We start from the raw sequence: 144179 nt of genomic DNA, 5'->3' as shown, positions 1-144179 counted from the left end.
CTCCCTGGCTCGACATGTGACGGGGGCGTGTCCCTATGTGTGGTGGTGCGAGTTAGAGTCACTAAATAAAGACTTAGAGTACCGGCACTCTTTTCTCCTATTGTTCTGTGCCGCCGCCACGATCATTGGTCAGTTTGCATCACGTGATATTTGTTTACACTGCGACGGTTCATGGGGGCTGCCATTTTGTGGCTTATGCGTTTTCAGTCGGGCAACTGTGGTAGTCCTAGTGCTGCGACGCTGCGAGTGCTGCCGGTGACCGATTCAGTGACCAGGGATTCCGCGCCTCGCAGCATTTCAGCTCCGCACGACGAAAGCATAAACTGAAGGCAACAGCTGTACCGTTTGCATCTGAGCTGCTCCACGCCGTACGGCTACGATCCCCGCCGCAGCGCAGGGTAGCTAACAGCTTTGTTTACAAAATGGCCGGGCCAAAGTTAACGGCGAGGTCGCCGAAGCGGCAATCTGGCAACAATGATAAACAACAAAATGGCCTCCCCTGCTTACCACCGTGCTGCAGTGACGGTACTCTAAGTCTTTATTTAGTGATTCTAGTGCGAGTTTCTGTTCGAGAATGCAGGTTTGAAGCCACTCCCACCCTGGCGTGGGCGTCCCCAACCTGGGGAATCTAGGGACGAATAACTGTATAAAACTCATCAGCGAGCGCAGTGAAGATCATCCTCCCTTAAGATCCTCCATTATGATCCTACCTTAAGATACTCTCTTCGGAGAGAAGCTCACTTTTGATGTCTGACTCTGTCAGTAAGTAAATAAACCATCTCGTAACCTTCCTCCCATCACTCAACTCCTTCAACTCGTCGGCAGTCCTGTCCTGGGGGTGGCGGTGGTCGGAGCAAGCGTCGTTCCTGACCTGTGGTCCTGTCAGAGAGCGACTCCGAGCCCCACCATCCACCAATACTTCACGTTCATAGATCCCTGGGAGTCCTCACAGCACTCCCAGCGAAGTGGTGCGGCGGTTAAGCGATGCGCCACTGCCCTGCGATGGCAGGTGCTGCCACTGACTTGTGACGCAGGTTGCTCTTGCCGAGAAACCTCTCGCGACCAGTCACTAAATTAGCTGCCCCTTGTGAGGGTGCACAGTTGGCCCAGGGGATTGCGAGGAACCTATAGGAGAGCCGCCTAGGTTGCTTCTCTGCAGAATTTTTCGCGGATTTTTCGCTCACGGTCAACGACGCCGATGACAAGGCCGGCTTTTCTGCGACACGGACTCCGTTACGCGGTGGTATACGGCCGACTAGCCCCAAGCATCGCAGAACGAAGCTGCTGCTCTCTTCGCACCGGCGCTGTTGCGAATCCCAGTTGGGACTGAGTGGTGATTATTTTTTTTCTTCTGCTAGGCGCGAATTACGGAACCGTGAAAATCTCAGAAGTGCCACTAAACCGTCACAAAGCCCCGCTCCTATATTGGCAGGCACGAACTGGCGGACATATCGGCCCATAGGAGCAAGGCTAATGGATTCTGTTCCTGGAAGGTTTGCAATTTGATTGTTCCACATAATTAAGCCCCTGCCCACTGTCCTGACGGAAAAGTTCGGAATGTATAGAGTATGTTCGGCAAAGTAAGCAATCGAAGTTTTTTCGTTTTTTTTTTACATAGACGCTGGCTATGATGTTGCTCTTTCTTTTGTCGCATATGTTCCTTTTGCGTTATTTCTTTCTGCATGCACGTGTGGTTTTACGCCATTCACGTTGTATTGTTCTTGGATGCGCATTCAGTCTGCGTGAATCATGAGTACTGAGTGCACCGCTCGTGTTTGCCTTTTTCCCACGGCTGCATTCGTTTAGTCACGCTGCCTTTTTCAGGGCCCTTACCAACTCGACATGCAACTGCATGATTCAATAAATATTTTGATTCCCTGATTTGTTTCCATTTATTGAAACATGCTTAAGATATGCATCTATCCACACGGTCTAAGGACCTTCACCTTTTTCACATGCGAGAAGACTTCGCCACACGTTCCAAAGTTGCTCGATCTCGCTTCCGAAGGTACGCCCTCATGTGCTCACGACGAAAGTGCATAGCAGCTGCTTCGTGTATCACATGCGGTCCTTGTAAACATTTTACGTGTGGCTTTTTTCACATGCAGGGCAAAATGAAGCGTTTACCGTTTCTAAGCACGGCGAGCCAGCTTTGTGTTTCCAGGTGTTCGCACGCAATCAGCGGCAGAGAATACGCAGAGCGAGGAAAAATGAGGAGCACCATCTCTCTGCGCGCTTCACCGTGAACGGCGCAGCAGGGCTGCATTTAAGGACGGGAAGGGGTGCGCCTCCCAAAAGCGAGAGATTTTACATAGCACAACCATACTGAACCTCAACTCTTCAACCAAAAGAGGCCAAGATATAAATGGTTCAAATGGAACCCCCCAACCGCTCCCTCCAAAAGCGACACATAAATCCACCCCTGCGACGCAGGTCTGCAAAAAAAAAAAAAATTCGCCCCCGTTATCGCATGAAGTAAAGGAATGAAGCTCTTGCTTCGCCTCCAAGTGCATCCACGATTGCTCCCTGCACACCAACATCATCGCCCGCACCATTACGAGACTTACGCAATATCGAGAAATTATTTTATTTGAGGCAGTCCGCACGTTCATTTCCAAGAGACCTATCAGCCGGTTTTTCGAAATTGTGATCGCGCCGGCCCGCTGGCTTTCGTTTAGCGGCGATTGTGTGCGCACGCTCAATGTTACGTTAAGGGAAACAACACGTGGCGTCATGGGAGGGGGGGAGCGGACGGTGGCGGGGGATAAAAAGAAAGAACTGCGCAGTCTCGGGAAGGCTCCCAAGCTTGTAGCTTCACCGTCGCAATGAGACGGCAGCTGCTGTTTTATCACACAACTCGCCGCTAACGTTCCAGCGCTGCTCACGCGTCAGCAATAGCACGCCCATCATTCTGTCCCTTTCATCGGCTGAGCCGCAGCCACCTTATCGCCGTATACCCCTGTCACACGGGCATTTCGAAGGTCCTTGAACCGATAGTCTATCGACTAAAAGGCGATCGAGCGCTGCTACACGAACAGTTTCAATAGCCATCGAGTCGATAGTCTATCAAGTCGGCGGAGCAGCGCGGAACTCCATCGAGATTTCGAGGGCCATAGAGGCAGGAAAATTTTTCCTCCATGTCGAGGGCCTTCGAGCGCTGCCCAAGGTTACAGTGGCCTACCAAGGTTTCTATCGTTGCTTCGAGCGGCGCCAAGCGCACTTTCGTGCACAATAGGTGGAGTCCAATCTGAGCGAGCCGCAAGGCATGCTGGGTACTCCGACTTCCGGGTCGTTCGGCGAGATGCTTGTGTACAGCGCTTTGCTTGAAATTCGGAATTGACAAGGTTGAATTTGGCTATTCATGCGTTAGTACGCACGAATAAAGTCGTAAAAAAGGTGGGCATGCTGTACGTGCATTATTATGTCCGCGCTCGACGTTCCGTATTTGAATTAATGGCGAAAAAGCGTTGAAAGTGCGAACGTTTCGGCGTACGTCGTCTGTACGCGCAGAGGTTTAAGACGCTTCATGGACTCGCTAAAAAGTTCTCCCGTTGTAACTCGGCCGCTGCATTGATCTGTAATGTATATTAGGGAACATATTTCCGAGAGGTTTCGCGCTAGCAGGCGCTGAATATACGGACTACCAGCAACTGAGTGGCTGCGATGGCAAAGAACTTGCATCATACAAATGCTCGGAGGACTTCAGGTACTTTTTCTACACCAGCCGCGGTGGTCTAGTGGTTACAGCACTCGGCTACTGAGTCGGAGGACCCGCGGGTTCAATCCGGGACGCAGCGGCCGCGTTTCGATGGCGGCGGAGCGCGAAAGGCGCGCCCGTGTGCTGTGCAATAGAACCTGTCTAAACTAATCCGAAGCCCTTAACTTCGGCGTCCCTCAATGCCCATGTATCGCTTCTAGACGTGACACCATACAATTTGCAATATTTTATGATTTTCTAGTCTACAAAGCTTTCATGTGCACTGCATCGGAGCTGCAAGGGTTTCTTGCTACGCGATAGCACCGGAGCTGTCGTTGCCTGCAAACAAGGTTGACCGCGTTTTAGTTGCGCTATAATTGGAACATGCGGCAAGTTGAGCTCCTCCCAAAAATCTGTACTTAGCAATGCTTCACAGCCTCGGCAAAGGTGCACAATCTGTTTTACTGTCTGTTATGTTCTTGTCAGCTCAACTGCTTTTGTCTAATATTTGCTATGGCTTATGGAATAACTACTGCACTAGCTTGCACGCATAACAACTGTCTCAAGCAATTGAATTTCAGTTCGTCTGTAACGCGAAAATGCAACTGCATGACAAATGTGTTGCATTTTCAGCCCTACTGTATTCTTTCTGCCAGTACGAATTGCACCGAGCATGCGCGCCTGGACTTTGTGGCTAAAAACCTCTACTAATATGCGTCAAGGTCATGGACAGGCAAGTGACATAGCAGCTATTCCAGCACTGAGAGAGGTGCACCCATTTACTGAGGCTTTGGTACGTGCGGGACATTGCATGCCATTTACATATAACTTGCAGCTCTGAATGTTAAGAATTCCTGTGCTTGATTTCCCAGTGCTGGTTGCTGCTTTATGTACATGAAAAAGAAGTACTAAAATAAATGCATTGTTATATGGCATCTCTTGAATGACTTTATGGCTTCCCATCAAGGCAGAGGCGATCCTGTAGCCATTTTGATGCCGTGTAATTAGTGCTCGGAGCCTGGTCGAAGAAGAAACACCAGCCTATGTACGGGCAGATGTCCCAATGGCTGGCACCTCAGCTGTTGATGCATATGTACAGAAATGTGGAAATATAAAACTTGTGCATTGTATGCGAAGTGTTCAAGGTAAGGTAGGTAAGTAATAACACAAGCAGCTGGGCAGAAGACTAGCTTGCCTTGTATTTTTCTTAATGAAAACCCCAAGTCAAAACAAAGCATCAAAGCCTGCTGCACAACTTTGCTACAGGCACCACAACATAAAGTCAGGCATAAAGACAAAACAGAAAGCAGACTGCAGCCAAAAGCAGAACTAACTCTTCACATAGGCAGCTTTACTGTTTAACTGCAAAATGAGAAAGTTCATCAGCTGTTAATTGGGAACTCTTCTTGTCATGTGGGTAATAACATATGATATAACCTTTGTCTTGCAAAAACTCTTGCAGGCACAAATTGCACAGCACAGCATGTAATAAATAATTTTAATGCAGGATGTCCGAGTGACAAATAGAAAATTATAATATATAGCATAGTAGAGCGTGAAAAAATCATGCTTCAGCTTTTCCAGCAGAAACAGAGGCTTGATCCGAGTTCTTTTCAGCATTTTCTACAAGTTCCTTTAACGAAGTCTTGTGCGATGTTAAACGAAAGGCATTCCCATCCAATTTTACTTTTGGCGTGAACACTGCGGCATAGCTTGAATGTTAACTGACTTTGGTATCCCTAAGACGCTGGTGATACCAAAAAATCTGGGATGTCTGTGATTAACACAATCTGTTCCTTGGCCTTTTAAAACTAGCAATTTTATATCATGTTTATTACTCTTTATCCTTACGGATAATTGACCTAACGACCACCAGATTGGCCTCTGCCGTCCTTGCAGCATTTCGGACTTCTCGAAAGCACCAACGCCCCTATCAATAAGTCAACCATTCAGCGCAATATTCTTATATGCAATCATGCAATGCATCACATTTAAACTAGAGACGCAAACATTTATCTACTTCACATGCATGTTCAGCACCCAGACAGTTTTCAAATGATGTTTTGCTGCACATCGACAGCTCAGTATTATAACATTTGTCTCATACGTCAATTCTCCCACGTGCTGTACAATGAAAGGTGAAAAACAGCTAGAGTAAGTTGACTGCTATATATATTTTTTTTCAAGTTCGGTTATCCTGAAGTGAAGCTTCTCATAACGTATTGCCTCAGAGTATGAAAAGAATAGTGATGAATAATTCTTATCACTTTGTGATGTGATCAGCTTGTCTGTCAGCCTCCCTCTCCGCACACAGGACACGGAGAAACATAACAGCAACATGCGGGTCCACACAAACGGGTAACTTTAAATTAACAGCTCGCTTCTCCACACCTGCAGTGTGCTCATGTCGATCGACAGGTCTGCTGGTGAATACATGTGTTTCACTTTGGGCATGAAGTTGGCAAATATGTTCACATAAAACAATTCATAAATCCTAAAAGTGCTCGTAAACATATACTGCGACCAGCAATGTCAGGCAACGGGACCCCGCCATGGCCGGTGTCGCCGTTTCGGCAGCTGACTGTTGCGATCGCATAGGCCTAAAGTGTCAGCTCTGGATTCGAGCAACTCGCATGCAGCACAAATTTCTGAGAAATAAATCGTTCTGTCCTTTAACATCTTGTCGAGCTGTAGTGACGGAGGCCGAACAACACATATCTTCACACCTACGACCACGCGGTGCTACCGCAGTCATGCGAGAACGGCTGTGTCCGAAGTTGTCCGAGCGAGAAACTGGTGCTCCTCAAGGAGAGAAAACAGCGTTCTCAACCAAATACCCAAACTTTCACAACGCTCTAAAACGTTTTCCGCCAACAAAACACTCGAAGCAAAGCCAAGAGCTGTCCGTAGCAAGCAGTCTGCTAGTAGCAAGCAGTCTGCCAGCGGATCGCAACGGCGTTCTGTTTTCGCCTTCACTACTTGACGGCACTCGGAACATGTTGCATTCCATTGCTTTGAAGTTGCTGTAGTTTGAGGCAGCGCACAACACCCTTTTTTCAGCGATGTGAGCGTTAGTATTAAGGTTTGGTTTGGTTTATGGGGGTTTAACGTCCCAAAGCAACTCAGGCAATGAGGGACGCCGTAGTGGAGGGCTCCGGAAATTTCGACCACCTGGGGTTCTTTAACGTGCACTGAGGTCGCACAGTACACGGGCCTCTAGAATTTCGCCTCCATCGAAATTCAACCACCGCGGCCGGGATCAAACCCGCGTCTTTCGGGCCGGCAGCAGAGCGCCATAACCACTCAGCCACCGCGGCGGCGTTAGTATTAAGGAAAGAAATGCCTAAACCGCACGTCTGCAAGCAATTCCTATACAAGCGGAACCGCAGGAAGGACCCAGAAGTCCAAATTCACGTGACAAAGCTCAGCCGTCACGCAATGTCCGATGTATTTTGGACACCACCTATACATTTCCGGTACAGAAGCATGAACAAACATTATTCGCCTGAACGGTAATGCAAACAGTCTGTACAATAATTTTAAAATTGTATCAGTCTGGGTTTAAGCGCATCAAGCGCATTAATTTTTACGTTGCGGTTTTTGCGTTGCTTGCGTACGTAACGTTGACAACATGGCGGCGCCCTGGCCGCCCGCTTCACAGCGATAACAGCTTCGTCGCCAATCCGTCAAAGCAATATCGTGTTATAAACTGTTGTATTCGCCTTCGATTTGCCCATTCTTACCCTCGCATAAAGTTTCGAGACAAATAGCTTTTGTTTTTCAGATATAAAGCCGATTTCCCAGGTGTTACGCCTGACTAGAGTGAAGTATATGAGAGAGTGTGTCAAACGCCTATGCCGCCTGTGTATCAAAATTGAGGCAAAAAGATCATTTCCGCGTGGAGCACTGCGAACGTTATCCTTCCCTAGGTGCCGTCTTAGAGGCGGCAAAACCCGCGCGCTGCGTTGCGTATACATGTCCTTGGTGTGGCGAAATTCCAACATTCACGCACATTGCATGGATATGCTCAGATAAACCGAACCCCTTAAAGCCGCGCAACGCGACGCTGGAGCAGTGGGAGGTGACACTGGCCAGCGGCACCGTGGAAGACCAGGAGGCGCTAGTCGCCATCGCCAAAGCGTCGGCGGAAGCCACTGGAGTCTTGGACTGAGGACCCCACCCACATTCCGCTCCGGTCTTCTTTTTTACAATTAAATGTTTATTCTCTGTCTCCCTCTCTCTCTCTAGTGGTTAGTGAACGCGCTTCCCACGCGGAAGACTAGGGTTCGATTCACGCTGAACGAACAATTCCTTTTTTATATTTTTAAATTTTAATTCACAGTTTATTTCAGTGCAAACAGGCCGTCGTAGCAAAAAAAAAAAGCCAACCGAAACTTGTGCAGTTTGTGCAGCGTTACCTTGCTGCTGCCGTGGACTTCATTCACCTTGTCAAAATATAACGGTCTGAATCTCCGTGCCACGTAGCGCCAATTTTGAATACGCGTTTAGCTAGAGCGCACCCGACGTTACTCTCCAAGCTCCGATCTGTGCTTTTAGCAGATGAGTAAGACAAACAAGCCCTTCAAAGAATGTTGGGAATTATTTCGTTCAGCTTGACGTCTGCTAGCTGCACAGAGTGCGTCACGCAGACGTACGCTGTCACTTTAGAATGACGGCCTGTGGGGCGAGTTGGTGCATGACAGAAAAAACTGCGGCGCAATGAAGACAAGACAAGGAAGAAAAAGACAAGACATGCTCACACTATCAACTGTTTATTGGAAGAAAAGGGGCACATTTATGACCCTCACTAACTCTCAGATCGACTTATTCTATGCGGCAGTGCGATGGTGAAGTGCTTCGTGCCATTTTGTAGCAGCGGCTACAAGTCGTGTAAGGAGAAGTACTCGCTTTTCAAACCACCCCAGAATGAAGCAAGGCTCGAAGCGTAGCGGCAAGTAATACATCGCATGGACCGTGTACTACAAAGAAGAGATCTTGTTTGCGAAATGCATTTTGCTCCACACTTCATCTTGAAGACGTAGTCAGCGAAAGTTGATGGCCACGTGTTAATGTCCGGCAAGAGAAGAGCGAGCCTTACAAAAGACGTCATTCCATCTATCTTCGAAGGGGTGCCAAACTACCTTTCAAAACGGATCAAGAGCCCTCGCTAGACAGCGAAGCGACTGTCCGGTCACGAAGCTGCTTCTTCAGCCTCTCAAAAGAGCAGCAGCGGAGTCGGATCAAGATTGCTCGCCGACACGACTCAACCTGTGGCCTCTTTCGATCAAATCGACTACGCTGCGAAGTCCTGCGAGGCCTCGCCATTTTAAACCGTCTTCAACGAAGCGGGCAGCATTTGCTTACCTCAGCATTCATGGGCAGCACATCGCACCGACGTCGAAGGGGGAGAGAGACATTGTGTTTAGTAACGCACAGGTAAAACACAGGCAAAGGAATGGTTCTTCAGTAATTTTCAATAGAAAGACTTTGCATGTGAAGTGACCTCACGGCTGAGGTGGATGTCTTTGGCAGGCCAATTGATTGTGCTGCTGTTGGTGTAAGTTCGTTAGTTACGCCACCCTCTAATATCGAAGTCATGCTCAGAATTTAATGTGGATTAGCACAAACCGAAATATGTCGGCGTTCACTGTGTTCATTGGCGTTGGCGTTGACAATGTTCTAGACAGCGATGGCTTTGAGCAAAGGAAGGGCGCATAACTGGCTCCCTGGGTGTGCGGACGATTCATTCGTGCTTTGATACATGTGGTGGTGGTGAGAGAGAGATGTGGCCTGAATGCATTAGCGCTGACAGCGTTGTGGTTGACACGCGGCCCTGCAGCAATAGCTAGGCTGCAGCGTTCATTTGGTGATCAATCTCTCGCGATGAACCGTCAACTGCTTGCCACCTCCCAGGGTGGCAGGGAGGGCGCGCTGCCTATGCAGTGTGCGGAACGCAATCAAAGCAGTCTTTTGCAGTTGGACACCAACGCAACGTACATGAAAGCGAGATTGAGGTCTCCACTGACCCATGGAGCCGGTTGTGCGCATTTCCTTTCGTGAAAATGAACGGCCTTTGCAAAGTTGTCAACCTCAATGAACTCTATGAACGCCGCCGGCTCACTTGTTTTGTTTGGTTTTTGAGGAAAGGAAAGGGCACAGTAACCGTCTCACATATCTCGGTGGACACCCGAACCTTGCCGTAAAGGAAGGGATAAATGAGGGACGGAAAGAGGAAAGAGAAAACTGAAACTTTAAAGTTGGATTTTGAGGAACAGCGCGGCGCTGCGCAGCGGCGGAACACCTGTGGCTCGGTGTTACTAGTGGCGCATGCGCAGCAGTGACTAGGGAGCGAGAGAGAGGGAGATATCCTCGACGAGGCGCGCGTTGTGACGTCGTGTGCCTCCTCGGAGCACCGCCACGGCGAAATCGCAAGATCCTGGCCAGTAAATCTTTCGCTTTAAAACTATTGATAGCCTTAACGTGTGCCGGGGAGGGCCGAGTTTAAAGGACTTCCCGAGTGTGCATCCGGAGTGTGCTTCGGTGGACTCCCAGAAGAACTGGAGACACAACATGCGCCTACTACTATTGCCTGGAGGAGCCATATGTCATCACTGCAGCGGTCTCGCTGACACCTTGAGGTTGCACGCCGACCACCAAGCTGCGAGAGCGAAAGAGGAGCGACGATGGATCAGGCTTTCCGCGCAGCCTTCCCAGCAGGAAAAGCTCAAAGCTTTGCGCCGGGCAAAATCAGTGCTTCAGCAGTCACGAGCTAACAAAATTGCAGGAGGAAAACGTCAAAGATAAACTCCGTGCACTGGATATGCCACCAGCGCAGCTGCTTTTGTTACAGGAATGCATTTCAGCTTTCAAGAGCACAACAAAAAGAAACCGGTGAGACACAGATGACTGGATTCTCTTGTCTTTCCTTCTACGCATACGCAGCCCTGCTACGTACTCCTTTTTGCGAAGCAACGACATTTAGCCTTTGCCATGCGTTAGTACTGCAAGTAAGCGCATAAGCATGGTGGGCTTGAAATGTACGTGCTTTCGACGAAAACTTCTTCCAAGCCTTAAAGCTGAAAGTTCCCAATAAAAATCCTTTTCATTGCCGAGGAATGCTGATAATGGATGAAATTCAAGTGAGGAAAGAAATGGCTGTACACTCAAAAACAATGACCCACGCTGGTCTCGTCGATCATGGGGAGAGAAAAAATCAAAGCAGTGAGCTGACGGATCATGGTCTTGTTTTTGCTTTTTCTCCTTTCGGAGAAAATTATTTACAGCCGGTGGCCGTGTTTGCATCGAAAGGGTCAACAAAGAGAACGCTCCTTGCTCAGCTCTTGATTCAGTGTATAGTATATTTAGAGAAAGCCGGCTTGATTGTCGACGGAGTTGTGTGCGACGGCGCTTCCACGAACCGCGCGATGTGGAAACAGCTCGGCATCAGTGGCATACTGGGACAAGTGGTTAACTGCTTGAACACCCAACGGACACTTGAAGAAACGTATACATTTTTTCCGACGCACCCCACCTCTTTAAGTGCATTAGGAACCGTCTGCACGACAAGAAAGTTCTCAAAAAAGATGGCTACCTTATTAGATGGTCGTGCTACGACGCTGTGTTTGTTGCCGACAGCCAGAACAATGGTGCGCTTCGAGTCTGTAAACCCTGTAAACCCATCGAACATGCTGAATATGAGGGTAAAGCTGGCCACACAACTTTTCAGCAATTCTGTTGTCAAAGGAACCATGTTTTATGCACGCAGGGGTGCGCCAAGGTTGGCTGATGCGGAACCGACAGCTAAATTTACAGTTTTTTTGAACGACCTGTTCGACGCTCTAAACCGCCGTACCCTGCAGACGGCATTCGACTAGGAAGCAGAGATTTAACTACTCTCCAAACTGCATCTGAATAGTTCGACACATGGGAACAACATGTTGTAAACGGTGACATTCCAGAAGACCTCTTTTTGACCCAATCGACTACCGAAGGTTTGCACGTTACGCTGAAATCTGTCCAACAACTTTCTACCTACCGACTGAGGTTTCAAGTACATGTTGTCGGCCAAAATGAGCCAGGGCCCCTTAGAATGCTTTTTCGGAATAATCAGACAGGCGGGAGGTCAAAATGAACATCCGACCTTTCCCCCATTCTTGCAGTTATACCGCAGGCTAAGCGTGTATTCTTTGTTAAAACCTCCGCAGTTTGGAAACTGTGCAGCGCCTGATAACAGTCAGGCTGCCGATGTCACTCTGGCGGATTTACGGGAGATATATCAGATTTAAGATATGCAGCGCCCAAATAAACTGCAAGAATTGAAGCAGAAGCTTGATGGGCTGATCGAAGAAGGCAGCTTGGAATGTGATGACACATTTGAGCTAAACGACTGCGATGCAGACTTTGTAGACTGCATTGTATGCTATTTCACTGGCTTTGTCGCAAGAAAACTCGCAAATGAGGCGTCCTGCACGATTTTCAAGGAGGCGCTTGAGGGAACAAAAGGGATCGCAAACGTGCCTGAAGCCGACGTCGTGAATTTGAAAACGAGAGGGAGGCTGACGCACCCGAATATGCATTTTTTTTATCTTGTCAAATACTGCGAGGAGAAGTTTGAGAAAAGTGCGAGTAGCAGGCATGCGTTCGATAAAACAATTGATGCCGTTCTGGAAAAGTTCCAGTTTACATTTCCATGCAGTCTTCACAGAGAAGACATGCTTGCGAAACTGATCCACTATTACGTGTGCTTGCGTATGCGTCAGTATTGCAGGCAGTTGAAAAGCCAGAAAGACAAAAAGAACAAGACTTGCGAAAATTGTAAAAAGCTGTGTGAGCCCGTGGGTCGAAGCGACTGCATGAGATCTGAACTTTACTTTGTCGTGCCTATTTTTTCTCGCTTCATTCTCCCACATTAACCAGTTGTTTTCGGACTTCTGCTTCTTTTATTTTTTTAACGTCCCAAAGCGACTCAGGCCATGAGGGACGCCGTAGTGAAGGTCTCCGCAAATTTCGACAATTTGGGGTTCTTTAACGTGCACTGACATCGCACAGTACACGGGCATCTAGAATTTCGGCCGGGATCGAACCCGCGTCTTTCGGGCCAGCAGCCGAGCGCCGTAAACACTCAGCAACCGCGGCGGCTGGACTTGTGCTCCTGTCAGAATTGTTCCATAAATTTCTGAGAGCTTTGACTTTCATGCAGTGAAGCGTGTTCATAATCTTTGCGGGGCGAGTATGGATATAGTTCATGTTATCGTAATATCACGCTAACATCCGAGGCGGTGCGCCCGCGTATACTTTCGGCACTGGTATGGGTCTTTTCCTTGCACAGGGTAATGTTCGGCAATATCTAAGAACTGGCAGAGTTAGTACGAAGCCTGCAATGCGAAATAAAAGGCAGTGTTTTATTAGGCGCATATGCATGCCATGAACGCCACACCGGCTAGGCCCTCTTAAGCGGTTGCTTATACTGATTTCGACGCTTTGTTAAAAGAGGTGAAATGTTTCTGTGTAAATAAAGGATACTCTTTACATCCCCAAAGTAAAATACCAGAAGAGGAAATCTTGAGGCCAGTTAACCACGCAGTTCAAGAAAATACAGGTCCAAAGTACCGTATAGCCCTCACGCCGATGTGGCCCGGTAGCTCGCGGAGCGGCAAAAAGTTGGTCGCGCCATCTTTCGGCTGCCTCCAACAGTATAATTTTATGACAGGGCGCTGGGCGCGGGCGTTTTCTCACCTAACCTGGTTTTTATGGTTCTGTCTCGTCTACAGCAGTGTCTGCATCTGTCAGTAGATGGCGCTGGAACAACGCGCGTACATTTAACTAAGAGGGTTTTAAACGATTTTCTGGAAAAGCAGCGCTAAACAGACGAGGACAGAGACGAGGCGACAAGGACGGGCGCTGATCCTTGTCAGCGCCCGTCCTTGTCGCCTCGTCTCTGTCCTTGTCTGTTTAGCGCTGCTTTTCCAGAAAACCATGTACCAACACGCCCAACTCGCCGTATTAAACAAGTTTTAAACGATATGCGCATATTCGTGTGTTTCAGCGTTTAATATATATTTATAAAATATTTTGTTATCTGCGCAAAATTCAAAGTAGCGATTGTGGCGCCACGCAAGCTTGGCGTAAGACACGAGAACCATTTCAATGGCCATTGAGATAGAATTGAGATTTGCCGTGTAGCAGCGACACAACTCCTTCGAGTTCCATGGCGATTGAGAATTTCGAAGGCCCTCGACTCAATGGCCATTGAAACTGGCCGTGTGGCAGGGGTATTAGATAACGGATCTGTTGCACACCTGCGCACTGCCTTTCGGGTTGTGACGCAACTGGTTCCGCCACCTCCTACAGAGGCCCACGGCCAGTGGCTGGAAATGTTTGATACCGGTCTGTGGCATGAGAGGAGCAGTCTCAATGGACGTTGTCCGATAGCGGTGTCGAGTTTAACCCTTTCAGGCGGTTTGTACAAAGCGAAATCAGAGCTTTTGCTTAGTGTGCTGCACCTAGCAGCGATTTTTTTGTTTGTTTCAAATAACTTTTACACACACCCCTCTCGCAAATATCATACGGCAAGCGAAGCAGGCTGCGGCAGAAAGCTAGGTGGACGGATGAGATTAGGAAGGTGGTCGTAGCTGGCACAGGGCCGGGTTAATTGAAGACATATGGGAGAAGTCTTCGTTCTGCAGTGTACATAACCAGGCTGATAACGATGATGATGAAGTCGCAAATAAGATGTTTTTTTATGCCATATAGCAAACGCAGCAAATGGTATTTTGCGAAACAGTGAGCGGGTTATCAGGTCCCCCATTTTTATGCACACAAATTTTGTTGCCGGTAAAAACGCCATTTTTTTCCCGCTATAGTTCAAATGTAATCTGAATCTTAAAAACAAAGTGACTCTGCGATCCTTCTCGTGTTTCTTGCCCCGATATTTTGATGACATGACACCTTGTACAAAATTTTGCGCATCCCCGTAAAAAAAAAAATTAAGTGCTGGTATGGCATCTTGAAGGGTTAATGCGGGCATAGCCCCTGGCAGCAGAAGATGTCTCCAAGGCGACTTTTCGCGGAATACAGTGGATGAAAAGAATTTTCGTCCAAATTATATTTCTTTAGGAGATCTAAAGACTAACCCTTTTGTTTAGTTTTTAAAAATTATCCAGGAGGCGAACATTGGAAGACGTGTTTTATGCGCTGCCTCTTGTAGCGAAATTTTAGACGTTTGCGCTTTCTAAGCTACTACTATAGGCTCATCACATAAAGAAAAGTCTGATCGCGGCGTGCGTGATGTTTAAGCATTTGTGTTCTGCTGAATGTGCATATTTGAATTCTCTTTGTCAAAAAATCGCGGTTGCGTGTTATGCGAGCCTCAACTGCCGCTCCGCACATGTTCTCCATTCCCTTTATATACCCTCTGCATGACAGTTTTGTATGTTTGATTTTATTGTATTTAACGCCCCAAAGCAACTCAGGCTACGAGAGACGCCGTAGAAGAAGGCTCAGGGTAATTTCGACCACCTGGGGTCCTTAAACGTGCACTGACATCGCACAGTACACGGGCCTCTACCATATCGCCTCCTTGAAAATGCGACCGCCGCGGCCGCATGAGAGTTTGAATAAACAGTTGGTAGTAGCGCTGGTGACAGTTCTCTCTTCTCGCGCTGATTGCTTCACGATAAGCGGCTTCGTTAAGCATTTATTCAGGAGACACCCACGACCTCCTGGCGTTTATTCTAGGCTGTCGGGCTCTACCAAACTTGGTGTCCGTTGATATAAATAGGAGCGCCTAATGTTGGTTCCAGGAGTAGGAAGTTTCGCTTCTGAAACGTGTTAAGTAGTAGCTGTAAATACAACGTCTCGGCGAAACAGGGCGACCAACCCCACACCTTCAAATCCGCACACTCCGACAAACTGTGCATGCGCGAGGAGACAAAAAAAAGAGAGAAGAACCCCTCACACACAACCCGCCGCGGTGGCTGAGTGGTTAAGGCGCTCGTCTAATGAGCCGGAGTTCTCAGGTTCGAACCCGACCGCAGGCGGCCGCGTTTCGATGGAGGCGAAGCGCAAAAAGGCGTATGCGATGTCAGTGCGCGTTAAAGATCCCCAGGCGGCCGAAATTATTCCGTAGCCCTTCATTACGGCACCTCTTCCATCCTTTCTTTCACTCCCTCCTTTATTCCTTCCCTTACGGCGTGGTTCGGGTGTCCAGCGAGATATGTGAGACAGTTACTGCGCCATTTCCTCCTTTCAAAAATCAATTTACATTTTTTTTTCTCACGCACACGACTTCGCTCGCTTTTGTCTTTTCGTCGCCGCTGCATTATCACTCGTTTTTTTTTTTGCCCGAGACACGTGTATGACCTTGTGATTGCTCTGTTAGTGAAAACACGCGCTCGCCTCTTCATTCTCGCCATAGAGTTTCTCAATACTGCCTAGAGGGAAAGCTGGTGCCACCGTCTTAGCGAGTTTCACAAAGACCACTTCATATACCGCAGGAATTCCGGGAAGACGAGGCCTCTCAATTGTGTTGGCTAGTGTTGGGCCGAAAACGTGGATACTGCCACTGAATTGGCAACTGCACCGCAACGCTGACCTCTGCGCGCAGGTGAAAGTACATTTTAAGAGTGCGTTTTCCACTTTTTCAATAAACTTAACGCAAGTGTTAGGCTAGTATCGAAGCTTTCACAGCATTTCTTCGGGCCTTGCCTCGAGAAGAGTCATATTGTTGCGGCTCAACCCACGTTTCGTGTCCAACAAATGCCAAGCCTAATACGAAACTCCACCTTCCCGGCATTCCTGCGCCTCTCCATGGCGGATGAAGTGCAGTGCCGCCTGCTTTCCCTCTAGGTAATAGTACGAAACTCTACGACTGTCGCCACTAATGTCATAATGTACTGTATACGAATGTCACAACAGGTGCAAGAGCTGTTCCGCGTGTGCTTTGCCTCTTGGAGGCAAGACGCGCCGCTCGCTCAGTTTTTGCCAGATATGCCCAGGGCATGCAGATATGCCCAGCCTCAGTGATACGCTGCTCAGAACAGGCGAAGTGACTCGTCGGAAGAACGAAGAGACTGACGCAGGACCCCGACTAAAACGCACGGGAACCAGCGCGTATGCGACACACTTGTGATGACACCGAGGTCCGCGAACAACGCAGTCAAGAGTACGTAAGCGCAGTTAAGACTCCGACCTGCTGCGTATTACACGGATCGCAAGGCCACTGTCCTCATCGCCAAACCAGGCCGAGAAATGTTAAGCAATGCATAAACACTTTCTAGATGAAACATTTTCTAAACAGCATCACTCACAATTACTCCTCAGTATCGCCTCTCAAATCCTCCTGAGCATTGCCACCTCCCAAAAGGACAGCTCAACGGCTTCTCTAGACAGCATCACTTAGCCATTTATCTCAGGGCAGAGCTTCCGATGTCAATCGTGCCCAATTTAGGATGATTGTCATGCGCAGTTTTAAACTCTACAGGAACATGCATGGATGAAGGAAAAGACAGCATGGGCCATATATCAATACCGTGGCCCGGGAGAAAAGAGTCGCGGACTGAGTCACGTTTTCCTGGAAGCAACCTTGTCCAGAAGCTCTTAGCAAGGATCCCAATCTGAGTTGCGGCTGCTACGGCAGGGACAGCTTACTGCCAGCAACAGTTCCGTGTATCTCACCTCGGAGAGAAGTGAACAAGGCAGGATATGTAGAAGAATTAGAACTTGCCTCCATGGACAAGCAGCGCCCACCATCTCTTCGGGGCACTCTTAGCAACGACCAGTAACGGGGTTGTAGTTGCTATGGCGGAGCAGCTGCTCTTCGGGCTGCATAAAAGTGGCGCACGGCCTCTGCTGTCCTTTTTCCTTCCTCCACAGCGGCGGCCGCCTTCCCATGGATACCGTCTCGACGGCTTTACTAACGACGGTGGTGGCCGTTGTCGGAACGCCGCTCGATCGCTATACCGCTCTTAGGCGATGCATGGCGGTAGACCTGGCGAGAAGCACAAAAATAGTGGAGCTAAGCTTACCGGCTAAGCGCATTAATCAGAGATAGCTGGTTGGCATTAGCGGCGTTTGCGGCAGGTAAGGTCGGTATACCACTGGCATAAGCATATCACCGCTAACGGTGCGGTCTTGCATGTTCAGTTGGGATATCAACACGCTTACGACTTTTTCGTCGGAATGAAAACTATCCACTTTCAATGTAAAATGTTCTCTTCAAGCGTGTCAACGCTTCTTGGAGGAGTGAGCCATATTTTGTGTCCACTTTCGTGCAAGTAAGCATTCTTGGCAGTGCAGTGGTGGCCTCGCAAGTGGTGAACGGACAAGCTCCTCTTCGCGATAAACGCCCTCCCCCCCCCCCCCCATTCCCCTGGCCAGGAAATTTAGAAGTCGTGTAGAGTTTCGTACCTTCAAATCCATATATAAAGGGACACTGAAGATAACTTGAAGTCAGCTTATCTCAAATGATTATTGGGTTCTACTTTCACAAGAAACGGAGCTTTCATAATCAAGAATAGGCAAAAATAATGAGATATGTACAGGTACCCACAAAAGTTTTCGGAACACGAAATTTGCAACAAAGCCGAGATACTGGGCAGCCTAAGCATGCAGCCGTGAAGTGAAGGGTGCGTTTTGTAGTTCCCAATGCGATCTGCGCAGTGCGCCCCTGAGTACCTGGCTAAGCGTGTAGTCAGCGAGGAAATCAATGTTTTTCGTGATTTCGGCGTTGCGAAAACTTTTGTGGGCACCTGTACCACCTTCACACGCCCTTTTCGCAAACTAACTACAATTACGTCGTGCAGTTTATATATTTATATTTGTGCAGTGGTCGGGGGGAAATATTTGAGTTTTTAACTCCGAATCTCCCAGCAATAAATACGACTTTTAGGGGCGTACAAACGCCAACAGAGCCGCAACAGGCCAGGCTATGAAGTTTTACTATATACGAACGAAAATTCGATGGAGTTGTTCTCACTGCCCGTTAACGCTCAATATTATGTGTTCAATTGTTTCAAAAAGTAACAACAAACAAAGCGATTGCTGCCTTTGAAACTTATTTGTAATAAATGTCCATGCAAAGAAACGTTTGATACTTACGGCCTTTGGTTCAGCCCTGGGTTGCAGCTTGACGAAGTAAATGTGCAGCTTTTCACTTTTAGCCGCCGCGGTGGCCCAGTGGTTATGGTGCTCGGCTGCTGACCCGAAAGACGCGGGTTCGATCCCGGCCGCGGCGGTCGCATTTCGATGGAAGCGAAATTCTAGAGGCCCGTGTACTGCGCGATGTCAGTGCCCGTTAAAGAACCCCAGGTGGTTGAAATTATTCGGAGCCCTCCACTACGTCCCTCATAGCTAGAGTTGCTTTGGTACGTTAAACCCACATAAAACTGAAACCAGCTTTTCACTTCGTCCAGTGAATACTTTTCAGGGCGCAGTCACATGCTACGTGCGCGATCTCCGCTTCGATTGCAAGGATATCTTGTTCACCGACCAAGCACTTTCACGCTATACAGCCACGAGCTGCGCGCTTCATCTTTGTTTCCTGAGCAATGATCTCTATAACAATTGTTTATCAATCAAACAGGTGCGGCTCAACCTAACGTGCGTGCGTTGTCTGTCCAGAGGTATGTGAAATAATCCGGCTAAGCAAATCGAGTTCCACGGATAGCTACACATGATGCCCACCTCGCAATGACGTGAGGGACTTGACAAGGTGCATTCTTCGCAAGGTCTCGAACGAAAAGGTGGGACAGTGGCACTAACAGCGATCTGCGTCACACCACTTTCATTCTATTTTGGTGACGAACATAGCGGTTCAGCAAAAAAATAATGCCTTACTTCTGTTTTCATCTGTGGGAAATTATCTAAGCGGCTCAGTTTTCGCACTTTTAGTGAATGGCGTTCAACTGGAAAAAGGTTTCTCCGGCGAATAATTTCAGCAAAATGCCTACCCCTCAAAATAGAGCGAAAGATGCGAAAGATGAGAGCGTGTTGGATTATTTAGATTTCTGCCTCAGCAGTTTCGGAGGCAGTAATGCTGATGAGCTATGGAATAAGTTTAAAACACTGTGCACTCACTGCCTTGAAAACTTTGTCCCTAATGAAATAATAAAATCTCGCAAAGCCTCTCCCTGGATCACACGTGAAGTCCTGCAATTGAAAACAACCGTAAAACGTTTGAAACGTGGAGGCGCCAGTCGTTCCATTATTCAGTCTTTTCAACTATCCCTTAATGCAGCTGTGAGGTCCGCTAACTGAAGTGAAGTGAAGTGAAGTGAAGTGAAGTGAAGTGAAGTCTTTATTTCATAGCGAAATGTACAGAAAAGAAGTACTGGTCAATCTAAGCACATAGTGCTTGTTAGCAGACCAGGCAGCCAGTGTTGCATCCTTAAACAAGGATAAAAAGCAATATACATTCACAATATTCACATAACAGAGAAAAATAATAATACAAGGTAAATACAAAGTAATACAATCTAATGCAAACAAAATATAAAAAACGAGAAAATATAATAAAAACGAAAAAAAGAAATCCGACAAGTTCCCCACTTGAGTGGGAAAAAAAATCACACATTACAATACAAAGTTGAACACCATTTCCTCACTTCTCTCAGCATTACAGCTCGTGTTTTTAAATCGTACAGTATCTCACTTAGTTCATTGAATATCTGAGGTACATAATAATTCCTGGCTTTCTTTCCATAGTTTGTAAAGACTCGTGGTTTAACATATTTCTCAGTTTTTCGTAGTGATACATCTTTCTTTACTAATAGCTTAAAATTGTTAGAATAATAGTAGCGGGTCAACACAGAATACTTAAATAGCTCATGCACTGGAAGTATTCCTAGTATGCGGTATTTCTCATGTGTCTCTATATGTTCCCATTCCGTTCCATGGGCTATGCTATTGACAATTCTTTTAATTATTCGGTTAATATTTTGTTTCTTGTGGTCAGAACACGTACCATACAAGGTGATACCGTATGTGATAATTGTTTCGGCTAATGACTTATATACAGTTCTTCGAATGTTGACAGGGCTTTTCCCTCGAAGGTTATACATCATGGCTGCGACAGCCCTCAGTTTTCTGCAAACGTAAATGAAATGGTCACTCCAGGATAGGTCCACAATATAAGTAACGTATGTGCATCCGGTTTTCGTAAACTTTGTGTCCTCAATCGCAAACTGAAGAATGCTCCTACAGACTTGAAATTTTTAGCCTATTCTTCATTAATCAGACCCAGTTTAGGATATGCTTTCATTGTGTGGGACAAATTTACTAAAACTAACATTCAAGCACTTGAAATGATCCAGCGCAGGGCCATTCGATTCATATTTTCAAAATACCGTTCAACCGACTCACCTACTGCCATAATGCGATCACACCGAATTCAAACATTGCAGGTAAGACGTAAAATTCTCAGATTAATATTTCTTTTCCTTCTCAAACATAACAAGTTGTCAATGAGCCCTGATCCCTACGTCAAGGCATTTTCCGCTCCACGACCAACAAGACACCGCCACTGTGATTCACTAACTCCGCTCAGCGCCAGAACTTGCCTATTTAAGTACTTCTTCTTCCCTCGCACCGTTACTGAATGGAATGCTTTACCTTTAACAGCACTACGTGACATAAAATCTATTGAAGAAATAGAAGATTGACGCCATCAAACATATTTGGCTTTGTGTTTCGAATTTTCTTTTGGTGTTTTTGTGTATATTCATGTTTCATTGTATTGCCCCTCCTGCTAGGGCCCAGAAGGGCCGGCAGTGTTCTGCAAATAAAATAATAAATAAAATGTCACAAGATCAGAACTTCGTTTTTCTGCACGAGCTCTAAAGACGTGAGGTCTTTTGACGTCCTTTGAGAGTCAGGTTATACACTGACCGCATGAAGAACGCGAGTCTGCTTTACTTATGTTTAGAACCTGGCTGAAGGCTCGAAATTTGGCAGGTGCTCGAATTACTTAAAAATAAGGTCCTGCTTCTGGAACAGCCATTGGTGTGTTTTCTCCTCATCTATTTCTCTTTACCACCCAGCTCCTGCTATGGTTGGTTCCGCAAGAGTGGGGCACGATCACGATATAGTGCTGAGCCACGTTCACGAATTTGCAGCGAGCGCTCTTAGGCTGGCGCAGCAAGTAAGCCCTTGTCGCGTGTGCCTTAAGTCCTAAAGTGTCTCGTCCTTATTTTGAGCTGTCCTTCCATCAAAATGAACTAAGGAACATACCGGTTCTGCTTGTTCGCCAAATGATGCCACGTAGTGGTGAGAACGCCGTGGAAGATGGATGAGCTGACTGATCGAAGTGGTTCCAACATGAACTCTTTATTGAGCTCGCTCGGGCCCACAAACCACTCAAGAACTCGGCGTCGGTGATAGCAACGGGCGTGCTCAATGGCCGTCAAGGGACAGAATCGCCGCTGCTCGCGACCACGCTCAATTCAGAGCGGCAAAGGACTTTCGACATAAAGCACGAAACACAAGCACAACACTCTCGAAAAGCGTAGAAGCGGTTGCGCACGACTGCGATCATTTGAGATAAACCTGGTCGCATCTCGCGTCACGAAGTGATAAAGCCGCGTTCCGGCGGTTTAAGCATGAACGAACAAACAGTGAAAGCTTCGCAGCAATATTTTGAAGCTGACACACTTTCCGGAATGCTGAGCTCGCCAAAAAATGAGTCGCTTAAGGCTGGTTCGCATGCAAGCGACTGAGCGATTGAGCGGCGCGTCGCAGCGAAAACTTCCAACTTGGAAGCTTGCCGCTCATCGCAGCGACGACTCGAAACACGTTTTTTCCACCGCGGCGGCAGGATTCGCTAGCATTTTGTTTTGCATTTGAAACAGGCTTTACAGTAAATAACTTCTATATTACGGCGTATACGGCGTATACGGCTATAATATCGATCATGCTTCAAAATGTAGTCGCTAGAAAAACGAGGCAGTACAGTTCCAGTCCAAGGAACCTAAGACTGAACAACTGGAACCGATGACATCTATACGTGCCGCTAGGTCAGAAATGTTCAAGCGCCGAAACTTTAGGCCCCACAGTGTTTTTCTTCAGACCACGTACGAGCGCACACAAATCAGGAAGCGTAGGACGTGGACAGCACAGGCGCTCGTACATGGTGTCAAGAAAATGCAACATTAACTCGCCCAAAAGTCTGCTCTTGAGCCAGTGCTGCCCATCTCTTTCATTGCAACACCTCAGCGACCGTTTTAAATACTCTACGGCTCAAACGCGAAGAGCACTCGCGCGCTGAAATTTGTATTTATGCGCCAATGCAACTCGAGGCAGTTCAAATTTCAAGTTTCCCTCCATTACATAGAAGCCCGCGTGCTGCTGCCGAAAATTTAACGGATGCGGCGCACCCCTGTCAGTTGCTTTTTTTTTCTTAATTTACATCCATTCTTTCTGGCGCAAATACAAGGCCAAACAAAGTCGAAGCGAACAGCTGCGAGTTAACTTCTTCACTCGCGGACGTAACCCTAGCGCAAAGAAAAAATCAAAACGAAGATGCCTCTCTTTTGCCTTTTCAAGCTAGAGGGGGAGATCTAGATACCTATTATAGCCCCCTTCACCGCGAATTATGCATAAGAAAACACCCGCGTGCTTCTCTTGCGATTCAGCAGACACTCCGTTGCAAGATAGTGATGGAAAGAAATGTTAATGGGGGTGGGGTGGCTCTATGTACAACCCCTTTGAAAAACGTTTAGCGCCCAAGGGGGTTGCTTATGAGCCACACCGTGGCTCGTGATGCATCCACAGTGTTTCAAAGCACCCGAAAATAAGATTAGCTGGTCCTGCGCCTTCCAAAGGGCAGGACTTCCACGAATTCTGCAGAAGCCTCATTAAACGGTTTGCATGCAAACCCCCTGGACCCTAAACTTTTGACAAAGGCTGTACATCACAACACAGACACGTGACGGGCCAGGGAACGGCAGTACTAGCTGTGTCCCTGAGTTCACCTCGGCTACCCCGGAAGGTCACTGGAGACCTCTCTCCGAGCTCTGGGGAACGGAGTCGCGACTCAGCGTTACTGTCGCCTGGCGCTCTTCCGCCGCCCGCGGAAGGAGCCGATAGTGCCACAGCGGGGGCCCTACAACAGAGTGAGCGACTCGTAGCCTCCAGGAAGTACGGAGCCCCCGGTTGAGCTCCGCCAGATCAGCCCGAAACCGCCGGGACATTTCGCGGAAATCCGATCATCTGGCGGCGACCGAAAGGAACAAACGATACAGGTCACCGTCCCCTCCTTGGCTTCTCTCACAGTGCCGACCCGCCGCGATGGCTCGGTGGCTGAGGCGATCGGCTGCAGGTCACAAGGTCGCGAAATCAAATCTCGGCCGCAACGGCCGCATTTCGATGGAGGAGAAATGCAAAACGAATGTGCTGTGCGATGTCAGCGCGCTTTGAGGGACCCCAGGTGGTCGAAATAAACCCGGAGCCCTCCACTACGACGCTTCTCACAGCCATTGTGCTGCTCAGGACGTTAAACTCTGCATACTCCGTACCATCTTACACAACCTTCCCACTAAATCACCAATATCCATTGAAAGTTGAAAGAACGTACCGTACAGCACCGTTCAGCCATCCATGTCGAACAAGCGGCCGCGTCCCCTCTATAGACCCTAATAAATGACGCCGTTAAAGTTTTAAGTCGACACAGGTTTTGGAGCATCGTCTGCCTGCAACTGCCGGTCAGCAGCTAGTGATATTTGCTGTCGACGCTGAACAATGTCAAGAAAAAACAAATGATAAAGGGAGAAAAATCCCGCCTGCTAGCGCGAAAGAGCAATGGAAAGAGTCGACGACAATCTTTTCAAGCGACACTTGCACCTTTCCAATTCGCAGCCGCCTTTGCCGCGACCGGCGTCCCAAGCGGCAGAGGGGACACTGCATACGTGGTGGCTGCCAGTCGTCACATGGCAGCGGTGACGCTGCCATTAATACCATCGGTTTTGCTCGCTGTAAACCAATGCATGCAAGTTGGCGGGCAGATGGTACTCTACCATGCTTTCCGGCCAGTGGGCGGATCCAGCGGAAGTCCACATCTGTCCACTTAGGCTGCAAGAAATCCATTCAAATGGCATGCATTAAACTGCCGCGGTGGCTAGTTGTGGCGCTCGGATGCTGACCGCAAAGACGAGGGTTCGATCCCGGCCGCGGTAGGATCGATTTTTCGATGGAGGCTAAATGCTAGAGGCGCGTGTACTGTGCGATGTTAGTGCACGTTAAAAACCTCAGGTGCTCGAATTTATCGGGGGCCCTCAACTACGGTATCCCTCATAGATAGCCTGAGGCGCTAGTTGGTATAGCATACCGAATTTTGAAGAAAGACAAAGGACAAGAGAACAAGACGTCCCCTGTCCCGTCCTGTTCTCTTGTCCTTTGTCCTTACCTACGTTGTCAAAGTCCGAAATGACACGGAATTTACGTATACTGTGACTGGTGCGGCTCAATATTCCTATACTGAAGTGTCTTTAGGAGGCTTTAAAAAATAACTTCCGAAGCACCCAATATACTTTAATGCATGAGGAATGTATAGACTATTATATTAAGTAGCATTTTTGTGCGTGCGTGTGTGCGTGCGTGCGCGCACCAGGTGTGGCGATACTTACGTAGCATAGGAGATAAAATTGCTGCGGGAAAGCGCGCCCCCTGGGGCACTACCCAACGGGTCCAGCCGGTCTGTGAAGTGAAGGAAGTCTGCGTGACGACCACGGCTTTCCAAGAACCTGACGCGCACCCGTTGTCGTCTGCATGAGCGGCGATGATGAAATAACCAGTGGGCAAGGCCGAGAGGGGAAGAGAACGCTTCGAGGAGACGCAGTGGAGGCTGGGAGACAACAGACGAGAACGGACACGGGAGCCGTATCAACAGGCCGCACCCTGACCGAGAAGTTGTTGCACCTCGATTGCACATGTATGTAAATAAAGTCTGTATTCTGTAAATTTCGTTGAGGTCCGGTCGCATCAGATCAAAAGAGAAGAAAATGGCCTGCAGTTCATACGTATGGAAGCCAGCGGTGTGGTGGGGCAGTGCTGCCGTTCGATTAAAATGCGTCGTTGCGCGTTTTCAGGCACTTCTCTGCTATCTCACACGCCTCTGCTACTTCACAGGCTCCGCTCCTCACCAAACGTTGTCTTCCTTGGCCTACTGCTGCTCACTGCCGTCACCCGCTGAAGGGAACTACTTGCTTAAGTAGGCTTCTTCAGAGCATGTATAAGCGTCGTCACGCATGATCGTCACGAAAAAGTCTCTTTTTCTGTCCATCACAACCATTCAGAGGCAGCTCTATCGCTGTAGTCAGTACGCGGACCATGTGATGCAGCCACCGCCGTGATGGCTCAGTGGTTATGGTGCTTCGCTGCTGATCCGAAAGACGCGGGTTGAATTGCGGTCGCATTTCAATGGAGGCGAAATGCTAGAGGCCCATGTACTGTGCGATGTCAGTTGTCGTTAAACAACCCCAGGTGGTCGAAATTTCCGGAGTCCTACACTAAGGCGTCCCTCATAGCCTGAGTCGCTTTGGGACGTTAAACCCCCGTAAACCATCAACCAAAAAACAATCTCGACCAGCACATTCGTATGTACGACTATATGCACGTCAATTTTACTCGTGAATCTACAGCTGATGCGACAACGTGGCTAAAATAATTGACTTTTGACTGTGTACGAGAGCGCTGAATTATAGCACCAAACGAAAAAACGCAATTTATGCGTACAAATTAACACTCGCCGAAAAAAGGAATAGGAGGCGACACTTAAAGGGGCTCTGAAACACTTTCCGAGGAGAGGCCATGAACTTGCTCAATCACTGCATTGTGTTTTCATGAACACCTCAGCCAATTAATTCACTTCTACACGCAACATCGGACCCACAATCACGCGCGAAAGCTGACGAGCCCTTCCCGGCGACTTTTTCATCCTCGCGCCCTCCTCCGTCGCTCGCATCTGCGTAGACATGGTGAGAGGTGGCTATTGGTTAGATTTTTTCAGATGTCAGGCAGCTACGACGGCCGCGGCCAATAAGCCTCATAGCTCCGGCGGGTCAGGAAGCTCCGCCCCCGGAAATGGGGCCGGCAGAGGGGCGCTGACCTTCCAGCATGCAAAAGTGACGAGAGGACAGGGAAAGCCGCGAAGACGCTGAAATTCAAATCTTCACCACAGATAGCTCTGTTTCGACAAAGTGCAATAAAAAATTCCTCATTTGCGAAGAGGCGCGCTTTAACATATCGGGCATTATTTATTACTTTATTAGAGCCCCTTTCAGAGCCCCTTTAAGCTCCGCCTTACGGATACGACGAGATAGCTTTGATGGGTAAAGAAAATTGAAAATTGGTTTTTGTTGAAAGGAAATGGCGCAGTATCTGTCTCATATCTGCAGACACCTGAACCGCGCAGCAAGGGAAGGGATAAAGGAGGGACTAAGAGAAGATAAGGAAGAAAGAGGTGCCGTAGTGGAGAGCTCCGGAGTAATTTCTACCACCTGGAGATCTTTAACTTCCACTGACATCGCACAGCACACGGGCGCCTTGGCGTTTAGCCTCCATCGAAACGCGGCCGCCGTGGTCGGGTTCGAATCCAGTATTCGCGGAATTGGTCATTCTCGACTTTACATTCATAGATCCCTGGGAGGCCTCCTACCACTCCTGGTGCACTGGTGCGGCGCTTAAGAGATGGCCCTGCGATGGCAGGTGCTTCTATTGGTGGGGCTTGTGCGACCCAGTTTGCTCTCCCCGAGTAACCTCTCGCAACCACTCATTAATTTAAGTGCCACCTGTCACGGTGGTCAGTGTGCTCATAATCTGGTGGGAGCCGCCGCGGTGGCTGAGTGGTTATGGCGCTCGGCTGCTGGCCCGAAAGACGCGGGTTCGATCCCGGCCGCGGCGGTCGAATTTCGATGGAGGCGAAATTCTAGAGGCCCGTGTACTGTGCGATGTCAGTTAAAGAACCCCAGGTGGTCGAAATTTCCGGAGCCCTTCGCTACGGCGTCTCTCATAGCCTGGGTCGCTTGGGGACGTTAAACCCCCATAAACCAAACTAAACCATAATCCGGTGGGCAGGTTGTGATGACGCCACAAGGTCACATGACCTAGCTGGCCCACCTATAGGTGGCTTCTCCGAGGATTTTTCACTCACAACACCAACGACGACGACACAGACGACGACGACAGATTTTCTTCACAACTATAGTAGTAACGCTATCGCGTTAATATTTATTTTCAATATGTGCCAGGTGGCCGTGAAAACTGGCACTTTTTCATTACTTTTGGGGTAAAGTAATCTTGGAGACGCAGAGCGTTCTCTGGTCTCTTTTTCCGACAAAACTTTTGAAATGAACAGAGAACGAAATAAACACGCAGGATCATTTCCCGTATGGCTATACTAAAAGCAGCAAGCTTCATTCATCGTTGCTTGGTCGCTTCGACTTTAAAGGCACACTTACATCAAACGAATGGAAGCGGTAGAGTGCAAAGATTTCCCTAACTGTGCACTCAGCCTGGCAACACACACCGCCCCCGAACAATCAGGTCTTAATGCCCTTTGCCTAGTCATAGCGGCCTCCATCAGATCAACCCACAGACATGTATACGTAATTAAATTGATGTAGAAAAATTAATGAATTCAAGTTAAAAAGTGAAACTAGTGTACCATTATGAAGCTGTGCACTGCATAGAAGCGTAACTGCCTGCGGAGAGGCAGTTGAACGGAGAGGAGCCTGACTTGAGACCTCAACAATCTTTAGTCCATGTGTCAAGTCGCGTGTATACATATACGCACACAAGACGCCGGTGTCCTCAATCACAGGGCGGCGTTTGCGGATGCAACGAAAATACGAGAACAATAAAAGAGAGAGATAGATAGTTGACGGTCGCAAGCGCGTTACCACTACGGCCCCATCCATCGCCGTCCTCAGAAGGCCGGAGAAGTCACGGGTGTAAGTGGCAGCACGTTCGGGATGACTCTGGTCCGGACGTTTCCCTTGGGCAGCGAGTAGACCAGCTTGTACCAGAAGTGCGCTTCGCCCCAGCGCACGTAGTTGGACTTCTGCATCTAGCGCTGCAGCTCTTCGTGGACGCCTTCGGGGTGGGCATCACCAATCGCTCACCACGTAGTTCCTCCCAGGGAAGATGAAAAACAGAAGGAAAATGCAAAGAACGAGGAATGCTTCCACTTTAAGCTGTGGGAAACCGTTCTGTCGGTGGTCATCGCTCACTTCTGAGTGCAGCCATTCCTTCAGGCCTCAGGAAAAAAGTAACCAAATTGACCCAAAATAAAAACGAATAGTGAACAAAATGAAACGGGGAAAATGGCCTGTCGCAGTTGGGTGGACACAGTAAAAGAGTTCCGTGATGCGAACACCTAAGAAATGTCAACAAAGGTTCTTTAAGCTTCATGTCAAAATCACCCCACCCCCCTCCCCATATTTCTGCAAATCTAAAACGCCGCGCTAGTAGCTTACGCGCTTGCAACGAGAAAAATGAAATGAGTTAACAATGTGTTTTACGAAGGACTCTCAGGAGGGGCCTGATTTAAAGGGAAACGAGGAATCGAGTAATGAGACGGGGCAAACCGCTCTTCTCATTGACAAGTTATCGTATGTAGGAATAAAATTTACACTGATTGCTAAAGCGATGCAAACTGGTGATCGGCTGACATGTGCCTCTTCCTCTTCCGTCATCAAGAAGTGTATCGCACTCTTAGTGCGACGAGTCTTCTTCGGCAATGTGTCGGCCGCCATCTCCTCAGATGCTTTACCTGCCCTCCGTTCGCTTCCTCAATTTAGGGTCGCTGTAGCACTTCAATGTAATCTTGGCGGTTGCTGAATCAACATACGAGCCCCTCCTTATCTTTCCATTCAGTGGTCTCAACCATCTTTGATCAAAGCGGCCGTTACTGCTTGGGTCTTGCAGGATTTCCCTCATCTCGGCGATGCTACGGCGATAGAAACATGGAAGCTAGTGTGATGACACATCTGGGGCACGCTGTTGAAGGTGGGGATCGGGTTCGCTGCTCGACGCAACATCGGTCAAGACGACGCCCGCTCCGACCAGGACAGGAGTGCCGCCGAGTGAAAGGGTGTGTTAGTGGAGAAAGAAGACTTGGTTTATTTTACATATTTACAAGCGTCAAGATCAAAAGTGAGCTGATCCAACTAAACTCGCCGTTGGGGTTTATTTTCTTATTCTACTCTAAACTCCCCACGTTGGGGACGCCCTTGCCGGGGTGGGAGTGGCCTGAAACTTTCACTCGCGCGCACGAACTCACACTTCCGCACATATGGACACGCCCCCGTCACATGTTGAGGCCGAGAGAACGAGAGGAGGATGCTGTCGGGGTCATGCCGACTGCAGTAGGTGACGTCAGCTTGCCATCCAAAGGTTCCCACGGCTGCGATACCTCTTCTTCATTAGATGAAACTGATGCGCAAGGCCGGAACGCAAGGTCGGGAAGAGAAGCCGAAAGTGGTCGTGCGTCCTTAGAGATGCTGGCGAACGTTGGGAACGACAACGGCCGCTTGCTGGGTGCGGCGGCGCCGGAGACTTCAGAAAGGGGTTCTCAAACTTCAGCTCTCCGCTCTCACGAGTCCCGCACCACGACCGGGCGAAGCTCGGTACTTGCAACCAGCTGACACCTGGGTCCTCTCCGTGGGGTCCTTGACGGCCGGCCTGGGAGCGATCATCATCAAGCTGCTCGGAGCCACACAGTAGAAACAGATGAGCTCGCTGCCATTAGGCGAGACTTGCTGTCTCCGTTGCTAATAACGAGACTTGATGTCGCCGTTCCTAATAAGGCCAAATAGGCCGCCTGCAAAGCTTCAAGTATGGCACGTGCAATACGATCGATGCTGGGCCAATCGCTCGTAAACGTGCTTGCGAAATGTCTGGCGTGGCGCTGACCGCTGCCTCGTGAAGCATACACGGCAACCGTACACGCCAGTGTCTCCTCAAATAGGTTTCTTTCTTCGCCATTTCGCCTATACTCGTGGCCCTTTCTTCGCTCAGTCTTTCTGCCACTACAGATATCGCTGGTGGCTCTAACGAGTTGCTTATACCAGGTGTTGCCAATACTAGGCTACTGGTTTTAAAAAATAGGTTTTTTTTTTTAGTTAGAGATGCTTTTCGCGGCATAGTAATATCAGTGTTGGCGGACACCTGAAAAGAGGCGAATCATAAACTAAGTTGTAATAACTAACTTTACACTATTACACTACTACATTAGAGACATGTAGCTTTCGATCAGTAACCGCAATATTAGTTTTTTAGCATTTCAAGAACGCGATTACCCTCGCTGCTATGGCTCGAAAAATTTCGGCCATTTCTCGGCAATTCGAAAACCGCGCGCCTGCGGTGCGCGCTCAGCGACACCCATCAAACCGCGTTGCTCTGTGGCGCACATGCCAGTTGACATTCGCTGCCCGCCGTGCGCTGCGGATTGGTGCTCATTGAACACAGAGCAAGAGCGCAAATGTATCATCAAATGCATCGCTACCTATGTGTTCAGAATGTAGCGCTTCTTGGCGATTTCAGATGCGTGTGTGCGCCGGAACACAAGAGTCAAAAGGCGGCCGGTACGCGATACTGTGCTCATTTTTTGAACTCCCTAGTGCAACAGTGCTACCTCGAGGAAGTTGCGAAGTTGTAGTCGAACTCTGGTGTGCTGTACTAAAAGCACATCCACACAAGGCTGGATAGAGCACACACGTGTCCATCCAGCTTGTGCCTGCCTCTGTGTACCAACTATCTATTAACTTTGTCAGCAGACAAAAGAAGGAAACTGAGGGGCTCGTTATAACATACATATGAAAAATGCCAACAGACCCCGAAACCAAAGAGCATAAGAAATGTTTCGATATTTTTTGATTAGAAATAACAGTTTCATTATTTTACCGCTGAAAGGTAACTGATTAGAAAGTAGAAAAAAAAATCTCTTCGCCGATTCTCGGCGGATAGTTTGAATGCGTTGGCATTTTCAGCTGCTGCTGATGCGGTTGTAGCTAATGCCCATATATGCGGAATTAGACATTCTCTACTTCGCATTAATAGATCCCTTCATCAGTCCTCATTCCACTCCTGGCGCAGCGGTGCAGTGGTTAGGCGGAGCGCCACTGCGCCTGCAGGCGCCTGTTTCAAATGCAGCCACCGTTATACGGTTGTGAGGCCCAGCTTCCTCTCCCTGGGCAACCTCTCGCGACCGGTCATTAATTTATCTGCCCCCTGCCAAGGTGGGCAGTTTGCTCGCGATCCGGTGGGCGGGTTGTGATGACGTCACGCGGTCATGTGGCCTAGGTAGCAGGTGCGCAATCAGCTCTTAGACTCTCAACGCCGCCACCGCCGACGACGCTGGATTTTCTCCAGAATGGCAGCCTAAACCTATCGCTTAAAAAACCAGTCGAAAAGGGGGACACTTAAGCTCCGTCTTCAGAATATGACGCGATAGCGTTAAGGAGTTAATGCCCATATATGCGGAACTCGCCATTCTCAAATTTACATTCTCATGTGAGTCCTCGTACCCCTACTTGAGCAATGGCGCAGCGGTTAAAGTATGTTCCACTGCCCTGCGATGGCAGGTGCTGCCACCGGTGGGGCTTGTGAGACCCAGGTTGGTCTTCCCGAGCAGCCTCTTGTGAACAATCAGTAATATAACTGCCATCTGAGAGAGCGGTTAGGTTGTGGTGACCCCGCAAGGTCACGCTACCTAGCTTACCCACCTGTGTCGCTTTTCCGGCGGGCGGCCACCTGGGCCACCCTACGTCACCCTATTTATCGCTCACGACGCCGACAACGCCGACGTCTGATTGTCTGCGTAACGGGGCCTTTAACGCTATCGCGTTAAAAATTACTAGTTGTCCATGGAACCACTCGTGCACTGCGTGCTGCATGTATTAACCAGAGGTGAGCTTCTTCCCGCCCATCGCCTTTTTCAAGAATCCAGAGATTTGGTAGTCACTGGGAGCGACGTCTGAAAAATATGGCGTAAGTGCGAGGCGTTGAAATTTCAGCTCTTTGACTTCCAATACGGGGCCGGGCAATGTCGGGCTGGGCAATGTGCAGTACGGGGCTGGGCAATACTCGGATGATCCGTCGTTCCGATTTTATTGCAGGTTGCATGTGACGTTACAGGAGCTGCGAGCACGTTGTAGTTGTGACGGTTCTCCCATTGGATACACGGTGTTTCCGTATTACTTATTTTTCATCCCGGTAAAGGGTCAACATTACCTTGCCAGCGGACGGCTGAGTGCGGATTTTTTTCAGTTTCGGTGATGTTCGGCGGGGTCATTCTTTGCTTGCGCGCTTTGTTGCCGGCTGGTGGTTGTACCCCCACGTTTTATCGCTTGTTAGAACCCTGTAAAGAGAGTCATCGCCTCCTCCAAATTTCCGAAAAACTTCTTGACAGATATCATCTCGTAACTTTTGCACATATGTTGTGAAATAGCGTGGAAACCACCTTGCAGGCACCTTGAGGAACTGTACAACGTCATGGATGAGCTACAGTGTGCTGATCCATGACTGATTCAAAGAAGGACGGCTATTTCGTCTCTTTAACATGTCGCTTTCCCTTGACGACCTTCTGCACGGCAGCGATGTGCTCGAGTCATTACATGGTGTGCTGTCACTGAAGTCGCTCCATTCAGCAGCGAGAAATTTTAACGGAAAACAGGCTGCCGGCGGCGCCAGCGATCATGCATAGCTCTTGCACGGGGTGAAAGCAAGGGCGCCTCGCACTACCTTCGTCGCCTTCTGACGGTGGGAGCGCTCACCCTTGAGTCGCGACCGTGTTACTGCCCTGTGCGCGCACCCCAAGCCTCGTGCTTCACGCAACCTTTGTGGTCATCGTGGGAGACGCGCGGTCGGAAGACGCCGCCACACGCTTCTAAAACCGTTTTTTGAGGAAGAGAAATGGCCCAGTAACACTCATATCTCTATGAACACCTCAACCGCGCCTTAAGGGAAGGGATAAAAGAATAGAGTGAACTAAAAAAGAGGTGACGTAGTGGAGGTCTCAGGAATAATTTCGACCACCTGAGGGATCTTTAGCGTGCACTGACATCACACAGCATATGATCGCCTTTTTGCATTTCTCCTCCATCAAAACACAGCCGCCGCGGCTGGGTTTGAACCCGGGTACTTACTTGGTGCTGAGCTTCCAATGATCACGCTTCGAAACGCCTCTGGGGGGCTGCACATAGCGGGGAGGTGAGAGCACGCTAACATGCGGCGGATTGAAAACAGGGCTAGGGGCGCTGCCCGCGAACGCACTGCCAGAAAATATCCGCAAGTGTGTGGCCAGTGGCCACACATTCATGAACAAAAAGCACAAGGAGTCGCAAGAACAAAAATCTACACAGCTCTCACATGCAGTGCAGGCCTCGCAGTTTTCCCTCGCAGAGTTTTGCGCGTTACGCGACATCGCGTGAATACTGTCAGTTTTTCTGAACTTTCCAGCCCAGTCATAGACTTATTATGCGATAACATTTCCCGGAATGGATAATGTACCTTGATTTGAAGCTGCATTTAGATGGATCTCACATTTTCGCAGCGCATACAACTACAACTACTAAGGGGCACTATTTAAGACGAGACGCTTCAGCGAAAACCTATTCCCGCTGCTGTTTCACTCTGCGAGCACGCTGTTTGTTCGTTATCACACATTTAGTAGGCGGCGGCAGCTCGGCGGTTGGTCCGGCCAGGGCCAGTGGAGCAACAAAGGCGGATGCTTCCCTTTTAAGCTTGCGATACTCCCGAACATATGCTGCATTCATCTGGCGGCGATGTTCGGCTTGCCGCGAAGCCTAGCGGCTCCACGTTCTCCCACGTACGGCTGAATTTTGGCGTTGCCGATGCTTCTTCTCACGCTCATGAGCGCGCCGAGTGTCGGCTGCTCACTGAGACTGATCCGATGGAGCCGCGTCTGCCACGGCGAAGGAGCTGGGCGCCCCACGCGGCCTCCACTCTGAGCCGCGAAGACGATGCGGCCAAGGGCGCGTGAGGAAGGCTCGTGCTGTGCTGCGACGGATGCCGTGATCGCCGTCACGGGTGAGCTTTTCGCTGTGAAAACGGACGGCAGCGTCGCTGCTCTTTCGTGTACAGGTAAAGCGGAGAAGCGATCTTGAAATGGCTGGTAGGTAAACCGTATCGCAATGCTTGTGCATGCAGTCGCTCTTCGAATGTTGCAGACTTCCAGGACAACTGTGTGGTTCCACGTTCCACGAACTTTTAACCAAACGTTTAAGCTCTTCATTTGACTCGCCCTTCTAGAAAATTCATTCAGCAGTAATCCCACATGTCCGTCGAAGATCTTCGTGGCGTGCCATCGTGCCATTCGAGTCACATGGAAAGGTAATGTTTGTGGTTGGCATCAGTGGAGCCTGAAAGGAGTTTTATGGCCCCATATTTAGCACTAAAATCCTTCTACCGGCAAGTCCAGCCCGCAGGTTAAAGGGACAAGATCAAAATATGCTTCCCTCGATTCTTGCTTCATACCAACTGTAAATTCACGTTTCCAAACCCTTTACCGTGGTGCATTGATTTACCATTATATCTTAAAAGAACTGAACCAAACAGCTCATTTACGTCGGATAGTCTAATTGGACCAACTGACAAGGTTTGAATTGATTGGACTTACCCATTCAAGCTTGGGCATCTAGACAGGTAATGCCTACGAATGTCGAGACGTCATACGCTAAACAGCAGTGCTGCACGAGACAGGTTCGCACTTGCATTGAAGTTTCGTTTTCCTGGCGACTTCGACAAGGAAATCCTATTTGATCAGGCACCTTCCCGCAGAAGCGCATTGTGGTAGCGGATCTCGCTATGCTAAAACATTCTAATAAACTGGACCGGCCTGCGACCACAATTCTTCTGCCAGAAGAGTTTTCCAGCCGTTCTCGCTAATCACAAAGCCACAAAAATCGAAATACGATTGAAAAGAAGAATAATAGCTACGACTACAGCACGGGATTCCAACTAACGACTACCGCGTCCTTGTGAGCGGTTGTTTCAAAGCACCTGACGCTCACTAACTCCTTAAAGGCCTTAGACGAGCTCAGTTCGTTTGCGGCCAAAACCGTTACTTTGGCTTTAGACGAACCTGCCTCAGCGAGTATATTTTGGAACTGTTAGTGGTATTTTTGACGAACGGAGCGCGTAGAGCACTTTCGTATAGTTATCATCGGATGCAACAGATAAGCGATATGGGTTCTGCTACTAGTCACACTTGTGACTGCCTCTAGAGGAAGCAGTGTGATATAAGCCGCGAAAAGGTAGGAAGACGGCGTGATCCCACAGTCTGTGTGTGCAGTTCTTTGCATTGAGCGCTATCACACAACTGAGAAGCTAGGATTTTATTATTCTGGCGTGTATGATCAGCTCGCCCATTTCCCTCGATGTTTTAGGGACCGTTCGGCAATATGTAATTATTTGACGACTTTTCCACCAGATGCAGTAGGGTTCGTGATATGGACAATAAAGCTCGTTTTACTTTAGCTGCGCCGTTCCTGTCATGCTTTCCAATCTTTGGTAGGCATAGTTTGTAGCTTAGAGGGCAGAAACTCAAGGATAATTTTAGCCCCGCTTTTAGTATCAAGAGTTTCCGTTTAAGAGGTTAATACAGCAGGAGCCATATTTTCCGCCCCATAACCCGTGGAAAGTGTTAGAACACCGGTGCGCGCTGGGTTTTTCATTCTGATTATTTTTCACAGTGCCCACCTCAAAATTACACAGGTGCTTTGAAAATTTTAGCCGTAGCAGGCGCGCGTTCTACCAGATCTATACCTGAAAAAAAAAATCAACCAGTCGCGGCTACTCGTATGACGGTATGAATGCAGGATGCAAAGCTGTTAACTGTGTAAAACAAGTAAGAACAAGGAATTAGCCGTCATTACACAGTTTGGTGCAGCAGCCAGCTACAGCGTGGGTGTCGCTTTTATTTCTTTCTTCTGTAAACATTTTCCTCCTATTGCCTTTGCTGTTTCTCAATGAGAGTTCATTAACTGGACGCAGGCTGCGTGCGAATAGCGGTGGATTTACCGTGATTATTTTGTTTCACAGGTACGTTTGCATGTATTCTTATTCGAAACAATATTTAACACTACAATATACGTGAAAGTTAAAAGGTGCTAAATTTGATCTTGATGGTGGAGGAGAGCAACCCTCCTTTAAGCATAGCGTTTTATTTCCTAGTTTTCTCATCAAAATTTCTCAAACGAACAAAAAAGGAATAAGTGCTTAATATTCACAGTATTCCTATGCGCGCTAAAGAGTGGGCATTCCGAATCGTTGTTTGGTAGCTCCGTCAACTTGCATAAAGCGATTATAAACTAAACAGCTGCTATGATTTCTCTGACTGTACACCCAACCTGGCCACAAACACTGCCACTGAGCAGTAGCGCTTTAATGTCCCTTGTCAGACGCCACCAGCCTCATCAGATCAATGCACAAATGAAACAGTTGAAGAATAAATAGTGAGACGAAAGCTGACAAATGAAATTTGTGCAGGATTACGCAGCTGAGCTGTGCCGTAAAACGCAACTATACATGCAGCAGAGAAAGAGTGGATGAGAAATTGTAGGTATGGCATGGTATGTGGGGTTTAACGTCCCGAAGTTTCAAATGGGCTATGAGAGATGCCTCATTGAATTTTAGGCAACCTGCCGTTTTTCAAAGTGCACTGACATCGCACCGCACACCGGCGTTCTTGCATTTCGTCTCCATCCAAATGCGGCCTACGTGGCAGGGATTCGATCCGGCATCCTTGGGCTCAGCAGCCGAACGCCATAGCCACTGAGCCTCCGCGGTGATTGGATAAGAATCTGACGCGCGGCCTGAATCAGCCTGGCTCCACTCGTCACGTGGCATGTACACGCGCGCACTCACGACCTCCGTGACCAAAGTAACAGCGTGAAGGTTGCGCATCTCACAAAATTAGGAGAACAATGAGAGAGAGAGAGAGAAATGGTGGACGGTCGCAAGCGCGCTGCCGCTACGGCCCCAGCCCTAGCCGCCCTCAGATGGCCGGGGTAGCCATGCGCGTGAGCGGGTGCATGTTCGGGATGACCCTGGTCCGGGCGTCTCTCTTGGGCAGCGAGTAGAGCAGCTTGTCCCAGAAGTGCGCTTCGCCCCAGCGCAGGTAGTTGGTCTCCTGCATGTAGCGCTGCAGCTCTTCGTCGACGCCTTCGGGGCGCACATCGCCGACGACCACCACGATCAGCCGGTTGATGTTGTCCTCCAGGGCGCGGTGCTGCGCTACACGGAACTCCCAGCGGCACCACTCGCTCTCCACGTAGTTCCTCATGGGGATGAAAGAAAGAAGAACGAAATGTATAGCACAAGGAATACATCCACGTTGAAGGAACCATGAAGTGATATTTACTAAAGTTAGGAAAAGCGCACGAGCGATTGTTATTGCATCACTGCTCATCACCCTGCAAATATTTTTAAGCGAGATTCACTAACACCGAAGGTAATGGTGATTAAAATGATATCCCTCCACTCTTCCCCTCAACTCATACACGCCGACCAACAGAAAAAAAAGGAACAGTTCGCACCCCGCCACGCCCCATCCCGCCCACGTAATTGGGCACGCCAACTGAGAAGGCTTGCTCAGACTGCTCACTGTACGCCATCAAGGTACGCGCTGCTAAGAACGCGCGGTGGGGTGTCTCCCTAATTGGCCGCAAGCAGCGATGTAAAAAAATGTTTTCAAACCATGAGGTCCACGCAGACCAGTCTCGAATACTCGAAATTTGACTCGAATATTCACAAAGACCGCCTCTGCAGATCTGTTGCTTTAGAATATGATCTTGAAAATCAATTGAATGTCTCTTTAAGATCGCGGAATCGTTCTTTCAGTGCCCATGACTCACTTTGGCGTTAAAACATTTCATTAGTCCTCAGAAAAAGAGTAACCAAAATAAATGCCCTAAAAAGAGGGAAGGTGGCCTCGCGCAACTCTGTGGACTGAACAGGGCAGTTTCGAGCAGCCAACCCCTCAGAAACGTCAGCACTGGTACTTTCAGCCTTAGGTCACAATCTCTCCCCATATTCCAAAACTGTACAACAGTGAAAGCTAAAGAGATAGCGCTTAGAAACTTACGTGTTTGCAGCGAGAACTATGGAACTGGCATCTAACAGGTTTTAGAAAAGAAAGGCAGCAGATACACTATGCACACCACGTTTTCAAGAATTACAAAAAAAGTAGGCTGGCTATATTTTTCTAGTGAATTAAAGCTATGCACCAGCAATTATTTATGTTTTTTATTAAAATAGCCTAAAGGCCCTCTAGGAGCATTACAGAGGGGGGAAGAGGGAACATAAAGCAAAACACGAGTCTTCACACACAAACACTGCAGGTAGTTAGTGCGGCACTCAGTTACAATTCAAGAAACATGATTACAAAGAAATATTTCAATTTTGTAGCGATAGCTACATTACGGTAGCATTTCGAGCATTCAGCGTGGCGGCGCGCAACCCTGTGGCTGCGCGACATCCTGTGGCTGCGCGCCACGCTGTCACGTGGTTGGTCACGTGGTGCGGAGCAGGTGCCCGCGGCGCGGCGCCGTGGCTGATCACGTGGTTCGTCACGTGGTTGGTCACGTGACCACATTCCACTCGGCCAGCTGTAGCTATCGCGTCACTGCAGGTTTAACCAGAGCTAAACCAACGCCAATTTTTTAGTGCCTCACGTGACCTAAACACCAACTACACGTCACCGCCATCGTTCGGCTGGTGAAACCGAAACATGAGAGAAGAAATTCAATTATAAATTATTTAATGCTCGTATGATAATACCACGTGTTGAACCATGTACTCTAATGTCTAACGCATCACTTGAAAGACGAAAACATGCTAAAATCAGGCATGTATAGTCCTCTAAAAAGATGTAGACCGGTGATCGCTGGACATGTGCCCAATCCTTTTCCGTCATCAAGAAGGGCATTGCACCCACATTGCAGTTAGAGTGATTTGCCAATTTGTCGGCAGACATATCCTCATATTTTTTATTTGCCCGGCGAGTAAGCATGGCCAATGTGCGTCGGCGTTTCTTTTACAGCACCAGCTGTTAAGGCAAAGGTTCCCGGGCCGTGCACTCTAAGAAAAAAAGGAGTGGTCTTACTCCTTTAAGGGGGTAAATCCACTGACGCTGTGGCGACCCCCTTTGGGTGCAAAGTTACTCCTTCGTCGGGGGACTAAGTGCGCACGGAGTAATGTTTAGGCTGTTATCGGGGTAATGTTACTCCGTTTGGTCAAGTGTAAGTATAAGCCTTTGATGACTAACGTTACCCTTTCTTCAGAAAGAGTAACGCTTAGGCCATGAAGGTGCAAACATACGTTTTATTTTCTGGTGCATATTTGCACCCACTCGGAATAAGCTTATGCTCAATCTCACAGCGTAAACTTATCCTTGCAAGGGTTACGGTTAAGCCTATCTAATGATCTTACTACAACGCTGCTAGAGTACAACTTTGCACCTTATCAATGGGTGTAACATTGCTCCGCGAAAGCATATGGTTTTGCTCTTTTAGGTGCACCTTTACGCCGTGTTAGGAAGGGTAACCTTAAGCGTAAACTTACCCTCGCAAGGGCTATAGTCAAAACCTACCTAATGAGTTTATTACAACGCTTCTAAGGTACAACTTTGCACCGTGTCAATGGGCATAACCTTGCTCTGCAAGTGTGCATGTTCTGCTCTTTTAGGCGCATCCTTACGTCTCTTTTGGAAGGGTAACCTTAAGCGTAAACTTACCCTTCCAAGGACTGTAGTTAAATTTATCTAACGAGCTTATTACAACGCTTGTAAGGTTAACACGTTTTGGCGGGCTAGTTGGTTGAGCATCTTGAACAAACAGCGCGAACAAAGACGAGCACAAAAGACAAGAAAGCGAACGACACGGCGCTGACTAACAACTGAGGGTTTATTGCTGATCACACAAGTATAAATACATGGATGTCGGCAATGAGGGAAAGGTTTACAAAGTGCAAAAACCAAAAACAAAACGTAAATGTGACAACAGCAACATAAGCACGCTAGAAATCAGCAGAGATTATCAACCCCCAGGAGTGACAGCTCTTTTTGCAGAAGTGTTAGCGAAGGGGTACTTATACATGCATTTCCCTGCTTGAATATGTTGTATGCCTCGATAATTTCCCTCGCAGTTTTTTCCCGATTTTTGGCAATGACCTTGGTTTCATGATAGAGCGGTACGCACTGTTTTTTCTCGTTCTTTGCCCATTCACAATCCCGGCAATGAATGCCGAGATGACCTGAAACTACTTTTGACACTTTATAGCTGTGTTCGCTCAGCCTTTTATTTATGCAACGTCCCGTCTGTCCAACGTACTGCCCTCCACAGGGCAGAGGGATGTTATAAACAACCCCCTTATCACAAGGAACAAAGCGTGACTGGTGCTTAGTTGTGCACTTCGCCACTTTTCCTTTGAACTCATTAACAGATCGGCACAAACCGGCCAGACGATCAGGCGCGGAAAACACAACATCAACACCTGCTTTTTTCCCCACTTTTTTCAGGGAGTGTGAAATTCCATGTAGATATGGAATCACAGCGACACGTTTGCGGTTGTTGTCCGATCCCTGGCATTTATCTCGCCAGATGCGACCGTGCTCTCAACGGACGCCTTGGGAACACCAAGGTCGTAAAAACATTTAGATTTGTCGACGACTACCTTGTTATTATCAAGTGCTCTGGACTGGAGTTTGAAACGGAGGTGTCTCGTAGTCTGTCCATTTTTTCTGACACTCTCTCCCCCCTTGAGATCACTTATGAAACCCCCGTTCACAACCACATCAAGTTTCTAGACCTTGGCCTGTACTTCACTCCTAGCCACGTTTGCTGGGCTTTCGAACCTCGAGGTAACAAGCCCCTTCTTCCCTATGGTTCTTGCCATTCCAAGCTCATTAAGAGGGGTATCATAGGATCCTGTTTGAACAGCTCATTAACAAAATCCTGCCACCACAGAATGCATTCCAGCGTATCACACCAGGTAAAAAGATTGCTTTCGGCAGGGTACCCACTGGAACTTATCACGTCAGTAGCTGAGTCGGCCCTAAAGAAGAGCAAGTCAGAACCAGCTACACGAGACGGCCAGGGATCGGACAACAACCGCAAACGTGTCGCTGTGATTCCATATCTACATGGAATTTCACACTCCCTGAAAAAAGTGGGGAAAAAAGCAGGTGTTGATGTTGTGTTTTCCGCGCCTGATCGTCTGGCCGGTTTGTGCCGATCTGTTAATGAGTTCAAAGGAAAAGTGGCGAAGTGCACAACTAAGCACCAGTCACGCTTTGTTCCTTGTGATAAGGGGGTTGTTTATAACATCCCTCTGCCCTGTGGAGGGCAGTACGTTGGACAGACGGGACGTTGCATAAATAAAAGGCTGAGCGAACACAGCTATAAAGTGTCAAAAGTAGTTTCAGGTCATCTCGGCATTCATTGCCGGGATTGTGAATGGGCAAAGAACGAGAAAAAACAGTGCGTACCGCTCTATCATGAAACCAAGGTCATTGCCAAAAATCGGGAAAAAACTGCGAGGGAAATTATCGAGGCATACAACATATTCAAGCAGGGAAATGCATGTATAAGTACCCCTTCGCTAACACTTCTGCAAAAAGAGCTGTCACTCCTGGGGGTTGATAATCTCTGCTGATTTCTAGCGTGCTTATGTTGCTGTTGTCACATTTACGTTTTGTTTTTGGTTTTTGCACTTTGTAAACCTTTCCCTCATTGCCGACATCCATGTATTTATACTTGTGTGATCAGCAATAAACCCTCAGTTGTTAGTCAGCGCCGTGTCGTTCGCTTTCTTGTCTTTTGTGCTCGTCTTTGTTCGCGCTGTTTGTTCAAGATGCTTGTAAGGTGCAAATTTGCACCGCATGAGAGGGCATAACACTGCTCCGCAAGCGTGTATATTTTGCTCTTTTATATGTATCTTTACGACTCTTGCAGAAGGGTAACGTTACCGTCCAGAGGAATGTACTAAACCCTTATTACAGTGTATTGTTACATATTCTCGAAAGAGACGCACAGGCACGTTCGCTGTGATGCGAGGCACCCATTGTTGTTAAAAGCAAGGTCGTTTCTGGGCCTGTTAAGGAAACCACTTCACTTTGTAGGTGTGCGCTAATCGTGCATCTACTGCAATGTATAACTCACATTGCAACTAAACTCAGCATTATCATACACCTGTAGAACGAAGCTGCTTGCCGAAAAGGCATGATAACCACCTCGATGGCCGGCAGTTCAGAGATGTTTTTCTCTCCCACATTCCTGGTTATGTTAGTGTTAGTGCGATAATCTGTGGCGTGCCGCGCAGCACTTCAGTGTGCACTTCTGCACGCCAGTGATAGAACATCAGTGCGCACGACAGAGTTTATTTTTTTAATGAATTTAAAATTGCAACATAACACAGCAGTCTTCTGCCAACGCCATGATGGCATCCATGCTCCAAGTGAACCTGTGGGAAAAAAAAAGATCGTTGAAACATGACGGACAGTGCACACATTTAACGCATGAATTCACCATTAGCGGAAACCTGTCAGTCATCCTCTCTGTAAGGCTTGTTTTCCAACCAAAAGATCTCCAGCCCAAACGACACACTCTCATTCTTCGAGCGAATGAAAACTGCGGATGGTCGCAATCTGCCTGCAGCAGTCTAGGAAGGAAAAGGAGGGAGACCGTATTTTGTCATAGTGCTGTGGGGAGTAGGTTGTTCCTTGTTCTGGCCACGGGTGTAGTGGGGTAAAGGGAAGTTAGCGCGAGGGTGTTGTTCAGCAGGAAGTTTTAAGAAAGTGTAGTATGAGGTAGCTCAATACTGCTGGCACAGGAACAAAGGCCCATTTTCTTCTAGTTCCTGCCTAGCCTCTACTGCAGTGCTACAGAAGGTTGACCTTGAAGTAAACTGGAGACATTCCTGAGTTTACTCAGAAGGGGGAACTTGACTGTTTTCTTTTCCTCAAACAATGCGAGAGCGTCGTCTGGAAACGAGACCGTTTGGTTGGAAAACAAGCCTTGCGGAGCTGATTTACAGATTTCTGCAAATGATCTGTTTCATTTATGAAATCAAAATTTAAGCTTCGGCAGTTTTGGCCAAAAGCGTGAAGGTGTATGTGTGGCGTTTTCGAATCGAGCATACTGTAAGGCGTAATAAACAAAAAAAATGAACCTCCTTTGGACACCAAATAATCGCAGTGGCTCAGTGGTTATGGTGCTCGGCTGCTGACCCGAAAAACGCGGGTTTTATCCCGGCCGCGGCGGCCGAATTTTCCATGGAGGTGAAATGCTAGAGACCCATGTACTGTGCGATGTCGGTGCACGTGGAAGACCCGCAGGTGGTCGAAATTATCCGGAGCTCTTCACTACGGCATCCGTCATAGCCTGAGTCGCTTTGGGATGGCAAACTTCCATAGAACCAAACATATCTGAAATGCAGTGGAAGTTGGGCGCAGCTCCCACTTCGAAATGGCCTAGTTCTTTATCTACAATGTTTTTCTGGCTTTGATTCAAAAGGGCATACTATGACCCTGGAACATTTTTACTAACAAAAACAAGCTGAAATAAACATTGTTCAGCTGATGAGCAGTAATGCTTTTGGCACAAGCAAAATACAACTTGCGTAATATCAAGCACCCTCTACAATTTTCCAACCGAAAACCCTCAATCACAGACGGAAATCTGACATTCTTCTTCGAATAGGGAGGGGAGATGTCCCTTTATCTGTTTGAGAGGGAAGTTGTTGGAAGGACACAATAGAGCAGGGCTGCGAACTTGAGGAGCGGGCTAGACAGGTACTCGTCAAGGAATGTATTATTAGACGCCTTTAGCATACCGGGAACACACCGGTTTACCCGACCCCTCCTGCGCACGCGCAGTGGTTCCCCCTAATTCCAACAATGCCACTGCGCGTGCGCAGGAGGGGTCGGGTAAACCGGTATACGTCTCAATTATGCTAAAAATGTCTATAACCTTTCGACGACTTCCGTTTATATCTACAAAGATGGTGACGAGCATCGACTTCAGGTTCTCCCACACTAGGGGGCAGTCCCCCTCACATTTTGGAAAAACAATACAATGGAGGGCGACTGACTCATCTCCCCTCGCGCTAACTCTTTCATTCAGCAGAGCAGGAAGTGAAAACGCGGTTTGAACTAAAACATCTATGGTCCGCCTGGTCGGGTTCTTGAGATAGTTAAGAGAAAACTGACGCCAACCATCCGACTAATGAATTCAGAATCCAACTCCCTCGCCGACCACTCCGAGCGCGCCGACCACCGGATAGCCTTCTAGAAGGTGAGCGTCTTGCACCATGGAACCAAAGCTGTTCAAGATGCGACATGTTGAGTCCTGGCACATCCGGCTAACAAAGGCGGCGATGAATATGACTCCAGGAACGCTCCCCTCCGCGTACGTTATTGGACTGCGCCACGTGCTAACAAAGGGAGAGCGAAGGCAGCAACCCGCTGCTGCGGCTGGCACAGAGTTTTTTTTATATAGTCACCCCTGAAGAAGGGACCGAGTAGGTCCAGAAACGTTGGGCAAAAATAAAAATATTGGTTGGCGTCAGTTTTCTCTCAACTTTGAAAACGTGGTCTGTGAACAAGGGTTTTTGGTTAAAAAACAACTTCCCGTAAGTCAGCTTTCTTGCAATTTTGCAAGATGTCCATATAAAAGGTTCAACTCCACATCTCACCGCCTGCGTGCAACAAAATCGCATGCGCACTGATTCGTGAGTTTCTTTCTGCAACAACTTGCAAAAGTATATGTTAGCTTCTGCAGCAGGATATTTTCCGACTGAAAGCTCTCGTATACAGACAGCAGTCCCGCATTCTTTTTAGAAAATGAAGGTGGGAGAAGTCCCTTATTGCATCTGGTGACCGACTGACGCATTTTGCATTTTGTGGGCAGGGGGAAGTAAGTGAAAACGCAGACTGCGAAAAATGTCTTCTTTGTTGGAAAATATCTTCTAAGCCAGGGGCAAATTTTGCAAGTTGCCAACTGTCATGAGGACTTAGTGACGTGAAACGGCGATAGAAAATTGTTTGCGGGTGAAGCTGAAGCAAGCCCTTAGGGCTTGGAGGGAATGCTAGAGTACGGGGGGAAAAATACGCCGTATTTTTGCATTAAAAGTGAAAATAATCCTGCGCGCGTATCTCAGCTTCATCTGGAACAAAGGCACCAAATGGATTTAGGCCTCACAAAAAGAGGCCTGCACTACAGTTCAATTAATTTACATTTAAACTATTCCGAACAATCATCAGGGTTCCGAAAAGAAAGTAGGACTCACCATTTGAAGCACAAAGTCAATATTAGCTGCGCTCATGCTGGAGGTTGCATGCATTTTGCAACGTACACCCGCCGTAAAGAGTTTATGAAAGGCGATTAAACATCTAATCGTTTTGCGTTCAAAACTTACTGCTGGAGATATAAGGGTGCACTGCGCAATTTTCACCGTGAAAATTAGTCTGCGTACGGTGGGCACAGCTGGCAAAGGAAAGGGTTAATTGGAGAGACAGGGGAGATGCCTTTGCCCTGCAGTGGACGTAGTCAGGCTGATGATGATGATGATCTATTCTAATGCATGGGAAGACGATGACAAAATTGAATCATTTTACTAAAAGTGCTATAAAAGTTTGACGACGGGTGTACGTGAGCATAAGTAATTTTTCACCCCCGCCCTACTACCAAATACGAGCAGATAAACGTTTGAAAGTACTTACCAAGATTGATGGCGTCATTGCGACCTATGTTAGCCTGTGGCAGGCTATCAAAACGCGTTATTCGCTCGGCGACTGCGCACCACAGATACAGAATCTGACAGCAGATAGTATGACGCATCGTCCAGAGACGCGAAGTGCAATGCATAGCTGCCAGTACCAGTCAGTGCTCTCTTGTGGCTACATGGGGGGAATGTGCTTGGCTTCTGCCAGGTGACTCGATGCGCGCCCTCTCCCCACTGAGGGTGGTGCCACTCTTGGAAGGGGTCGTAGATGCCAAAACCGGTTCTCGGGAGGTGCCGCCGCCATTTTCTTGCATTCCGCTCCCGCCGTCCCGCCGACTCCCACGCTAGACACGGAAGGCGGCATTCTTCAAGGATGCTCTCATGGGAACAGCAAGCAATGAATATGCCTCTTTTGACAATTCTCAAGGAGTGTGCGAGTGATGTACGGAACTTGATTTATCCGAGCAGTGAAGTGATCCGCACTCTCAAGAACTAGGAGGAGTACTTTACAGGCGCTGCCGCGTGGTGTACAATCAATATACACACGATGAAGTCCCCGATGAAATTGCTTACAGAATACTTTTCGAGGGTAGACCGGCCATGCGCAGATCACAAGGAAGCAATAGGCAAAATGCTGATAGCCACCTACACAAAACTGCGGCTGCGCATCCATCTGCGTCAGTCCCCAGCCACACGTGCTGGTGGTCATGGAAGCAAAACTTGTGCTGGTGTTAGTCTCCTGTAATCTGTGTAATCAGACGCTGTAATCAGTGCGAACTTTTCGTCTACATGCACAAAAGCATGAGACAAATTTAAGTGTCAGAATCATAAGCTGCATTATGCTTGCAGTGAATCGTCGTTCGTAATCGTTTTGAAGATATTGTATTTGTGCATTAGGGTATTAAATCATTGTTCTTGCTTGCGCCTAAGTCTGTGTTTTGATCACATAGTGTATGCATGACACAGTTTTCCGCCATTGCATAATAGTGTAAGTGGACGTAAGCATGTCATGCGTCCGAACTTGAATATGCAGCTGTTCATTTGGCGTACTTCACTTTCTTTCCGCTATATCACACGTAAGCGCAATGATAGCAAGTTCATGGCGCCGGCATGACAACGACGGCGAGCAGTTGCCCGCCGTGATGGCCTATTGCAAAACAAAGAAAGATATCCGCTATACTCTCGTTAATCGTCTCGAAATATCTACTGCATCACCGACTCTTTACTCTTATTTTTCATCTAAACTAGAAAAGGAATGATTATCAACGGTAAAGTCCAATTCAAGCTTTCACTACAGGGGGGGGGGGGGGGGGGGGCACCTCATTCCAGGCGCGTCACGCAGCAAACGCGCACCTTGCGACCAGCGTATGCAAGAAAATGGCGGTCGCGCTAGCAGACGACGCGGTTGTCTGGCGGAAGGACGAATGAGCGAACCCGCGTGTCCCCTGCACCCTCTCTTCACCACCTATCACCCTTCGGACCTTGTGCAAGCCGATTCTTTATTCTCTCCGTTTCCTTCTCCGAACCGATGTTGCTGGCTCTAGTAACATTGCCCGTGTATGCTTTCTTGGTATTTACTCACCTCTAACGTTTTACGTACCCTTAAAACAGACAAAATGAGGAAAGACAGATGAATTTGTAAAAATATCTTTCCCTTTTTTCCCCACCTTTTTCGTAATGAGCATAGGTACAAATCGCATTGCGTGGTTAACTATCGGCATTAAAAATCGCCTGTTTTCTTTACTTGCTGAGTGCTAAAAATAGTGAGAAGTAGGCAATATTAGAAATGTACACATGCTCTGCGCTTGTCGTCCCTAACATGGCACCACCTTGCACGCTTGCACCACCATGAAGGTGGTTCAAGAGTGCTTTAACATAAGTTTTCGGAGATATTGCACATAAATTAGAAAATGAGCTAGTCACGCACCTGTAGGGACAAGGCCTGTTCTCGGATTGTGTTTCTGCCGCTTCTTACGTGTACCTCAATTGCTTTTACTACTGCTAGAAAGAAAACTAAAAGGTGACATAGCTCCATTAAATATTAGATTTGCACACGTTATAGAAAATAAGCAACCGATTACATTTAAAATGACTCCATCTGAAATGAAACTGATTATCGTGGTGAAGTACAGTCCCAGGAAAGTAACTTGGCAATTACAGAAAGGTAATCGACTACTGTTGCGTCACTTTCTTCCCGACATTTATATTACCATAAAGGGCCAACTCAAAGGGCCCTTCCTGGGCGTACGCGCTCAGCATTGGCGCTCTTGGCGTACGCTAGAATCGGTCTGCGCATGCACACTGCAGGAGACGCCAGCAAACCTCATCTGACCATGCTAGATATCGGCGCCAGCGCACGGGCGCTCGGGGGCTCTCGGTGGCTCTTTTCTTCATGGCTTTAAACTTTTCAGGCCCAGCCCCCCCCCCCCCCCCCCCACACACACACACACTTTTCTTCGCGGTTTAAGCTGTCCTTTCATCGCCCCCCAACCCCTTCTCTTCACGGCTTGAAATTTTCTCCGTCGGCTCGAGAGGGGAAGAGAGCCTGCGCCACGAAAATGGAGATGCATGCCTCTTTTCGACGCCCGTTCGGCGTACCCCAAGAGCGCCGACGCTGGGCGCGTTCTTCCAGGAAGGGCCCTTGTAGTTTGCACTTAACACAAATTTACTGAGACTGGAGTGAACTACAGCGGCCTGCTTGATAATTTGTCCTACGCTGTTAATTTCCGAGAGGAGTTGTTTGTCGAAGCTGCGGTCGATAACCTTCCGATGTTTCCTTGTGAAGCGGTCAGCTGCTGCACTGAACACGCCCTCAATTCATGCGCTACACGGAAAAGCCGTACTATAAGTTAACATATGAACACCTTGCGCCGGTGTTGGATGTAAGGGGGGGGGGGGGGGGGGGTACAGGGCGGTCACATGATATTCTCGGGTGGAGAACTCCCGTAGACGGCGGTGGTAACCCGGATGTTGTCCGGACATGATCGTGCGCAATGCTTCTCTGCAGCCGGTTCGTTGTCACTCGATCACAAAGAAAACACGTCCCCCTAGCACCAGTGCCCTCAGGAAAGCTGCACCGTTGGTTACAACTAATTTTTGAAAAAAAAAAATAGCTGATTACGTGTGATGAACTGCAGAAAAAGTAACTGAATTACCTGAAACATCGTTTGAAAAAAGCAATCGATGCACACAAGTTGGGCTTCTACCGCACGAGCCGGATTTAGGGTTGCTGGACGACGGAACTTAGCTCTGATCCGCCTTATCTCTGATCCGTCAAGACAGCGGTTTGGCCCAAGACCCTTTTCCCAAGCATCTCACCCTATAAGAGCCGAGCACAAGGCCGGGGAAAATCTTGTAGCCATCAAAAAACAGGCGGGTACCCGGTGGCACTGCGGATCGAACCCAGTACCCCCCGAATGTTAGGCTGATGCTCTACCACAAGGACACCGCTTCGGTACGAAGAAAGCACATTCCAAAGTAACACGAAAATGCAACTGCTTACAAGTAATCAATTACATGTAACGCGTTACGTACAACTTTGGTACGTATCATCAGTTCTTCCATACTTTACGTAGTCTTCTAAGCGCGATTAATTAACGTCCAAGAGAATGTGACAGATATCAAAAGAAAGCAAATCTCAGGACAGCGAATCAAGCCAAATGTATTAAAAATGCAGGTACTTGTTTACTCTCAGACACGAAGACTTAAGCACACATACATATATTCGAAAAAAGATGCATGAAGAGATGGTCTAATGGACCACAGGATGTGAGACACACAGAGATATGTGCGCTTATATGGACGCATTGAAATTTGCTCAATCAAATCATATATACATTTATGTCAATACATCCTAGCGGCAACTGCATTTGACGTCATCCTCGCGGAGCAACATGTAATTAGCAAGAACATAGATATAAAACATAAAACAGTTTCACAACGTCTATTTCATGCATTGTTTGCACATGATCTAGTATCCACACTGACTTGCACTAGCATTACCACATCAGTCAAAAAGTTCGTAATGCGGGATAACTTCAAACCCCTGACTGTACTCGTACATGTCCAACGCATGATTGTCTAGTTCTTGTCCTGGACGCAAAAGCAAGTCTGTTCCAGACGGCGACACACCATAGCTTTGACGATGACGTGAAAATCCTTTTGTATGAAATTTCTCCAAGCAAAGAAAAAGGCAATTTCGAAAAATCAGCAACTTTTTCACTTCAGCAAAGACAGGAGCTTCATTTTCCCAGCCTATGTGTAGAACATCTGAACACCTGTACGAGCAAGCGTCGACGCTGGCATTTGCCACAGAGAACATTTTCACTTCCTGATCTGTGATGCCAAGTTCAATGCGCACGAACTCTGGTACATCTGCTGGCTTGACCAAGGACGCATGAGAAGTGCTCAAACTGTCACTGACGACCATAGCTGACTGTTCGTAGCATGCTCGCAGCTGATGCCTTTCGCACAAAGTACGACAGATGTTCCTGAAGTTCCTGCTGCGCGTGCCGATAGTCTTGAAGTAAGCATGCTTTGCTTCAAACCGCATGCTCCAGTACCGGCGTGGAGGACCGAACAATGAAATGAATCTTGGGTAATGGATTAAGTAGTGAATCTTGGGAATGATATGCACATTTGGATATCTGGTTCCAAAATTCTTTAAAAAATAAGAAATTTGGACCTCCAAATAACTGCAGCAATCTTCAGGAATTTCTTCTGCTAAGACTATATTAACTATCTCCCGGAACTGAAGATATATCTCCCAGTCAGGGTCACCTTCTGGCACTATGTCGGCGAAAAACTGCGGCAGTAAACGGAATAAGCACTGCTTCTGGCTTGCTGTGCCTTTGAGCACGATGCCCTTCCGAGAAATGCTGATTGCTACTGGGCGATTTCTCTTATCATTTTGTTGGAAACTATAGTTACAAATGTTCTTCAACTGCTCGGTCTTTAGCACACCAGAAGACAATAAGCCCTGGAGCACATGTTTAACCACGAATCCTATTCCTCCCTCCAGAATATCGTGCATACAGTCGGGAAGCAACTGTTGTGTGACGTCGAAGTCAGGGATTTTCAGGAGGGAAGACTCCTCATTAACGCCATACAGTTGCGCATTGTCTCTGTCAAGCGTTACAGCCGTGAGGTGGCTGCTGTGTGCAGCTGCTGTCCGCACAGTTACATCTGCTTCCGACAGTAGTGTTTTCAACTTCTTTTTGTGAGCAAGGCAAAATCGGCAGACCCTGCCGTTTGCAAAAGATGCGCGGAACCCCCCTATCTTATGCAGTGACAGGTTGTCTCCGGTAAAACCAACTACAAAAACACGGAGTGCAATCTCGGAACTGTTGAAAAGAAATGTTAAGCCCTCCTCGTAAAGACGCTTTATGTCATTCACTAGCGGAGCGATTACTTGACATATGCCAAATCTTCGCACATCGGTGTATTTGGCAAGGAGCAGCAGGTGAATAGAGCTCAATTTGCTCCTGTATTTTGGGTGGAGATTCAGGATCGAAAAATACACTGCCAATATTTTGTGCGATCCGGCAGCCGAGCCGAGAGGATTGCAGATTTCGAATTCGTCAGTATACAATAACAGAAGTACTGATTTCGCTGAGCCTTCTATGAGTAAAGCGTGCTCTTTAACAAAAGCGCCGTCAGAAAAATCCCGAAGCTTTTGGCTGGAATCAATTCTTGCCTGATGCAAAACTGCTTCAACTACTTCATGAGACGTCAGCAGAGCTTTAAGGGAACGTTCCAAGGGTACATAAAAGCACACACCACAGACTCTCGGGTCAGTTTCTCCTGAAAGTTTAACTTCCTCTAGCTGAACATAATGAAGCCTTTTCTGCACGTATGCCAGAACGGCATGATCACTTTGAAGGTCAGCCACAGAAAATCGACAATGTCAACTCCCAAAGTTTCCACTTCATCACACAGACTAGTGCGGCCGTTCTGCCCGGCCTTCAAAGTGCGCCGCAGAACTGCAGATAACAGAAGTTGCACAAACACCTTAATATCATCAAATATGTCATGCGCAACACTCCGCGGCAAACAGCGCGTCTCTGTCGTCTTCAAAAAAAAAGGAGCATCAAATGGCGCTTAACTTCGTCGAGCTCATATTCAGGGCTGTCGTCAGTAGGTGGATTTCCATTTGCTCGCCGAGTCTCGTCGGACGTGGTCTCGATGGAGTGAGGTGATGGGCCTTCGTCCACGCCGGTATCCGATGCTACGTTGTCACTGCCGCTGCATGGCTTGTAAACTTCGGCGGTCTTGATAAATTCAGAGTGCTTTCTGTTGAGGTGCTGGCGGTATGACTTGTAGGAGCCGTAGACGTTAGGACAGCCTTCTATCCCGCACACTACTTTAAAGTTCGGCTCTTGAGAGTGAACCTTCCCTATGTGGTTCACTACGCTCGCGTAGCTTGACGCATAGTAGGGACATCTCTCACAGCTGAAAACCATGACTACTTTAGCATTCCACAGTGCTCGACTTGTACATGCCTGTATTGACCAAAATGATCGTCTCAGCGAAGGAGAAATACGTTCTCATGAGCAGGGAGTCAGCACAGTGCACGGACAGCAAGGTAATCGCACGGAGAGTGGAGAGCACGTAGCGGGTATGGGGGGTGAAACTAAAAGGCTCTGATGAACAAGAAGGGTTAGCATGGCTCCCGAGCTGCGCTGTCCGCGTCTCTTTCCCTCCTGTGCTATTCTTTAGCGATAGAGTGCTTTGAATATTCGTTCGTTCTTTATTCGCCCCATCTTTATCGCTCGTCTTTTCTGGGAGATTTTCGGTGTCACTGAAAACTGCTGTTCCAAATGTGTTTTCTCTGGAAAATGTGTAAAGATTGTGAGAAAACCTTCATCGCGGCGACCAGTTGTATGTAAGTGATTATTTATTTAAAATAACAAAAGGAAGGTAAAAGATGTTTGCTCACCCCGGCATCTGCCATCACTAATCGGTGACACCTGAGCTGGGGTAGCGGAAATAAAGGATAGCAGGTAGTTTGAAGAAGTGAAACGAAAGAGGTGAGGGGATAGTAGGAAAGAGATAGGGGTGAGGGCGCCAATGAACATTGCGACCAGTTCTGGGAACAGAAATTTGGCCCGTTTTGTTCTTTTTCCTGCCTAGCCTTGGCTGCAGAGCCACAAAAAGCTGTCCAGGAGTACAATGGACAACTCGCAAAACTGCAGGAATGCTGACTTACAGGAAGATATTTTCCAGCCAAAAACCATTGTTCAATTACCGCGTTTTCACTTCCTGCTCTGCTGACTGAAAGAGTTAGCGCGAGGGCAGATGAGTCACCCAGTCGCCCTCCACTGTATTCTTCGTCCAACAGGTGAGGGGAGAAACGGAGGAGAGAATCTGAAGCACGACGCTCGCCGCCAGATTTGGAAATAGAGTGTAAAGGCATACGCCAGAACAGGCGTCGAAAAGGGGTATGCATCTCCATGTTCTTGGTGCTGGCTTGCTTCGGCTCTCGAGCAGACGGAGAGGATTTCAAGCCGGGGAGAGAAGGGTTTGGGGGCATTGAAAGGACAACTTAAACCGCGAAGTTCGTGGAACCTGAAAGAGCTTCAAACTGTGACGAAAAGAGTCATCGAAAGCCTCGCGATCCTTCCATTGCTGTAAACAGGACCCCGCTTCAGTCGCGCTGGCGGTGCGTGTCCCCAGGGAGTGATTAACATTCTTTCGTGTCTATTGAATGTGCCACGCCTCGAGTAGAAGCCTTCTGCGCGGGTTATACCTGTGCTACACGGGCGTTTCGAATGCCTCGAATGCCTTCCAAACGAATGTCATTCGACTCGACTGCCATAGCTGCGCTGCTACACGACGTGTTTTAACGGCATTCGGTTCACATGAAATTCGAGTCGACGGAGCTCCGCGGAGACATTCGAAATTTTGGAATGCCTTCGAGGCGCAAGCGCGACTACTCTCCACCGCAGCGTCTTCGCGCCATAGGTGGCAGCATAAGTTTTGAAGAGCAAATACGTTCGTTAAACAATGAAATTCTAAATACTATTTATATACACTACACGGATCTTTTCCAGACGTTTTGTTAGCAAGCAAATATTTTCCGCATATTCTCGTCGCAGCGTTTTGTTCAGTCTATCATGTCTTATCTTAATGTCACGAAGGCATTATAACCCTCCCCTCTCTCTACTTCTTTGCATCAGCTCACTGCGAATATCCTGGCGCCAAACCTATCTTCTGTGCGTCAGTAAGCAAAGAAGTCGTGGCTGCGTGACGCCAACAAAAGGCGGATTTTTCTCCAGTAATGGTTTATTTGCGTTCCTTTTCGTATCGCTTAAAAAGAATCTACAACTGGAGAAAAAGGCTCTTTTCATTTCCGCCATGCCGCCACATCAGCAAAATTCGTCACACTTGTTTCTGGGACACAACGTCGTATAGATTACTCTTTTTTTCCCCTCAGCTTTCGATGCAGTGGGGATGAGAGCTTGTCAGTCATGTTCACTAGCCAGCGTCTTCCTGCGCGCTTTACCTCAAACGTGGTTTTCTTACTAGCCCAGACCCATCTACAGCCCTGCCCGACGACTAATCGAGTTCGGCAGTAAGCCAGCGTCTTTTAGCAACTGGAGCAGACGGCTCCGCGGAAGCGAGTAAGGCGGCCTGTGTTGCGTCGGCTTCTCTTTGTTAGTGTAGCCTGGCGGGGACAACGGTATTCAAAATAAGTAGTTATCAGAAGCTGATTTGGGAAGTGTCTTTGTGAATCAGTCGATTTGAATGATTTTTCTTCGTGTTTTGGAACGAAAAAAAAATTGTTTAGTTAAATTTCCCTCGAATAAAGCGACTTAGTCGCTTCGAATTACGAAGACGTCGTCGCATCGCATCATGAGTCTACTTGTAGTCAACACCATCCAAAGGGAAACGCAACCATCTGAATTATTTTGTTGCGGTACAAGCCGCTAAGAGAAGCAGTTAAGAAGATATGGTCATTTGGTTTGAGACGCGTCCTCAGTTTGAATTCACTCCAGAGCAGTGCCACGACGGACCACTTGGAAGAGAAACTTGACATTGTTACGTGGAATACTTTTCACATACAGTGCAGTAATAAGACAAATGCACTTCAGATAAATCTGGAAAAGTGGGTGTTAACTACGCAAAAGTATTACATTTGGCAGGTCATCCTCCGCGTTGCTTGTATAAACGAGAAACTCGGGGCTTTGCGAAAAGTCCGTACGTTCAAAACAACAAAAGCCGCATAATTTAATGGAATTTGGTGACCCTAATATAGTCTATTTTATCACTATCAATGAAGAACAAATAACTGCCGTCGATTTTCAATGCAGCCATTAAAGAAACACAGCAATCCGTCATATCTTGTCGATTGTCATGTAGTCTGAGCGAGTGCAACATGCATAAAATACACTCAAAAGTGCTAAAACGCTACTGCCACTAGTGAAACAATTGTGTGCTATTTCCAGTTAAGTCGCATTATTGAAGTCGCCATACGCATAGCGCGCAGTACGCGACCTGCGAGTGGGAAACATGCCGCGGCGAGGGGGGAACGGCGGCGCGGGGTGGTACAAAGCGCGTCCTCACCCTAAAAGCGGAGGTGAGCGGGCGTCCAAGCACCCTACACAAAATGCTCTACGAGCGCCCCGTCGTGACATACGAGCAAACTAATCTTCCCGCTGTTTTAGGTGCGGGAACGGACGCGCAGTTATCAACACTGGTAGGGAGGATAAGTAGAGAGTAAGTTTTCTAAAAGGGGGTAAGTGATCAGGAGCATGCTATTGACGGGTGCAAAGTTACTCCTAGGGTCCTCTAAAGGGTGTAAAAGTCTTTTTTACCCCCTTCTCACACCCTTTTTTCTTAGAGTGTGGGTACTCGTAGCCGCTGTCCAACATCCAGCGTCCGCACAAAAGCCGGACGGAGCGCATGTGGAAGCCAGAGGAGGAAGTGCGAGGAGGCGAGAAGTGGGAGGCGCACCGCGTATGCTGATGGTGACTGGCCCGCCCGCGCCGCGGAGCAGTGTGTCATCATCCTGCGTGCGCCTGCGCAGTAGCAGCCGCCAGCGGCAACATGGCACTTCGCGTTGCGACAGAGCCATGGAAGCAACCGAGGCGAAGTGTCGTGCTCTGTACGCTGCAAGTATGTGGGGCCAGAGCCACAAACCTGCAGCGAACGAACAGAGGAGGAAGAAAAGCTTTTATTTAACCAATGTCGATCGCTGTCGGCACGCTGCCCGCAAATGCGCTGCACGACAAGATGATCAAGATGGACCAACCCACCTACTTTCGCCCTTCACAAACCCCACTAGAAGCCCACGCCTAGCGAAGTAAGGCGACAGCAGTAGTGGAAAGAGCGAGACGTCAGGACTCAGCGGCGCCAGCGCCCGGAGATGAAGGGAAGCATAAAAGACTCGATGATCCAGCAGTGCGAGCAGTCAAATCGAAAGCAATAAGTAGAAAACGCGTAGCGCAAGCGCACGCGAGACGATTGACACTCCGCTGTCGCAGGCTTGACGCATCACGTTACATGATTCTGCTTTTATTCTGCTTTGAATGGTCTCTGACCCGTCTCTCATCAAAGCGGCCGTTTCTGCATGCTTTTTGCAACTTTTCTCACAGTTCGGCATTGCTATGTCATTCCTAGTGATGGAAGCATAAAAGCTACTGTGATGGTGCATCATAGCCTCGCTGATGCATCACATGCAAAGTTCACGTGAATAGTGCTGGCCAGTCATACGACAACATGGTCACCAAGTGCCTGGTGTGCCGTGGGCCCCGCCAATTGATGTCCTGTGAAGCACATGCGCCGGACGCATGGCTCAACGGGATCTGCTTCCTTCTTGGCCCTTTCGTCTCTACTCGGGCCCCTTCCTTCGCTCACTCTTTCTCCGAAGCCTAAAGACCGCAGACAATGCTGGCGGCTCTGAAGAGATGCTTATATACACGTTACAGCCAGTAGAACTAAACACACATTTTCTGCGCGAAAAAAAATAACATCCTTGTTTTAAGACTAGACTAACCAGCTACCTCTAAGTGTGGACATCGTAATAAACTTGATGCTATTTGTGATTACGTACTGATGCGACTCACAGCTTGCTACAACCCTCTCTCTCTCTCTCTGTTCGTCTGGACGCCTTTCCCTCCGACCACGAATTTTGGTAGTACTCACTGTGTGACGACCAGGAGTGTGCGCCGGGAGCAACACACGGCCTCCTGTACGATGTCTTGGATCAGGAAGCCGCCTTTGAAGTTTCGGTCGTAGGTGCAGACCGAGAAGCCGTTCGCCTCGACCTTCGGGAGCAGCTCACTGTACGCCCACTCGCGGTCCTTGCTGCTGAACGAGAGGAACACGTCGAAGTCCTTGTCTTCGTCAACGTCGTCCTCCTTGATGCACTTGAGCGAGCGGCAGATGCCTCGCGCGTACAGCCACACCCTTATCTCGTGCTTGTACTTGAGGTAGGCTGTCACGGCGGCCATGGCAGTGACCATCAGCACTGCGGGAAGCGCCGCCGAGAGTAATCAGCACCTCAAAACATCTAGATAGAAATCTATTTTTCGTTCGTCTTGGATTTGGTTATCACATTGGCGGTTATCAGAACTCCATTCTAGACCACACGTAAACATGTCCAGTTTATTTTAATAGTTTTTTATTTCTTACTTCTTCTGAAGAGAACCAAATTGCCCTTTTGAAGAAGAATACAGTGCCACAGTTTCACGTATCTTTGCAATGTCATCGTTATGCGAATATCAAATGTAAATATTTCAATTCGCATTGTGAGTTTCAGCGTTGTGAAGTGCAGATGCTACACTTGTCCGCCAGTTGTGCTGGCTTGTGCAGATCTCTTGCATAGGTGATGCGCATCGTGGCTCGTTCTCTGCTGCTAACACCACCCAAGCTTTCTTTTGTACCAATGAACACTCTTCATTCCTCCATCAACCCTGCAAATTGCATTTAATTCAGAGATAGAAGGAGCGTATAGCTCTAAGCAACTGTGCTGACTTCAAACTAGTTTCGCTTAGTATCACATTCTGACGCTATAAACGTGTTTATCGGGCCCTAATAAAAATGGTCTGTATGTTGTCTCTAGACTTCTAACAGACTGCGTTGCCTATATACAAAAGTCAGCTAAAAATGTATGGCCATAAATCTATACATTATTTATAGACTGTCTGTAGGATTTCTATTATGTGTAGACTAGTCTATAGGATTTATCTATAGTAAGCCTATAGACTTTATACACAAGTCTATGGACAGCCTGTAGACTGCATACAGAAATTTTGTAAAGGAAGGTTGCACTAAAACACTAAGTGTTCTCCTAATTCAAAGCACAAAAAATGTAAAGACAAGCTCAACACAAACAGTTTTGTACCCTTATTCCTACGAGAGCTGCTCATGTACCGTAAATTTCCGTATACAGCCGAAGGACTACGCATGTTTGAAACTTAAAATTTCGGGCTTTGCGGACTGTCTAAAGGTGCTTACTATACAGAACTTTCTATTTCAATATATCCTAACGTAGACTGACCTGCCCAACGCGATTCTATGTACCTGGTGCCGACAATGGACAGGGTGCAGACTTACACGATGCGAACTATGTACCGAGTGCGGACTATCTAGGAAAATTTTTTTTCATTTTTGCCAAAATTGAGCCCTGCTGACCCTACATCGGATGCAGACTATGTACCGCAAATTACGGTACACTCCCAAAACTGCTCACCGAGAGCATGCGCGGCGCACCAAACATCCCGAAATGCTGTCAAGCCTGACGTTGAACCAGATTTCTTCCTATTCACATTGCAAACATCCCCAAAACCGGGAAAAAAGTGCATTAGTTTTTGCGCATGTTTAGTTCATGCATTCCAACTCCATTTTTTATTATGTATGTTTTCTCATTATAAAGGCTCACTGGTTGAAAATACAAAACGCGCCCATCGCCAGAACAAGATTTTGTCTAACTGGTGTCATAATACATTGGTTTGGGCTAATTGGTTCACAATAGCGAAAGATTCTGAAGACGGCGCAGAAGAGACAGGGACAAAGGTTGAATATATACATAAAAAGGGTGTCAAGTGGCGCCGGTCCCGTCGTTTTAAGGTGCCTACTTTGTCCCTGCTCTCTTTTGCGCCATGTTCAGAATCTTTGAGTGGTGTCTAAGTGCTTCACCAACTTGGTGTAGCACCGGCGTACTACTTGCTCCACAGCAGCTGCGCAGCAACTGAAAAGTCTAGGCGGCGGTCAGACCTGCTACGCAGAGCAGAGTGCGAAGAACATCCAGATCTAGGCAGGCCGCCATTGAGAACCGAACCTGGCAACGTTCAACGCTATCAGGCGGTGAGGTGAGATCAGGTAATATGCCAGCAGAGCGCGGCCACACATGGCGTCAGACCAGGCTCACTGGATATCGATGGGAGAGGTATTTGTCCTGAAGTGGACGTAACTGGGCTGATGATGATGACGATGCAAAGACGACGACGATGATGATTGCAACAAAGTCCAGTAGTTTCCTTGCGTCTTGTGCATGCAACTGGTAGATGGTTCTTGTAATTCACTTTTATATGAACCGGGTTGACGCAGCAGTGGCCACAACGACACCTCGTTGATAGCTGTCCTGTGCTATTACAGATTCCCTTTGGAATGCCAGCTACAACGTTCCGGAGATAACACCGAGTGCACGTGCCCTCACGACACCCGGATGACCACGGAAGAATACCAATATACGTGCCCTTACTACGCGTGGACTTAATCATTGCGGCCTGCTATCAACGATCCGGCAGTCGGCACTACCGTCGGCAGAACAGCTATAAAACCAGCCCAGCACCTCTTGGACATCACTTTGGCAGCAGCAGTGGCCACAACGACACCTCGTTAATAGCTGTCCTGTGCTATTACAGATTCCCTTTGGAATGCCAGCTACAACGTTCCGGAGATAACACCGAGTGCACGTGCCCTCACGACACCCGGATGACCACGGAAGAATACCAATATACGTGCCCTTACTACGCCTGGACTTAATCATTGCGGCCTGCTATCAACGATCCGGCAGTCGGCACTACCGTCGGCAGAACAGCTATAAAACCAGCCCAGCACCTCTTGGACATCACTTTGGCAGCAGCAGTGGCCACAGCGACACCTCGTTAATAGCTGTCCTGTGCTATTACAGATTCCCTTTGGAATGCCAGCTACAACGTTCCGGAGATAACACCGAGTGCACGTGCCCTCACGACACCCGGATGACCACGGAAGAATACCAATATACGTGCCCTTACTACGCCTGGACTTAATCATTGCGGCCTGCTATCAACGATCCGGCAGTCGGCACTACCGTCGGCAGAACAGCTATAAAACCAGCCCAGCACCTCTTGGACATCACTTTGGCAGCAGCAGTGGCCACAACGACACCTCGTTAATAGCTGTCCTGTGCTATTACAGATTCCCTTTGGAATGCCAGCTACAACGTTCCGGAGATAACACCGAGTGCACGTGCCCTCACGACACCCGGATGACCACGGAAGAATACCAATATACGTGCCCTTACTACGCCTGGACTTAATCATTGCGGCCTGCTATCAACGATCCGGCAGTCGGCACTACCGTCGGCAGAACAGCTATAAAACCAGCCCAGCACCTCTTGGACATCACTTTGGCAGCAGCAGTGGCCACAACGACACCTCGTTAATAGCTGTCCTGTGCTATTACAGATTCCCTTTGGAATGCCAGCTACAACGTTCCGGAGATAACACCGAGTGCACGTGCCCTCACGACACCCGGATGACCACGGAAGAATACCAATATACGTGCCCTTACTACGCCTGGACTTAATCATTGCGGCCTGCTATCAACGATCCGGCAGTCGGCACTACCGTCGGCAGAACAGCTATAAAACCAGCCCAGCACCTCTTGGACATCACTTTGGCAGCAGCAGTGGCCACAACGACACCTCGTTAATAGCTGTCCTGTGCTATTACAGATTCCCTTTGGAATGCCAGCTACAACGTTCCGGAGTTAACACCGAGTGCACGTGCCCTCACGACACCCGGATGACCACGGAAGAATACCAATATACGTGCCCTTACTACGCCTGGACTTAATCATTGCGGCCTGCTATCAGCGATCCGGCAGTCGGCACTACCGTCGGCAGAACAGCTATAAAACCAGCCCAGCACCTCTTGGACATCACTTTGGCAGCAGCAGTGGCCACAACGACACCTCGTTAATAGCTGTCCTGTGCTATTACAGATTCCCTTTGGAATGCCAGCTACAACGTTCCGGAGATAACACCGAGTGCACGTGCCCTCACGACACCCGGATGACCACGGAAGAATACCAATATACGTGCCCTTACTACGCCTGGACTTAATCATTGCGGCCTGCTATCAACGATCCGGCAGTCGGCACTACCGTCGGCAGAACAGCTATAAAACCAGCCCAGCACCTCTTGGACATCACTTTGGCAGCAGCAGTGGCCACAACGACACCTCGTTAATAGCTGTCCTGTGCTATTACAGATTCCGTTTGGAATGCCAGCTACAACGTTCCGGAGATAACACCGAGTGCACGTGCCCTCACGACACCCGGATGACCACGGAAGAATACCAATATACGTGCCCTTACTACGCCTGGACTTAATCATTGCGGCCTGCTATCAGCGATCCGGCAGTCGGCACTACCGTCGGCAGAACAGCTATAAAACCAGCCCAGCACCTCTTGGACATCACTTTGGCAGCAGCAGTGGCCACAACGACACCTCGTTAATAGCTGTCCTGTGCTATTACAGATTCCCTTTGGAATGCCAGCTACAACGTTCCGGAGTTAACACCGAGTGCACGTGCCCTCACGACACCCGGATGACCACGGAAGAATACCAATATACGTGCCCTTACTACGCCTGGACTTAATCATTGCGGCCTGCTATCAGCGATCCGGCAGTCGGCACTACCGTCGGCAGAACAGCTATAAAACCAGCCCAGCACCTCTTGGACATCACTTTGGCAGCAGCAGTGGCCACAACGACACCTCGTTAATAGCTGTCCTGTGCTATTACAGGTTAGTGTTTCATCTGTTTCACAGTAGAAATAAGCCTAGTCAATTGTCTCACTGCTGCTGCTGCTGCCAGGTGTACAATGTGTAACGATAACGAATGTCCCACGTGTCAATTAGTGGTGGCGGACGAAGATGGCCTCTCTTGCAGTGAATGCAAAGCTGTGTACCATGTAGGCGAGTGCGCTGGCGTGTCAAAAACTACACTGAAAAAAAAGAACTACCGACAAACATGGAGATGCCCCAAATGTAGGAAACCAGACAGTGAAAACCAACAGCTTGAAAAAGCAGACACGGAGCCAAGCATACAGAACATGTGGCAAATGTTGCTAGCCATCAATCGCAAACTGGAAACACTGATGCCATTGAAACAGACAGTTGAAGGGTTAGAGCAGTCTGTTCAATTCATGTCCGATCAACTGACTAACTTACTGGACCGTGTTGATAAAAACGAGCACGCGATAAAGGACATCAGGAGCCGAGTCAAAAAACTAGAAGAAAACGAACACACTGAACCCCTAATAGCCCAGCTAGACGAATTAGAATGGCGAAATAGGCGAGTCAACTTACAGTTCCACGGCATACCTCAAACAGATAAAGAAGACCTCTTGGCAAAAATCAACATTATCGCTGCAAGGATTGAGCTTCCGCAACTTTCTGATGACGACCTGGATGCAATACACCGGCTGCCGTCAAGGCGGGGTAAGGTCCCTGCTATTATCTGCCGCTTCTCTAAACAAAAAACTCGTGACCTATGGTGGGAAAGCAGGAAAAAGATCGGGAATGGAAATGACAACGTGCATATTCTTGAGAACCTAACCAAACGAAATCGGGAGCTGTTGCAAAAAACACAAGAATGGACAAAACAACACGACTACAAATACGCCTGGCACAGTAACGGCAAGATACTGGTCCGGAAATCTGACGGCACATCGGCGATAGTGGTGTCCAAAGCATGTGACCTCGATCGGCTTTCATAGGGGTTTGGCTCCTACTCTTAGGCATACTGCTTTTCCGCACCCACAATGGAGCCACTTTGTTCTCTCTCGGGCCAGACAACGTATCCGTCCTTACGACCATCTAGCACATCCATAGCGCCTACTGTGAGTTTGAAGCTGATGAGTTTGAAGCGTTTCTTTCCACACTTAACTTTCGTTCCAATATACTAATGATCACTGAAACTTGGTATCAAAACACATGTGAAGCACTGGACTTGCCAAACTACAACACGTACGTAGTGAATCGCTCTGACAAGCGCGGCGGCGGTGTTATGATAGCGATAGAAAAGGATCTGAGCTACAGCCTTGTCACCGACTTTACTTACGTTCATGATGACTATGAAATCCTCTCCGTGCGCAACGGCAGAAATATCTTCACAGTTATCTACCGGCCGCCTAAAGGCAACTTCTCCAATTTTAGCAGCTTTCTTGACGAATTCCTCGAATGGGTAACAGAAAATAATCTTAATCTTGTTCTAGGCGGGGATATCAATGTAGATTTGCTCTCATATTCTACGAACAAACTAGAAATTGAGTCCATATTGCAGTGCAATAGTTTTATTTCTGTTATAAAAGAGCCCACTCGGTTGCAGGCAGCGACGGCAATCGACGTCTTTTTCACCAATCTTCCAGCTGATTGTTTGAAATCAGGGGTTATTACTGCTCATATCAGCGACCACCTGCCCATATACCTGATAGTCGATTCTTTAACGTCTAAATAACAATGTAGTTCAACTGTAATAAAATACCGGCGCATTAATCCTACCACATTAAATCACTTTCGTGTTGCACTAAGGAATATTGACTGGAGTGTCGTTGTCAATGAAACCGATCCTAATGATGCCTATAATGCGTTCATTACAATATTTAAGTCTGAATATGAAGAAAACTTTCCTTACGAAACCTTCCAAAAACCCCGGAAAGCACGAAAACCGTGGATAACCACAGAATGCCTAAAGATGATAAAAAGGAAAACAGACATGTACAACCGCTTTGTCCAAACTAGGTCACTGGATGACCTTCAACAATTTAAAACATATCGGAACCAAGTTACGTCCTTCCTTCGTCGTGCGAAAAACGAGTACATCGAAAAACTGTTCAACGGTGACTTGCTTAAAAAGGCTGATCTTGTGTGGCGCAACATTAATCAAATTTTAAATCGAGGTACAACTCCTACTGGCGTGTCCGAAATTTTGGTCGACAACAAACCTGTGAACGGAAAGGAGTTAGCAGACACTTTCAACAATTACTTTGTGTCTCAAGCAGCTCAAAATGGGAATTTAATGAGTGTGTAATGCCTGGACGATAGGGTTGTTTCTAGTGCATTCCTGTCACCTACTGACGCGAATGAAATCAGAGATGATCTCCTGGCCTTGCCCAACAGTAAGGCACAGGATATTGACGGCCTGAAAATGTTACCAGTCAAACATGTAGCCGATATCGTTAGTCCAGTCCTGGAATATATTTTAACTGCTGCATAGAGCAAGCAGTGTTCCCCAAAAGAATGCAGATTGCGAAAGTTGCGGTTATTCATAAAGGTGGAGACAAACATCATCTGTCAAACTATCGACCTATTTCTATTCTACCTGTTTTCTCAAAGTGTTTAGAAAAGATACTGTTTAAACGAATAAACGGTTTTTGCAGCAAACATAACATTATTAATCCCAGCCAGCATGGCTTTCGAAAACATTTTTCTACTGAAACCGCGCTCTTAACCCAAAAAGAACTTATTTTAGAATCATTTGAGCTGAAACTACTTACGCTAGGAATTTTCGTCGATTTTTCTAAAGCTTTCGATCGCATCAATCATAAAATAATGTTAGCTAAGCTCGAGCACTATGGTTTCCGCGGCAAGTTTCTTCAAATAATTCAATCTTATCTAGGCTTTCGTGCGCAACAGGTGATAATAAACAACTGTTTATCAGACGCCTTGCATATCTTTTCAGGCGTTCCACAAGGTAGTATACTGGGGCCCCTGCTTTTCCTCCTTTACATCAATGACATCGTCTGCATAAGCAATCATCCAAGTTATGTCATTTACGCAGAAGACACTTCCTTATTTTTCAGAGCCGCAAACTTGGTAGATCTTGAGAAACAAGCAGCAGATTGCTTACACTCTCTACATGAATGGTCCAAAATTAACTCCTTAAACATAAACACTGAAAAAACAAAAGCAGTGCTTTTTAGACCTCGCAATAAACTGACTTTATTGCCACCACTTTTTCTTAGGATGGGATCATCATCCATTCAGTTAGTTCCAACTGTCAAAAGTCTTGGTGTTCTTTTTAATGAAAATTTGACTTGGAACGATCACGTTGACCTTGTGGCTAACAAACTGTCTAAGGCCGTTGGCATTTTATGTCGACTGCGATATTTTATGCCAAAGCATATAAAGCAAATGCTGTATAACGCACTTTTTTCTTCTGTTGTTGATTACTGTTTACTGGTCTGGGGTACCACATCTTTCACTAACATCAACCGCTTGCATCGTTTACAAAAGAAAGCTGTTAGAAATATTGTGAACGCTCCTCGACTCGAACATTCTGCACCAATTTGTGAAGAACTAGGCATCATCCCACTTCCTCAGTTATACAAAACATTACTTCGCAAACGATACAGGGCAAGCGTCATTAAAAACAACTGTTTTATGTTACAGCTGTCAAGATTACAGTGTAAACATTCTATGTATTCAACTAGAACAAGTTTGAAATGGTTGTTACCTAGGACGCGCACAAATTATGGCTGTCAAATGTTGCGCTTCACTCTCCCACATTTATTAAATGATGAATCAGAGTTGACGAACAACTGATTGATAACTGTACTACCTCATGCCCTAAATGTTCGAATGTTAATCCATGATCTTCTCTGTATCAACTTGGTTTCTTTCTTTCTTTTGTTGTTTATGTGTGTCACTACCAAACTGCCTCTGTAGGGTGCGTCGGCCTCGTCAAGCCTCATCACTGGCTTTTTGCCGGCGCACCCAACATCCTGATGATGTTGAATAAAGTATTGATTGATTGATTGATTGATTGATTGATTGATTGATTGATTGATTGATTGATTGATTGATTGATTGATTGATTGATTGATTGATTGATTGATTTAAACACCCGTCTTTTTCGTACAGAGTGCAGCGTAACTTGTCTGAAACTAAACAATTGTTCATACACTTAGTTATTGCTCACACACGGTATGCAACTTTCAAGAGAGAGAGAGAGAGAGAGAGTGAGAGTGAGTGAGTGAGTGAGTGAGTGAGTGAGTGAGTGAGTGAGTGAGTGAGTGAGTGAGTGAGTGAGTGAGTGAGTGAGTGAGTGAGATTTTGATCATTATAAGGCGAACGTATTTGTTTGCACAAGGCACTTACGCTCATTCCGCTTTTCCATCTATACGCTTGTCGTTCTCTTTGAAAGGGAAAAAAGAAGAGGTTTTGAACAAGAAGGTATGCTTTGTATTTCGCCCAGAACTCCAACGACCACGGCAAAACAGAGCCGAGTGTGAAATACGACTATGTGAACACACAGTCCCGCACCACCTGACTTTCAAGCAGCGATTTATTAAGCGAACACAGACATAAACAAACACTTACCCAGAGAAGGAACTCCGTAGGCTAATATGATGAACACTTTCCGCGATGGGCACAGATCCTTTTCTCCAAGATCAATGAACTTCTTGCCTTGCTCGCAGAGGGTTTCGTTATAATCTCGAATCTGCGTTTACGTAAGCGGAAAGAGCGGAACCGAGGATGGAATAAATAACGCGCCAGGAAGCGAACCGAGACGAAAAGTGCAAGAACTTCGAAAGCTCGAACCGTGCTCTACCAGTGTCTGCTCACCGCATAGCTGTGGGATTCGGCCCACTGCCGAAAGGGGTAGTCCTCGCAGCTGCACTTCCAAGGATTACCAGAGAGCCAGACGGACGCCACTGTCCTCTCGGAAACCAAGCCAAGAGGAAACCTTCTCAGCCTGTTCTTGGTGAGGTCCAGCTTTTCCGTCGACCGCGGAATGACTCCTGTTCCGATGTCCGAAAGCAGATTATTCGCCATGAGCAGTGAGTCGAGAGACGGGGTCTTGTGAACCAGTCTGTTGTCCAGCTGTCTGAGACGGTTCCAGCTCAGGTCAAGCAGGTAAGTTTTCCAGGGAAATTCTTTTGGAAGCGCCTGCAATCCTCTGCGGGAACAGTTGACAAGGATCGCGGCAGAAAAGCTGGTGTTCTTGTGGCAGACACAGTTGCAGCTCTGGCTGCAGTTGGCGAACCACTCAGTGAGGTTGTCTGCCGATAGGCTGTACAGCTGCTTTCCACGGTTCCAGTCAGGCCCGTGGCACACTGGGACACCTTTCCAAAGCAGCGAAGGTGCGGTTTCGATGAGCCAGGAAAGCTGGCAATCGCAGAATAGCGGATTCTCTGCGAGAGAGGGAGACATTAACTAGAGTGAAGAGTTAAGCGAGCGGAAAGGATACTAACGCAGTTGAGGCGCTGGCATTAACGCTGCGTATAAAAAGACAAGAAAGCCTACCATTTGATCTTTAGTTGTTCTTAAATACAAGAAAAACAACGGACTGATATAAAATAATTAGAAGGGCAATTAGAAGGACCGCGCAGAAAATTTCGCGGTTCCGCTGACCAGTCCTTGATTCACTGCATTGTTGCGCTACCGAAATGTGGCACTCGCTTCGCAAAAAATCGCGGATGCGGGCGAATACTGACAAACCGCGAAATTCGTCACTCGTGAATTTTGTTAAAGCTGCCCTAACAACCCGAAGAGAAAGCCGGCAATTCGTTTAGAATTTCTTATGAAAGTCTCTACAATCAACTTGGGAGGAATCAACATGTACCGAATTTTTATGTTACACCTGCTCAAAATCAAGAGTTTTACTGACAACTTTTCTTCGATATCTTCGGTGTTTGATCAGCTAATCAAGAAAGGATTGATTTTTATGTTCTAAACAGTGCGCGCAAGAGCAAAAACCTGCATTTTCAGCTGCCATCTTTCGGATTTGACAATATGCTTCATCCTAATATCACACTCAATAGACTAAGAAAAAATCCATTCAGCTGTTGACGTTGACTCGTGGTCGCCACAGGCGCCTGCAAAGACATTATACCAAGAAAGACGCTAAAAGAAAGAGAAATATAAACTCACCGTCCAGAACAAGCGTCTTCAGCCTGTCAAGCTTATTGGGAAAGCTCGCTCTGTGGATAGATTTGAGACGGTTTCGCCTCAGACTCAGGCTCTTCAAGTTGTCGAGCTTTCTGAAGGCTCCCTGGACGTCGGTTATATTGTTCCGCTTCGCATCAATGGAAACGATTTGCGGGCTGTTCTTAAAGTCTGCCGCACGAAGCTTCTTCAAGCGGTTGTCGTGAATGAAAAGGTGCCTCAGTTTGGGCAGTTCATGCAGGGAACCATTGAGTGACATGACAGACGTACCTGTCATAAGAAGCACTTCGAGGCTAAAAAGACGTTCGAAGGAGTCGATTCCGACCCAATTCAGATCATTGCCACTCAGGTCTAGATGTTTGATGTAAGAGTTGCTTCTGAACGTCCCGTCTCGAATGAACTTGATACGGTTGTTTCTTAACGTCAGTTCTTTCAAGGCCGGCATATTGAAGAGCGAATCCTCCAAGTCTTCAATAAAATTCATAGATAAATTCAGAACTTCCATGCGCCTGGTTACACTGAAAGTGTTGGTTATGCTGAAGAGTTTATTCCCCGCTGCAGAGAAGTACTTTAGCTTCGACTCCTTGTGAAAACAGTTCCCGGGAATGTACTGGATGGCGTTGTAAGAGAGATCAAGTCGCAGCAGTTCGGGAAGCTGGCTGAACGTCTCACGGCGCAGTTCACTTATGTTGCAGTGCGTCAGTTCTATAGTTTCGAGTAGGATGTTAAAAGGACCAATCCTAGAAAGCCATGAGATGCTGTTGTAGCTAGCACGAAGTATTCTGAGCGTATATGTAGTTCCCGTCGATAACTTGTCGATGTCAGTGATTGAGTTGCGAGACAAGTCGAGCTCCTGGAAACAAATATATATATATATATAATAAAGCTCGCAGCCACAGGTATCGTGCTTCGAGACTTCAAGTAAGTCATTTTTTAACTCAAGCGCATATTCCTGTTTGCATCTTTATGTATGTAACATTGACAGTGCTAGCTAAATAAGCTGCGTGCATTTATACAGGCGAGGAACGACATTATCCGGGCTTTTTATTTAGATTATGTCAAAGTACCGCTACAAATCATCAACAAACGGAAAGTATTCGCCAGCATTCTAGTTCAGAGACACGGATAGTAGTTAACACAGCACGCTGTTTGTAACCTGATTGTAACCTGAGTTTGTAACCTGTACGTATTGCTTACTGGAACCTTGGATGTCTGCGGCAGACAGTGCTTGCTATCATTACGCGTGAGTACAATGCCTAATCATTTCTGCTAGTGCACAGGTAAATAAATTAAACTGTGGGGGTTAACGCCCCGAAGCAACTCATGGGCTATGAGGGACGCCCTAAATAAAGGCATAGGATTAATTTAGATCGCCTGAGCTTCTTCAATGTACGCTGACATCGAAATACGGTCGCTGCCGCCGTGATCAGACCCACGACCTAGGATCAGCAGCCGTAGGCCAAAGCCACTGAGCCACCACGGCGGGGGCTAATACAGATATAAATGCACTTAAAACAGGGCAGCGTACTTCACTTACGTCTGTCCACACCTGTACCAACTCCGCTTAGCCCGCCAGTTACTGGGTGCCAATTTCCGCTCAACAAAAAATTGCTCAGGCACCGAAAACAAGTTGTGCGCAATTTAAAAATGAATAGGCAGTCTGTGAAAATTACGAAGTGAGTCTGCGATTGCAAAACAGCACTTAATAACTTTGTACGTACCGTGAGGTGGCGCAGACCTTGAAAGGCAGTGTGCACATTCGTGAGCATATTATTGTGCAAGTCAACGAACGTTACGTTCTTCGCGCCCTTAAAAAATGAAGTTGACAGAAAGATTATGAGGTTGTTCGCCAGCCACACTCTCTTCAACTTGGGAAAGTCTTTCAGGACATTACCGTCGAGTTTCTCGATGAGGTTCTTCGATAAGTCTAGATCAGTCAGGTTCTCAAGGGGCGGCAGGTTTTTAAAGTCGGCTATATAGTTTTCCGGTAGGCGCAGGATTTTCAGGGTCGGGACAGCTGTTAGACCACGCGGAATTGCGCGTAGCCTGTTGTGGCTCATGTCCAGCGTCGTGAGGTGAGTCAGTCCTTCAAAGCTGTCCTCTTCCGTTGACTGCATGGGTGTGTTCCTCACCACCAGAGCCTTGACAGTGAGATTCACAAAGTAGTGCCGAGGAAGAGTCGTGAGGTTCACGCCGTCCAGGATTAACGAGTCCATCGCGAAGCCAGCAAGCCTGGAGAGGTCATCGCTCACTGCGTCGCCGTCGGCGGTTGCATTGCACAGGACTCGGGGGCCGCGACGAACCACCATGCAGGCGCACCAGTCCAGGCTGATCGGGCAGTGGCCGCCCAGTTCGGCTGCCTCGCACTGGCGTCGATTGAGGGCCGCGATCAGCACTAGGCCGGCGAGAGTCAGCTGAGCTCCCGTCCTCATCCCTGCGAAGATTGCAGTGCCAAATACGTGGAGGACGGACGCAGAGATGGGCCCGCCCTGTACCATGTTCCGCGCGCGACCAGAACATCTAAAACTGCATTCCCAGGCCTGGCGTACACTGGGAATATGTCGTGAATTTTATTGTTCACAATCACTGCATGAGCTCGAACTGGCACACTATCCTAAACTGGCCACACATCGAGAGTCCAAATATTTTAATAGATGACAGAAAACGCCAAAATCACGGAGCAAGCCGCTGTTTCTCGGCGTAATAGAGAGATATGTATGTAGAGAGAGGGGGAGAGAAGCGGAAAGGAAAGACATGGTGGTTAACTAGGCCTGCGTGCTAAAAAGACAAGTTGCATATCAGATGTGTCGGCATTCAGCTCGTATATGTCATGCTTCACGTGAACGTCTAAGATTTACTGCAGGCCTTTTATCCACCCCTAACACGAGTCATAATAACCAGATTGTTAAGAAAGTCTTTTACATAGCCTTAGTTGATATAGTTACATGTGACACTTTAGAAAACGGACGTTTGCCACACAATAACAAATAGGAGATCTGTCCGGAAAGCACCCCCTCACTTTTCTTTTGACGCTATAAACCCGTCAGTGACGCCTCAATCTCTTCAAAGCACTCTCATGGTCCACCCATCGCTCCGAAGCATACTGCGAAGTTCATTTTCAAGGTGAAGATCATGTACTACGTCGCGTTACATTTTGTGCCCATGATCCTCTGAACTATCTTGCCTTTCAAATGAGGCTCCAGCTTTTGGAATAGTCATAAGTCTGTACTGTATGAATAAGCTAGAGTTTTGTAATGTCCTGTCACGTGTCTTGATAATTTCAGTGTGATCCAAAACGTATATGGCAAAATTTCTGAATGGTGGTTGAAATGGGGTGTGACGCTAAATGTATACATGAGTTACCACGTGCAATTTACAAGCAAAACAAAAAATGGTTGGGAAAAAATGGATACGTGTTAAACCATGGCACTGTTCAGACTACCGATAAAGCAAAATATCTTGGTGCTATATTCGCAACATCACTATTGACTGGACCACTTGCGTTTATCGGAGTTCTGCTAAAGCTTCTCGTCTTTTATACTTTTTTAGAGAAATTTTAAAAGCCCTCTTCGGATGCTGAAGGAAACATTGCACTTGACGAGTGTCATGCCAGTATTACAATGTGGTTGTGTAGCATGGGACCCTTTTACTGGTGCTCTGATAGACAAGTTGGAAAGGGAATAGACACGTGCTGCAATGTTTGTGACAGAGAATTATAACTTTGGTACCAAGAGCTCAGAATTCGTGACAGCACTAGGTGGCAGACTTTGCCTATTCCGCGAAAAATCCTGAGGCTGAAATTTTAACACAGTGTATGCAATGATTGCGCTGGTATTGGTAAAGCACTTATCTAAAGGAGCCACACTGCGTACTAGATAGACCCGACAACACTAAAAAGATTAGGAGTTATCAATGCCGCGCTAATGGATTTGGGTGCTCTTTTTTCCCTGATTTTGAATCAATTTTTGAAAAGGTAATCTGGCGTACTATTTCTATATCTGTAGTCGTATGGTTATACCGGCGCTGTGCCAAAATACTTTACTTTTCTTCTTTGCGTGCGTTGTATTGCCTTGCCGTCTTGTTCCGAATATCTTGTTCGTGTATCATATTGTATGTAGTTAATCCCCTTGCAATAATGCCTCATATGGGTGCCAAATGCATGTATACACTCAGGGTCAAAAGTGTCTGATTCCCCCTCCGCTTCAAGTGCCCCACTAAGAGTGCATTGTCAGGCGGCGCCCGCATGCAGTGTGGCACAGTTCGGAACTTGGAGAGGGGTCAGATACTTCTGACCCTGACTGTACCGTCTTTGCCAAAAGTAACCGGGCAGCCGCGTCGGCGACCGGAGCGGTCTCGCAGCCGAGCGGTGGCGTGGTGGTCTCCTGCGTTGCCCGCTGCTGCCCGGCTGCAAGTGTAAACCGGCTGATGTAAGACTGCGTTCTCCCTCTCCTTCTTTGGATGATAAGTATAAGCGGCCAGAAACAGCGAGCGAGCGCGCAGGCTTACGTCAGCCTTTTTACGTTCTCAGCCGGGCAGCAGCGGGCAGCGCCGCGACCGCAACGCCACCGCTCGGCTGCGAGACCGCTCCGGCCGCCGACGCGGCTGCTCGGTTACTTTTGGTAAAGACGGTACATGTCATAGAGTTTCTTACTATTAAATATTTTGAAAGCTGGCGCCCCGCCTATGGGAGCTTTCATGGAGCTTCCTCGAGACCACTTGTACCACCATGGGCGCTCTAAGCATCACGGGGCGGAGAGCTACCGACTGCAGAACTACCGGGATCGGCCATGTCTTTAGCGCATCTTTTCTATCCTGTCTTTCTGTCCCATCTTTCAACTCTCCTACTATCTGCACGTGGTAGCGATTGTGGCTCGGCTTGAGCCAGTAAGCAGGCCTGTGCACTTTTCTTTCTTCCTGTCAACTACAGACAGGCAGACAGACAGACAGACTGCAGAACTACAACTTTTGGCCAAAAAATAATGAAAAACAAATGTCGTTCGATAATTAAGAATCTCCTATCATTCAATATCATGTCTATACATCTTAACAAACGAGCAGAAAAACATGTAAATGCAAATTTTGTTCAAAATAAGCAATCGCTTTCTCTCCTATTGGCCGAGCATTGCTGACTACAAAAGCCAATATTTCGTGCTTAACAGGCGCACTTTTAAAAGGAAGTATGTTTGCAGAAAAAATGTTGTCGCCTCAACATTTTAAAAAGTTTTTCCATACCATTTCGGAAAACAAAAAAAAACTTTTATTGGCGCCGTGTGTTGTTGCGTTTTCGCTACTATGGCTTTTGCACACTACTTTTACGCCGAAGTCGTCTGCGCGGAGCGCGCCGAAGATACGGAATGGGACATCTCAGTAACGCCACTCTGTGTTCCTGAAAACAGCCTACTGTCCCACACCAAGTAGCTCATCGCCCCATAATGCTTTCCGAGCCCATGGAGGTCCAGGTGCAGCGCCGCCAGCGTTCCATCTAGTTAATACTAAGAAACTCTATGGTACATGTAATAAAAAAAATTAACGGGCGAACAATGCAATTGATGCGGAGGGAAATGCGTTAGCATGTGGGCTTCGATTTCTTAAGCGATTTGTGCTGATGAACTGAATTCATTCACGGCACTGACAAATTAAGTTTCGCTTTGACAAATTATTTATCTGCATATTTTTCAGTTCATTAATTTCAAGTATAGTTATTCCAGTTCTATTTCCAATTTTCATTTTAAGTCTAATTTTAATCCTTCCCATTCCAATTCTTTATTTTTTATTCCAGTTTCAATTCCAATTTAAGTTCTAATTTTTTGGCGGTTCTTTGACTGCACCTCCCCCCGCAGCCGCGGCGCGCTTGTGCGTTCTGCGCTTCTCACTTCGTGATGTATCTGAGCCTCCTCCTCTCCACTATACACGGACAGACGGATGCTGGTTTTTCGCTCGCATGACAGTTCTAATGCTCACGTATTAATAAAGTCGCAAGGAAACGTGCATAGGCAGTAGTACGTATGGGTATCGCAAAGGCGGATGGTGCCTTGTTTGGCTAATAAAACCCATATGTGACATGTTCAATGGGATTGCACATCGTCGCACTGGCGCTTCCAATCGGCGGATTTCCACAGCTATGGTACTTTCCTTTTATAAGTCACCTCCAACACGGCGAGGAACTGCATTGTAGTGCTTATTGTTTGTTGCCTGGCCTGAAGGAGCGTCTTCATACTGAACAACGCCTGAAAGGCAACGTCATAGTGACGCTGCTCCGATTTAGTTATACTTTCCCATGACGTGAAGACCCCGAAGAGTGACTGGATGGATTTTTCCGTTCGGGAATGTGCTTTCAGCCTGAGTAAACTTTAGCTCTGAGCGCAGCGTTTGTGCTGTTTTTTTCTCACTACGGCATTCGTTTCCCAAGGCTACCATTTTTCAAAAATTATTAACGACTCACCCACCTCCTCACTTTAACGAATAGTTAAATTCCTAGAGAGTGTTTCAATTTAGAAACATGCTGTCCCGTAGAGGGACATTAATTACCTGCACATCCAATGATCCATGTCAGGACAGATGTCTCATCCTTGTGGCTCCTGAAATGATGCGACACCATCAATTAGGTGTTTCGCTGGATGTCATGCCAGTTCTTTCATGGACATTGAGAACGAAATAGAGAACCCGAATGAAGCCTGAGAAGAACAAAGACTTTTTTTCGCGAGCCGTGGTCTCACCCGACGAGTGAAGAACCCACAAGCAGTAATAAAAACACCGTTTGTTCCGGGCCTACAGAAGAGGTTTCAAAGGAACAGTACGAAATGTAGCGGCACCGCGCAGCAAGTGATCACGTGCTCTCACAAGCGCAGTGCAGCATTAACGACGGTACACGGTACTTCAGGCGCAGGCATCTCGGGGCTACGACAAAACAAAATCGCGGCGGCGCGGACAGAAGAATGCGGGCCTAATGCGAGTTTAACGCGGTACCACGGTGCTGCAGACGTCACTCCATCGCCCACGAATATATATGCAGCTGGACCACGGCGCCGACAACGCGACCGCGCTCCAGCAGCGCTCCCGTCAGAATACTCCCAGCGGGTAGCCTTCGCAGAGCTTTAGTCTCGCCTGGTTGTAGCGATCATGCGTCCCATGTAGCGCAACACTCTCAGTAGGATCGAACAGCGAAATTTCCGGCTCGGCCCGCGGGCCGGCCCGTGTTGGTGCAGTGCTCTAGTTTCTACAACGGCCCAACAAGCTCGCGCATCAGTGATCGTGCATGTGTGCAGAGCCACGCAGTAGGGAACAACACTGACGGGCATTTGGCTTACCATTGCAAAAGCTTTGGGTGCACCCTGTGGCAAGATGAAAAGACAGGACAGGGGGGGATTGAAGTTTGCATCACCGACAGCACAATGACAGGCGCGCGCTCGCGCATTCCACCTTGTTTGACAAACATGCTGCATTTCTGCACGGGCATATCTGAAAAGGACGGTGCTTCACCCAGCTGCATTTTAGAACATGAGTTTGCGCCCTGTCAGCCTTGGCGCACCCGGTTATTTTGCTGTTTTCTTTCTCATTTTTGATAATTGTTCCTGTTCACTCATAGGCCCGTCAGAAGACAATCAAGCCTCGGCTTATGTGTAGCTTTCACCGTGCATGGCCATTCTATGCTCTAGTGTGTTTACTGGGAACGTGTCAAGTAACGCGAGGAACTCGTTTTCTCGATCGATGCGAAGGGCCTACTGTTTCTGGATGTTGGGGAACGATTCCGACTGCCGAATGACAAAAAAAATTATGTTGGGCCTGCTTCGAAGACAGCATAAAAAAGTATTTGGTGGTTGTCAAGTTTTGAAATTGTGATACCTGTCATTAATGTGTCTAAATTAATGGGACGGCGATCTGAAGAAGTTTTCGCGTGTTCATATAATGTTTGCTTCATGCTTAAATCGCAGCTTTACGGTATTTAGATTATACCTAGTCAGCCACGATGAGCATGCAGGCTTCATCGCACTGGCTCAAGTACCGTATCTTTCGGAATACAGCCTGCGGACTAGACACGCTAAACTTTACGAGGAAGCCGGGACAGCTTCTAGCCAGCGCCACTGAGACTTGCATATGACTGCGCTTCAATGCGAAAAGTCTCATATTTTTTAAAACCAAACGTACAGCTAAAGGGCATTATTTTTCTACATAATTTGGGCTCTACGTGATGTGCTGTACGCATCAAAGGCAGATCAGGGAGCGAACTTTACGTTGGTTAAAGCCGAATTTGTCAAAACAAACAAAACATTGTCCAAAATTGACATGCTCAAAACAAGAATGAAAACATTTTTCTTTGTGCGGGCTAGCAACGAATGAGTACCATACAGTATTTTGTATTCGCAATCGTCCATGTAACTGCCGCCCCAATGCGATTGCCATTGTCACGAAGTTTTTTCTCAGTTCTGTACTTGTGCATTGCTGCTATTGCTATGGCGCAGGTGACTGGTTGTACGCGTCCTTACTGGCACTAGCCACTGCTTCTATTTCGAAGAATATAGATAGCGCGTCTTGTCCCTGCGATATCACACGCAGCTGACTGCTCACTTAAACAACTCATACCTCACATCGCAATCAGCAGCCTAGCTTAAACCAAGCAAAACCAAGACGGACCAACGAGCAGCAGATACAGTTCGTACGTCGCTGTCATTGAGTTCATTACGGAATAAATGCCCGAATGGTGAGAAGTATTAAAAAATACATTGAAAAGAACATTCAAACTTTTTATTAAAGCCATGTTAACTCAGTCTACACTATTTTTGGAAAGCGCTATCTTGTAGAGGAGTGGAACAAGCTCAAACGAAGTAGACAGGCAAAACGTGGACTATGAAGTGACTTTACTACGGTGCATGCATCACGGAACAGGGGGAGGGGGGGAATTAAAGAGGTCTGAAAGCTGTGCCATCGTTGCAACATCTGTTGGCAGAAGTCAAATATGTTTGCTTTTGACTGCTTCGAACGCTTGACGCGTCTGCACACACTGATGTGCTCAAACGGTGACTTCGGGTGCACGGACAAAAAAGAAGTCTTCGGAAACTCATGTTTCCTATGTAGATTCTACCTGAGCATATTATTACGGCCAGAAAGCCGCTTTTCAGCCAGAACAAAAAATGCTATCCTTGAGAGGGATGCTTCCTTCAACTAACAGAGAAGGGAATGTTACATAAGGTAGATTTTGAAGAAAAATATTTTTGAAACGTTTTTTCTTTGCTGTATTGTCGATACTAAAACGTATCAACTGTAGTTTGTACTGTGTTTTTTGTGCCGCTGAAGTATTTCTGCTCGTACCGAACTTCTATGCGCAGGAAATGGGGCGCTTGTTTGATAAAAAATGCTCTCTCATGGCACCTATGTTTAACGAAACAACAACTTTCAGGCTGGAAAAATATGTAGCTTTAAAAGATGACTGCTGAAAAGAAGCAGACGAATGGGACGACAACGCACATTTTCTGCTCTTCTATGCGTGCGACACTCCAAAACACCGTCCTTATTCTTTCTTTTTTTTTCTATCGCGTGCTGGAGCGTTGTTTTCGACAATTATTGGGTAGATAAAAACATGTCAGAATAATTTGTTTAATTTCTACGATTTGCGCTAACATTTGTTTCCTACTAAATGCAATGCAGTTTGCTGACTTCTGTAGTCGCATTGTTGCAGGTTTATGTGTGGTTGTGATAATTTCTTCTTCAAGTGCGTTGAGAACAGCGCATTGTACCCAACGACACAGCTCACACTTTTCAACTGGCAAACGTCTTAATTAATGGACCTAAGTACGAAACACTGGCAAACAAAGAACCCTGTCATTTAATGTAACGTTTTCTTTTGAATTATTTTTAGCTTCAGGAAGTGCTGCATCAGCCATCGAGTTTTGTAAGTCCCAGATTCAGATAATAACTCTTAACGAAATGCATCCTAGGGCTTTGAATTCTTAACACTAAATAAAATTCTTGTTGCCTTAACAACTATTTCTCCTAAGTGATTGAGCCTGTACACTATTTTCGACTGGAGGTTATTAACCGCGCGCAAAGATCCGTTCGTTGCAGACGGTCTCTCATTCTGCCCTGTATTAATTTAGCACAAAACCCTTTACGCTGAGTTTTCTCCTCGATGAATCAAGATTTCATCCCGCGACGCTATAACACAAGGAAATTCGTGTCACCGTATGCAAACGATGAGTGCGTTTTCACAAAACAGTAACGCGCTACGCACCCCAGAGGTACATAAAACTATCCAGTTACGCCAATAGAGTATCATACGTACAATCAAGAGAAAACCACCTCATAAAACCGTGAACGGCATCACAGGGCACGTTCATCACGAAGTCCAAACCCAAAAAAACGATACTTTACCTCACTGACGCTTCTGGCTGTACGAAGCAGAGTTTCATGTTTCTGCGTTTATCAGTTGGTTTTAACATCGATCTTTATCATTTAAAAAGCACATTAGCTTTCATCTTGTAAATTTCGGATCACAAAACAGGAGACACAACAACTGGATCTGATGAGCTGTGTCGCTGAAATCATAAACGTTCTAGCGCAGAAACTTGAGGCACCACAGTGTTGCCCGTATTCTTCACTAAAACACCTCAACGTCCCCCTCAGACACCCGGCGGCGCAAAGGAAAAAACACTTGTGCGCATAAATTTAAATTATAGCGCCGAATCAACCCGTGGTGGTTTTGAATGTTAAGCATCTGTCCACCCTAGTGCCCACCGAAAGCCACCAGCTGATTCCAAGTTTTACGAATGTCCTCTGAGTGCTCACACTAAAACTGAAGCTCGGGAAAGTTGGTAATCCATTGCAGTAGTACAGCGCGATTCGAAACAGCAACGAAGGTAGACAGACGTGGACGAGGGCTCTGAGTGCTCACAATGCATGCACTGCTGAAACGGAGGGATTTCTCAAATTCACGTTCTTCGTGGTACTTCAAAGCTAAATAAAGTCGAGGCAAAATGAGATGAAGTGACTGTTCCTTGTCCTGCGCACGTAATCGTAGCGAAAACAGAAACAGGAACCAAGATGTCGCTTTTTTGCTGTTGCAAGACTGTGCAGCAAGCAAGCGCGTTCATCTACCCTGCGCCTCTCCAGAATGAGCCTGCGAGGCAAGCATAGCAAAGCACGCCGCGGGCCTCGCTGAGAATTCAGCTGGCACGCTCTTGCAAGGAACAGCAAAAAAAGGACATTATGGGCAATGGTGCGGCTACGTACGTTAGGATGTCACAGGGAAAGGTGCGACACTGCTATTCCTCGGCGCTCACTTCAGCCACCATGGCAGATCGCTGGCGGCATCTCTGCGAGTTTCGGGGAATAGAGTCAGTGAGCGACGCCGCTATCGCAGGCTCTCCTTCCGCCGCTCGCGAAGAGAGCCGCTAGCGACACAGCAGGGCCTGATAACAGAGAGCGTGCAGCCCTCGTAGCCGCCAGGAAGTCCGGCGCACGCGGACGAGCTCCCCCAGAGTAGTCCGAAAAATGCCGGGTGTTCTCGCGGAAATCCTCGCATATCTGTGCTGACAATAAAGTGATTTCGCATTCGTCATGCGGCGCGCGAAGGAAACATAACTCGAGACGACGGGAGGAAAAAAGGTCACCCTGCTTGGCTTCGCTGACCAATGTCCAATGACCAATGTCTACTGAAGGTTTAAGAGGCACACCCTCAAGACATCAAGGCATCCATTGGACACTCACATTTGCTCATTTGGCGTTGAATTTAAGTAACCTGCTCTGTTCGTTCTAACAGCACAGAAATCATGTTTTATGCATGGTGCTACTAGACGTTCGGGATGTTTGGTAGACGTTTGAAGAGCATCTTCGAAGCACCCATGGCACATTCTTACAACATGCGCACAAATTTTGCAGTACTGTGAAGTACAGCAGCGTTCATGTTGTTCGTCTAGCTGTCTTTCGTCCCGTCCTTCGCGCTGTTTTCAAGAGTGAACTTACACCAGCAACGCCAACTTTCTTCGATGTGTGAGAGAGAGAGAGGTTAGAGAGGACTCCCCGCGATCTGTAAACTTGATTTAGAGGTTCGTGGCGTCATCAGCACCACGTGGACACTAATGGGCCAATCGTGGTGCACCGGCAAGTTTGAAAATCGGAGGGCCCCCAAAATTTGCAAGTTGGCCCGCCCCAAAAAATTAGCTGAGGTGGATTAGCGGGGATTAGTTGGTGGACTAAGTTGAATTAATTTGGTAGGAATAGAATATACCACATGATAATCCAATGGAAGGTGCTGGAAGTTCTAGAAGCTGATGACTCATGCATACCATACAATGGCAATGGAAGCGGTTCCAACCGGAGCTCTGGCGGGAAAATCGCAAGAAGAATGTTAGACACTCATCGCAGACACACCACAGCCGGCAACGTAAATGTTATCACATTTTCTTCGAGAATGTATTTAAGAAGACCCCGAAGTTTTTTTATCATTCAGGATAAACAAGCACACCCAAATGAACAAGGGTGAACGATGCACACTACCCTACACTCTCGTCTTCAAACAGAAGACCATAACACTTGTTTTATGCCAGTTAAGAGGAATGTGTCAGTGGTGTCTGCTTATAGAGAACAGTTTACGCCTTACGTTTTCGATGAGATTTTTTTGTGGCTACCCCCGCCCGCCTGACCCCCGTGGCTCCATATATACTGATGCGTTACTTAGCTGTGCAGCTCGCTTTGTGCCATACGAGGAAATTTCAGCAACTTGTTTCGAACAGCGCGAACACAGACAAGCACAAGTGACGACGAAAAAGACGAACACAGCGCTGACTATCAACTAAATGTTTTTTTCCATGCCACTAAGTATAAATACATAGACGACACCGGCATGGAAAGCCATATACGACGCGCAAAAAAGAAAAACGCGACATCAGCAACAGAAGCGCTCGGGAAATCAACAGACATTATTAGTTTTCCAGAAGTGCCAGCTCTTTTTGCAGCAGTGCTAAGCATCGATACAGGATGCTTAACCAACTAGCCCGCCAAAACGTTCTAGCGTCCACTTACGTAGCTCACTGCGATGCGACGTGTCGATGACTCGCTTACGCTGCAGAATACTACGATTTAATCTTTATTTGTGGCCATCAGGGTTCTCTCCTTCGGACCTTTGTAAGTCTTGTGGTGGAACTGAATCTCTTGATCACTTTCTCTCTTCCTGCCGGTGGTTTCCTTCTCTGCGAGGAGGTTATTTGGAGGTCCCCCTCGCTCGATTAGGACTTCCGCATTATTCCGGTTCTCCTCTCCTTTGGGGCAAGCGCCAGGGGTTATGTCCCAAAACCAGTGTGCGATTTTCTTCATGATTACATCCATGCGTCAGGGAGATTTCTTTGCTACTTATAATTTTCTAAATTATTTAATTTTGAACTCAAAATTTCACCGTTGATTGTAGCTTGATTAAGTCGATGTGTTTATCCTGCTTTAATTTGTAACACACCCTGGCCAATCCCCCAATGTGGGTATGTGCCACACCAACAGAGGCCAACAACAACAACAAGAAGAGTAGGCTACCAATTATAGCACGCAGCGCAAGAGGATGACTGACACCGCTCCATCAGCGCGGCGTCAATTCGGCCGTTCCTGGACACGGTGACAGGAATTCTGCTGTGTTGGAAAATGAGTGTAGCGGGCAATTTTGTTCAAGTCGGTTGGTTTTGAACACAGCGTTTATGGGTGCAGACGTGAGAGCTGTGTCCTTCCGGGAGAAAGATTTCAGGGAATCGCTGTAGGATTTGAATCTGCTCCCCCATGTTGTGGCCTTGGGGGAATGTCAAATGAATTACTTTTATGAATGCCGAAGGTGTGAAGCGACTTCTCGTCATTACAGGGAATTGAAGGTAAGATTTCGGCGCTCCATTCTTATTGACCCTAGTGACTAATCCACACGACAAACAAGGGCCGGAATTCTGACTGGCGTTCCTTTCGAAAACGGCCGTTTTGGCGACACCTGATTGGCCGAAAGCGACGGTTTAGAAAAGGGGCGCAAGTTTGAACACGGGCGCGGAATAACAGTCTCCGGATGTATTGGCTCTTGCATATTGCGACCGACGAGGGCATATGCAGGCCACCTTTCGAAGTACGAAGTCTGACCGAAGTGGGCAAAGAGATTCAATCAGTCAATCAATCAATAAATAAATCAATAATCGATAAATCAATCAATCAACATTCCTTTAGGAGTAGTGCGACCGGGTGAAACAGAGATGGAGCTTCACGAGACAGGAGGAGTGAAGACAAGACAAATCTTCAATGATTACCATCCCACAACAGATAATTCATTTCATGCGTTCACATTGTTTTGGACAAAGGCTCCACCATCCGCACTATGACGCTTCAGTTCAAGAAGGGTGTGAAGCTGTAGGCGAACTACCCCATCAGACGAAGGTTGCAGGGGAACTGGCCCTCGTGACTGTGCCGGGCATAGCGCCGCTTTGCCTGCGCTGCCACAATACTGGACACATTCGGTGGGACTACCGCGTTCCGAGCTGCGCGGTTTGTCGCCGCTTCGGGCACGATGAAACGCATTGTGTTCGTATAGCTACTCAAGCGTCGCAGGGCCCGCGAGAAGCGATGGCTCGCCGGAGCTCTTCATGGACGAGGCCGATGCGGAAGAAGCAGCAACGCCAAGCGTGGAGACGTTCGCATCGATCGCTGTCCCGGCTGAGACGTGCACTACTGAACTCTTTGTGGTATATATAGACGCCAAAGATCGTTGAGAACCTTCCAGTCGGGACGACTGAACATGAACCGGATATCCTGGCAGGAGGACAACATGATGCAAGTGCAGCGTTTAAAGCTGACGACTACAGCGAGCATGAGACCACGGTCGTGTCTAAAGGAAACGCGGCCGCTAAGCCTAAGCGTTCAGGGCGCCGTCAATGACTCAACCCCCCGCAGTCGGGACCAGGACCGGGGAGCCAAGGCTGTATACTCCGAACCGTCGACCGACCTTGCACTCTGGGCTGAGCATCCCTCGAGACCGCAGCCAGATGTCGACGCCGCCAGCGTAATCCGCCCTCGTGACGGGAAGCCGTTTAAATGGCATACCTGACAGCTCGACGCACGAAAGAGCAACGATCCCGGACAAGGATAAATATTTCTTTAACTGGGAAGTGTCTGCGAAAGCTGTATAGCTTTCCTTTGCAGCCACATGGCTGCGCTCGAGTGGATGTCAATGAGTAATTACTCCCTGATATGCTTGGGTATCGGGACCGAGGTCTTCACCGCATGACGATGAACTCTGCAGACGACGGAGGGAAGCCTTCAGGAGGGTTGGTAAACTTGAAGGTTTATTTACATATTTACAAGAGAAGCAGGGAGACCAAAAGTCAGAGATGAAGTGCTACATATTTACAACAGAACCAGGGAGACCAAAAAGTCAGAGATGGAGTCTACATATTTACAACAGAACCAGGGAGACCCAAAAGTCAGAGATGGAGTCTCCTGAAGCCAGCCAAATCGCGGCTTAAATACAGTGGATATTCCCTAGGCACCTAGCTAGGGAAACCGGTGGCTGATCGAGCGTCCAATGGGAAGACACACTCTTCATAGTCTCTTCCCTAACCCCGTGACCACTCCGCCCCCACAAACACGTGCACAGGCGATAAGGATTCCTGGCGCCTTGAGTTCCTGGAATCCTGTTTCCGACCGGTTGAGCAGGTTCGCAAGGTCGTAGGCTTAGCAGACGGTGACCCCCTCTGTGGGAAAGAGGCGTCCTGGAATGTGTTTTCCGACGGGTTGATCATGTGCACAAGGTCGCTGGCTTAGCAGGTGGTGACGCTCTCCGTGTAAAGATGCGTCCTGACGCCCCCGGCATTCCCGAGGGTAAGATGAATCAGCCGTGTCCGCCCCCGCTTTGTCTGGCCGCACGTGCAAGCGAGCGAGGCGGGTTCGGGTCTTTCTGCCGGTCCACGTGAGGGCGCAGTTCGGTAGAAATACCGCATTCCATACTCCGGACGAAGGGATGAGAGGCCTTTCGTCACAGCTCACCGTCGCCAGGAGCCGTTCCTAATCCTTTTCTCAGGACGACAGCACCTTTGGGTCAAGCATAGTTCGATGGCGCCTGCCGGGCTCGTCTGTTCCCGCTGTCGGGGCCTCCGATCATAATAATCCGTCCGCCGCCAAGAAGACGCCACGAAGTGGTTGCAGCTGTTCGGTGCACCACGAATGGGCGTCAGAGTCCCAGTCGGCCTCGTAGTAGTCAGTCCGCTTGACCTGCACAACTGGCAAGGGTCCTCAACGGAGCATTAGCGATCCGATCTGAGCTCAGCCCCTACCTCCGGCTAGGCAGCACGCGGCCAGCCTCAGAACATTGCCAGGTCTTTAATACAGAGCCATATGGCTGCAAATTTTGGATGACTTAACCCTCGCCAACAGCTCACGCCCGGAAGTCTGCTGAACCAAAACTAGTTCCGCTTTGTCTTTCCTTTTTTCGGAAAAGACATGCGTCTGAAATTTGGTAAAAAACTTTTTTTTCGGCAATGAGGTAGGTACGAAGAAGCAAGAGAAAAAACAAAACAAAAACCAAAAATGATAGACGGTAGCCTTTCTCGAGCATTAGGGCATTTTACACCAGATTATGCAGGAAAGCTACGACGGAGACCGTCGGCATTCCCGTTTTCCCGCCCTTTTCGGTAGCGGTAGCCCGACTGAGTCGCTGGTAGAAGACCGACTACGTCCCCCACCAAACGACGGAAGGGTTCGCTAATCACGGGCATTAGCTTCATCGGAGCCTTCCTTAAACCCCCTGGCTTTCCGACACGCTGACAGGTGTCGCAGGACTTTACAAACTGCTTGACATCTCTGACGCAGCCAGGCCAATAAAACACCTGTAGAAGCCTAGCTTTAGTTTTCTTCACTCCAAGGTGGCAAGACCAACCCCCACCGTGGCACAATTTAAGGATGCCTGCGCGGTATTTCTGCGGCACCACGAGCTGATCTAACTGGTCCCCCTTTGAGTCCTTGTACTCGGCGTTGAATCTGATCCTGCCGCGAGCCTCTCCGCTCGTCTCAGAAGCATCGCCTCGTGGGTTTGTCCCTGCCTGACCCGTCGTGGGAGAGCCTTCGTTCTTCCTACGATTTACTTCAGCTGTAATCTCGCTAGCCTTCGCACGAGTAAGCGCCTGGACGGTTCGATCGCCGAAACTACGACCCTCTTCCTGGAGCATCTGCTCCGACCGATTTGGAAAGAGGTACGGAAATTTTTCCGGCAGATTCTGTGATACCGCTGCCTCCGTTTCCAGAACGCCAAACGGGCCCTCTATTCTGACTCGTGCGATCGGCAAGCATGCGCTATTCTCTTCGGCCACCTGCCTAATCCCTGCACATTCCCCAGTAAAATCAGCTGCGTTCACGTACGCGGGGTGGATTAGGTCCATGGTGGCCGCGGAGTCCCTCAGAACCCGGCACGGTTTTTCATTAACCTGCATGTCTTTCAGGTATGGCTCTAGCAGGCGCATGTTCTCATCGCCCGCCTCCACCAAGGACAGAACGATTTCCTGCTTCCTGCAAGCGTGGGCGAAGTGACCGGGCTCGTGACAACGGAAACACACTGGTTTCTTTCTGGCTTCAAAAGCCTTATCCCTCTCTTTTTCGGTCGCCCCCTTTGTGGGGTTGCTTGATTCTGCTTTGTGGCCCTCGTTCCGCTCCCAGTTGCGGCTTGCTGCCCCTCCTGTCTGGATCCGTGGAAATTTTTGTTCTAATTTGGGGCTTACGGGGGCACGCGCACCCTCTGCTACGCGCTTGGCATAGAACTCTTCGGCCAGCTGTGCTGCACTTTCTAGGGTTTTATTTCCCGGCCTGTCCTGCACCCACACGCGCATTTCTTCCCTCAAAGAGCCAAAAAACTGCTCCAGGCAGATCACCTCTATTACTTTATCGTGAGTTCCGTAAGCCTGTTCTACCTTTAGCCATTCCTTCAGGTCTGCCTTAAGGTTATACGCAAAATCCGGAAATGACTGGTTAGGCTGTTTTCTGGCTTCCCTGAAGCGGCGCCGAAAGGCCTCTGCGGACAGGCGATACTTTTTTAGGAGTGCTGCCTTTACTTTAGTATAGTCTGCCGCATCTTCTTTTTCCAGACGAGCGAGTACTTGGGCCGCCTCACATGGAAGAATGGTCAGAAGTTTCTGCGGCCAAGGCTCGGTCGGGAACTCGCAACTTTCACATGCCCGCTCAAAGTTCACGAGAAAGAGCCCTATGTCCTCTCCAAGTTTGTACGGTTGCAAGAGGTCCTTTATTTTTATTTTTGATGCTGCCTGGCTTGCCACTGTGTTCGGCACTTCTAGCCTAGTGCGTTCTGCCTGTGCAGTCTGGGCTATCTGCAGATCGAGCCGTTTTTTCTCGATCTCTCTTTCATGCTCTTCGCGCTTCCTTTCGTGCTCCCTTTCCTGCTCTTCGCGCTTTCTTTCGTGCTCTTCGCGCTTCCTTTTTCCTTCATCCTCTCGCTTATTTTGTTCCCTTTCCTTCTCCAACTCCTCCTTAATTAGCTCCCAACATTCTACTATCTCCTCCTCGTCCGCACCGGAATCCTCAATTGCCCTAATCAATTCAGGTTTTCTACGGATCGACCCACGATCAATGCCCAATTCCCCGCATACGAGAACTAGGTCTGGTTTGCGCAGCTTCTTCCAGTCCATGACTATTTAAGCAACGGCGATTCTCTACTCACGTGGTCAGAGGAGGCCCGGCTGCCTCTTATACCAACCTTCGATTACCTAGGCTAACAATCTTCCAAAGTTGTAAAACCTGGCAATGCTCTAAGAGAAAGACCGCGCACTTACCATACCAGAGTCAGGACCAGGCGCAGACCATCCTACCGCTGCCAACCAGTTGATGTGCTTGGGTATCGGGACCGAGGTCTTCACCGCATGACGATGAACTCTGCAGACGACGGAGGGAAGCCTTCAGGAGGGTCGGTAAACTTGAAGGTTTATTTACATATTTACAAGAGAATCAGGGAGACCAAAAGTCAGAGATGAAGTGCTACATATTTACAACAGAACCAGGGAGACCCAAAAGTCAGAGATGGAGTCTACATATTTACAACAGAACCAGGGAGACCCAAAAGTCAGAGATGGAGTCTCCTGAAACCAGCCAAATCGCGGCTTAAATACAGTGGATATTTCCTAGGCACCTAGCTAGGGAAACCGGTGGCTGATCGAGCGTCCAATGGGAAGACACACTCTTCATAGTCTCTTCCCTAACCCCGTGACCGCTCCGCCCCCACAAACACGTGCACAGGCGATAAGGAATCCTGGCGCCTTGAGTTCCTGGAATCCTGTTTCCGACCGGTTGAGCAGGTTCGCAAGGTCGTAGGCTTAGCAGACGGTGACCCCCTCTGTGGGAAAGAGGCGTCCTGGAATGTGTTTCCCGACGGGTTGATCATGTGCACAAGGTCGCTGGCTTAGCAGGTGGTGACGCTCTCCGTGTAAAGATGCGTCCTGACGCCCCCGGGCATTCCCGAGGGTAAGATGAATCAGCCGTGTCCGCCCCCGCTTTGTCTGGCCGCACGTGCAAGCGAGCGAGGCGGGTTCGGCGCCTTTGTTCGGGTCTTTCTGCCGGTCCACGTGAGGGCGCAGTTCGGTAGAAATACCGCATTCCATACTCCGGACGAAGGGATGAGAGGCCTTTCGTCACAGCTCACCGTCGCCAGGAGCCGTTCCTAATCCTCTTCTCAGGACGACAGCACCTTTGGGTCAAGCATAGTTCGATGGCGCCTGCCGGGCTCGTCTGTTCCCGCTGTCGGGGCCTCCGATCATAACAACCCTTAGAATAACGATAGAGCCCTTCAGCGAAGCGAGCCAGCCGCCGCTCCAGCGAGATGCGTGTCTCCGTTCGCCCTAAAGGATGGCCGAATCTGTTACAGTGAAGGGGCAAAATTGTGTGTCCATTTGTCGCTTAGCCGAGAGGAGCGTAGCGTTGCCCGTCTGGTCTTGTATTCGTAAATCCCATCGAAATGGAGGTCGCATTACGAATCGCCACACTAAACGTGCAGAGACTGGGAGAAAGACTCTGCCAGTACCATCTTCGCCGTATAGGCCTGGTGCGCTGCAGCTTTGACCGTACATGTGGCGCCACCTCCCGTTCGCGACGTGCGTTATGTGTAAGTCAAACGTGCAGCCGCCGCAGTCGCCGCAGTTAATACCATGGCGGCAAGCGGCAGCGCAGAGTGTACGCGATCTAAAAGCAGGAGTTCTATTTACTGTTGTGTGTACGGCTGCCACAACAGTTATAAGAACACCGCCGGAAAGTTGCCGAAGATTAAATTTTACAGCTTTCCCTGGAGGCCGTATGAAGAGGAAAGAAGGCAGCGCTGGGTTAGAGCGGTACGCCGTGCAAGGTAAGCATACACGCCTCGTCAGCATTGTCAACGGCTTATTGTATTTAATTGTTTCCATTAGCCCGGACGGAAGCCCATGGCAACCGAACCGCTGCTCGACCCGCATCTGCAGTGCACATTTTGTGGGGAACGAGAAAAGCACGATTGCCGGACACCCTGCATACATTCCTACGCTGTTTCCGGCGAGCTATGGGAGATGCGACGGCGTCTGCAGCGAGACGAAGATTGGGAGATACGAGCGGTAAGCAGCGCTGTTCACGGGAAAGATTTTGCTGGTTTGCAAATACTGTCGGCGCGGCTCATATGTGGTCCGGAGCAGATATTCCGATGTTAGTAATATTTCTGATATTGAAGTCCAGTGTAGAGCTATACATCAGAATTTAACCTTGGGCATATCTTTTCAAGAGCTCAGCGCAGAGGCTTGACTACCGAAGCGTCTACTTCCGGAAAGCTACGAACTGCAGCCGAGGCTGTGGGCTCCCAGTCTGAAGTTTCTGGTGCGGACGGCTTGTCCGCTGAAGCGACGGCACCCGACGAGCCAGAGACCACGGCAGACGCTTCAAGCCCCAAGGCTGCAGCTTCTGGTGCGGGCGGTGCACAAAGTTCGTCCGACAGCGTCGCTACCATGTTATCTGTGGTATGTTGTTTTCTTCATCGTCTTTACTGATAAAACTTTTTTCACTCCCCGTTCATTGTTCCATGCTCTGCTTGCAATTGATGCTGCTAGTTATAAAGCACATGTTAATAATTTGAAGTGTTCCTCTGAGAATTATACTTTGTACTATTTAATTACTTTACCAGTGCTGAAAAGACAAATTTGTTGAGTTCTCTAATCTGCAGATGAATTAACCAGGAACACAAAGCTTTTGCAACCAAAGAAAGCTAAAAAGAGGGCCGCTTGCACTCTATTCAAAATACAGATGACAAAAACTAATGGAAACTTTTACCATTTTCCAGGCTACGCAGACTGAAGGGAGTCTACATCAAGGACAATGTACCCTCTTTTTGTCTGTGGCCTCTCAAGGCTGCGCTTCGACTCAAGTCTGCCACAATGACACTGTAGACACCAGTGTTCAAGCCCAGGTGGCTACAGAGTCAACGTTCGCTGGTCCAGAAGAGCGCAGCTGTGTTTTCTTGGGGTATGAGTCCATGTGTCACAAAGAGGAAGCATTCCGGGAACTCTGTGGCGTCAGTGCAAATGTATTTGCGCTCCTTTTATCTGTCATTTCTCCTATACCTGTCCGGCAAATCGATGTGCCCGTAGCTCAAAAGCTGGCAATTTTTTTGATGAGGTTGAAACTGGGAACTTCATTTTCCAGCATTGCCGTTCTTTTTGGCCTCCACCGTACAGCTGTAAGCAGAATATTCTACTTTGTTCTGAGCAATATGTTGGCTGCACTGCAGAATTTCATTCCAAACCCTTCACGTGCGACTGTTGATGCATTAATGCCTGCTTGCTTCATGCGCCACTACCCACGTTGCCGTTTTATTATAGACTGCACTGAGGTTAGAACAGAAGAACCACCAACACTAGAACAGAGACGTGCTCTATTTTCCCACTACAAGGGTGGCTACACCTTTAAGTTCCTGGTGGGAATTTTGCCAAATGGTTGCATTACATTTGTCTTGGATGCCTATGGGGGTCGAACGTCGGACACCCACATCACGCTGGAGTCAGGATTTCTGGACCGAATAGAGCCAGGGGATGTAGTACTTGCTGATAAGGGATTTCCCGGAATTAAGGCACCAGCTGAAGGGAAAGAAGGAATTGTTGTTCTACCCCCATTTTCGAAAGGGAATGTCCAGTTCACCTGTGAGGAACTGCAGGAAACCTACCATGTTGCGCAGGTACGGATACACGTTGAAAGTGTGATCCAGCGTTTGAAGCTGTTTAATGTCTTGAACACAAGAGTCGCCGTGGACATGATTCCTCATATGAGTTCAATAATGCGCATGTGCTGCATTCTGGTTAATCTTCAAAACCCAGTTATCAACACGAAATGGCCTCAGGTTAACAAAAATGGGTACTGAAAGCCTGACTGCATCACATTTCTTTTGCTGGTTTGGATTTACTGTGTTTACATCCCACAGAGGAGGAGGAGGAGGAAAAACATTTATTCAGAGCACAAAAACTGGGTGGGTTCAGTACGAGAACCCATTGGTCGTCATCATAATCCGGCCCCTCTCAACCAGCAATTTCTGGTCGAGTGGGCTGTGGCTATGAAGGGTTGCCTCCCAGCGCTCATGAGTCGGATCGGGATTTCTGTCCAAGTCTGGGTTTTCTTGACATTTCCAAACCGCGTGAAAGAGTGTGCCAACTGCTCCACAGAAGGGGCAGGATGAATTGTAGGTTTCTGGGTACCATTTACTCATTAGGTAAGGATTGGGCAGAGTATTAGTTTGTAGTCGCCTGATTATGTGCTCTTCATATTTACTTAGGGTTTTGTGAGGAAGAGGATATTCCCTTCTTGTGATCTTATAGTACTCCGTAATTTCTGCGTAGCTTAGTAAGGGTGAGGGGTTGTCAACTATGTCAGAGAGAGGCTGCGTGCCAGATGCTCGGAGGAGGAGAGCTCGAGCAGCTGTGTTGGCCGCCTCATTGCCCGTCGTTGAGAGGTGCCCTGGCGTCCAGAAGATCTGGATGTTGGAAGGATTAGACCTTTCCAAAATTTCCCAACACGGAGCGCCAACGCGGCCTCGAGCTATGAGGGATGCCGCAGTGGTTCTTTAGCATACACTTATTTCTTTTGCAGGTGCTCTCGAGTACAGTGTGAAAGACCAGTATCGTATGGTATACGGAGTGTTGTGCTGCAGATGTGTGCATATGTATTGAGAGACACAGGTATAAGAGGGCTGTAGGCTAATTTTGAGCTATGTTGATGTCAAAACCACACAGGAGCGGGTTTGTTGGAGAGGCTTTGCTGACCTAGCATGACCAGTGCGGTACTTGTCTGCAACGATAGGTCGAGAATGGGCTCCTGTCTTGCACATCCGAGTTATTTCCGACATTCATTTTTGCCCTTGTTACAGTTTTGGGTTGCACCTTTCTGTGTCTATTCAAAATCTGACAGTCTTTGCTTGTTGTCTTCGTGACAGTTTGAGTAATGCTTTCATGTGTCTGTGCCTGCAACCTTGTGTTCATATGTTCCCCTCTTATGTTTTTGCTAATTCTCAAGTTCTTATGTCCCTGCCGACTGAATTGTTGAATTGTGCTCATTGATTGCTCAGGTTCTCTTAATATCTATAATGCATTTGTTGTCAAGGTTAGTTTTCTGCTGCCATTGTGTTTTTGCTGCGTTTGGGCCCTTCAGTTTTGTTGTGCTGCCAGTTATAGTAGTTATCTCTCTAAAGTGGAAAGCAGTAGCTGTAGCCACCTTTAAGCACCAACCTCTCCTTTCATGTTTTGTCATCTGTGACCAAAATATGTCAAAGCCACTCCATTTCACTGGCACAAACATAAGTTTATTCCAATGAAATACATACTTGCAAATCAAACTTGTATGCTTGAATATGTTTAGCTTACATTGAAACAAATTGATGCACACATCATCTTATAGTGGTATTTCAGGTGGCTTAAAATTCAGGGAGTTCATGGCTGTTTAGGAAGGTCACAAGCAGAACCAAAAAAGCAATATTGAAACTTTACCGATTTCTTTTTTAAAGTAAACTTCAGTCATATGTTCAAGTGATGAATCTGCCACCATCAATAACCACTCCATCTTGTGTTCACTTTTTATTCCTGCAAATACAAGGGATGCCTGCTGTTAGTGCTGCCAGAAGAGTTGGAACATAATTGCATGATGTTTATGAAATGCTTTTTTTTACAAGAGACATGTATAAAAATATGGAGCATTTTAAGAAAAATGACTCGAGCATGCTTCTGCGTTCAAATGATGAGTGTGCAGAGTGCCAGGGTTCTTGATCACGTTTTACTGAAATATGGAGGTTGCACCTCAGCTACTAGTAAGCTGCACCTGTAAACATGCAAAATGGAATAACACCTTGAGTGAAGGCTGCAAGCTTGACTCCACCTGGGGTTTTTCCTCCCGACAGAAACTGCAGCCACACTATGAGACTGCACTGTGGGTCTTAGTGAAGACATATTGCAAAGCATACTATCATTATGTTTTGTAGTTGTGCATGGGGAGACTAAATGTTACACATCACTCATTCCACTTCCAGCCATTTATTTCAACAATCCATAGCCAACAATATGAGGCTGAAAAATGACTCAGTTATTTGTCAGTGTCAGAAGGTCTTTCAATCAATGCGTGAGAAACCTCAAAAGGTGCTTGAAATAAAAGCCTTCCAGCTTCGGTATGTACTCGGCTAGGAAGCCATCATCTCTCTTCACAGTGACTGTTATGCTGTGCTGTGGTGAGTAAACAAAAAAAAGGGCATCATCTAGATTCAAAATGTACAGCATCACCATCACTTGCGTGTAGTAGGCATGTCCTTTCTTAAGCATCAAATGCCCATTGCTGTACTCAATATATGGGGCAAAGCTGAGCTCATGCTCATAGTCAATCAAACGGTGGTTTTCTTTCAGCGAGAAAGGGCACTTGATTTCAACAAGGCATTTGTTTCCATTGGCTACGTGGATTCCATCAGGGCTGCAACATAGCCATGGTTGCTCCGGATGTATTATAAGCCCAACCTGTAAAAGATATATATATATATATATATATATATATATATATATATATATATATATATATATATATATATATATATATATATATATATATATATGTATATATATATATATATATATATATATATATATATATATATATATATATATATATATATATATATATATATATATATATATGTATATATATTGCCTAAAAATGTTACATGAAAAACACCTATACATTACCTCATAGATTGGACTTCCAAGAGCCATTGACAATTCTCTTCTAGCTTCAGCTTCTGTCATTTTGCCTTGAATACAACAAAACCATGCAATATATTAGAATAAAACTAACGATTTGCTTTATGAAATCATTCCAGCATTACAATTTAAACAGCACAAAATATAGTTTAACACAAACTGGGAGAGGACATCATGCATGCACAATTTTCTTGTATGCAGCTCATGCTGGTTAGCACCCAGTGCAAAGCATTCTACCGTATGAGGTGGCCGCAGTTGAGAAGAACCTTGGTCTTGCCAGAGATTTCGCCAGGCTTTCAAAGTTCGATGTGCGGGTTTTAATTCTGTGCGCGCTAGTACTTGTCACCCGAACGCGTCGTTCTTGATGCCACCTGTGGCGAAATGTGAATCGATCATTGACAAAAACAAAAAAAAGGTAAAACTGGCCGGGAAAAAAGTGGGAAAACTTCCGCTCGCAAACCTTGCCATGCTGCCTGACCTCTCGTCATTAGAGCGATTTCGGTGATCTCGTCAGCATTTTTCCTGACTGCCTTATCAAAAAAGGCTTTATCCTTTTCGGAAAGGTGCATCTCGCATCTTTTCAGCCTCAGCGGCCACACAGCAACGACTTCCATAGCAGTAAAAAGCTTCCTTTTACGGGCCAAGCCACTGCCCAAACATTCTCTGATGAGCTCAGCTTCAACAGCTGTACGCTCAGAAGGGAGCGCAACAGCACACTTCTCTTCCTCTGAGCGCGCCACTCTTTCCTCCAGGGCAGGCACAAGAGTACAGTTCACTTGGGGAAATTTCGCGAGTGTGGTATTTGGGCACAAAGCCCCAAGAACTGGAACAGGCAGGGGACGACCTACAGGAATAATGAAAATAAAAACATACCGCCCCACGAAAGCAAGCAGTCGTGCCTGAAAGTAATCTTACTTGTGAATAGCTCCCGCACAGATTTTTTTGTGTCTAGCGTAGGGCGAGCGGTAGGCTTCCGCCAAGTACAAGGCAGGTCTGTGCACGACACGTGCTTGTAGTTGTTGACGAACACAGCTAACGCGGCTCCGTGCTTACACCAGCCCCGGCAACCAGCCTTGCAACTGCAGCTGGCATCCACTATACATCTGGGGTTCGCGGACAACTGAACAACAAACTTGCATATTAATAAAAATAACAGCTGTACACAAAAATTAAATTTACCTGCAGCCGGACTTCGTACTCCGCAGTCTTCATTTGCGCCGCGCATTTCCCGATTACCTCGGATGGCGCCGCTGAGGCCACGATCTCCTCCCTCACAGCATATACGTGATTGCTGTCATAAAGGTGGCGACCACGCACCAAACTGCTTGTTTTAAAGTATGCGTCTACGTTTTCAATTTTTTTAAACCCGCAGTATAAAACTCGCGCCTCGCCTTTCGCAGCCATCGCGTATCTGGCTCGGAGAGCTGGACTTACGAGTAACGCCTGATCCGCCCGTCGGTGGCGCTCATTGTACCGGAGCAGTGGCGCCACCAGATCCTGACGTCGTACGTCGGGTCAAAAAACGAGTCGGGACCAGGCAGACTGCGTGGCGTTGCCCTTCATGCAGGCCGCGGTGTGATGTCTTTGCGTGCCACAACGTTGGTAAATATGGAGTCTGCCTCCCTCTTCTCCGCATTTCGATCGGCATTAACGCAGACAATTGAAAAATGTATACAAGTTTGAATGAATCAGCAAACAGGATTATGGCCCATTTGGTTCGGGCTTAACGGCTTAATGTCCCAAAGCGACTGAGGCTATGATGGGCGCCGTAATGGATGGCTGCGGCAAATTTCGTGCTGCCGCGGTCGAATTTCGATGGAGGCGAAATGCTTGAGGCCTGTGCATGTATTGTGTGATGTCAGTGCACGTTAAAGAACCCCAGGTGGTCGAAATTATCCGGAGCCTTCCACAACCGTGTCTCTCATAGCGTGAGCCGCTTTGCGAAGGTAAACCCCTTAAACCAATACAATACGTCAAAGTGGCCGCTGTATAGTTAATAATTTAATTTAGTGTGGTTTGCAGTGGAGGGTGGTTCGTGTGTACGCACCGAACATAGAGCAAGAAAACAAGATTTCGTGGAACCCGTTGCTACCTCTGTGACGTGTTCGGAATGTTATGTTTCTTGGCGATTTCAGTTGTGTGCGTGCGCCAGAAGTCAAAAGGCAGCCGGTACGCGATTGCAGTACTCTTTTTCTGAACGCGCACGTCCAAAAGTGCTGCCTCGAGAACATTGCGAACTTACCGAACTCTGGTGTGCTGCGGTTTACGCAATACCAAAGAGGCAGCCATGCAAGGCTGAAGAGAGGATATGCGTCCGCCCAGTTTGCGCTTTGTTTAACAACTATACTATGATGATGATGAATTGCTATAGCGCAAGGACATCTGTGGCCAAAGAACGCCATCGCAAAAAGTATTTTCTTCTGCTGAAGGTGAGGTCAAAGACACATTTCCTAAGCATTTCACCCTAAATAAGCCGAGCACCAGACCAAGGGAAAGCTTGTGCCCATTGTAACACCAATGGGTACCCGGCGTCAATGATGATCGAAACCCACGCCTCCCGCATGCGAGGCGGATGCTCAGGCGACTAGGCCACCGCTGTGGTGCAACTATACTATACTATGTAGTAAACCCATTTACATTTTACTACTGTCTAGTCGTGTGTACCCCTGGATTCAAGGAAAAGAAGTCGCAGTTTGACTGAGAACTCAGGAAGCTGAAGGAAACCATTTATAAGGTGAAGTTTTTGTGAGTGATGTAGAGCGACGCATACAGACACCATACTTGCTTCCTGGGAACAGTTTAACGAGGTTGAAGTGCACGCTATTGAAAGATCCGGTTGGCTGCTAGAGCTCAGATGTGTAAAGAGAAATAATTTCAAAGCGAACTAGACCTTCGTTGAGCTTAGAAAGTGCGCAACCCAAGAAATTTGTAAAAGAAATCAAGCAATTAAAAGACCAGCCAGGGGCTATCGAGATAGGCAAGAACAAATTAAGGGTGCTGAAGTGCGAGTACGCGCAGAAAGGCTATTGTCTGGAGGAGCGCCTACAAAGTGATCGCTGGGAGAGGAAAAGAGGTACGTGATAAAGGTCGAGTTAAAGGAAATACAAAGAGAACGGGGTTTCACGCTACAGTGAAGGGATACAGCGGGCATAGTTGGAATATTTTCGCTCTTTCCTAGAACACGCAAGGCAAGTGGAAGAAGGGCTTGAAAAATACTTTTTGCTACTGATGCAAAACCTCGACGATAGTGTGAAGAGAGAGAGAGAGAAATAATATTTATTGTCACTAGTCCAAACCGCACAGCAGATGAAATTTTCCTCCGCAGCGTGTCTATCGATGGGATCCCGAAGGTCGCAGCAGCAGACAGAGTTTGACCGATGAGTTGCACTTTACTGTTGGGGCTGCGTATAGTGAGGCCTCCCAGGTTTCTATCGTGTGTGTGCCGTCATACAATGCTTCGCAAGTCCACACCATGTGTACCATATATGCAATTTTATATCAAAAATAACATTGCGGCTTGAAAACCTTCGGGTGTAACTTATTAAAGAGAGCCGGGTTAGGTAAAACCTCTGCTTGCCTACAATTTCCTCCACGAAACTTCCTCTTTCTTTTATTGAACGTGCTGGCCGCCGCCGGGAATTCCATTCTACCGAGCGTGTAATGCTCTGTGATTGCTCGATAGGTTCTGAGACTTGTTCTTAGTATCCCCTATAGAGATGTGTGAGCCCCGGGGGACGGACGGAAACTAAGACCTCGGGCGACCCTATGGGCTTCCTCATTCCCCTGATGCGCGAGTGCCTAGATAAGCGAGAGTCGCTCCTGAGGTCCCCGTGTTCCATTTATGAGATCTGCGGCAGCTGTGAAAAAAAGTATTTGAAGCACCCATTAATCGACGCGAGATGGAGAATGCGATAGACGACTATAGAGCGTAGGAAAATCGCTCAGTCCTCACGGCGTGAGCGCTGCCTTCTACAAAGCTTTGAAATGTCGAATTGCACAGGAGCTGCGTCGAGCTTTGACAAAACCATCAACCCAAAAGTAAATCATGGACGGATCTCTCGCGGATCTCTCTGAAGGCTCACGGACTCGATATCCCGAAGGTGGACAGGATTATATTCTTAGGGCTGTACATCGGAGGAAGGGAAGCTGAGGAGAGGTCCTCGCTATCCGAGCTGCATGTCACAAAATGTGCCGGAAGTCACGTGTTTTCGCGAGGGCCACTGGGAGTCATTGTAACGTTGGGCGCAATGGTGTCGTCTGCCTCATTGTCTGCTGCGCGTGCGCAAACGCGCTGAGACTTCTGCCAACAACGGGGGAGGGGGGAGAGAAACTCCTCCCATCCGGCTTCAAAAAAATGTGACGTAACGGCCTCTCCCCAATTCTTTCCTTCCTTCATGCACCAGAGCAAGAGGAGAACGCCAGCACGAGAGAGCAGGCAACACTCACTAGAAGAAGGTCGATGGATGAAAATCGCATGGCACGCGATGCGTGGTCATGACAAGCTTGTCATGTGACGTCATATGGCACGCAACGTCACCAAACCGGAAGTGACATAACCGAGCCGGAAGTGTTCGGATAACGTATCGATTATGACGCCACAAGGAGATTCGGTGTGTAGTGCACACACTTGGACCAAGGCTTAGTTACAGCACTGCCGCACCAGGAAAAGGGGCAAGCAGCACCATCCCTCCTTGCGAACGGCGATGACACACACTCATGCCGAAAGCCCCGCACAACGTACGCCTCGCGAGTGCCCATCGAGAAACCGCTTTACCGCCGCAATTACTTACGCTGACCCAAGGCCTTTAATTTTTGGCAGCTTTCTCGTCCGACCCCTCAGCCAGGTGTCCGAGCTCAACGAACGACCGGAGCGCGGACCCGAAGAGCCTCCGGCATTTCTTGAAAAGCAAGCCTGTGCACGTGCGCGTGTCTCCCTGTGTGTTTCTTCTGCGCGTTTGTGCCTTTTCTCTGTTTCGAAGTGTGTGGCTGTCAACGGCGCTGAGAAAAACCAGCATAGCGGCAGTGCGGATCACGTGGACGAGCGAGAAGCGTTCAAGTGTGCGAACCAGTAGAGGGCTGTACGATCGAACGGCACAGAACACGCTGAAGCATACAGCGACTGGGACAAGAAACTAAAAACCTTGTTTTTGTGCGGTATATGTGCGTGCACGCGTAAACGAAAGGCTCAACGAAAAAAGCGCCCGCCCAACGAGCAGGCAATGTTACGTAGTAGAAGGCAATGTTACGTAGTAGAAAGTACGTCATTCCGTGCTATGTCAACCCGTTCCTTATGCCCACCCTTCACACGTCAGTCGTAATAACGAACAGATGGAATGCCTTTCGCAGAGACGTCACGGGAACTATGGCTCGGATGACAGCGTAGAGAATGAGGAGGTTGGCTTTTCGAGCGGGAGCGCGAAGGGGTTTTGATTTGAATTTTACCGCTGTTCGGTGCACGCATGGCCCTAGTATTCTGCAGATATATCCGCATTTCCATATCTAAGCACTGCGCTCGTTTGTTCAAAATGTCCAAACACTGGTAATTGTCCCTTTAAGACTCGTTCAAAACAAAAGAAACCGAGGTTTTAGACTTAAACTGTGTAGATAGTACAAAAAAATTTATTACATATGCTGCTAAAGGACATTATTAATTTCTGGTTTAAACATTAATGATTTAGTACTGAAATGCAACGAGGTTCTGCAAAAATTGGCAGAGTGGTCAAAAGTAAATCTAATGAAAATTAATGCTGCCAAAACAAAAGCAATGTTTTTTTTTCCTAGGAATAAAAAGTTCCAGCTAACCGTTAATTTCAGTTTGATTACCTGGAAGTAGAAATCGTTCACAGCCATAAAATCCTTGCTGTATTTGAAATTGCTTCTGTAGAACACCATTTATGTATTCCGCTCACTAAAAATATTCTATTTTTCCTCTCCTACATTTACTAACCACATGACCTCATCGGCTGGCTTACAGCGCCGAAACACTGATTTATTATAAATCTGGATGTATGGGAATTTCCATGTTTCCGTTCATTTTACAAACATCAATCTTTGGCTCACAATCTTGGAGTATTACTCAACAAATTCCTACGCATAGTAGGGTTTCATCGAAGAGAGCTCTGGACTTTGTTTTTGGAACTGTAAAAACAGTTATGTTGTCTTGTGTGTGTCCACTGTTAGGATATATTTTCTAGATTTTTGATCCAATTATTTTCTCTTGTAATGTCTAATGTTGATCAGGTCTTTGTTTTTGGAGCTCGAATAAGCATTATGGTTTCTTGCGTTTGTTTACTGTTTTAGGATGTAATTACTAAATTTTTATCCAATTATTTTATTTTGTAATGCCCAATGTTTATTTCACGCTTTGAATTGTTTCTCAACACATTATTTCATGATTATTGATGCTGCAGCCGGGCCTTCCATTTGACTGCTACTGTCAAGTGGTGGTTTCTTTGCCCTCAGTCAAGCTGCTTAAACAGCTTTTAGCTCAGGAGATCATTCAGCTTCCTTTCTGGAAAAATAAAATCGTTCGATTGATTGATTGATTGATTGATTGGTTGATTGATTGATTGATTGATTGATTGATTGATTGATTGATTGATTGATTGATTGATTGATTGATTGATTGATTGATTGATTGAGTGAGTGAGTGATTTTAAAATGCTGTCATTTGATGACGTATCCGTTTTCTTTCGTTTCTGAGGATACAAAAGATGTTACTAGATTTTGTAAGCATGCTGCCAGTGAAGTTAACTGAGGAAATTGTTTGGGGTTCTGGCGTAGGGCTCGGAGATACAGCTTCCTCTTGTTAAAAACAGCTCATGTTGTGTGATAACTGCGAGGTAGGTCGGAGTACAGCTTGAACAGTATTGGTACACGAAAGGTTACTGGAGTGATTAACGTGAATGTGTACGGTCGAAAAAAATTGACAGTAGATCTCGTCGGCGAGAGTAGATGCAAGCATGAAATGCTTACAGGAAAGGCGTAGCGCATTCAGGGCGTCTCATAGATGGTGGAAGCTGCACTCGGGTCTTGATGAGCCTCCGCCATCTGCCACGCTTCTCATCTCGATAGTGCACTGGGCTTGCTTCGCCGCTTTTGGTTTGTAGCGACCCGATTTACCGCCTTCCACGTGCCGAAGAGAAGATGACGTAAGCGAGGTCCGCACATGACGTTGGGACCTTCGCTTCAGTGTAGCAAAACCATTGCCTCTCTTAAGAATACAACAGAGCAAGTCGCCAGAATCGTGCGAAGAGTCAGCAGTAAAAAGAAGGGCATGAGCGAACAGGGCACCCTAAGACTCATAGACAGTGTCGTCATGCGCAGGGTAACGTACAGTCACTCCTGCCACGAACTAAACAAGCAAGAGATCTACGAATCGACACCATACTACGCAAAGCGTACAAGACGGCGCTCAAACTTCCAGTGTCAACACCAACCGAAAAGCTAATGGTACAGGTAGTATCGAACAGCTTCGACGAACGACGAGACGCGCAACGTAGTGCGCAACTATAGTCGGGTACAACTTTAGAAGACAGGAGAGGCCCCGCCCGGATGACCGAAGCGCAGCACCAATTGCCTCCGCGACTAAAGAAATAGTCCCGCTCAAAAAATTGTGACTGCTTCTAAAACGCGTATTTCTCTGTATAAATAAGATTTGTGTTTCTTGATGAGTGGTTTAGTAAAACTATCACGATGCAAATGTTTCAGCACATGCCGGATCGCGAGAGAAAAATAACTCCGTGCCTTCTACAACGCTGTGCGTCGTCTGCTACGGAGCGAGATCGACGGCACCGGGCGTGTAATTACAAAACAGTCTGGCTCAATAGCATAGGATTCATATGTACTTTTTGTGTGTTTTCACAAGCTTATTTTTTTTAATGTGTGAGGCTTATTTTTCAATTGCTACTTGTTTCTTTTTTTTTTTGCGGCTGCGAACCTACAATCTCGTGAGTTCACGCACGTTCGCGCATGGCATTCCGTACCTCTTTTCCGCCATGGAGCCCAGCGAGGTGACATCGGAACGCGAGCCTTTGTTGCCGAACGAGCCTTGTGTCGCATCGATGATCACACCACCAAGGAGCCTCGGCAAGAGCAAGAGCGGCCGCATCCTGAACAGCGATTCACGCAATATGATCTTCCACTGTTACACGTTTTGGCGTAACAGGGAGCCTGAACGCAGCGTAGAGGAGACGAGCAAGCTTGTCGCTGACATGCTCGGTGTCAGCGAAAGGACTGTGTTCAGGGTGAGGGAGGAAGTTAAAGCTTCGCATTTTTCGGGTGGAAAACTGACGACGCCGTCCCGAAAGCGCCCACGCAATGCGGAGAAGAGAAGACGCAGCGCGAAGTTTGACAGCTTCACGTTGTGCGCACTGAGGTCATGTGTGCACATTTCTTTCGCCGCAGCGAGATACCGACGGTCGAGAAGATCACTATCGAGTTCTCGGAACGTATGGAACTCCCATCACTAAGGCGGTGGACTGTGCGTCGCCTGCTTGCCGAGATCGGCTTCAAGCACGATAAGAGAAGCCGCAACTCGCTGCTTATCGACCGGGATGACATCACCGATTGGCGGAATCGCTACCTCCGTGACGTGGAGCGCTACCGAGCGGAAGGCCGAAAGATCATCTAACTGGGCGAGACATGGGTGACGGCGGGACACAAACGACGATCGTGTGGACAGACACCGTGGTGAAGAAGCGCGGACGCCTGTTCGCTCGAGCAAATGGCCTAACGACGGGTCTAAAACAACCTTCTGGGAAAGGTCAGCGCCTGATCGTCACGCACATCGGCAGCGAGGATGGCTTCGTCGACGGCTGCTTGGATGTATTCCGAAGCCAAAAGGCAGGCGACTACCACGAGGAAATGGACGGCAATCGCTTTGAGGGCTGGTTTAATGGCGTTCTGCAGAAGTTGCCAGCTGGTAGCGTCATTGTTTTAGACAATGCACCTTACCATAGCCGGCGAGAAGAGAAATTGCCAACGACGGCCTGGAAGAAGGAGAAGATACAGGAGTGGCTCACAAGCAAGAAGATCACCGACGCTGAAAGGATGATAAAGAAGCAGCTGCTTGAGCTGGTGGCATCTGTAAAGTCACGCTTTCTGAGCTACATCGTAGACAATGCAGCTGTAACCGCCGGTTGCATTGTACTCAGGCTCCCGCCGTACCACTGCGAATTTAATCCCATTGAGCTTGTTTGGGCCAAGGTCAAAAATGGCATCGCTGCGGACAACAGAGACTTCAAGCTGTCCACGGTCGACGCCATCTTGAGGGAGAAAATAAAGCACGTGGCGGCGGAAGACTGGGCGAAGAGCATTCAGCACGTGATGGACCTGGAGGCAAAGTTCAGACTTGACACATCTGGGAGTGAGCACATTAAACCCATCATCATCCAGCTGGGTGAAGATGACACTGAAGAAAGCGACTCCGAGCTGTCTGGCATTGAGCCACTCGACGAAGCATAACGGCTTTTTTAACGAAAGAACAGCCTTTATTAGGGCTACCAAAATTTTTCCCGTTGGTTCGCAACAGACAACCATCCATTCCGTGACCTCTGAAATAAATAAGCAGTTTCATTTATGGCGTATTCCTTATAATAGAAACTCAATTCTGATAAGCAACGTCCAGCACACATTGTGCTCGATTTAAGAAGTGGCATAGAAACATGTTTAAATGCTGGTATATCTTAATTGAAACACAACTGTTAACTCTGATTATCTTTGGCGGGCTCAAAATGCTCATTCAGGCAGCCACCATCTAGTTTGACGGGCCCCATGTTGAAATAACAGTATTCAAGGCACGCTTTATGGCTCTGTTAGCAGTATGCACTGGAAATCGCAGTCATGTCATAGCCAGTGCTGCTGCGATACCAGTACTCAACACGAAACTGACAGCCACTGTTAGCAGCTTGCACGCCAAAGCACATTCATGTGGTTTCATTGTTTATTTTGGTTATCTGGCTCACACAAGTAATGAGAATAAGAGAATAAATATAAAGCATCATTAGCTTATTGAGGCCCAAAATGCTCATTCAGGCAGCCATCGTCGAGTTTGACGGGCCCCGTGTTGAAATAACAGTAGTCAGAGCACGCTTTATGGCTCTGTTAGCAGTATGCACTGGAAATCGCAGTCATGTCATATCCAGTGCTGTTGCGATACCAGTAGTCAACACGAAACTGACAGCCACTGTTAGCAGCTTTCACGCCAAAGCACATTCATGTGGTTGCATTGTTTATTTTGGTTATCTGGCTCACACAAGTAATGAGAATAAGAGAATAAATATAAAGCATCATTAGCTTATTGAGGCCCAAAATGTTCATTCGGGCAGCCATCGTCGAGTTTGACGGACCCCATGTTGAAATAACAGTAGTCAGAGCACGCTTTATGGCTCTGTTAGCAGTATGCACTGAAAAGCGCAGCCTTTTCATAGCCAATTTTCAATTTATTTATCTGACTCTGGCATTAACGCGAATGCAAACACAATTATTAACGTGAATATCTTTGCTAGCATTTTTTTGTCATATTTACGTACCAGAAAAATGCTCAGCAAGGTTGAACGTGTTTTAGTGAGTCACTTTGTTCATTACAAGCCGTAGGCAAAATGACGGCCAGATTCAGACAGTGATATTGGTGAGGTAATAAATGGTGAAAGCTGAAAAAGCTCTCACAGCACTGCTTTGCTGGACTCCATTCACTAGAAAACTGCATTTGTAATGATGAAAGCGTCAAGACAGGAAATGATAATCCACTGCACAATGTTATGTGTACCCCCACATGTGACGGTAGCGAAACCATCTATTTATTAAGACTGAATGCAACAACATCGCAAGATGCTGTTGCACAATATGGCACCCTTTCATGTGCACTCCTGGCGAGCTGCCGTATGCACTGATGCATAAACACATTAACAGGGGTAAGAGACGAAGTTATTGCGCAAGCCACGTGATGCTTTTAACATTTTATATCGGTCAATGTTTCTTTCGTCACAGCTGATAGAAGTTTCTTTAGTGCAAGTTGGTTAATCACGTTGCGACAACAGCACAAGAAGCAAGGTCAGAATAGTAGGAGAAAACACAGCAAGATGGCAGACTGAGGAGGCAAGGTAGACAAGAGTGTAAGGATTTAATGATATCGAAGAGGCCAGCCCTGCTATTCACAGGACTTGGTGCTTTGAATGAGACGAGTTAATGAAATTGTAAAGGAAGAGGTGGATACAGCATGCTTACAAGAACAAACACAAAAATAAAAGGACGCAAATAGGAATAATAAACACATACACGCACAGAAGCACTCACATATTCACACACATGCACACAAACGCGAGCGCGAAAACTAAGATCTAAAATGCAAAAAAGGGGCAAATAACAAATATAAACTAACACGCAAGAAAACATGCACACACATTTAATGCAGACGCGAGTAGAGGTATTAGGAGTCAGTTCACAAGCAGCTGTGCCTACTTTGTTGTACTTTTATTTGATGTACATAATGGCTCTGTTGCCTTCACTGTCTTGGAATTGTTTTAGTAGCAACATATCATAACAATCGAAAAGCAGCGCAAAGCTGTGTTGTGGGAAAGCAAGTCGAGCGCTGGCAGCACAACTGATGTGCGATTGTGTCACAGCAGGCATTCTACACTCTAAGAAAAAAACCGGCTCAAGGGGGGAGTAACGTCAACTTTAGTCCTCAAAAGGGCCCGTTAGTCTGCGAAAGGACCAACTGCGGCGAGCTGCGTGCCGTGTGCAAATTTGGAGGACCATTTGTTTAGTCCTGGCCCGAAAAGGACTAACGGGAGGACAAACTGCTCGCTTACTCCGCCGACCGATGCGCGCAAGCATGCATCCATGGATGCACTGGACCGCGAAGCGAAGCTGTCGCGCGCTATGGGAATTTCAGGCGCATGAAGAAATGTGGCGAAAACGCCATTCTTCATGTAGGTGGGCTGGTGGTCCATGCCCCACGTGCCGCGCTTGTTTGGAGGGCGAAGCGTCCATGAGCGGCATGGGTCCAGCGACAGCTCGGTGATCGCTATTTGGTGTAGTCAAGTTCATGCAAGCAACGGATAGCCGTTACGCCGAAATGCGCGTGCACACACACACACACACACACACACACACACACACACACACACACACACACACACACACACACACACACACACACACACACACACACACACACACACACACACACACACACACACACACACACACACACACACACACACACACACACACACACACACACACACACACACACACGAGGAAAATTCGCTTCCACATATTGCTCACGCCTGTACTTGTTCTTTAAGTCACTAAAGAGGTCAGACATAAACGAGCAGCTTAGCAATTGTTGTAGTGCTGTTGTGTTTGTTTTTGCTGCATGTTCAACCTCCCTGCCATAGGCCTTCAGCACCAGCTCAAACACCAGCTGCAATTCAGAAAAACACCTTCTCAGCCGTTGTGTGTGGCAAGCTGTGCTCTTCAGTGAAAAAGAAAAATAAGTTGCACAGGGTCGATTTTGCCTGGTCCAAAAAGCTGCTAAATCTGTCATGTTGGACTGCTGTCTTCTGAGCTGAACAAACATTCGCCGAAGGTCGTTCTTTCTGGCGGTGACCGCTACCATAGTCCGCTTTGTCAGCCCAGTCCATTTCATGTGGGACAGGCTCGTCGTCGTCCAGTTCTGAATTTTCTCTGTTTGCTTTCTCGGTGCATCCGTGTTTCAAAATGCTGCCGTTTTCTTCAAGCACATCTCGGTGGCGGCGATATAGATGCGATCTGTAGGATGAAATATTCGAGTACGAGTTCGCGCAGCCTCCTATGCCGCAGAAAACATTTAAGTTTGGCTCTGCACTGTGAACTAATCCAATGTGCGTGACAACTTTCGTCAGCTGGAACGAAAAGAATGGGCACCTCGGGCAGTACTTCGCGTCCATCGTTGTAGTCGCAAGCCAAAAGACCGCAAAGAGACCCCGCAAACGCGGTGTGCCAATTGCCAGAAAGCCGCAGTTCCTGCATATACATCGGAATCACATCGCTTTAAGCGCAGTTGCCACCAACGGCCAGGGACACGAATAGACACGAACAGCCTCCTAGCGATAAAGCCGCTTGGCTGGCTTGGCTATAGCTTGGCATGTTTGTTGTTGTTTTGCCCTTTCATCATAATAATCAAATTCACTAGGTGCTAGAGCACCTAAGTCGCATTTAGTATAACTAAGTATTTTTGGTGTAATTTTATTTTGCAATAACCTTAGCAATTGGAGTGTCACGTTGTGCAAACTAAGCTGGCCAAGCCAAGCCAAGTCACCACAGTGCTCAGCCAAATTGAAAAAGGCGCATACTGGTACACGTGCTCGAGAAACTACTTCACGTCTCACTCAGCAACGTTCATTGCTGCGCAATTTCGCAGTAGTACATATACGTACGTCACCATGACGAGCAAGTGCCTGGTAACGTTCCGGGAAAGGAATTTTGTTTTGCCCTTTGATGGGACGCTTACACGGCGCGGGCTGGTTGAGCGCGTGAGAGACCATGAGCTGTTCCGCGGCATCGACGTTGCCACCCTCATCCTCACGGTGAGTAATTGTGTAAACTTATCTACGTGGTAGCTCCGTGACAAGTCAGTTGCCGTTCTCGGGTTCTTTTGAGGACTGGTGCTTATAGGCAGGTGCTTATTACATCCACGCGTGTAAATGTGTGTACCTTACTTATGCCTCGCGCTTTTGTCCACAGTGAATTACATAGTGCGTTGACAGTTTGCGTGTAATGTAAAGTTTAAAGCAATATCTCGGCATGCATGTGCTTCCCTATGCGTCATGCTCTAAAAATCTCCCTTTCCGTAAGGATCTCGTGTCACAACAAAGGTCGGCGAATATTAAAAATGCACACCTCAGCGCGCCGCTTAACACTAAGGCAGGTGTATAGAGAATTTTTCACATATTAATGCTTTATTTCAGTCGCGAGGTACAGGCCTGTCTAGAGCGCTGGAGCGGTGTAGTGCGGAGCAAACAAAGTGAAATCTTCACTCAACCGCTGTCAATGCTGCTTCGCACCAGCGCAAGCATTATCTCTACGACCAAATACCTGCGTGAAAATTCCACTTATTTAGTGCGATATGCAGGCATTCCTGTGCTCTAGGCAGACGTGCTGACGACTGCACACGAAATACCCGAGGTATAGGGAAGTGTTGCTGGTGTTGCAGTATTTTATGGTCATTGCTCTTCTAAATTGACAGGTCCTGAATTCAGTGCGTAGCCCGTTGATTTAGGTCTCGTAATGCGATGCAGCAAGCATGCCAACATGCTCCGGAAAATAATGTGACACACTCATTTTGAATAGTTTAACTTTACATGGTTAGCTATTTTAGTATCATTCTCGTGTTTCCACAGATGTTCGAAGAAGATTTTAATGTTTTTGTTGACATACCTGAAGACTTCGAAATTCGGGACAGGGAAAAAATCAGTCTCCGAGGATTGCCAGGTTCGGTGAGTACATTTTCTTACCAGTATTAACTATTATTTTGTATATTTCAAATAATGCTGGAGGAGCATCATGCAGCAAGGAGGAGTGTCCAATTTATGTCTTCCACTGCAATCAATGGCAATCATAGTAGAAATGTATGGAAATGTTGGCCACAGTCTGTGCTCACTGTGTAGTATGCTCTTCTCTTGTTCTTTTCTTATTTTAACCTGGCACTTTAGGATTGCGGATGTTCTCGACGAGCCCCAGCAAGCGGAGCAATCCCGTGTCACTGCCACGTACAGCCTCACATACAGCCTGCCAGCTGTACCAAACGATATCCAATTCAGTATAGAGCCCACCAAAGTGGACAGTACTTCAAAGCACGCAGCAGAGTTGTCCAATGGCTCTATCATGACCTCTGCTTATACACCATGTAAGTTATTTGCAAGAATTTTTGACCATGTAGGGCAATGTGGAGATAACTTGGGCTACAAACTTGCGTGGCCATAAGCCATTTTAACGAGAAAGCATGAAGGAGCTCGTGGCGCAGAAAATCCTGTGTCGGCATTAGTGGACATGAGCAAGAAATTTTAATTTGTTGAAAAGGTGGCTATGTCACACATAGAGCGACGGACTTGAAAAGTGGATGAAATTAGAAAACTGGTGATTGTAAGGTTGCAATGTGCCTGGAACATCATTAGGACATCTAGACATATAAAGTGATCCATCGTATAGTCCAGCGCTTACAAACACTGACAGAGGACGAGACGAAACGAACTGAAGGCTTTTCAGTTTGTTTCGTCTCGTCCTTTGTCTGTGTTTGTAAGCGCTGGTTTTTATTTGATGGATCACCGCCAAATCGCCCAATCCTCAGTTCTGCATATGAAAAGGATGAGTTGCCCCGAAAGGAAAATTGCGGTTAGTTGAGAATCGAATCCGTGACCCTTGGGTTGCGAGTCAGTCATGCTATTGGTATGTCATGTAGGAATCTTCAAAGGACTTGGTTAAAGAGGGCTGTAAATATGTGTGGTTTAGTCTTTCACATATTGATTGTGAGAGAGCAAGCAATGTCCTTGCTTATGTGAGCAAGGGGAACTGCTGTCACGTCGTAAACTTAAAGGCAGAGCTTATGTGTCCTCCCACGTCTTGCACCTAAGACACTGACTGCATCTGAAACTAAAATGTCTATGTGAGCCTACAAAAGAACATCCTCACTGTGTACTGCCTTATACTTTTGTCTTAACTGTGCTAGGTACCCTGGCAAGCTGTACAATGAGGCTGCGTAAGCTCTGGTGTCCAGGTACCCAAACTTGGCTGACGCATCTGGCACCGGCTATGTAAGTAGGCAGCTGAAGCCCTTCAAACTAATCTTGTAGGGACAGCAGACTTTCTTAAATTAACAGGGCGGCCTAGGTGTTCTGAGTATAATAATAATGTCTTCTCTGTTTATCAGTGGTAGCCGTACCATTTTCAATGACTCTGTTTTGGGCGCCACTGATAGAGTCATTCACACCACAGTGCATGCTGCTGGCATGGCTGGCTGATTCTCTTTCATAAAATACTATCTCACAAAAAAAATGGGATAAAAAATTGTTCAGAAATTTCCTGTGGTACGTCACTAGTGAGGAGGTCCTCTTTCCCTCTTGCTGCAGTAGCGGGGCAGTCATGAGTAATACTTGTTGGGGGGCTAGTTGGTGCATGTTTCCAGAAGATGGTTGTAGCGCCGAAAAAGACAGCAAATTTGGCACACAATTTGAAGCATGTGGCAACAAAATATAAGGTTCCTGTGGTTTTTTCTACCCCAAAGAAACTGGCTGGCTTGTGCATTAAAACTGATCCCAACAAGGTAAACAAGACTGATTGTAAAAAGAAGCATGCAGCTCCGCTTGTTAAATGTGCCGTGGGAGTCGTATATCAGATTCCTCTCACATGCGGAAAGCACATTGGACAAACCGGCCGCTGTAATAACGACCAATTAGTGGAACATAATCGGGATTTACAAAATGCACTGGTTCTCATCTGCCACATCATTATAAAGCCTGCAGAGAAGAAAGGAAGATTAAGTGTGTGGCAAGGCTGAAAGAAGCAAAGGTTTTAAACAAGTAAGGACCAGACAGCCCGTGAACTGTTGGCGGCCTTCTATATTAAAAGAAACTGTAGCGATTGTGTTAGTGCCCCATCTATCTCCATTTATAAGAATGAAACTGCTTTTTTAGATACACGGACGTGAGATATGTGTGTGCGTAACCTATCTTTTATCCGGTTTTTTTTAAAACCCTCGCGCGCATGTGTGGTTCTTGCTACCCATCTTGATTTGTCCTTATATTCATTCGCATTCGCGGTGAATAAATAGTTGGAAGTTGTGCCTGTCCCGTCTTGCTTGCTATGTGTTGTCTTTTTCGGTGCTACAGCCGTCTTCTGGAGGTAGTCATGAAGACTGTCGAATAGGACGGTGTATTAAAGGGTTGTACGAGAGAGCTTGATAATCCTGGCCCAGCTTGTCTGGTTGGCATTTAAATTGAAGGGTCATTGGTTGGCCTAGTTATTAGAGAACTCCAAGTGATCAAAATTAATCCAGAAACTCCACTGTGGTGCCCATCGTAGCTGATGTGTCGTTTCAGGACATTAAAACAACAAAAAAGTTCGCCTCACAGTGAAAATATAATTGGAAAACAAAGCTTGAATTACTGGAAAGGAACTCTATGCTGCAAATTTGGTAATGTGCGCGCTACCATAAAAAAGTAATGTCGGCGAGAGATCAGTGTGGGTCCTTTAGTGTTTTTATGCTATCAAAAATGTGCTGCAATAAAATATGGAGCAATATCTATAGCTTCTCATGAGGTATTTTTATGTCCATGGGTGTTTACTGGTAGCTTGTGATCAACACCATCACTGTTAGCATGTATTTAATTGTACTGTGATTGCTTTTGTCAGTGCAAGTAGTAATGCTTGCATTGTGTGGGATGTTTTAAACACAGGACTCTTGGCGAGAAGCTCTCCGTTTCAAGGCAAAATATGAGCGGAGAAAAATCCGTATCCAGCAGAATGATGGGGCAGATTCTCCACCGTCAAAAAAACCAACGAAAGATGGGAAAGTGGCCACGGTTGGCGGAAATGCCCTGCAGCGTGTTTTGAGGCCGTCTGTGGCATGCATTTGGATTTCATATAGTCCTTGTGCTGAAGACAGCCTGGTGTGCAGTGTGAAGTAGGCTCCTTTTGCTTGCAGGCAACTGCGCCAGACGGGGAGGATGAGGAGAGTATTGCTGGCCACATCGAAGGAATGAAGTCCGCGGTACAAAAAGCTCGGACAGACATGGCTTACATAATAGACTGTATGCGCCGTACATTTCCTACCCGAAGGAAGTGGATTGGATCCGAGGATCCATCAGTGGAAGTGGCAATACAGAAATTTCCAGCATTGGCCATGAGCTCAATCGTAAGTTCAGTAACTAGACCATCAGTTAGCGAAGCAAGGAAAAAGAAATTTTCTTTTTCTTTTTCTCTTTTGTCTTTCTTTCTTTTAATCCTTTCCTTTTTTGATTTCAGTTGCGGTGCCTGCACTTTGCATTCCATCTTAGTGGAGGCGAAATACAAAAGTGTGGATAAGCTGTGTGACGTCAGTGCATGTTTAAGGACCTCAGATGGTCTACACTGTCTGGAGCCTTTCACTACGGCGTCCCATATGGCCTGAATCGTCTCGGGACGTTAAACCCGCTAAAGCAATTAGGCGGAAGTGGTCTATATGTGCAGAAAATTCAGCTCAAATTTATTTCTCTTTGCCTCAGTGGAGACCTGATTGAATGGCTCGCACTGTTTGAATTTCAGAATACACCTAGGGTTGGTTCAGTGTAGCATGCCCTGATTCCACATTCTGGTCTTTTTGTTTTTGTTGCTCGACTTCTGCTGTTTAGTCGTTTATTTATTGCACGGTTCTTGTATGTGCTTCAAGTTGGTACTACTGGTGTTTGCTGGTGACCGCTGTTACATGGTGGACACTGAAGGGAAATATCGAACTAAGCAAAACAGTCAGGATATTCGTGAGGGACCGTACTTATACTTTCGATGCACTGAATAGTACCTGCATTGCAGAGAAAATCCACACAATGAAAGTCCAAAGATCATTCCACGTTTAAGCGGAAATGCCACAGGAAAAAAAACAATTTTAAATAGTCCATCCAGAGCAGTGAAATTTTGTGTGCTTATACTGCTTTTCTGCTCTTTTCAGGACACTAATTAGTTCTCTTGTAGTGCGCACTTTTGCTCAGTGCTGCTAACAGGCCTCAAAAAACAATTTGTGTAGGTTTAATCTTACTTGAACCTGGTTATAACTGGAAAAAGCATTCGTGGGTGGTCCAACTCGCTCATCCATTGTAGATGAAGGCGGCAGACACAACCATTTTGTTGCAGCTTCTAATCACATGATCACCTTGACGTCACACATGGTGCTGACGCCACCAAAGGCCAAAGGTTCTTTGCCACGGCAACTATTCCCTGTTGAATCTCTCCGTAACCAGCCAACTTGGGCTCTCTCCTTACTGGTGGCAGTGCTCGGCAAAGCCATCTACCGGTTGCGTGCCTTAAGTCTCAGCCACTGTGCCACTCTGCGGGTAGTGTTATAAAAGCTCAGAGGGCCTATAAAACACTACTAGGAAAGTTGGAGCCAGGGGAATTTCTGAGTTGTACCTGGAGTAGTAGAGCTTTTGCTCTAAAAAGGCCCTTTTGTGCGCATGCTTTCTCATAGAAAATGTTCACTGGGAACTACCAGCAGTAGCTTATTTTATAGCTTACTAACTATAGAATGCAGGGTAATAGCCCTGATGTAGTGATGGAAGTTCCTGGTGTGAAAAAAAAATTGTGATGTTATTGTTATGTTTTTGGGACTCATTACTGTTGTATCGTTTCTATACACTTGCATTAGAGATACTGCAATTCTTAGGCGACATCTGAAGCTACACAATGCAAAGGACACATTTGCCAAGTTTCAGTGCGATACGAAAAGTGCAAGTACCAAAAATTCTGGGCGGACTTCGAAAATTTGCACCCAGGATCTTTTGTAAGTCTCCATTCCATATCACGGTGAAACGTCGCAGATGTGTTCTGTAGAATGTGTATGTGTAACTTGCAAATATCTATTCAGAATTTCAATATCTCTGCTTCAAGTTTAGAGAGGCTTCAAACTACACTAATCTAAGTAATGATTCTGAAAAACTAAAGGGTAACATCATCACAATTTATTTTTCCCATACTAGAAAAACTTTCATGACCAAATTTGAGCTAGTTTCCGGCATTCTACAATTATTAAGCCGCAAAATTAGCTGTTGCTCTTCGTACCCAGTGAAAATTTTCAATGTGAAATCGTGCACAAAAGGTTCTTTGTTTTAATCTTGTTAGCAACACTGAGCTAAAAGTAATCCTTCTACAAGGAAAATAATTATTGTTCTGAAAAAAGTAGAAAAAACAGTATAAGTGCAGTTTCATTGTTCTAGGTAGATTAGTTAAAAAGATTTCTTTTAGTAGCTTCTCTCGTTAAAGTCCCCACGGAAAATGAAGCACAGTGACAATATTTGTATGATGCATTTGTAATGGAGCTCTACGGCCAATGAGAGGTGCCACCTGCCTGCCGGGGGCACTGGTGCATCTCTTAAAGGGACACTGAGACGAGCCCTATAAATTTTTTTTAGCAAAATCTGATAGTTCGGCATTTCATGCTACCAGTCATTTAAATGCTTACTGCTCATAGAAAACCTGTGCTGAAGTTTGTTGTGTCGACCACTACATTTCAATACGCAGCCTAGCAGTGAGAGGTGTAAGCAGTTTCTGGCACACTCATAGTGCTTCCTACCTGCCCTTATTGCATGAGCTTCCACACATTGTGAAGGCCACACTAGGCGAGCATCACTAATTTGGTCTGCAGGGACTGCCTTCTGTGGCTATGCTGAGCAGGAAAGGGAAAGACGGGTCTTTGTTTAGTGAAGGCTGGAGAACTGAGGAGCAAGTGTCAATCTGCAGCAGAATAAAGTCCCGAAGAGAACGGGGACTAGGGGGATCAGCTCGCATAATAAATGCCCCCGCCCTTTTTTTTATGGAGCCATGCAAACAATTCTTAGATATGGCTGAACCAGGCCTTAGCTCTCTCTCGCTCACCTCATCAACTGCGCACTTTAAGCGGGATTCACACGAGAGAGGATTCTACCCCTATCGAGCGGGGAGGTGTGTACACATCACCAGAAATTGACGTCCTTGGGCGCCAGCCCAGGGGTGCCTGGCCTCTGGGATATGGGTCCTTTTGCTTGGCCAGCACAAAAGCTTCCTCGGTTGGAGGGGGTAAGCGGTCATTTTGTTGTAGTTTTGGGCCATAATATTATTTTAAGAGAATTTTGTTTCTACAGGTCTGGGAATATTCACTACAAGCACAGGAGCTGCTTTCTTGTGCTTCGGCACACTCTAATATAGTCAAGCAAGCTATTGACAGCTTGTCTCGAATCTGCTCTTTTGAGGTCACGTATTTAAGTTTTAACAAGCTAGTTGAAACGGTTGTTGTTAGCTGGGTTCCCCTGTGCGGTTATCACTTCATGCTGAGGCAGTTTTCTAAAAAAAGAAATGGTGCATATTGTGGAAGCAATGCAAAGAGGAAAAAATGATGCAGCTAAACTCGAAATACCATATGCACATAAGGTTGCTCATGAAAAAGAAAATAGCTGACAGACATGGTATACAAGTTGTGTTTGCTGCTGATCAAAAGCTCGCCCAAATTTTGTTGCACATTTTGTGCTATGGAAGAAAAAAAGGGCCAAAAAGTTTGTGCCATGTTGGAGCCGGGTTGTTTATGAAATTCTGTTGACCTGTGGGAAGACCCATGTAGGCCAACGAGGCACCTACGTTTGTGGTCATTAACATGTACAGAAGACAATTTATTACAGCATTGTGGCCACGGATGCATGTGGTAAAGATTTTGCACCAGAAAGTTGTTGGAAGCTTATGCATAAAAAAAAAGGAAATGCACTAGCGAAGTATCTGTACAGCTCTTAAAAGCCAAATTGTGGATCTTGAAATTCTATGCATGAATGCATACTGTTTACAGCTGTTCATTCTGCATGTGTGTTGTTTTTTTATATTTCCTCACCTGAAAAACAAATTGCATAAAGCAGATAAAGTGGGCAATGTGTGATGCCTGTTTGTCTTGCGCTGGCGCTTTACTGCTACTTAGAACTATGAACCATCTTGCCTGACAGCAAGCTCCGCTACTACTTTACATTCTGCCTGAACTATTGTTCTTGGTTTATGTCTAGTTAACCCCAAATTGGCAGCTATCACTTCAAGAATGTGTTTGATATACAGGTCTATTGCTTAATTTGTTATGCCTTCTAGAGTGAAATGTAGCAGCGCATTGCTTGGGTAGTTAGTGTGGCGCACCTTTTATTTTGGTTATCTCCAGTGCAGCCATTCTGGGATGACAACGCACTTTCCTTGATGCCTCTTGAAGGCACTAATATAGTCTGCATGCAGTAAAAAGTTGGCTGGAGCAGGACCTTCGGACTGAAGCATATTGTAACAAGCAATAAAGATCAGAATTTATTTTTCATTTAATTTTGGTGCTCTTTTTATGTCTCCATGTTTCATGTCACTGTATTTAAAATTCATTCGCCACTCTTTCAGAGACAACAGTCACGGCAGCAGTATGCCTGTTGCGAAGCTTGATGAAAGAAAGAGTGGAGACTTTCGTCCGCCCATTTGTAAGTTTCTAAAACCGCATGTGTGAGCAGCAATGTTTTTTGGGATGCTGGGGGCATGCAGTTCTTTTTTTCTCCTTGAGAATGCATTTGCCTTTACTTTTGTTTTTTAAACAAGTTAAACAAATATACCGTGTCAGACTGAAGAAAACAAATACACAGTATTTGATATAATAACATAGCTTTGGATACTAGCCTTCATATTCTTGTTACATGGGAATTTTCAGTGGTTTCTTAATCAAGTTAAACAAATATACTGCATCATGCTGAAGAAAAAAAATACACAGTATTTTATATAATAACATGGCTTTGCATACTAGCCTTCATACTAATGTCACATGGACATTTTCAGAGGCTATGTAGTCCAGAGGCTTAGAAATTCTCAATTGCTATCGAACTCGAATCAGGTGTGCTGCTACAGTAAACTCTATCACCATTGAAGGATTCCATCTCACTATCGCAGCCAGTCATTGTTCAGGCATCCAAGCAATTGACTAATAAATGACCTGCAGTGCAGCTGACTTGGTTTAAATGCAACGTTTTTGCTTAGGTGGCCTATTTAGCTAATTAGCTCTAGTAAGCCACCTTTTAATAAGTATTAAGCATTGTGGAGGGACAAGCTTGCAAATGCTTCCTTTACATGCAAGGCTGGAGGTGTCTGAACTTGGGATTTCTCGAATGATTTGCAAAACACTGTTTTCTAAAACTTGTGTGTGCGTTTGTTCTTTTTTTACAGGATCCTGCAGCTGTGCACTATATCCCAACTGTAGTGCACAGCGGAGGCGTTCTGACAACGTCAGATTTTTCTGTTTGCCTTGAGAAGATTTGTGTCAACGAGACAAGCCTGCTGGCGGCACTTGCAACACAGATGGCCTTGTACTGGGCATTTAATATCGTTTTTGACAAAAAAGCACAGCGGTCATTTGACTTGCTGTGCAGGCTCATCAACGTCGACAGTGGCCTACGGCCAACACCACTTGTGCGTTTGGCACAAACTGTTTTGGGAAAATAAAAATTCTCAAGCTGAAATTAAATTGTCCAGTTTCACATTCCTACACATGTTCGTGGAGTGGTGAGAAGCACAGCCAACCTCAGCTAGCATGCCTGCATGGGTCTGGCAAGGATAACCATGTCATCCACAGGTGGATGAAAATTTTGTCTCAATGGATTAATGATTAGTCCCTGGAAAATCATTCAAATGGATCAACAGTTAATCCTGAGGCGGGAACATTTCCTCTCTCAGGGACCATTTCTGAAGATAAACAGATAATCCTGAGGGAGTAACATTTGCTCTCCCAGGGATCATTTCTGAGGATCAGCTGTTAGTCCTTAGAGGGTAACATTTGCTCCCTCAGGGATCATTATCAAGGATCAAGTGTTAGTCTCTTGAGGACCATCTGCAAGGTGCAACCATTAGTCTCCCAGCAGTTAGTCCTTCAGAGACTAACTGTATATCCCCTTGCAGTTGATCCCCAAAAGGACGAATGGTTGTGGCAAATCACTTGGTCCCCCAAAGGACTAACCTCCCTACCCCTTTTAGTCCTTTTTTTCTTAGAGTGTACAGCTGGCGCGTGCAGTGAGTGAAGAATTCTAAGCCATACAGAGACGCGAATTCATGTCAAGCTCCCTTGTAAAGGCACCAGTGTATCGGTCATAATTTTATATAAGTACTAAGGCTGACATTAAGGAAACAAACACTGCTCCCACACGCCTGGCCGTTAATAATCCAATGAAATTCGCTCAAGCAGCGCGTGTTAGTCACTGATTGTTAGCACTGGTGGAAAGTGATCAATCGACGGTGCTACACAACACTCGAACGACGCCCTGCTAGACGCTCGGCTATCTTATCATACTGCTGCCAACGATCGATCGTTTGCGCGCTGAGCTGGCAGCAACAAATCTTTGCGTTGGAGGTTGCTCTCGCAAATCTTTTCGGTAGAGGAACTCGTAGGTTGGTTTCATCCGCGCACGCTTTTCTCATTTATCCTGAGAATGGTTTTGCTCCATCACTTCGCCACGTCCGACGTGAAACGCAGGGGCACAGTACACTAACACACCCGCCGCTCATAGTAGGTACCAGACTTTGGCAAATTCTCCTCGTCGTAACTTCACTTAGGAGCAAAACAAAACACCATAGAACAAACACGCACGATGTTTGTTTGCAGCGGTGTGCCGCTGTGGGATCCTGTTTCCAGACGAAGCGCAGCGCAGTCACCGATGTTCGCTGTAACCTTTTTTCGTCGCCTCACAGCTCAGAACAAACGCACGCGGCACAAGTTGTGCATCGTAAGCTTGCAATAATATTTCCGACATGACAGACGCCCACAAACAATTCGAATTCACTCTGACGAAGGGAGACGCACACAGCTGACGCGACTCGGCCCAGTTCGAAGCGAGGGCGGCCATGTTAGGCATGTTCTCCGTCGGCGGGGTCACCGGCCGTCCGGCTCATGACGTCACCTAAGTGCGCACCTATTGGCGGAGGCTCGTGTGCATCCGCCTTTGAGGGGCAAATGCGGGCTCCGTGCGCTGGTATGGTGGCGCCAGCAGCGACCACATCACCAGCGCCGCCTCGTGGCACTCGCCGCGTTAACCGGACGCTCAGTCACGGCCGGTCTCTCGAAGGGAGAGCGCGCGCGACCCCCTCGAGTCTGGCCGTGGTGGCCCTGCGCCTTCCTCCACGCCCGATGCGTTCGCGCCAGCCCGGCCGCATAGCAGACTAGCACTGACCGCGATGCCATTCTAAGTCAACGCCTTCTACTCTGCGGATTTCAACGCATTGAAAGCCTTGACGCCACCACTGCTGCATTTAGTTTCAATTGCTTTCAGGTTGGGCTGATCACAGATTCCGAGCAGCCATGATTGTGTTGCAGTCCCGACGGCACTGCAATATCTGGCAGCGCAGTCGAGCTTATTGAGATTAATTAAGTACCTTTACAGTTTGAGAAACAAGGCTCTGACCCAAATAATGAAATCAGCTATGTAATTTACATCCACTGTGACATCTACTATGTGAATGGTCGGCTAGAAATGCCAAAAACGCCAACTTACTACACATATATATCAGATGATAGAGCTCTACATCCTGCAGGATCGACACTTCTTTACTTTGTGTATTCCTCTCAGAGAAGCATAGCTCTAAGCATACAAAAAGGCGATAGGTTTCTTGCTAAGTATCTTCCACAGGACTTTCATTTCAGGAATTTCATGAAGACACCAATTACTTGAATTATTTTGGTTGTATTGCTCTTTTGGTAAATACTTAACTATAGAAAGGCCGCCGCGGTGGCTCAGTGGTTATGGTGCTCAGCTGCTGACCCAAATGGCTTGTGTTCGATCCTGGTTGCGGCGGTCACATTTCGGTGAAGGCAAAATTCTAGAGGCCCGCGTACTGCGCGATGTCAGTGCACGTTAAAGAACTCCAAGTGGTTGCAGTTATCTGGAACCTCCTACTATGGCGCCCCTTATAGTCTTCGTTGCATTGGGATGATAAACCTAATTAAAATCAAAAGATTAATTCCCGAAATTTAGGGTTTAGTGATGTGAAATCCAAGAAATATATATAGAGAGAGAAATTTGAGCCACTCTCTATTTTTCTTTTTATTCGTCTAGAACAGGATTTGAGATCTCATAAATGCAACAAATAAAGATACAAAATTTTAAACCACTGAAGGAAATAAAATGATGCAAATAAATACGCAAAAGCTTAGGTGAAACAATGTGAAAAACGACATAAGCACTCTCAGAAGTACGACATCATACCACTGCATACTCACACGCACGAAAAAAAAACCTAGAAACAAAATTGACACGCTGAGCCACAAATGAGCATAACAAACGAAGACTTAAACTTCAGATGCTAGCTCCAAGAACTTCACCGTAGACCATTTCCTGTGACTGACTGAACGCATTCCTTCGCTCTACATAAAGACATAAAGCAGCTCCTACCAATGATGTCACGTTCGAAACACCCCAGTCAATGTAAACCCTTTCCCAGTTCACTCTAATGAATTTAATTCCACAGTGCACTCATTTCCAGCATACCCTCTGTGCATGAGCTAGCATGCACGATGTCCAAGAAAAGCGTTTATATATATTCGGTACCTTGACTGCAGTGTGTTTATAGCTGTTATGACATTGGGTAAACACAGCAGTAGGTAGAGCACCCATAATTATCCAAGTTTGTTTTCGCCTTCGGACGAAACACCTCGCCGCTCGCCTCGCTCACTGCAAACTGCACCAGAGCTGCGTTGGCTGCGTCCGCCTTTCGCCACCGCTGTTAACCAGGTGGCGCCACTCGCGCGCGCCAAACTGCAGCGCACGGAGCCCAGACTCACTCAAACCAGAACGTGAAGACACCTAATGGAGAAATTAGGGCTACCCCTGGGCACACAAAAAGACAAGGAATAGATTAATAATAAAAACAGAAAAAACATCCGGGTAAGACTCATACCCAGACACAGAGACCCCAATATACACCATAAAAGACGACAAGCCAGAGTCCGAGCACTCAGCAGGGAATTCAGCGACAATCCCAGCGTAGTCTACGCGGACGCAGCAAAGTACCGATACCAATGCAAAACGATCGCCGTTGTAACAGACGAAGGAGGGAAAGATATAACCAGCGCAACAATAAACAACCCAAGCATAGAGGCAGCTGAAAAGGTCGCCATTGTTCTGGCAATATCTCTCGGCAACGCAAAGGACAAAACCTCACTATAGTGACGGACTCCAAATAAGCATGCAGAAACTACACAAGAGGCAGGATCGACAGCATCGCCAATCATATTCTACACGCGACGAGAAGACATATAAACACTAAATATAATATGGTATGAGTTCCGGGACATGAGGCGATGAGGGCAACGTGGCAGCAGACGAGTCAGCTCTCATGGGTACGTCAACCGAGCAGACTCAACACTTTGCACCACGGGCACCTTTGACCCTTTTACCCCCCCGTACTCAGACATACTCGATCATTACAGGGGTCAGCAGAAACGCTACCCAGCCCCACACATAAGGCTAACCAAAGAGGAGGCGGTAAACTGGCGCCGACTAAAAACCGGTACCTACCCGCACCTGCACAAACTACACAAGATTTTCCCTACACAAAATGTAGACGAATGTCCGTGGTGCCAGGGTAAACTTACAATAGGGCATGTCACATGAACCTGCCGTAAGGCATAATTAGAGCCTAGAATAGACCACTCGAGTGTGACGCAGTGGGAGCACTTGTTCGCCAGCCAGGACGAGGAAGCGCAACGATTTCTCGTACGCCGAGCCACGATGGCAGCTGTCAAGTGCGGCATCCTGGACCAAGAATCGACCACGGCGCCCAGTGACCCGTAACGGTCAAGAACAGTTTAAATTTGTCGCTAATAAAGTTCTTCCATCCGTCCATCGGCAGAAGAGGCCGTTACCAGTCAAGGACTGCCAGCCAGCCTCTAACCGCGGACGCGCAACTCCCCGTCTCCCAAGCCTGCGTGCCGGGGGCGGGGACCAACTTCTTTTCTGATGGAAATAAACGTTGTTCAATCGTATGGGCAGCGCACGCTGGTGCCATCTCCTCTTCTTCAGCACGTGGTCGACGCTTGCAGCTGCAGTAAGTTTAAATGCCGCAGCGTTTACTGGCTTCTCTTTTCAGTACAGGACAGAGCCTTGGACGACTCACTCGGCATCCGTAATGCCCCTTTCGCTGTTTGAAGCGCCACAGCGCTCCCCCGCCTTCAACGACCTTCACAAAGATTCATGGCGCAGAAATACAAAGACACGCGCGTGCTTTGCGATGTCAGTGCACGTTCAAGAACACCAGGAGCTCGAAATTTATCGGGAACCCTATGCTACTGCGCCTCTTCCTCTTTGCCTTCTTCTACTTTCCCCTTCCCTCAACGCGCGCTTGAGGCGTCCACCAGAAAGTGATTTACGTACTACTCCTTTCCTTCTCTCAACGAGGATGAAAAAATTTTAATTGCAACTAAAATTAATGGCCGGTGCCACCTATCCCGGCAGTCCATTGGGTCTTATATTTAAGAAGCTGACTAACCTGCCCGTTTTTAAAACAACGCAGCCAAAGTTTGGCTGCCCGCTTTTTATGTCATTGGGTTGCCCCCGTGAGTTGCGTTGCACAGCGTTAGTTAATAAACAAGAAATTGGTGGGGACACTTAAGCCCCTCCTTCAGAGTATGACGCGATAGCGTTAATGGGTTAGTGCCCATATATGTATATGTGGAATTGGTCGTTCTATACGGTTGCATTCGGCGATCGCCCGTCTGTATTAGCGGCGTCGTCGGCAAGGCTCACCTGTTGGAAACCAACACTAAGCCTTTTAGGGATGGTTCCGAGCCACGCGATACGGACCCCTCCCACCTCCCTGAATAAGTACCCCGAAGAGCGTCGCCCGGGTGGATTCCGGGCGGAGCGGAGAGGCCGCCGCAGTAAACGAGTGGCAGCTAATCCCCAATCGCCGTGACTAAGTTGGGGGAACTAATGCGGCCTCGGTCCCGGTAGAGGACGATCAGCGTGGGATAATGGCGGCGGGCTAGCGGTCGTCGTCCGATACCTTCGCCGGCCTCGCTAATGGCACAACCACTTTGGCGTTCAAGTAGGCCGCCCTAGGGCTCCGGCCTTGCACGTCGGATTCTTCGAATGAAGAAACAGGTGTCAGCGCCGCGTGGGAACTTTCGGCTGGCCAGAAAACATCCCCTCCGCAGTCGACGTGGACCCGAATGCATCCTCCTCTCTCCCTGGCTCGACATGTGACGGGGGCGAGTCCCTATGTGCGGTGGTGCGAGTTTGTGCGCGAGAATGCAAGTTTCTGGCCACTCCCACCCTGGCGTGGGCGTCCTCAACCTGGAGAATCCAGGGACGAAGAACTGTATAAAACTCGTCGGCGAGTGCAGTGAAGATAATCTTCCATTTGCATCCTCCATTATTATCCTTCCTTAAGATCCTCTCTTCAGAGAGAAGCTCACCTTTTATGTCTGACTCTGTATATATGTACATAAACCCTCTCGTAACCTTCCTCCCATCACTCAACTCCTTTAACTCGTCGGCAGTCCTGTCCTGGGGGTGGCGGTGGTCGGAGCAAGCCTCGTTCCTGACCTGTGGTCCCGTCAGAGAGCGACTCCGAGCCCCACCATCCAACAATACTTAACGTTCATATACCCCTGGGAGTCCTCATACCACTCCCAGCGAAGTGGTGCGGCGGTTAAGCGCTCCACCACTGCCCTGCGATGGCAGGTGCTGCCACTGGTGGGACTTGCGACGCAGGTTGCTCTTGCCGAGCAACCTCTCGCGACCAGTCACTAAATTAGCTGCCCCTTGTGAGGGTGCACAGTTGGCCCAGGGGATTGCGAGCAACCTATAGGAGAGCCGCCTAGGTTGCTTCTCTGCAGAATTTTTCGCGGATTTTTCGCTCACGGTGAACGACGCCGATGACGAGGCCGGCTTTTCTGCGACACAGACTCCGTTACGCGGTGGTATACGGCCGACTAGCCCCAAGCATCGCAGAACGAAGCTGCTGCTCTCTTCGCACCGGCGCTGTTGCAAATCCCAGTTGGGACTGAGTGGTGATTTTTTTTTCTTCTGCTGGGTGCGAATTACGGAACCGTCACAATCTCAGAAGTGCCAGTAAACCGTCACAAAGCCCCGCTCCTATACTAGGCAGGCACGAACTGGCGGACATATCGGCCCATAGGAGCAAGGCTAATGGATCTGTTTGTGGCAGGTTTGCAATTTGATTATTCCACATAATTAAGCCCCTGCCCAATGTTCTGACGGAAAAGCTCGGAATGTATAGAGTATGTTCGGCAAAGTAAGCAATCGAAGTTTTTTCGTTTTTTTTTTTTACATAGACGCTGGCTATGAAGTTGCTCTTTCTTTCTTTTGTCGCATATGTTCCTTTTGCGTTATTTCTTTCTGCATGCACGTGTGGTTTTACGCCATTCACGTTGTATTGTTCTTGGATGCGCATTCAGTCTGCGTGAATCATGAGTACTGAGTGCACCGCTCGTGTTTGCCTTTTTCTCACGGCTGCATTCGTTTAGTCACGCTGCCTTTTTCAGGGCCCTTACCAACTCGACATGCAACTGCATGATTCGATAAATATTTTGATTCCCTGATTTGTTTCCATTTATTGAAACATGCTTAAGATATCCATCTATCCACACGGTCTAAGGACCTTCACCTTTTTCACGTGCGAGAAGACTTCGCCACACGTTCCAAAGTTGCTCGATCTCGCTTCCGAAGGTACGCCCTCATGTGCTCACGACGAAAGTGCATAGCAGCTGCTTCGTGTATCACATGCGGTCCTTGTAAACATTTTACGTGTGGCTTTTTTCACATGCAGGGCGAAATGAAGCGTTTACCTTTTCTAAGCACGGCGAGCGAGCTTTGTGTTTCCAGGTGTTCGCACGCAATCAGCGGCAGAGAATACGCAGAGCGAGGAAAAATGAGGATCACCATCTCTCTGCGCGCTTCACCGTGAACGGCGCAGCAGGGCTGGATTTAAGGACGGGAAGGGGTGCGCCTCCCAAAAGCGAGATATTTTAGATAGCACAACCATACTGAACCTCAACTCTTCAACTAAAACAGGCCAAGAAATAAATGGTTCAAATGGTACCTACCACAGCCCCCTCCAAAAGCGACACATAAATCGACCCCTGCGACGCAGGCCTGCAAAAAAATTCGCCTCCGTTATCGCATGAAGTTAAGTAATGAAGCTATTGCTTGTTCTCCAAGTGCATCCACGATTGCTCCCTGTACAGCAACATCATCGCCTGCACCATTACGAGACTTACGCAATATCGAGAAATTATTTTATCTGCATAAGGCCGGTGGCACGTTCATTTCCAAGAGGCCTATATCAGCCGGTTTTTTGGAAACTGTGATCGCGCCGGCCCGCTGACTTTCATATAGTGGCGATTGTGTGCGCAGGCTCGTTGCTACGTTGAGGGAGACAACACGTGCCGTCATGGGAGGGAGGGGGGGGGGGGGGGGGAGTGAACGCTGGCGGGGGATAAAAAGAAAGAACTGCGCAGTCTCGGGAAGGCGCCCAATCTTGTAGCTTCACCGTCGCTATGATACGGCAGCTGCTGTTTCATCACACAACTCGCCGCTAACGTTGCAGCGTTGCTCACGCATCAGCAATAGCACGCCCATCATTCTGTACCTTTCATCGGCTACACCGCAGCCACCTTATCGCCTTAGATAACGGATCTGTTGCCACACCTGTGCACTGCCTTTCGGGCTGTGACGCACCTGGTTCCGCCACCTCCTACAGAGGCCCACGGCCAGTGATTGGAAATGTTTGCTACTGGTCGGTGGCATGCAAGGAGCAGTCTCAATGGACGTTGTCCGATAGCGGTGTCGAGTTTAACCATTTCAGGCACTTTGTACAAAGTGAAATCAGAGCTTTTTCTTAGTGTGCTGCACCTGGCAGTGATCTTTTTTCGTTTCAAGTAAATTTTGCATCCCTCATGTCGCAAATATGAGACGCCAAGCGTAGCAGGCTGCGGCAGAATGCTAGATGGGCGGATGAGATTAGGAAGCTGGTTGTAGCTGCCACAGGACCGGGTTAATTGAAGAGATGTGGGAGAAGCCTTCGTTCTGCAGTGTACGTAACCAGGCTAATAATGATGATGATGATGATGTTTTTTATTCCATATAGCAAACGCAGAAAATTGTCTTTTGCAGAATAATGAACGGGTTATCAGGTTCGCCATTTTTATAACACAAATTTTGTTTCCAGAAATAGCACCGCTTTTTCCCACTAGTTCAAGTGTAATCTGAATGTTAAAAACAAATTGATTCTGCGATCCTCCTGGTACTTCTTACCAGATATTTTGATGTTGCTATTTGAACAAAATATGACACCTTGTACGAAATTTTGCGCATCCCGGTAAAAAATTAACCGCCGGCATTTCGCACTGGAAAACTAACAAATTAGCTTTCTTGAGACCTGAATATGCTATTTACGTAGAAAAATATTTCTTTTCGATGGAAACAAAAAAAAAATGGCGTCTTGAAGGGTTAATGCGGCCATAGTCTTCAGGCAGCACAAGATGTCTCCAAGATGTCTTTTCGCGGGATACAGTGGATGAAAGGAATTTTCGACCGAGTTATATTTTTTAGGAGATCTAAAGAATAACCTTTTTGTTTAGTTTTAAAAACTCATGCAGGAGACGAACATTGGAAGACGTGTTTTATGCGCCGCCTCTTGTGGCCGAATTTTAGAAGTTTGCGGTTTCTAAGCTACTATAGGCTCATCACATAAAATAAAGTCTGATCGCTACGTGCGTGATGTTTAAGCATTTGTGTTCTGCTGAATGTGCATATTTGAATTCTCTTTGTCAAAAAATCGCGGTTGCGTGTTATGCGAGCCTCAACTGCCCCTCCGCACATGCTCGCCATTCCCTTTATGTACTCTCTGCATGACAGTTTTGTTTCTTTGATGTTATGAGATTTAACGCCCTAACATGGGGCGTTAACGGGGAACGAAACTATAGGAAGGCAAAGCAGTTTTGTTTTTTGAACTTTACTGGCCGCAGGTTGAGCAGTTTCGCGTGATTCCCGGAGGGCCGTGCTGCGCATGCGCGAGGAGCTGTGACGACGCACGGCGCATTTCTCTCTCTCGCTCCCTAGTTGCAAACGCGCATGCGCCACTAGTAGCACCTGGTCACAGATGTTCCGCCGCTGCGCAGCGCCGCGCCTTTCCTCAAAATGCAACTTTAATAATAACAATAATAGTGATAATTGTTTTTTTGGGGAAAGGAAATGGCGCAGTGTCTGTCTCGTAAATCGTTGGACACCTGAATCGAACCGTAAGGGAAGGGATAAAGGAGGGAGTGAAAGAAGAAAGGAAGACAGAGGTGCCGTAGAGGAGGGCTCCAGAATAATTTCGACCACCTGGGGATCTTTAACGCGCACTGACATCGCACAGCAAACGGGCGCCTTGGCGTTTTGCCTCCATGAAAACGCTGCCGCCGCTGTCGGGTTCGAACCCGGGAGCTCCGGATCAGTAGCCGAGCGAACTTTTCAGTTTTCTCTTTCTTCGTTCCCGCCCTCGTTTATCCCTTCCTTTACAGCGCGATTCGGTGGTCCACAGAGATATGTGAGACGGTTACACTGCTGTGCGCGCTAGCCGCGCAGTCTGGCATGACGTCACACCGCGCGGCTCGCCGCCGCTTGGTGTGACGTCACACCGCGTTCTTCGTCGTTGCGCTCGCCTCCGCTCGCTTCGCCAGCTCCGTCGCATGCGTGATAAAATGTCGGGGGATTTAAAAGGAGAGCTCGCTTGCGCCGTAACCACAGTCGTGTCGTCTTTAATGCGACAACAACATAGCTAGACAACCAGACTAACCTGGACTTGCAATCAAGATTAACCAAGGCTAACCATGCTATGCCTTACCTTTTGCTACACATATGCTGGCATAGCCGGGCTAAGCCACTAAGCCGCAATGTTCATTAGGTGACCAACCTCTCGAGATCAACCATTAATTTAACCGCCACCTGCCAGGGTAGGCGCGTTGCCTATCCAGTGTGCGGAACGCACTAAACGTTAGAGGCCAAGCCGCGTATACTTACCGGATACACTGCAACTTTCGCCATCTAACTAGATTCAGCAGTAGTTGAAGCGCAGGTGATTTTTTTATTACACACAATGTGATTCGCTTTACGACTACGACACCTTTTCTTTATAATTTACTTAGATGGCAATTCATGTCGTCGTTTTCGAACGGTGCATTTTTTTTCTGGCCGCTTGGCTCGATCCTGGTGCGGTGGCTGCCGATTCGGCCACTGAGCAGCTGTACACGACGCGGTATCAAACCCCGACAGCGGCAGCCACAACTCGACGGAGGCGAAATACAAAAAGCCGCCCGTGTGCTAAGCGATATCGGTGCTTGTTTTGAAGAACCCCGGGTGGTTAAATTAATCCGACGCCCTTAACTACGGCGCCATTTTCTCTCACTGCTTTCCACCCCCCTTTTATCGAGACTTCAGTCAGGGCGCGGCTGACAGAAGTGAGACATTTGCTACACGGTTATTTATCGAATAACGAATTTATACAGCGTATTTTCTTTTTTTTTTATTCATGCAGTTTCTCTTTCCTGCTTAATACAACCGTATCGAATGACGCGAGCGACGGCCGAGACTTCACACCAAGTCCGCGGGCGATGCTGCGGTCCTCAGCCGCACAGGTACGCCCATGCCTGCCCGCAAACATCTTCCGTCGTCCCCGAAGAAGGATGACTTCGACGTCTGCCGCACCGTGGGGTCCTGGACGACCGAGCAGTTGAGCCAGGTGCAGCCGTCGAAGCAACTCCTGGACTACGCCAAAATTTCGCTTCCACGCCACCACCGCGGAAAAGGGGGCGGGGGTGAAGGCGTGAGGAAGCATCGGTGTTTTGGATGTGGCGCCGCGACGCTGGAGAAGCAGTGCTCACCCGCTGCGGCTGGCGAAGGACTGCGTCGCTTCTGGTGGCGGTGGTGACGGCGGAGTTGCGGGTCAAGCGGAAGGCGTCTCTTGCTCGAGCGTCCGCGTGGCCGTCCGCATCTGGAGTCTGGGGTCGGAGTAGCATTTTGGGCAACGGAGATGTGACACCAAGGCTCGGACCAAGCACGCTGACCGAATCTGCCCCCGCCATCTGCAAGAGCGTTCTTTTCTCTTCTTCTCCCTGCTCGTGCACTGCCTTTGCACGTCGTCGCCTTCCGCCGCCGTAATTTTGTTCACTGCAGTTCCTTATGTCTGTTGGGATATTCTCCGTGTGTTTGAGCCGCGCTCGAGGTTCGAAGCCTAGCTTTTCTAGTATTTTTAGCCCCGAATGGCTGCGTAGAAGTCGTTGTTGTTGCGCTACTCTGGTAGCCTCAATGAGCTCGTCTAGGGTGTATGAAATCCCCATGTTCAGAATTTTCTGGGTGGATGTGTACGGGGGGAGGCCCAGAGCGGTTTTGACGCCCTTCCTAATTAGGATTTCAATCTTGTTTTTTTCTGCTTTGGCTAGCCGTAGGTATGGTGCCACGTATGTGATTCTGCTGATTACAAATGACTGAACTAGACTTAAGAGGTTCGTCTCCTTCATTCCCGCGTGTTTATTTGCTATTCTTTTGAGTAGCCTACACGTCTGGCTTACACTCGATTCGAGTTTTCGTATCGTTTCGGTGTTCTTACCGTTTGTCTGTATCCTAAGACCCAGTACTCTAATCATCTCCACTGATGGTATTTTGTCCCCGTTTACCGTTAGCGTTATCCCATGTTCATGGGGCTTTGTTTGTCTCTTTTGTGGGCCGAGGAAGAGCGCTTCAGATTTCTCGGCAGAACATTTGAGTCCTACTTGTTTTAGGTACGACTCAATTTCCTCGATCGCTCTTTGGAGGGTACCTTCGATGTGCGCGTCACTGCCTCTGGTAACCCAGAGGTCGTCCGCGTATATTGTGTGGTTGAGCCCTTCTATACGCGTCAATTTCTGTGGTAAGCCAATCATTGCAATATTGAAGAGTGTCGGTGATAGGACCGAGCCTTGGGGAGTACCTTTGTTGCCCAGCCTTATGCCTTTCTCTTCCTTCCCTCCTAGGCTGATAGTAACTGTTCTGTTTGAAAGAAAGTCCTTCACGTAGTTGTATACCTTTCCCCCTACATTTAGAGTTTCTAAGCGTTCTAGTATGGCTGCGTGGTCAACGTTGTCAAAAGCTTTGGCCACGTCAAGGCCGACTATTACTCTGGTATCAGCTGTTTCGTTGTCTAGCACTTGTTCTTTAAGTTGAAGCATAACATCGCATGCAGAAAGATGTGTCCTGAATCCGATCATTGTGTCGGGGTAAAGCTTTTGTTCTTCTAGGAATCTGTTTAGCCTCGTTTGAATAACGTGCTCCATTAGCTTACCTACACATGAGGTAAGCGAAATGGGCCTCAGGTTTTCGAGATTTAGCTTCTCACCTGGTTTTGGAATAAGGACTAGGTTGGCCTCTTTCCACGAAGGTGGTATTCGGCCCTTGTCCCAACATTCCTGCATGTACGCTGTTAGGTTTCTAATTGATGCATCATCCAAATTCCTCAGCATGCGATTGCTGATTCTGTCTGGACCTGCCGCAGTTTTAGTTCTTAGTCTGTTCAACTCCGCCCTAACCTCTCCGATGGTGATGGGCCCATCTAGAAGAGGATTCTCTGCGCCCTTGTACTCGGGGAGGGGTGTGGGTGGTGTGCACCTCAAGTACCTGTCCCTCACTTCAGAGATTAGTTGATCGCTAGTGCCTTCGTATTTATATACGAGTTTCTGTAGTTGTTGTCGTGCCTCATACTTTGTCTTGTCCGGGTCTAAGAGATGTCTGAGCATTTTCCACGTGTTGGCTTTGCTGATTCTGCGGTCCATCTGCTCGCAGATACTACCCCAGTTTTGTCTGGTTAAGTTCAGCGCGTGCTCCTCGATATCTCTATTCTGTTTGGCTAGGAGCTTACGTATGTTTCTGTTCCCCTTGTTTTGAGCAAGGTTTTCTTCTAGCTCCCTTTTCTTGCGCCACAGGCCTATCATACGCCTGTCTACCTCCTCTTGCGTTTCGTCTGCTTCCACCTCTTCGGTGGCTTCTTTAACTGCTGCGAGAAGGTCTGTGCCCCAAGATTCTATGTCCCTGATTGCGTCTCGGGTAGGAAGGTTCGCCCTGAATAGATCCCAATTTACCGCTGCGACCTTTTTGGGTCTCGGTGTGGGCGGTCCGTTTTCTACCACAATCTCAATAATTTTGTGGTCGCTTCCTAGGTCCTCCCCCGTGTTACACCACCTTGCCGTGATTTGGCCTCCGGTGAGTGTTAAGTCAGGTGTAGTGTCCCTACTCACGCTATTGCCCTGTCTTGTTGGTTTGATGGGGTCAGTGATCAAGATGAGCTCATTGTGGAGAATGCTGTCCCAGAGTTCTCTGCCCTTGATTTGCGTATATTTGTATCCCCATGCGGGATGATGAGCGTTAAAGTCCCCGACAATGACGATGGGGTTTTTGCCCGCTATCTGTTTCGTTTTTGCGAATAGCCTGTCGAAGCCGCAATCCTTTCTCTGTTTCGGAGAGCTGTATACGTTTAAGACGAATAGGCTTTTCTCTCTCCGCTTACGCGGTATCATTTCGATTAGAGTGTGATCTAATTGGACGTGCCCTGTCTCGTGCTGCAGCGCGGTAACGTTGCGTTTGACAAGGGTGGCAACCTGCGTGTTGTCCCCTCGGCCCGGGTACGATTTGTAACCGGGCAGCTTCGCGTTTTTCCCGCACTCTTGTAAAGCTATAACTTCGGGTTTGTCTCCGTTTGCAAGGAACGATTGTAAAACGGCCCGTTTACGCAGAAAGCCCCTACAGTTCCACTGCCAGATAGTATTATTGTTCTTTGGCCAAGGCATTTTTGGTTGCTTGGAATTCCGCGTATATCCCACCACTCCCAAGGAATATGCATCCGGTACACCATGGGGGTAGGCGAAAGGACAGAGCGAAAGCTCTGCAGAAAAAATTAGCCAATAGACAGGACGTGGTTTACACGGACGCGGCGGAATATGAAGGCAGAACGGGTTTCGTAGCCCTGGCGACCAGGGAGGGCGGAGACCGAGTCTCGTGCTGCAGCACCCAACAGAGTGATGCAACAGCGGCTGAGGAGGTAGCCATTGCGCTGGCTTTAACTCAACGGAATGTTAGGGTGATTATAACAGATTCCAAATCGGCTATCCGCAACTACAACGCAGGCAGGGTATCTGTCGAAGCAGTCAAAATTCTCACAGCCGGCCCGACACCGGCAGAACTAATTAACCTTGTTTGGACTCCGGCCCACGAGGGCCTCCGGGGAAACGAGACAGCGCACGCATTGGCCCGAGGACTCACACACTGGGACCCCAATGCGGTCTCGTCGAGTAGAGAGTCCCTTCAGACGAGCGAGGAGCTGAACACGTACCAAGATATTCTTAACCATTACAGATTAGGAAGACAGACATTACCTGGAGCATGCAAGGGCCTCAGCAAAAAGGAAGAGGTCATATGGAGAAGGTTACAGGCGGGAGTTTTTCCGAACCCACTCGCACTAAGCAGATGGCATCCGGCGATCCAAGACCCCAGGTGTAAACAGTGTAATGAAATAGCAGACATGATCCACATGGTGTGGACATGCCCTAGCCACAACGAACCAGACAGGAATATAGAGTCCTGGGAGGCTTTAATGGCCAGCCAGAAAGAAGAAGAACAAAAAGAAGTCATCCGTCTGGCCCTGGACACCGCTGAATCCCAAGGGATCCCAGCCTGCTGAAAGGGGAGGAAGATGACGGCGGTCAAGACTCGTCTTTTTCGCCCTCTGATTCCTTGACGGGTGCAAATAAAGTTATTTCATCATCATCATCATCACTGCAGTTTTGAACGAAGGTTCACTGCGATGGTGTCTAACAATAGTTGCTCATTAAATACCGCAATAGGCTGCCTTTCAAAGTTAAGCAAATTACGCACACTTCGCCTTTTTGTCTTTTTCTTCGACACCGGGAAACGCATCGATCGCTGTGGTGACGTTACCGCAGAGAGGAGGAGTTGCGGGAAATGATACCGCAGTACGTGCCGTTTATATTCGGATACTTGTTTTGCCGTGAAATTCAAGCCACAGCGTGCCCGAGCTGGGCGTTCAAGTTTAAGAATGCACTTTCTCCGACCGCACGTGCATGCTGTGCTGCATGTACTGTTCGTATTCTTATTTGACTAGAAGCGTCCTGAATAATAATAATAATAATAATAATAATAATAATAATAATAATAATAATAATAATAATAATAATAATAATAATAATTGGTTTTCGGGGAAAGGAAATGGCGCAGTATCTGTCTCATATATCGGCGGACAACACCTGAACCACGTCGTAAGGGAAGGGATAAAGTAGGGAGTGAAAGGAGAAAGGAAGAGAGGTGCCGTAGTGGAGGGCTCTGGGAATAATTTCGACCACCTGCGGATCTTTAACGTGCACTGACATCGCACAGCACACGGGCGCCTTACAGTTTTTACAACATAAAAATGCAGCCGCCGCGGTCTGGTTCGTACCCGGGAACTCCGGATCCTGTATATCGTCCAAAAATAATTTTTTGTACACCTACTTCGTAAAATTTTCTGCGCAGGCGCTTATTCGGCGCCGTCCAAAGCTTCCCGTTTTTAAACGTAGGCAGTGCTCCTGTATTGGATGGACCGCTAGAAAAAAAAAACGTGATGCGCGGGAAAAAATCGAAGTTTCTTCATCATTTGACCCGCCGCGGTGGCTCAGTGGTTAGGGCGCTAGGCTACTGATGCGGAGTTCCCGGGTTCGAACCCTATCGCGGCGGATGCGTTTTTATGGAGGAAAAACGCTAAAGTGCCCGTGTGCTGTGCTATGTCAGTGCAAGTTCAAAATCCCCAGGTGGTCGATAATTATTCCGGAGCCCTCCACTACGGTACCTCTTTCTTCCTTTCTTCTTTCACTTCCTCCTTTATCCCCTCCCTTTCGGCGCGGTTCAGGTGTCCAACGATATATGAGACAGATACTGCGCAGTTTCCTTTCCCCCAAAACCAATTATTTTTAAGTTTCTTCATCATACAATGCAGACGGCATAAATCTAGTCCGTGTTCAAGCACTCTTCCTCGGTTCTTGCTAAAAAATAATTTGCTTTATAATGCACGACTTAACTGCGCTGTAGAGTGTGCGTCGTACTTAGGAGGAGGATGGCAAAGCGTGGCCGCCGTGCTTCGCGCTGCACCGCCTCCGAGAGCCGGCAACAATGGGCGGCACCAGTCATATGCACGGGAACTGCGCATGCCCCTTTGCCTCCGATTCGGCGGCCTCGGAGTGCGCGTTCCCTATGAGTATGACACATATACTCTGAGTGTTTTTTTCTTTTTCTGGGATGTGCAAAAGAGGGATTCGTTGTTTTCGTGTTCTTATTTTTCTCCCATACCCTAACTGCTCCCTCTACTGACCGTTATTTCCGCTTTATTTTCGGTCTGGTAGGTGTGTATGTCTGAACCATATATATGGTGCACATTTGCCGTCTTATATCATTCAAAGAATTAAGATCGGAATGAACAGGAACAGAAAGGAAACGCTTTGTAGTGTGTGTTGCGTCCAGGGCCATTCGTTTTCGGGCTTTATTTCTGCAGAATTAAGGGGGGGGGGGGGTAAAAATCGGGCGCTACATTGGGAGCTACAATTCGGGAACAAATAGGACTTTTAAGCAAAAGATTCTGCTGTCCGGGTTTTATCGGGTAATACGTTTAGGCTGAAGACAATTTGCTTTAAGCGCTCGTTTTTTGCGGGACATAAAATATCCAATTTTTTAGTATATTGTTTTGCAGAAAAAAATAAAGTAATGGCGGGTTGCACTGCAACCTGTTCTTAAATAATGTATTTCTTTTTTTCTCTCCTTCGTTTTAAATATTTCGCCTCATACGATATCAACTGTAACACGGCACTTCTGAGACCGTGAAACACTGACCTGCCATTATTTGCAGACTGCGACAACATACATACATTCCATGCAAATGCGATCACTTTAAACACGGAAGAGCCTTGCAACAGGCTGCCGTTAGCGTGGGCAGCGCACGATACAGTGACAGAGGTGGGCATTTCATCTCAAAAATCACGACCTCACTTCAACCTCGAAAAAAATTTGCTGACCTCACTCAACCTCGACCTCATCAGTTGAGGTTGAGGTCTCCTGAGACGCCCTCACCTCACTTTTCCTGGGGCCACTGGCGACCTCACTCAACCTCACCTGAACCTCAATCCTCAAATTTTGAGGTTGAGGTCGGCTGGTCGACCTCAGAAAAAGCAAAAAAAAATTAAGAAGTTTTTCAGTTCAAAACAATTCTGAGAATCCTGTGAGACAGGAAAGCGAAAATGAAAATGGTACAATTGTGATTACTAGTTATTACAATAGCGGCACTAAGCGGTCTCTAATTATTTAATAAGGTGCGTACAGACACCGTTGATGTGCACGCAATAAGAGAAGCTTATAATCTGGGATGAACCCTCGGAGAGTATAGGGCCTGCGGACAGGGGTGTCCCTTACGCGGTTACCACCAATACGTCGGAGGGTACTTTTTTCATGAAGTTTGGTTCTCTAATTGTAAGCTTATCGAACCGTAAGGGAAGGAATAAAGGAGGGAGTGAAAGAAGAAAGGAAGCAAGAGGTGCCGTAGAGGAGGGCTCGAGAATAATTTCGACCACCTGGGGATCTTTAACGCGCACTGACATCGCACAGCAAACGGGCGCCTTGGCGTTTTGCCTCCATGAAAACGCTGCCGCCGCTGTCGGGTTCGAACCTGGGAGCTCCGGATCAGTAGCCGAGCGAACTTTTCAGTTTTCTCTTTCTTCGTTCCCGCCCTCGTTTATCCCTTCCTTTACAGCGCGATTCGGTTGTCCACAGAGATATGTGAGACGGTTACACTGCTGTGCGCGCTAGCCGCGCAGTCTGGCATGACGTCACACCGCGTTCTTCGTCGTTGCGCTCGCCTCCGCTCGCTTCGCCAGCTCCGTCGCATGCGTGATAAAATGTCGGGGGATTTAAAAGGAGAGCTCGCTTGCGTCGTAACCACAGTCGTGTCGTCTTTAATGCGACAACAACATAGCTAGACAACCAGACTAACCTGGACTTGCAATCAAGATTAACCAAGGCTAACCATGCTATGCCTTACCTTTTGCTACACATATGCTGGCATAGCCGGGCTAAGCCACTAAGCCGCAATGTTCATTAGGTGACCAACCTCTCGAGATGAACCATTAATTTAACCGCCACCTGCCAGGGTAGGCGCGTTGCCTATCCAGTGTGCGGAACGCACTAAACGTTAGAGGCCAAGCCGCGTATACTTACCGGATACACTGCAGCTTTCGCCATCTAACTAGATTCAGCAGAAGTTGAAGCGCAGCTGATTTTTTTATTACACATAATGTGATTCGCTTTACGACTACGACACCTTTTCTTTAAAATTTACTTAGATGGCAATTCATGTCGTCGTTTTCGAACGGTGCATTTTTTTTTTTCTGGCCGCTTGGCTCGATCCTGGTGCGGTGGCTGCCGATTCGGCCACTGAGCAGCTGTACACGACGCGGTATCAAACCCCGACAGCGGCAGCCACAACTCGACGGAGGCGAAATACAAAAAGCCGCCCGTGTGCTAAGCGATATCGGTGCTTGTTTTGAAGAACCCCAGGTGGTTAAATTAATCCGACGCCCTTAACTACGGCGCCATTTTCTCTCACTGCTTTCCACCCCTCTTTTCTCGAGACTTCAGTCAAGGCGCGGCTGACAGAAGTGAGACATTTGCTACACGGTTATTTATCGAATAACAAATTTATTACTGCGTATTTTCTTTTTTTTTATTCATGCAGTTTCTCTTTCCTGCTTAATACAACCGTATCGAATGACGCGAGCGACGGCCGAGACTCCACACCAAGTCCGCGGGCGATGCTGCGGTCCTCAGCCGCACAGGTACGCCCATGCCTGCCCGCAAACGTCTTCCGTCGTCCCCGAAGAAGGATGACTTCGACGTCTGCCGCACCGTGGTGTCCTGGACGACCGAGCAGTTGAGCCAGGTGCAGCCGTCGAAGCAACTCCTGGACTACGCCAAAATTTCGCTTCCACGCCACCACCGCGGAAAAGGGGGCGGGGGTGAAGGCGCGAGGAAGCATCGGTGTTTTGGATGTGGCGCCGCGACGCTGGAGAAGCAGTGCTCACCCGCTGCGGCTGGCGAAGGACTGCGTCGCTTCTGGTGGCGGTGGTGACGGCGGAGTTGCGGGTCAAGCGGAAGGCGTCTCTTCCTCGAGCGTCCGCGTGGCCGTCCGCATCTGGAGTCTGGGGTCGGAGTAGCATTTTGGGCAACGGAGATGTGACACCAAGGCTCGGACCAAGCACGCTGACCGAATCTGCCCCCGCCATCTGCAAGAGCGTTCTTTTCTCTTCTTCTCCCTGCTCGTGCACTGCCTTTGCACGTCGTCGCCTTCCGCCGCCGTAATTTTGTTCACTGCAGTTTTGAACGAAGGTTCACTGCGATGGTGTCTAACAATAGTTGCTCATTAAATACCGCAATAGGCTGCCTTTCAAAGTTAAGCAAATTACGCACACTTCGCCTTTTTGTCTTTTTCTTCGACACCGGGAAACGCATCGATCGCTGTGGTGACGTTACCGCAGAGAGGAGGAGTTGCGGGAAATGATACCGCAGTACGTGCCGTTTATATGCGGATACTTGTTTTGCCGTGAAATTCAAGCCACAGCGTGCCCGAGCTGGGCGTTCAAGTTTAAGAATGCACTTTCTCCGACCGCACGTGCGTGCTGTGCTGCATGTACTGTTCGTATTCTTATTTGACTAGAAGCGTCCTGCATAATAATAATATTAATAATAATAATAATAATAATAATAATAATAATAATAATAATAATAATAATAATAATAATAATAATAATAATAATAATAATAATTGGTTTTCGGGGAAAGGAAATGGCGCAGTATCTGTCTCATATATCGGCGGACAACACCTGAACCACGTCGTAAGGGAAGGGATAAAGTAGGGAGTGAAAGGAGAAAGGAAGAGAGGTGCCGTAGTGGAGGGCTCTGGAATAATTTCGACCACCTGCGGATCTTTAACGTGCACTGACATCGCACAGCACACGGGCGCCTTACCGTTTTTACAACATAAAAATGCAGCCGCCGCGGTCTGGTTCGTACCCGGGAACTCCGGATCCTGTATATCGTCCAAAAATAATTTTTTGTACACCTACTTCGTACAATTTTCTGCGCAGGCGCTTATTCGGCGCCGTCCAAAGCTTCCCGTTTTTAAACGTAGGCAGTGCTCCTGTATTGGATGGACCGCTAGAAAAAAAAAACCTGATGCGCGGGAAAAAATCGAAGTTTCTTCATCATTTGACCCGCCGCGGTGGCTCAGTGGTTAGGGCGCTAGGCTACTGATGCGGAGTTCCCGGGTTCGAACCCTATCGCGGCGGATGCGTTTTTATGGAGGAAAAACGCTAAAGGGCCCGTGTGCTGTGCTATGTCAGTGCAAGTTCAAAATCCCCAGGTGGTCGATAATTATTCCGGAGCCCTCCACTACGGTACCTCTTTCTTCCTTTCTTCTTTCACTTCCTCCTTTATCCCCTCCCTTTCGGCGCGGTTCAGGTGTCCAACGATATATGAGACAGATACTGCGCAGTTTCCTTTCCCCCAAAACCAATTATTTTTAAGTTTCTTCATCATACAATGCAGACGGCATAAATCTAGTCCGTGTTCAAGCACTCTTTTTCGGTTCTTGCTAAAAAATAATTTGCTTTATAATGCACGACTTAGCTGCGCTGTAGAGTGTGCGTCGTACTTAGGAGGAGGATGGCAAAGCGTGGCCGCCGTGCTTCGCGCTGCACCGCCTCCGAGAGCCGGCAACAATGGGCGGCACCAGTCATATGCACGGGAACTGCGCATGCCCCTTTGCCTCCGATTCGGCGGCCTCGGAGTGCGCGTTCCCTCTGAGTATGACACATATACTCTGAGTGTTTTTTCTTTTTCTGGGATGTGCAAAAGAGGGATTCGTTGTTTTCGTGTTCTTATTTTTCCCCATACCCTAACTGCTCCCTCTACTGACCGTTATTTCCGCTTTATTTTCGGTCTGGTAGGTGTGTATGTCTGAACCATATATATGGTGCACATTTGCCGTCTTATATCATTCAAAGAATTAAGATCGGAATGAACAGGAACAGAAAGGAAACGCTTTGTAGTGTGTGTTGCGTCCAGGGCCATTCGTTTTCGGGCTTTATTTCTGCAGAATTAAGGGGGGGGGGGGGGGGGGAATCGGGCGCTACATTGGGAGCTACAATTCGGGAACAAATAGGATTTTTCAGCAAAAGATTCCGCAGTTCGGGTTTTATCGGGTAATACTTTTAGGCTGAAGACAATTTGCTTTAAGCGCTCGTTTTTTGCGGGACATAAAATATCCAATTTTTTAGTATATTGTTTTGCAGAAAAAATAAAGTAATGGCGGTTTGCACTGCAACCTCTTCTTATATAAGGTATTTCTTTTTTTCTCTCCTTCGTTTTAAATATTTCGCCTCACACGTTATCAACTGTAACACGGCACTTCTGAGACCGTGAAACACCGACCTGCCATTGTTTGTACACTGCGACAACATACGTTCCACGTAAATGCGATCACTTTAAACGCAGAAAATCCTTGCAACAGGCTGCCGTTAGCGTGGGCAGTGCACGATACAGTGACAGAGGTGGGCATTTCATCTCAAAAATCACGACCTCACTTCAACCTCGAAAAAAATTTGCTGACCTCACTCAACCTCGACCTCATCAGTTGAGGTTGAGGTCTCCTGAGACGCCCTCACCTCACCATTCCTGGGGCCACTGGCGACCTCACTCAACCTCACCTGAACCCCAATCCTCAAATTTTGAGGTTGAGGTCGGCTGGTCAACCTCAGAAAAAGCAAAAAAAAATTATGAAGTTTTTCAGTTCAAAACAATTCTGAGAATCTTGTGAGACAGGAAAGCGAAAATGAAAACGGTACAATTGTGATTACTAGTTATTACAATAGCGGCACTAAGCGGTCTCTAATTATTTAATAAGGTGCGTACAGTCACCGTTGATGTGCACGCAATAAGAGAAGCTTATAATCTGGGATGAACCCTCGGAGAGTATAGGGCCTGCGGACAGGGGTGTCCCTTACGCGGTTACCACCAATACGTCGGAGGGTACTTTTTTCATGAAGTTTGGTTCTCTAATTGTAAGCTTATCAGTGCCAATATTCGGCAACTGCTTCGCGTATACTTGTTCGTATTGGAAGCCTATCGCTCATTAACGCACGAACCGGCAGTTGACAAACACAGACGTTTTACGCCATCTACCAGAAATTAGGAGGGTGGGAGGGGGAGGGGGTATTCACGATACTAGACATGAGAATTGCGTATATACAAAAACTGGTCGCCGATGTGTTTTCCACTGTGACGGCTACGCAGACGCATATCAGAATATTTCGATTTTTTTAGCTCTATCTGGCATAGCGAGAGCACTCAGCGTAGATGAAAATTTTGCCACCCAGCAAACGCTCATTTCAGTCCTCTGTATGCTGCCTCCGAAAACAAGCTGCGACTGCAGTACACCAACAGGGGAGCGCTGTATTTAGGTCTGTGTGGAAGCGAGCGGCTTCTTTTTTTAATTCGAAAGCATTAGATGGCTCAGTTTCAAGGTCTTATCCGCAAAAAAAGTGCCTGCAAGAAACTGCACCATGTGACGCCATGAGACGACGAGTCACGTGACGAATATGGTCACGTCACGTAATGCATTATTGCTAATTAACATATATTGATCAACATGCCTAACCAATGCTTAAAAATGTAATTAGGTAATGCTAAGAGTAATTAGTATTATTTATAACATCATAAGAGTGGTACATAATATCAAGTCACGGGACAGTGAGGTAATGTGACGTCAAACCTAATCACGTGACGAAGATGTAATGTGACGTCATACCAGGTCCCCATCAACCCCCATTTCAAGGTCCATATTGATCCCACGTTACTACACATGCGCGCAAGACGCATTACAGAGTGCCCACAGCTCGGTCCACATTAATGACATCCGGATTGTCCAGCAGGTAAACACGCCAGTCCTCATTTGTGACATACTGCAATGATCATGCAACGACACATGCCGTGGACCCTCGGCGATGATGATACCGATTATGTGTATCTTTATGAGCTCGGGGAAGTCGATATATCGCTATGAGATGAAAACTTTCCAGAATATTGATTAAATATAGTACATTACCTGCAAGAAAAATAATTGCAGGTAACAATTAATGATAATGATGTTGACGTTCATGGGAGGTCAAGACCCTCCGCCCTTTACGCCACTTCCCTCCAGGTGGCATGGTAATGGTTTGAAAATCCTGGGATTTCTCCGATGTTTCGGTGATCCCGCGGCACTTTGCCGGAATGGGCTAAATTACGTCTTCGAATACTGTGCCGACTATTGAAATCACACGAGCCAAAACAACTGGCCTAGAGTGGGGCGCGTGAATCGCTCTCTCTGCCAAGATCACCACGGCTCTCCGCTCAAATTTCGCCGCAGAGAAATGTCCCCCCCCCCTTCCCCCCCGCCCCAAACGCGGGACAAAAAGAATGCCTAAATACTATACGCCTGACCAGAATCCTTGGTACCATTTCTTCAACCAGTCTGAGAGAAGCTTGCTGGAGTCAGTCACTTGTTTTCCTTCAAAACTGAACTAATCAATTATACGCCCGCATCCTCGAAGTTTTTTACTCGCGAGCTCCGCGCGACCATTCTGCGAAGCCGTTTAGGGTGAACGATGGGTCTCTGTAAAATAGTTAAATGAAAGGTAACAGTGTGAGCAGCACCTGGTCGTCTGAAAGGCGGGCCGCAAACTTAACTGATCCCATATGAGAAAAAACAAAGAGTATGATTACAAACTTACAAACAAAAATCGCACACTCAAAACAGAAGTTCACAACAGTGTGCCCCATTAAACGTCACATTAGAAGGTTTGAAACATCGACTCGGTAGCACAGCGCCAGCACGTAATCAGTTCTGTTCACACATCTTCATTAAAAAAAGTAAAAGGAATCAGCTCCCACATCACCATACATTCATTACAGTTTTGCATATTTTACCATTATTACATCGCTATATGCTGGTAGCCTGGTACGTTCGCCCCGTGCTGCGGTATTTCGGCATATTACGAGAATTTCCGAGAAGGAACAAGGAACTGGAGATCAAAGAGAGGTTGTCTGGAAGGATATAAAAATGAAATTATATTTGCATCTGCTTGCAGTACGTAACGGGAATAGATGCAGAAGTAGGGCGAGATTCGAAAGGGGAAGACACCGACCAAAAGCTTCGACGGTGTTATACAGGTTTTTCTGGCTTCGTCCTCTATTCATCGAATCAGCATGTGTCCTTGCTAGGAACTACCCGAATCACATTCTCTCTCCTGTGCCGGCTGCTCTAGTTTCTGTTAGGTCACCGCGTAATGTACAGCAGGATCCCTTTACTCGACTGCAGGGCAAGAGCCGTGACGACAGCGCCGGTAGTCTTGAAGTACACGAAGTAAGCTTGCGTTGGGCCATCCGCGCTGCGACGAATTCATAGCGTGCTTGTTGGACTGAACTTATTTGTTTGCGGCATCAGACAAAGCTACCGCGGGTCAACGTGAGTTATGTGCTTTGCGCGCTCTCGGGAGTTTGAGCCGATCGGCAGGCAGCTGCGGGTGCTACGCCAGCGGGGGAAGGGGGAGGGAGAGTAGCGTGCTGTGACAGCAGCACTCCTTTCATTCAGACAGAGGGGTGCGTCTTCCTGTAGGCTCGGACTGAACGGACATTACGGCGCAGCACAAAATGCTAAGAGCGGACTGAGCCATCCGGTTGTCTAAACAGGGGAATCCGAACACTCAGCGTCACTGCTTGAACACTGCGGTGGTGCGCTCCGACTCCGCTTCGGAAGCGGCACTCGTCGAAGTAAGACGCGGCAATTGCAAATAGTCTGGACCTCAAAATTTCGACCTCACTGAATGACGACCTCACTCAACCTCAAACTCACGCGTGAGGTTGAGGTCTGATTTGCTGACCTCAATCACAAAATTTCGAGCCGTTGCCGACCTCACCTCAACCTCACCTCACGACGTGAGGCCGAATTCATTTTGAGGTTGAGGTCGACCTCATGAAGTTGAAACCTCGTGAGGTTGCCCACCTCTGTACGGTGATGCTGAGTAGACGTCTGGTCAGTCGGTCCCCGTGCTTTTGCTTCTCGCTTCTGAAACGCGCACACTGTTCGGACTTGGCCTCAGATAAGCAACGTCATGAATAAAAAGCGTTAGAAAAGTTTCAAACCGATCAGAGTACTGAAAACATTCGTCTGGATATCCAGACAAGGTGTCCGCGAAGTTCCTCTGCGGTGTATTCAAAGCTCGAGTGCTCGAATGCGACGCCACAAGCTGCCCTCGCACGCTGAGCTCGCGAGGCGGAGCCATCTTGCGGCATCCCGGACTAGGGACGCGGACCAAGAAGATGTCGGCATTCGCTGACTGCGCCGGCTGATCCTCTCTATCTCCTTAATTCAGGTTTGTCCATAGGGAAACTAAGTCCCCTAGAAGGCTTATTTTCGTGTAGAAATCGGGTTGAACCCGATATTTAAGAAATCTGCTCGGGGTGCAAGAATCGGTTAAGATCGGGTTTTAACAAAGAACGATGGGTGGGCCCTACTGTATACCGTATTAAATGTACCTGTCCCTCATAATACAAAGTGAACAAGGAAGGGGGAGCCTCAGGGCTCTTAGCCAACGTTTCGACGAGCAGAGTTGTCAGACGAAGACAAGCCCTCTTGGCGAAACCTTGGCTAGGGTGGCTAGAATGCGAAGGGGTGAAGACCGCGGCGCTTCCTCTCGGCCGCGCGTGGCCCCTCTGCGCACGGATGCCGCTAGGAGAAATGTGGCGCTGCTAATAGCGGCGCGGCAAGCTCGGCCGTTCAGCCGCGTCGGCCTTGCACACGCCGTAGCAGTTAGTCAGTTCAGTTCGTTTCGTCGCCTGTATTGGGGTGTCTGCAGCGTCTTCTCATGCGAGGGCGATATGCCTTCAACAGCAAAAGTGGCTGTGGAAAAAGTTGAAGTGGCTGTAGACCATCATAGCTATGCTGTGGGACACAGCGATGCGCGGCTGATTTATTACATTGCAGGCTATGTTGCCAGGAAGCGTGTTTTAGCAACCCACTGTGATGCTTGCAGAGGAGCACGTCTCTGAGATAAAGGCAACAATCCCAAAGAACTTCCAGCTGAGACAACTATGGAGCGGGACCTTGGGGGCCTTTTATATCCGTCAGTATCATTTTACAATCTTGTCAACGTCCTTGAAAACAAACTTACACATGCGTTCAGCTGAACGCGCTTGCATGCCGACGCTGGGGCAGAGATTCTACAGTCAATTGGTGATGTGCCGAAAATTGGTTGTTCTGAGCATTCTGTTGCGCTGACAGCATCAGTTGCACGTCTTTACTGTCTCACAACGATTCGCTTTTTGCTCAAGGGTGCAAATCAGGAGGATAGTGAGAAGAAAACGCAAACACTGAAACCCTTGTGTTGTAGGTCAAATTCTGCAAAAGTTTCCCCCCTGACTTGTAAATAAACGATTTCATTG

General features: G+C 47.6%; 3 protein-coding genes and 1 long non-coding RNA gene across 6 annotated transcripts; 2 read left to right on the top strand and 2 right to left on the bottom strand.

Moving 5' to 3' along the window:
• Positions 1-36027: 36027 nt before the first annotated feature.
• LOC144113597 (toll-like receptor 2 type-2) lies at positions 36028-79014 on the bottom strand. The gene is made up of 8 exons (XM_077646765.1): positions 78962-79014; positions 75125-75174; positions 70318-71030; positions 68582-69449; positions 67274-67842; positions 67028-67148; positions 57575-57899; positions 36028-37986 (listed from the first exon to the last, which is right to left on the bottom strand). The coding sequence occupies exons 1-8, from the start codon at positions 78997-78999 to the stop codon at positions 37704-37706; spliced, it is 2967 nt and encodes a 988-aa protein (XP_077502891.1). The 5' UTR covers positions 79000-79014; the 3' UTR covers positions 36028-37703.
• A 9644-nt stretch (positions 79015-88658) lies between these two features.
• LOC144113594 (uncharacterized) lies at positions 88659-92790 on the top strand. The gene is made up of 4 exons (XM_077646760.1): positions 88659-88934; positions 88996-89175; positions 89340-89571; positions 89892-92790. The coding sequence occupies exons 1-4, from the start codon at positions 88741-88743 to the stop codon at positions 90963-90965; spliced, it is 1680 nt and encodes a 559-aa protein (XP_077502886.1). The 5' UTR covers positions 88659-88740; the 3' UTR covers positions 90966-92790.
• Positions 92791-93163: 373 nt separating this feature from the next.
• On the bottom strand, positions 93164-95285 carry LOC144135657 (uncharacterized). Of its 2 annotated transcripts, none has more exons than XR_013315551.1 (3): positions 95011-95285; positions 93817-94202; positions 93164-93306 (listed from the first exon to the last, which is right to left on the bottom strand). It is a non-coding gene; the product is annotated as an uncharacterized LOC144135657 (long non-coding RNA). The 2 variants fall into 2 exon arrangements; XR_013315550.1 differs by lacking the exon at positions 93164-93306 and adding an exon at positions 93458-93591.
• Positions 95286-106615: 11330 nt separating this feature from the next.
• LOC144113593 (uncharacterized) lies at positions 106616-117227 on the top strand. Of its 2 annotated transcripts, XR_013310828.1 has the most exons (7): positions 106616-107405; positions 108219-108314; positions 108531-108724; positions 109544-109628; positions 111270-111727; positions 115948-116024; positions 116758-117227. XR_013310828.1 is itself a non-coding variant. In XM_077646759.1 (4 exons), exons 1-4 carry the CDS (start codon positions 107262-107264, stop codon positions 109575-109577), a joined length of 468 nt encoding a protein of 155 aa, XP_077502885.1. In that variant the 5' UTR covers positions 106616-107261; the 3' UTR covers positions 109578-110511. The 2 variants fall into 2 exon arrangements, 1 of the variants encoding a protein (XP_077502885.1); XM_077646759.1 differs by lacking the exons at positions 111270-111727; positions 115948-116024; positions 116758-117227 and having other exon boundaries at positions 109544-110511.
• Positions 117228-144179: the final 26952 nt, after the last annotated feature.

This window comes from Amblyomma americanum, chromosome 1, assembly GCF_052857255.1.
Source record: "Amblyomma americanum isolate KBUSLIRL-KWMA chromosome 1, ASM5285725v1, whole genome shotgun sequence".
In the NCBI taxonomy this organism is placed as follows: Eukaryota; Metazoa; Arthropoda; class Arachnida; order Ixodida; family Ixodidae; genus Amblyomma; species Amblyomma americanum.
Note: the sequence above shows the minus strand (reverse complement) of the source record. Positions and strands in the feature narration are given on the sequence as shown.

Excerpts from the sequence above, each read along its gene's own strand:
- LOC144113593 (XM_077646759.1), top strand. The coding sequence starts at position 107,262 with ATGACGAGCAAGTGCCTGGTAACGTTCCGGGAAAGGAATTTTGTTTTG. Across the intron at positions 107,406-108,218 it reads TTGCCACCCTCATCCTCACG|ATGTTCGAAGAAGATTTTAA; the intron begins GTGAGTAATTGT and ends GTGTTTCCACAG. Across the intron at positions 108,315-108,530 it reads TCCGAGGATTGCCAGGTTCG|GATTGCGGATGTTCTCGACG; the intron begins GTGAGTACATTT and ends CTGGCACTTTAG.
- LOC144113594 (XM_077646760.1), top strand. The coding sequence starts at position 88,741 with ATGGCGGCAAGCGGCAGCGCAGAGTGTACGCGATCTAAAAGCAGGAGT. Across the intron at positions 89,176-89,339 it reads AAGATTGGGAGATACGAGCG|AGCTCAGCGCAGAGGCTTGA; the intron begins GTAAGCAGCGCT and ends TATCTTTTCAAG. Across the intron at positions 89,572-89,891 it reads TCGCTACCATGTTATCTGTG|GCTACGCAGACTGAAGGGAG; the intron begins GTATGTTGTTTT and ends ACCATTTTCCAG.
- LOC144113597 (XM_077646765.1), bottom strand. The coding sequence starts at position 78,999 with ATGAAACTCTGCTTCGTACAGCCAGAAGCGTCAGTGAG. Across the intron at positions 71,031-75,124 it reads ATGGATCATTGGATGTGCAG|GGATGAGGACGGGAGCTCAG; the intron begins GTAATTAATGTC and ends CAATCTTCGCAG. Across the intron at positions 67,843-68,581 it reads GAAGACGCTTGTTCTGGACG|AGAATCCGCTATTCTGCGAT; the intron begins GTGAGTTTATAT and ends CCTCTCTCGCAG.